General features: G+C 36.9%; 13 protein-coding genes, 1 long non-coding RNA gene, 1 other non-coding gene and 1 pseudogene across 17 annotated transcripts; 8 read left to right on the top strand and 8 right to left on the bottom strand.

Annotated features, from left to right (window-relative positions):
• Positions 1-1,458: 1,458 nt before the first annotated feature.
• Positions 1,459-5,586, top strand: LOC125587627. The gene has a single exon (XM_048758444.1). It carries the CDS (start codon positions 1,459-1,461, stop codon positions 5,137-5,139), a length of 3,681 nt encoding a protein of 1,226 aa, XP_048614401.1. The 3' UTR covers positions 5,140-5,586.
• Positions 5,587-5,979: 393 nt separating this feature from the next.
• Positions 5,980-8,663, bottom strand: LOC111205672 (meiosis-specific protein ASY2-like). Its single transcript, XM_048757541.1, has 5 exons — positions 7,967-8,663; positions 7,816-7,887; positions 7,066-7,772; positions 6,348-6,987; positions 5,980-6,266 (listed from the first exon to the last, which is right to left on the bottom strand). The coding sequence occupies exons 1-5, from the start codon at positions 8,661-8,663 to the stop codon at positions 6,169-6,171; spliced, it is 2,214 nt and encodes a 737-aa protein (XP_048613498.1). The 3' UTR covers positions 5,980-6,168.
• Positions 8,664-27,428: 18,765 nt separating this feature from the next.
• On the bottom strand, positions 27,429-46,995 carry LOC125587301. The gene is made up of 5 exons (XM_048757540.1): positions 46,789-46,995; positions 46,601-46,678; positions 29,504-29,791; positions 28,066-29,413; positions 27,429-27,979 (listed from the first exon to the last, which is right to left on the bottom strand). The coding sequence occupies exons 1-4, from the start codon at positions 46,993-46,995 to the stop codon at positions 28,766-28,768; spliced, it is 1,221 nt and encodes a 406-aa protein (XP_048613497.1). The 3' UTR covers positions 27,429-27,979; positions 28,066-28,765.
• Positions 46,996-54,532: 7,537 nt separating this feature from the next.
• LOC111197754 (mitogen-activated protein kinase 9) lies at positions 54,533-58,431 on the top strand. Of its 2 annotated transcripts, XM_048758443.1 has the most exons (12): positions 54,533-54,711; positions 54,789-55,124; positions 55,588-55,996; positions 56,079-56,206; positions 56,291-56,350; positions 56,448-56,597; positions 56,935-57,090; positions 57,192-57,329; positions 57,419-57,492; positions 57,579-57,680; positions 57,769-57,973; positions 58,068-58,431. In XM_048758443.1, exons 2-12 carry the CDS (start codon positions 54,834-54,836, stop codon positions 58,131-58,133), a joined length of 1,779 nt encoding a protein of 592 aa, XP_048614400.1. In that variant the 5' UTR covers positions 54,533-54,711; positions 54,789-54,833; the 3' UTR covers positions 58,134-58,431. The 2 variants fall into 2 exon arrangements, with proteins under 2 accessions (XP_048614400.1, XP_022551634.1); XM_022695913.2 differs by having other exon boundaries at positions 54,535-55,124.
• Positions 58,432-65,801: 7,370 nt separating this feature from the next.
• LOC106390135 (uncharacterized GPI-anchored protein At4g28100) lies at positions 65,802-68,025 on the top strand. The gene is made up of 2 exons (XM_013830531.3): positions 65,802-66,558; positions 67,455-68,025. The coding sequence occupies exons 1-2, from the start codon at positions 65,899-65,901 to the stop codon at positions 67,794-67,796; spliced, it is 1,002 nt and encodes a 333-aa protein (XP_013685985.2). The 5' UTR covers positions 65,802-65,898; the 3' UTR covers positions 67,797-68,025.
• Positions 68,026-73,519: 5,494 nt separating this feature from the next.
• LOC111202544 lies at positions 73,520-79,742 on the bottom strand. The gene is made up of 2 exons (XR_002655442.2): positions 76,871-79,742; positions 73,520-76,793 (listed from the first exon to the last, which is right to left on the bottom strand). It is a non-coding gene; the product is annotated as an uncharacterized LOC111202544 (long non-coding RNA).
• A 167-nt stretch (positions 79,743-79,909) lies between these two features.
• LOC111202857 (actin-interacting protein 1-2-like) lies at positions 79,910-83,096 on the top strand. Its single transcript, XM_022695912.2, has 6 exons — positions 79,910-80,476; positions 80,977-81,138; positions 81,233-81,419; positions 81,602-82,027; positions 82,122-82,529; positions 82,600-83,096. Exons 1-6 carry the CDS (start codon positions 80,088-80,090, stop codon positions 82,855-82,857), a joined length of 1,830 nt encoding a protein of 609 aa, XP_022551633.1. The 5' UTR covers positions 79,910-80,087; the 3' UTR covers positions 82,858-83,096.
• Positions 83,097-83,380: 284 nt separating this feature from the next.
• On the top strand, positions 83,381-88,997 carry LOC106390128 (DNA-directed RNA polymerases IV and V subunit 2). The gene is made up of 8 exons (XM_013830521.3): positions 83,381-83,534; positions 83,729-84,139; positions 84,442-84,675; positions 84,884-85,764; positions 86,125-86,416; positions 86,516-87,409; positions 87,508-87,815; positions 88,298-88,997. The coding sequence occupies exons 2-8, from the start codon at positions 83,741-83,743 to the stop codon at positions 88,797-88,799; spliced, it is 3,510 nt and encodes a 1,169-aa protein (XP_013685975.1). The 5' UTR covers positions 83,381-83,534; positions 83,729-83,740; the 3' UTR covers positions 88,800-88,997.
• Positions 88,998-89,678: 681 nt separating this feature from the next.
• Positions 89,679-93,704, top strand: LOC106390124 (myb-like protein L). Of its 2 annotated transcripts, XM_048758442.1 has the most exons (8): positions 89,679-90,223; positions 90,596-90,712; positions 90,872-91,233; positions 91,359-91,558; positions 91,716-91,877; positions 92,001-92,315; positions 92,661-93,173; positions 93,258-93,704. In XM_048758442.1, the coding sequence occupies exons 1-8, from the start codon at positions 89,773-89,775 to the stop codon at positions 93,628-93,630; spliced, it is 2,493 nt and encodes an 830-aa protein (XP_048614399.1). In that variant the 5' UTR covers positions 89,679-89,772; the 3' UTR covers positions 93,631-93,704. The 2 variants fall into 2 exon arrangements, with proteins under 2 accessions (XP_048614399.1, XP_013685972.1); XM_013830518.3 differs by having other exon boundaries at positions 90,596-91,233.
• A 46-nt stretch (positions 93,705-93,750) lies between these two features.
• On the bottom strand, positions 93,751-98,810 carry LOC106390123 (pentatricopeptide repeat-containing protein At3g18110, chloroplastic). Its single transcript, XM_013830517.3, has 4 exons — positions 95,115-98,810; positions 94,767-94,967; positions 94,552-94,642; positions 93,751-94,450 (listed from the first exon to the last, which is right to left on the bottom strand). The coding sequence occupies exons 1-4, from the start codon at positions 98,669-98,671 to the stop codon at positions 93,938-93,940; spliced, it is 4,362 nt and encodes a 1,453-aa protein (XP_013685971.2). The 5' UTR covers positions 98,672-98,810; the 3' UTR covers positions 93,751-93,937.
• Positions 98,811-100,501: 1,691 nt separating this feature from the next.
• Positions 100,502-101,629, bottom strand: LOC106345654. Its single transcript, XM_013784825.3, has 2 exons — positions 100,868-101,629; positions 100,502-100,788 (listed from the first exon to the last, which is right to left on the bottom strand). The coding sequence occupies exons 1-2, from the start codon at positions 101,361-101,363 to the stop codon at positions 100,709-100,711; spliced, it is 576 nt and encodes a 191-aa protein (XP_013640279.2). The 5' UTR covers positions 101,364-101,629; the 3' UTR covers positions 100,502-100,708.
• Positions 101,630-113,128: 11,499 nt separating this feature from the next.
• LOC125588080 lies at positions 113,129-113,234 on the top strand. Its single transcript, XR_007324476.1, has one exon. It is a non-coding gene; the product is annotated as a small nucleolar RNA R71 (small nucleolar RNA).
• Positions 113,235-124,271: 11,037 nt separating this feature from the next.
• On the bottom strand, positions 124,272-125,708 carry LOC106390125 (receptor for activated C kinase 1C). Its single transcript, XM_013830519.3, has 2 exons — positions 124,761-125,708; positions 124,272-124,531 (listed from the first exon to the last, which is right to left on the bottom strand). Exons 1-2 carry the CDS (start codon positions 125,634-125,636, stop codon positions 124,430-124,432), a joined length of 978 nt encoding a protein of 325 aa, XP_013685973.2. The 5' UTR covers positions 125,637-125,708; the 3' UTR covers positions 124,272-124,429.
• A 162-nt stretch (positions 125,709-125,870) lies between these two features.
• LOC106436134 (target of rapamycin complex subunit LST8-1-like) lies at positions 125,871-127,982 on the bottom strand. The gene is made up of 10 exons (XM_048758441.1): positions 127,736-127,982; positions 127,553-127,654; positions 127,364-127,476; positions 127,126-127,195; positions 126,888-126,965; positions 126,674-126,790; positions 126,522-126,604; positions 126,338-126,417; positions 126,196-126,255; positions 125,871-126,111 (listed from the first exon to the last, which is right to left on the bottom strand). The coding sequence occupies exons 1-10, from the start codon at positions 127,841-127,843 to the stop codon at positions 126,005-126,007; spliced, it is 918 nt and encodes a 305-aa protein (XP_048614398.1). The 5' UTR covers positions 127,844-127,982; the 3' UTR covers positions 125,871-126,004.
• Positions 127,983-128,190: 208 nt separating this feature from the next.
• LOC125587300 lies at positions 128,191-128,562 on the bottom strand. The gene has a single exon (XM_048757539.1). It carries the CDS (start codon positions 128,560-128,562, stop codon positions 128,191-128,193), a length of 372 nt encoding a protein of 123 aa, XP_048613496.1.
• A 7,024-nt stretch (positions 128,563-135,586) lies between these two features.
• On the top strand, positions 135,587-138,314 carry LOC125587626 (annotated as a pseudogene).
• The last annotated feature ends 4,697 nt before the right edge of the window (positions 138,315-143,011 follow it).

Genomic DNA, 143,011 nt, shown 5'->3' with positions numbered 1-143,011 from the left:
AGTTTCGATCAATTGGCTAACGCCTTTATGAAGCAATATTCAACTCACATCCTGAAACAAGCGTCTGAGGCTGACCTCTGGAAGATCAGACAAGGACTGGGAGACTCACTGCGAGTCTACATCGAAAAGTTCAGAGCAGTAAGAACTAAACTCTCGAATCCCAACGATCAGGTAGCCATTGAGGCTCTTAGGAGAGGTCTCTGGTATAAATCAGGTTTCTTCTCGGAGCTAACGCTAAATCCCCCTCCAACTATCGATGACGCCCTCCATAAGGCCTCTAGATACATTACCTTGGAGGAGGAAATGGCAGCATTAGATAAGCTCCACAGAAAACCCCAGAGTCACCCGAAAGGCGAAGCCTCCGATGGAAAGGGACCTCACAAAAGAGGTAGCTCCCGAAATAATCAGACCCAGGGAGAACATTCTTACGTAGTCGAGGAAGACAAGGAAGAAAAACCTGTCGCCGCGACAGCTAAAGCCCCCTGGTCCAAAGGTTATGACGAGAGCAAACATTGCTCTTACCACGATCGAAAGGGACATTCAACCGAAGAATGTTGGGACCTCCAACGACAACTGGCTGCTAAATTCGCAGCCGGAGAAATAAAAGATGTGGACCTCAAAAAGCCACAACCTTATCAGAAGAGAGGTCCCAGAGATAGCTCTCCAAAACGCGAGAGGTCACCTGAAAAAGAAACAGACTCACCACCCCCAGCTCCCAAAAAGAGAGTCGATATGATCCTTGGAAAGTTTCCACAAGGAAAAAGCCTACAAATCGAGGCCCTCTTGAGTAAACCACCTCCCCAATCGAGCCCTGGCTCAAGGATCGATTACATCCTTGGAGGGTCCGATGTGTGTCAAGACTCCGTTAACTCTATTAAAAGTCACGTACGGAAAGCTGTGTCAAACACTCAGTCCAAACCGACCAAGCCTGAGTCTAACACTAAGATCTCTTTCTGGGAGAGTGAGACATTAGACCTCGATAGACCTCATGACGATGCCCTTGTCATAACATTAAATATAGCAGGGTACGAGGTACCTAAGCTCATGATCGACACCGGAAGCTCCGTCGATCTTATTTTCTACAACGCACTAAAGGGAATGGAAATAGACGACTACGAAATTGTCGACCAGAAATCCAACCTCGTAGGTTTCTCAGGTGAAACAGCCACCTCATTGGGAACAATTAAGCTCCCAATTATAGCTGGCGGAGTCATGAAAATGACCAACTTCATAGTTGTCGACAAACCATCCCCTTTCCACGCAATCCTCGGAAGGCCTTGGATTCATAAGATGAAAGCAGTAGCTTCAACTTATCACCAATGCGTGAAATTTCCAACAACCAACGGAATAGCTACCATACACGGTAGCCAAAAGATTTCAAGGATCTGTTACCTGGGAGGATTCGAGATCATAAAAGAATCCCCCCAATAGCAATTACAGATCCAGGAGAGTCGCGAAATGCAACGAAATATCCGAGGTCCCCCTAAGAACCTCACCGAAAAAGTTAGCATCGACGACTCAAATCCTGAGAAACAGGTGAGCATCGGATCCGAGCTACCTCTCGAAACCAAAAAGGAGCTCGTCGAATTCCTAAAACAGAATATCAAAACCTTTGCATGGACCACCAGCGACATGAAAGGCATAGATGCAAATGTCACCACTCATAAGCTCAATGTAGACCCTACTTTTAAACCGATCAAACAGAAACGTCGTAAGCTAGGTCTAGAAAAAGCCCAAGCTGTCAACGACGAGGTCGATCGACTAACAAAGGCCGGGTCCATCCGAGAGGTACAATACCCCGATTGGCTAGCTAACCCAGTGGTAGTAAAAAAGAAGAATGGGAAATGGAGAATCTGTGTAGACTTCACCGATTTAAACAAAGCCTGTCCTAAGGACAGCTTCCCGTTACCTCATATCGATCGTTTGGTCGAAGCAACGGCTGGACACCAGCTCTTGTCCTTTATGGATGCCTTTTCAGGATATAACCAGATTATGATGGATCCTGAGGATCAAGAGAAAACCGCATTCATAACTGAACGAGGAACCTATTGTTACAAGGTCATGCCGTTTGGTTTGAAAAACGCGGGAGCTACCTATCAAAGGTTAGTAAATAAAATGTTCGCTGGACAACTCGGAAAAACCATGGAAGTCTACATCGACGACATGTTAGTCAAATCCTCAAAGGGGGAGGACCACATCTCCCATCTAAGAGAATGTTTCGAAATCCTCAACAAATACGACATGAAGCTAAACCCAGCTAAGTGTACCTTCGGAGTACCTTCCGGCGAATTCCTAGGTTACCTCGTAACCGAAAGAGGCATCGAAGCCAACCCGAAACAAATAGCGACATTCCTGGAAATGCCATCACCTAAAACGACCAGAGAGGTACAAAGATTGACCGGACGGATCGCAGCACTAAATCGATTCATCTCCAGGTCCACCGATAAATGCCTTCCATTCTATAAACTTCTGAAAAATAATAAGAAGTTCTTATGGGATGAAAAGTGCGAAGAAGCCTTCAAACAGCTGAAGGCTTACCTCTCGGAACCTCCGATACTATCCAAACCTGTAGTAGGAGAACCACTGTACCTGTACCTCGCCGTGTCGGCAGCTGCAGTCAGCGGAGTGCTAGTACGAGAGGAACAAAACGAACAGAGACCTGTCTATTATACTAGCAAAAGCTTAATAGACGCCGAGACGAGATATCCCACCATGGAAAAACTAGCCCTAGCAGTCGTGACAGCTGCCAGGAAGCTGCGACCTTATTTCCAATCGCACTCGATCATCGTAATGACCTCACAACCATTACGGACGATTCTGCATAGCCCTAGCCAATCCGGACGATTAGCAAAATGGGCTATAGAGCTCAGCGAGTACGACATCGAGTACAGACCCCGAGCAGCAGCAAAAGCTCAGGTCCTCGCCGATTTCGTTATTGAGCTAGCATCCGAACATCTAGACCAGGAAACAGAGGTTCCGAAATGGAGCCTATACGTGGACGGAGCCTCGTCAAGGCAAGGCTCCGGTGTCGGTTTAAGACTAACCTCCTCAGCCGGAGAAACCATCGAACAATCCTATAGACTTGGATTTAACGCTTCCAACAACGAGGCCGAGTACGAAGCACTAATCGCTGGATTAAAGCTCGCCCTGAGCCTCGGAATTCGGGAGCTAAACGCCTACAGCGACTCGCAGCTGGTAGCTAGCCAGTTTCACGGGGAATACGAAACAAGGGACGAAAGAATGGGGGCATACCTCGAGGTCGTCCTAAACCTCACAAAGCAGTTTGACAAGTTCGAGCTAACGAGGATCCCACGAGGGGAGAACTCCTCAGCAGACGCGCTCGCCGCATTAGCTTCCACATCCGACCCTCTCGTAAAACGAATTATACCCGTGGAAGGAATCGAGAAGCCAAGTATCGACATAGCTACCAAGGCTGAGATGGATAGCAAACCAAAGGAAAAAATAGAGGATAACAGCCTCCCGACGGTAGCTACCCAAGTTTTCACGACATTCTGGTTCCCGAAAACTAGAACACGCAGCTTTAGAAAGCACACCTCCAGGAAAGCAACCCAGAACCCGGAAAACAACGACAAAAGTGAAGGTACTCACCGAAGTTCAGACTCCCTAGAGCCTAACTCTACGAGTACCTCCGGGGGCACCATCCAGACCTCGGAGCCACTTGTCTATAAAGTCCAAACAAGAAGCCGCACCGCTCTTAAAAACGCATCTAGGAACGCTACACAAACCACAGGGGATAACGAGGAAATTGGAGATATTCCTCAGAACCCAGAACCTACTCCAACGAATATCTCCGGGGGCACCACGGCACCAGGTCCCGAACAGGAATCTCCCTCCTCTCTTCACAACAAAGTTGTAGGGAGAGAAGACTGGAGAATACCGATCATGGATTACATCCTAGAGGGAAAAATTCCACCCAACAAGTGGGAGGCTCGAAAACTCAAAGCTTTAGCAGCAAGATACTGTATAATCGAGTCAGCCCTCCACAAACGAAGTGTCTCCGGACCTTACCTAAAATGCGTTCACGGCCTAGTAGCTATGAAACTCATGAAGGAAATGCACGACGGTTCCTGTGGAAACCATTCCGGAGGCAGAGCCTTAGCCATCCGAATAAAAAGACAAGGCTACTTCTGGCCTACCATTATCGCAGATTGTGAGGTCTACTCCTCATCGTGCGACAAATGCCAAAGGCATGCACCGATCATACACCAACCAGCGGAAAAGCTGTCTAACATATCAGCTCCCTACCCATTCATGAGGTGGTCTATGGACATTATAGGTCCATTAGTACCTTCAGGGAAAGGAAAGAAGTTACTAAACCTCCTGGTCCTAACCGACTACTTCACGAAATGGATTGAAGCTGAAGCTTTCCAACAAATAAACAGATTCGAGGTCGAAGGATTTGTTTGGAAAAACATCGTATGCAGGCATGGCGTCCCATACGAAATCGTAACCGACAATGGAGGACAGTTCATATCCCACGACTTCAAAAGTTTCTGCGATAAATGGAACATCCGCCTCACCTTCTCATCACCTCGGCGACCTCAAGGGAACGGACAGGCGGAGGCTGCCAACAAATCAGTTTTAGCAAACCTCAAGAAACGCCTAGGAGCCCAAAAGGAGCTTTGGTCGGAAAAACTACCCGAAGTACTATGGGCCTGCCGAACCACCCCACGAAAAGCTACAGAGGAAACTCCCTTCTCCTTAGCTTATGGGATGGAAGCTGTCGTCCCAGCAGAAACCACCGCAGGTAGCCTCAGACGGGAGCTCTGCACCTCAAATCCCGCAGCTAATAACCAGCTCCTGATGGATAGCCTCGACTTGATCGAGGAAAGACGAGACCAAGCCTTGCTTCGCATTCAAAATTATCAGCAAGCAATGGCACGACACTACAATTCCAAAGTAAGGCCCCGACAGTTCGCCGTAGGGGACCTAGTGCTTAGGAAAGTGTTCGAAGGAACAAAGGAACCGGGAGCTGGAAAGTTAGGAACCAACTGGGAAGGACCCTACCGAATTATCCACATAGTACGACCCGGAGTTTACAAACTCCAGAAGGTACGAACCGGGGTACCTGAAATCCGATCGTGGAATGCCACGAACCTCAAAAGATACTATCATTAGGTACCTAAAACCCCTGAACTACGTTTGGCTTGATCCCTTGACTGGGTACGTAGGCAACTCCGTCATGAGTGCAGCCCCAACCTCTTCTCACCAACCTCCTCACCTAAGCCAAAGGGGCAGGTGTTACCAAGAACACTTAGCCTAAAAATAGTTACTGTGTAAATAATCTGAATCATGTATTCTCTGATATCTGATATTAATAAAACGATTGATTCAGTTTCATAAACATCAAAGGTCTTAAAACCCTCCAAGAAAATTTAGGTCCCCCTAAATCGGGACCTAAGCTCAACAATCTCGAATACATTCAGGTCCCTGAAAACCTGAACCTAAGGTCTTAAAATCCTTAATACACCCAAAGGTCTTAAAATCCTTAACATAAACTAAGGTCTTAAAATCCTTAACAATCAGCAAGGTCCTAAAATCCTTAACAATCAACCAGGTCCTAAAATCCTAATCAAAACCAAAGGTCTTGAAACCCTTATCAAAATCGAAAGGTCTTAAAATCCTAAAGAATCAGGAAAATCCCGAAATTCCTCAATTCCATCCGTTAAACTTCAAAGGCCTCGAAGTCCTTCGAATTAACTCAGGTCCCTATGAATCTAAATCCAGGTTCCTACGAACCTGAACAACCAGGTCCCAGAACCTTTCGAATCGGACTCAGGTCCCCGAGCTAAAATCAAGAACTTCTCTTTAAGGTTATCACGACCGAATATCCATTAAGCTAAATGCTTATCATAAATTAAGACTAAAGGTCCTAATCCGACTCAACGATGACAGCACACAACTCATCTGAGATTCGCAATCACTATGATTAAATGAAACGAGGTTAAGTTCAAAAACTTAAAACAGAAATAATAGCCACGATTTAAACATAAGAAAGGGTTTAAAAGCCTCCCCAGGCTATTGAAATCCAGCAAGTGTTAAGGTTTAAAGGCCTCCTCAGGCACTAAGTCATAATGCATAACGAAACAAAGCCCTTAGGCCGAAGTCTTAAAAACACAAAACATAAAGCTAAAAGAGCCGTAGCTCTCAATCTTCCTTCTCTTCCTGAATCGGATCACCAGCACCGGCAGGAACTCCCTCATCGACCACATTGCCATCACCTCCTATTGCTGCCTCGACTGGAGCTAAGTCAGGAGCCATCAAACCCAAATTAGAGCCATACTCCCCAGAAAAGGATGGATTAAACATGTTAATCTCGAAAGTACCTGAACTCTCCGAGATCTGGGGAAGAGGAAGCTTGCTGACCGAGAAGTCAGAGACTTGAGCCTTCTCATACGCAGTTGTCGCTTCTGGTAATAAGGCCACCAATTGGTTGTACTCCTCTTCAACGCTTTGGATCTTGTTGTTCAGCATATCCTTCAAGAGGTCGGCATTAGCTTGGAGCTCCTGAGCGTACACCAAGGCGTTGACCTCATCTTTCTTCCTAGCAAACTTCTCCTTAACACAGACCAGGATCTTGCCGTAAGCTTCGGCGACTTCTTTCTTCCCTTCCCTGACAGCCAGCTTGACTTCAGCTTCCTTGTTCTTCTGGCTATCCTGGGATGAGGCAATGAGCTCACGTACTTGATGCTCAGCTATCTTTCGAGCAGCCTCCAAATCATTGATCCTCCTGCTCTTCACCTGGATATCGAGCTTTTGACTCTCGATCTCTCCTTGCTGAGCATCGGCCTTCGAGCCTAGCCTCGTCACTTCGGCTTCGAGTTCAGAAATTCGAACCCGGGCTTGGTCAAGATCGGCTTTGGCTGCCTTAACCATCTCGGTAACCTCAGCAAGTTCACCAGCATTGGGGGCAGCACACAGAGCATTCTCAAACCTGAGCTGGGCCCTGTTAACAGCCCCAGCCAACTGCAATAAATCCAAAAAAATATATATATATCATCGTCTCCAAAGAATGTAAACAAAGAACAGATAGAGATCACGTACCTGACCCATACAGTGGGCAATATCGAGATACTCATCTCGGTTAGTCAGGTCCTTGAGCGCTGGAAGGGGACATCCCACGCTCTTCAGGTGCCTCATTATCGCAGCTAGGCCCCAAGAGTCGTCCAGGATCGACCCAGGCTTCGAATGGGTAAAGCTCCACCCAACAGTCCCTCCTCTAGAGGACGAGGAAGAAGAACGGGTGGGAGCTCCGCCCTGATCGGTCCTGGGCCTCTTGTGTCTCGACGGCTCGACCTCAGAGGTACCCTTCGGAGCCTGGTAGTCAGCCTCCGGCACCTGGACCTCAGGGAGAGGAGCAGCATCCTGAGCTACAACCTCAGTTGGAGTAGTCTCGACAACAGGTTTGGATCCTCCGTCGTCCAAAACTTCCTTCATTGAGATAAGGAACGATCCTCCTTGGTTCCTGTCGCTTCCACGAGAAGCACTGGCAGCTTTAGAGGGGTTACCCCTAGAACGGAATGATGGTCGCAGAGTCATGTCACCTGGCTGAGACTTTTCAGTTCCCGAAGCACTAGCACCAGTTGAGATCGATACAACCGAATCGCCTGCCGAAACTGGAACAATGGAAATCCTTAAGTTTAAAAACTTCAAAGCGATAAAATCATTGAAAAGGTTCGGACAAGAACTCACTCTCAAGGTTCTCAGCAGGAATGGGATCTTGGAAAGAGGCGTTGTAGGTATCTGGGAATCTGGCTGCACTTATTCGAGAAGTGGTGTAGGCTACCCAGGTACAGGGACTCTGCTGCAACTTGCGGTATAGAGCCCTGGTGAGCTTGGTAGAGAGCTTCGGAGGATCTTCGATTTCTGCAAGTAAATCAGAGCAAAAAGGTTACTCGGCCATAAATGAATAAAACGGAAAAAGCATATCCCTAGAATTCCTAACCAGATGGATTAGTCCAAGTGACCCTAAGGTTCCGACCCACAGGAACCGTCGAAGGATCAACTTTAACGTAAAAATACTTCTTCCTCCAGTCATCATCACTACTAGAGAACCTGAAGATAACATGATTGGGACGACTAGGGAGGTAGTAGGTCCCGGTACCACCCTCCTTAGAGGCGCTTTCCTTCAGGGAAAAGAGGCTCATAAGTTCGGTAAGACCGACGCTAACCCCCTCCTCTTTGGACCTAGTGATAAAGCCGTTTATCACCCGGATAACCGAGGGACAGAGTTGGGAAAGGGCTAACTGATAATGATCTAGTAGATCAAGCAGTAGGGTCGGAAGAGGAAATCTCAAGTGAGACTTGGAGATGTACTTCTCATGGCAACAGAACCAACCCTCCGGAGCGGTCTCGGGGGTTTCGTCGGAATTACAGGCACGGCCAAGCTCCTTTTGGCCGAGAGCTTGAACCATGAGGTTAACCACGTCTTGATTTTTCAGCAACGAAGGCGAGTGAGGACTGCTCCCACTAGAATCGTCTTTCTTCTTCCGTTTAGAAACTCTGGTCGCGATTGCCTCCCTGGCTGTCTTTTTCCCCTTCCTCATCTTGGCTCCGACTTCTTGCTTAACTTTCAGTAGTTTAGCTCCAGAAGCAGAGGGAGGCATCCCGGATTCCCCGGAACCTTCTTTCGGATGATCCATAGTATGGGAAGGTTAAGGAGAAAATCGATTGCAAGGTTTGGGAGAGAATTTGCAGAGAAAAGTAACGAGGAAGATAAAAAAATCGCAGTAAAATAAAGAGAGAGGAGAGAAGTTACCTTGAAAACCGAACGGAGGCGTGGAGAAAGTGGGAGGCTAGCAGTTAATGTTCACCGCTTTATATCCCATCACCTCTCGAGATTCGGAAAAGTCATTTCAAACCCTCTCCATCTGAACCGTAGATTCTGCCAAACGTAATAAAGACCGTTAGATCGAGTAAGCTGAATCTAAATAGGATAAGAACTAATCATTATCTTAACGAAAAGATAAGATCGATAGCTAGATTCTAGCTTCCGAGACAAAGGATTTTATTCGGAAGCTGGGGGCAACTGTTGGACCCGAATATGACCCTCAGGTGAGGTACCGATAAGCGTGAGCTAGCATGTGGGTTGCGATAAGCCCATCATAACAAAGGGAGCTGAAAGCCGAGCTGACGACTGGACCTGGGAGACATCATAGCAGAGGTCACGACAGAAAGTGAGCTAACACCTTAAGAGACTCGGTCAAGAGGAGCCTAAAGCGAGTTCCGTAATTGAAGCCGAATATCTCGGAGAACAGTTGAAGGGTTGCCAACGAAACCTAGACTATATAAAGACGGAGAAGATAAAAGACAAGCCATCTCTTTTCCATATATCAACTTTTGTACTAGATTAAAAGCATTACGTATTCTTTAGTAATCATCTCAAGATACATTCCTTTGTATTCATCATCTTTCAACTCATCAATAAAATCATATTCATTCTTCAAGTTTATTTACGGGATTCAGCCCACGATTCTCATTCATCTCTCTTGACCTAACCTAAATCTAAGAAGTGAAACCTTGTCTCTCACAAGCGGTATATGTTCCATTTGAAGAAGATGGTGAAAAATTTAAGTAGGGTGGAAGTAACTATAGTCGCACAGATGATCAATGAAGAAACTTCAAACTTTGCCGAGTACTACTTTCCAGCAGAAGTTCAGACCAAAAACAGAAGACCTGCTCGGCATGATGATAGAGGCGAACGGGCAACATATCATGTTACGGTTCCAGACATTTTCACAGACATTGGACGACTTAGCGGAAAACCAAAGGACCGTCGACTTACTGAGCAGGAGCGCAGTCATTTGCAAACATATTTGCTCACCAACTGCGAAGACGTTCTACAATATGAGAGGTAAATAAATGAGCTTACAAATTTTTATTTTAACAAGTTGAAATTTAAATCTTAATTAATTACATTATTGTCATCATATACATGATTTCCATGGCAGAAAAGCGGTTCGAGTATAGATACGCCACAGAGGACGAACTAGAAGAAATGAAGCAGAGAGAATTTACTGGATGGATGTTTACTTATGTGAGTGCTTTAAACAAATTAAAATATATTTTATCACATATTTATACTAATTCACATTTATTGATATAACATATATATATGTGATATTAATAGGTGTTTGCTGGTTTGGCCAGAGGTGAAACATTTGACGATTGGATACGTGAGATGGTTGTTGGACCAAACTTTGTTGTGAAGTCATATCCGAGATTTTGTACTCGAGGATATGAATTCACAACTCAGAAGAGGAGACGTTCGAGTACGACTTATGATGCTGGCGTTTGTTCTGCATCAGGAGATGATGTATACTACGGACACATACATGAGATTTTGGAAATCAAGTATTTGGGCATGGTTGGATTGTGCTGTACTGTTTTCTATTGTGATTGGCACGACAACACTCCAGATCGAGGTGTGAGAACAGATGCATTTTGTGTTACATCAGTAAATTCGAGGCGAAAGCTGCAATATTATGATCCTTTCATTCTTGCTTCTCAGGCCGATCAGGTAATTAAATGTTAATTATTCAGAATGATTCATCATCATGTGTATTAATTTATAATTTTCTAAATGTTACAGGTTTGTTATATTAAGTACCCCCGGGTAAGGAACAAAGATGATCCATGGGTTACTGTTACAAGACTCAACCCGAGAGGCCGAGTTCAGGGAAGTTCTGAGCTGGAAGACCCACTACAACCAAGCACATCCGGCAACTTAAGTGCAGCAGAAGATTTAGCTGGAGTTGGCCTTGTTGTCGATTTAACCGACTTTGGAGAGGAAGCCGTCGTTCACGTAGAGGATGAACCAGTGATTGGAGAGTTTCACCAAGATCCAGATTCAGATTCATCTGGTGATGATGACTCGGAAACAGACTACCATTGATTTTTTTTTTTTTTTTTAAGAAATACCGAGAAAATTCCGAGGAACACTTGATATAACCTCTTTCCTCGGATATTAGTTATTTGGTTTATCTAGCAAGGCAAAGCTGAATACGAATTAAAAACTACTCAAAACACAACCAAATAAAACGAAGAAACCATGTAAAAGAAATACGAACTCATAATTAAGAAAAAAAAAACTAAGTTCAAAATTAACAGAAAATAAGACCATAAAACGTTAGAATAGAAAAGAAAATAAAATAGCGCGGTCGGAAATCAAATGGCAATACTGGCTGGTGATAGCTCCTACTCCTCGTCTCCTGCTCCAGATGTTCCTGCATCGTTGGGTCTCTTGGACCTCTTTCTTACCCTGTGTGTACCACTCGAACCCGAACCAGAGCTGGATGGAGAGTTGTCCCGATGAACTACATCATCCTTTTGGCAACGACACGGCCTGATACGTGAAATGGCAGCCCAGATCTTGTGTAGCATGTCGTTGTTTGTCTTTATGCTCTGATCTCTCCAATGTTGTTGCTGGCGCGAAGTGGCGTTCGGTGGAAGCTCTTGCAGCTTGTACTGGCTGGAGTCTGATGGGAGTAGCTGATGGGGTTGTGAATCATCTGAAATGGCTTGTGTAGCCTCATCTTCTCCTTCTTCATCAACCACGGCCTTGCCTTTGGTCTGATATTTTGGCGTGAAGAAGGATGGCTTGTCTACTAGTGCGGTAGTAGGGGGTAGGAACTCAACTGCAGCCTCTGAAAGTAGAGCAGTCAGGCCGATCTGAGGCAGGTGGCAGTAGAGTGTTTTCTTCGCTCGGTCCTGGAATACGTAGACGTAAGGACCATCCCGATCGATCCTCGAGTGGGGACCAGCTATGAACTCCTTACTTACAAGAGAAATGACATCCAGGTAGTTCCAAGCAATGTTGTTCGATCTGTCCAGTGCTACCTGCTGGTTCTCGCAGTCTACACCCACATGTCTAAGGATCCGAGTAATCACTGCACCAAATCCACATGCATTGCTCTTGTATTTGGTTACTTTCCCCTTGTATCCTGCTAAGTTTACGGCCAGCACCGCTCCCATGTTGAAGGCAGTAGCAGGTGGGAATGTAGAGTTTCCAAATGCCGGTAGCAAATGCCTCACACCTTGGTACAGGAGGCACAACTCCCATTGCGTGACTGATGCGGCTGTGGTTGTCCCGTATAGCAATGAGCCAATGAGGCGTGTGGCATATCTCAGTACTGGGCTCCGGATAAGTGACTCCTTTGCCTGAGAAGATCTATAAACCCCTGTGCCAATCGTTTCCCAGAAGTTCAACAGCTCTGAAGTCCAATAAAGACCAGATGTCCTCTCCCCTACACTCAATCCAAATAGTCCGCAGAGGTTTCTGAAAGATACCTCATAGTATACTTTCTGCACTACGAATGCCAGAAAACCTTCCTGATGGCTATCATCGGGACGGCTGACGTATGCGGATGCTATGAACTGGCGTACCAACTCCGGATAAGTGGGTTCGTTGAGGTTGCATAGTTGGCCTAGACCCATGTTCTAGAACAGCCCTTCAATGTCTGCTTTGATTCCCAATATTGTCATCGTCTCAGGACATGCTAGTTGTGTAGCCGGAACGGCTACCTTCTTCATGTTGTTGTAGTGGGTGGTATCAGACTTATCCCACTTCTCTGGCCTTTGCTTCTCTCGCTGAGACGAACCCTCTTCTTGTGTGTTCTTCTTTGCTGATGTTTTCGTGCGCTTCATTCTCTACAAAATAGAATCATTGCTCTCAACATGGTTATAATCAATTAAGAACTCAAAGCAACATGAAAATGAAAGGCGAAATCGAGTTGTGAATAAAAAAAACCAAATTGAAAAAAATTCTCAATCCCTAAATCATCTCAAATCCTGTTCCAAACTCGTTGATCACAGACAATTGTGTTATATTTCATGTTTAAACATCTGTTTCATGCATATTTGATCAAGGAATCAACACGGAAATAAGAAATTCACAAAACCCAAAAAATTGCTCAAGAACACGATTTCAGAATGTGGAGATTCGTGGAGTATACCTGTCTTAGGGTGAAAACGAGTGTAGGAATCAGGTAGAGCTCGAAAAATCAAGGGGAATAGAGCCCAAAATTGTTCAAATCGGATGATTATAGAGAGAGAAAGGGGGGGGCGAATTATAGGGGAAATCGGAGGGGATGAGAGTTCTGAGGTTTAGATCCAACAAAGGTCGGGTTTTGCCTTATAATTCTGTTTCCCGCACACGCATCGATCGATGCGTTTTTGAACAAATACGGATCGATCGATCACATTCTTACGCTTTGGTCCATCTTAGTGATCGATCGATCCGTTTTTGGACATATATCCATCGATCGATCCGTTTATAAAAAAACTTACAAGATTTTCCGAGGACATTCCGAGGAACACTTGAGATTCTCGATCGATCGATGGGATAATCTCATCGATCGATCACATTCTTACGGTCCGGTCCATCTTAGTGATCGATCGATCCGTTTTTGGACATATATCCATCGATCGATATGTTTATAAAAAAAACTTACAAGATTTTCCGAGGACATTCCGAGGAACATTTGAGATTCTCGATCGATCGATGGGATAATCTCATCGATCGATCACATTCTTACGCTTTGGTCCATCTTAGTGATCGATCGATGCGTTTTTGGACATATATCCATCGATCGATCCGTTTATAAAACAAAATTGACGTATTGAAACCCCAAACACTAGTTCCTCGGAATTTCTTCGGAATATTCCGAGGAAATTCCGAGGAAGAAGAGGGTTTCCTCGGAGTTCCCTCGGAATAATCCGAGGAAATTCCGAGAAAATAGGGTTTTTAAACAGAAAACAACGTTTTACGGTTTGAATAACACCTATATAACCCTTATTAAGTGTCTTACGTTCATTATGAAGTCAAATATTTGTTCCTTACCGTATAATTAACACTTTTCCGATTGTATGAACGAAATCCCACAACATAAGAGAAACACTTATACCTTTTAAAGAACGGTAAAGGGAATACTTTCAATTAGTTTTGAAATTTGTTATTTCATGGTTTATGCTCATCTATACAAAGAATCCTCAATGGTATGCATTACAATTGTATAAGAAATGAAATACGGCAAAAAAAATTGATGTTTTGAAACCCCAAACACTAGTTCCTCGGTATTTCCTCGGAATATTTTCATTTTACCGGGCAAATGTTTCGCGAAAATTAAAATTAGAATTCTGACGGATAATGTCCGTCGGACCCTAGGTTTTATAACCACGAGCCCCTTCTTCTTCCCCATTTCTCTCTTCTTCCTCTACGCGACTCCTCTCTTCTCTCCGGCGATTTCCCCCTGAAATCCGACGATATCTCCCTGAAATCCGACGATATCTCCCTGAAATCCGACGATATCTCCGGCGATCTCCCCCTTCTCTTACACAAATCATGTAAGGACCCTATCCCACTCTCTTAGGTTCTATTTGTTAGGTTTTTGTGTAGTTTTGATAGATTTTTGTTAGGGTGATTGGTTAGGATTGTGATTTGGTTGTATAATAGGTTTAGAATTATAATTTGGTTGAATAATTTGTTTTGTTGAATTGATTTAGAATTTTTTAATTTTTTTTGTATTTATAAAATCGATTTTTGTATATAAAATCGATTTTTGTATTTTACAAATCGATTTTTCTATATAAATTCGTTTAAGGTACGAATTTGAATTTTTCTTCAAGATCTGTTCGCGTAGAAGACTTACTAGTAAGTCATCTGTATGTAGAAGACTTACTGATGAGTCTTCTGGTCAAACGGACGACTTAAATTAAGTCGTCCAGCTTTGTTTGTTAAAAAAAAACACTCCAGACGACTTATATATACGTCGTCTACGAGAAACGGGCTAGTTTTGCATTTGACCGAATCGTGTCAGATCTTTGACTATTTCTGGACGACTTATAATTCAGTCGTCTCTGGGAAAGTTAAAATTTCAATATTTTATGAAAACTTGACGACTTACGTGTAAGTCGTCCTAGGTTAGTTTTGTAATTGAAAAATAAAACTTCATAATTTAACTTTAACCAGACGACTTAATATAAAGTCGTCCCTCCAGAAGACTTAATTTAAAGTCGTCCGGGGAAAGCAAAGTCGTCCAGAATTTTTCCCAATTTTCTGGTCAAACCTTGCTTATCCCGGACGACCTTAAATTAAGTCGTTTAGCTGGACGACTTTCATCTAAGTCGTCTGGAGAAAGTTAAATTTCAAGTTTTATTTTTCAATTACAAAACTAACCTAGGACGACTTACACGTAAGTCGTCAAGTTTTCATAAAATATTGAAATTTTAACTTTACCAGAGACGACTGAATTATAAGTCGTCCAGAAATAGTCAAAGATCTGACACGATTCGGTCAAATGCAAAACTAGCCCGTTTCTCGTAGACGACTTATATATAAGTCGTCTGAAGTTTTTTTTTTAACAAACAAAGCCGGACGACTTAGAATTAAGTCGTCCCTTTTAATTTTCAATTGCAAAAGTGACCTCTTTAGACGACTTACCTTTAAATTGATGGATGGCATTTCTTTGTCAAAGGTGGCAAAATGGACTGTGTGGTTGATTTGGAACATGCAAAGTGTGATTGTGGTGTATATGGAGTGGAGAAAATACCTTGCTCTCATGCTATAGCTGCTGGAATACATGATGGTTTGCATATCTCCACACTTGTATGTCCACTGTACTCAAAGAATTATCTGTATGCAGGATACTCAGAGAATATATATCCTATCGTGTCACAACATATTGAGGAACGAGAATGCTTTCCTCCAGAACTAAAGCGTGGTCGGGGGAGACCGAAGAAATCAAGATGGCAATCTTGGTTGGAGCTATCTAGGATGAGAGGACACAAACCCAGGAAGAAACACAGGGCACGGAGATGCTCAAACTGCAAGGAAACTGGCCATACGAAACCACAATGTACACAACCAGTTGACTAGTTGTCCAGACGACCTAAATTTAAGTCGTCCAGACTTGATTACCCGTCCAGACGACTAAATTTTTAGTCGTCCAGTGTATTTTATTTTTAGACGACCTTCTACTATGTCGTCCAGTGTATTTTATTTTTAGACGACCTTCTACTATCCCTTCAAGTGTATTTTATTTTTAGACTACCTTCTACTATCCCTTCAATTCGTCCAAACCTTCTAGACGACTTATTTGTAAGTCGTCCAGTTGGAAAACCTTCCAGACGACTTATAATAAGTCGTCCAAACCTTCTAGACGACTTATTTGTAAGTCGTCCAGTTGGAAAACCTTCCAGACGACTTATTTCTTCCAGACAACTTATATATTTACAAATCTATACAAAGACAAGCTGAAATACAAATACTTCGCTTGTTAAAAAATCATGTTCAAATGCTAATCATACATGCCCACGAACTTATCACCATCCACATTTTCTTTCAGATGCTGATCAACAAGCTCCTTCCATATATCCACCGCCATATTATCCCTCATTTTCTTCGCGTTGCACCTAGCAAAGTCTTTAGGGTCAAAGGAGACGCCAAGAGCATGACATTCAATGTACTTTACAGCGTACACGCCACAATCACCATTGTTGGCCGTGGGTACACCTTTCAGCGGTCTCTCATATGTGTATGGCTCCAACCCGTATTTGACCCGTATTTCGTCGGTGGCTGCGCACTCAACAAGCAGATAAGGGACCATCTGGAGAAAAGGCTCCATTATCGCATCCCATGCGTCTGGTACACTAGATGAAGGTATGCTGTCCCAGACGACTATGTGCCTCTTAGGGATCGATATCCAAATAGCAACCCAATGCTTGTCGTCCAAGTTCACTGGCGCATAGATATCATCAATGTCCTCCCCCCACTTCTTGTTTGATTGGCAAAATGAAGGTATTGATCCGTCATAAAAATTCGACGCCCCACCAGGTAGAACTCTTCCTAAACCTTTGTGATCAGGTTCCGATGTTTTGAAGAGCTGATACTGCTCTCTCCAAGACTGGGAAAAGTTGTGATCCAGGAAGCACATTCGCTCGCTCCTGAAAGCTTGTGGGTTCTCCTGATACCTCTGCCTTAGCACATTAATCCAAGCATCTATATGCTGCATATTAAATATAACAAGTTAGAAGTTACCAGACGACTTAAATATAAGTCGTCTACGTGGTCGTCCAAGTAGACGACTTTCCAAACGATTTATCTTTAAGTCGTCTGGAAAGTAGTCTACTTGGACGACTTTGTAGACGACTTAAATCGTGTGCAGAAGACTTACGCAGTCTTCCAGCCATCCTCTGGCTGTCCGGAGGAAGTGGTACCACCTTGTTGGTGATGTACGTGGTTTGTCCTCGGTCTTAGTTAAATAATGACTGCAAACAAAAAAGCAATCAGTTTTGGACGACTAAATCAAGCTATTATGGGTAAAGCAATCATTTACGGATCAGTTTTCAACCAATCAGCGAGTTCCTTCAACTTATCTTTGTTTACTGGCGGAAATGGATTATAGGCTGCCACTTTATCTTTTTTTTCTCTGCCGTATAAGGAGATCTCACAGTGAGAGCAGGTTTCTTCGCTCGTTTACTCTTTGCACGCTTGTCCAATACAACCAGGCTCGGTTCTGAAACTGGATCGCTTGGCTCGGTGGAAGCTTTATCCTCCGGCAAGATCTTATTTACCGAGTTCGCCTCGGTTGTTGTATCCTCCGGCAACCATCTCTGCAATAAAAGTTGCACACAAGTTAACTCTGGACGACTTAAATAAAAGTTGTCTGGACGACTAGTTGACCCTGGACGACTTAAAATTAAGTCTTCCGTGGTCAACTAGTCGTCCAGACAACTTACGTTTAAGTCGTCCAGGGTCAACTAGTCGTCCAGACAACTTTTACAGTCGTCTGGACAACTAGTTAACCCTGGATTTGATACTAACCTCTTTGATTTGAGGAGGCTGTTTCTTTTGAGGAGGAGGCTGTTTCTTTTGAGGAGGAGGAGGCTGCTGCTGTTTCTTTTGAGGAGGAGGAGGCTGCTGTTTGGTTTGATGAGGAGGAGGCTGGTTACTAACCACGGTTTCATTGGCATGAGGGGTAGCCTGTTTGTTTCTACCCCCGGTTTCTTTGGCAAGAGGGGTAGGCTGTTTATCTTGAGGGGTAGCCTGATTGGTTAGAGGTGGAGGAGTAGCCTGATTGGTGACACCAACCTTCTTCTCCACAGCTTCCAATCTATCGGACAACTTCCTAAACTCCCTCATGCACTTATTAAACCCTTTTTTCATGCAGTCAGCTACGCCCTTGAACATAATTTCCAACTCCTCTCTGGTCACCCCTCTAGCCTCTTCTCTAGCCTCTTCTCTAGCCTCTTCACTAGCCACTTTAGGAGCTTCTTTACGAGCTTTCTTCCGAGGTCTTGGATTGTCTTCCTCCTCCTCCTCCTCCTCCTCCAACACAACCATCTCTTTGGCCTTCTTCGATGGAGTCACAACCTTAGGTTTTGTATTGACCTTAGTACCAGTGACTTCCCCGCAATCCATGGTCCACTTCCACGGTCTCCGCTCATACATGACTTTAATGATGTTCTCCGCGGGCAGGTCCTCAACCTCAGAGTCCCATTTTGGCCACATTTCACTAATGTCCTTCTCAACAAAGTTGATCACGCGGGTCTGCATTAAATAGAAGAATCGAGTTAGATATTTGAAAAAAAATACTAAATAGACGACTTAATTATAAGTCATCTACTAAGTCGTCCAGCTGGAAGACCTTCCAGACGACTTATAATAAGTCGTCTAATAAGTCGTCCAGATGGAAGACTTTCCAGACGACTTATTATAAGTCGTCCGATAAGTCGTCCAGCTGGACGACCTTCCAGACGACTTATAATAAGTCGTCTGCGCAGTCTTTTGGATTGAAGTAAATACCTGACTCAAGATAGCAGCTTTCATTGATCTGCGGCCTCTGCTGCCCTCGTAAGCCAGTATCGGTGGAGACGGACTGTCTGCTCTGGGACCACCAATACTAGCACCCAATTCCGGCATAGCTGTGTACGTCCAGACCTGAAGAACTTGTATAAACCCATCCACGGTGTAACAGCCAGCAATTTCTTTGTTCCACAAAGAGTCCATCAGCACCTTAAACGCGACTCTCCCCCATGGATAATTCTCAAACCGTTCTAAATCCATCACTAGCCTTGCCAGAGTAGATCATGTAGCGGTTGAAAACTTTCTCCCTTCAATGAATCCAGTGAAGATGGAGAGGTACGCGAGCCGCTTGCGATCTTCCCTGGACCAATCCCCGCATCTCTTCAGTGCTGCTATTATCTGATCAGTAGTTGGCCCAGCTTCCAGATGAACTCCCAGCATCCCCCAGAAAGAAACCATCTCTGGGGTAACGTCACATTTTGGTGTCTCAAGGTCCTCGATGTACTCGCAGTTTAGACCAGTGAGGTTTTCAAACTCTAACAGTGAAAACCTCAAAGGTTCTGGACCAACGAGAGACCACATCTCATACTTCTTCTTAATGTCCAGCTTGAAACTGAGCATGTAGTGAACCAGCCTTGAAGCCCAACCAAATCCCTGCTCCTTGAACTTGATGAAAACTCCCAAACTCGACTCCTTGAGCTCTTCAAATTCGTCATCAGTAAGAGCTTTCCTAAGAGCAGTATGCAACTTGCTGTTATCCGTATGATACGAAATGCTATTGTGGGCTTCTGGCTCTTCCCCTGATGTGTATAACCTACGGGGGGTTCTGGAATATCCATCCTTTTTGTCTGCAAAATAATCAAAGACAACAATATAAGTCCAGACGACTTAGTAGACGACTTATAATTAAGTCGTCTGGAAAGTCTTCCAAATGGACGACTTATATTTAAATCATCTACTAAGTCGTCCAGTTGGAAGACTTTCCAGACGACTTAAATTACTTACAAGTCTTCCAGTCGCAGAAGGAGTTGGAGTACTCGTCATTGCGGTTATAGATCTGAAAAAATAAACGTGAAACGGTGAGAATGAGTAAATTGATAGAGACAACGTTTTATGTTCATCTTTTCCTCGAGATTGATGACTTAGCGGCGTTAGGGTTTACAGAGAAACGGCGCTAAGGTTTACAGAGAAGAAGCGGCGGCGCTAGGGTTTAGAAGAAGCGGCGGCGCTAGTGTTTAGAGGAAGCGGCGGTGAGAACGTTGGTGACCACGGTGGCGAGGGCGACGGTTTGTTCGGAAATAGTGGAAGCGGCGGCGCTAGGGTTTAGAGGAATCGGCGGCGCTAGGGTTTAGAGGAATCGGCGGCGCTAGGGTTAGAAGAAGCTGCGGCGACAACGGTGAGATAGATAGCCGACGTTGAGAACGATGGTTTGTTCGGAAATCGTGGGAATTCGAAATCGCCTTTGAGAGAGAACTGTTAGGGTTTCTGAATTTCGCGAAAAATGAAACAAAAAAAATAAAAATCACCTTATATATTGGGTAAATAATCCGGTTAGCTTTAAAAGTACATTGGTAAACTTTAAGGTTTGGTCCGGTTTAGACGACTTATTCTGGCTGATAATGTACAACAGACGACTTAATATTTAGTCGTCTGTTTTCAGACGACAAAATATTAAGTCGTCCTAGACCCTAAAATGAACCCCTAAACTAAAATGACTAGATTAACTAACTAACCACGTTATAAAATCAAATTATACTTAAATAGTGTTTACTATACACAGAAATGAACACGCATAAGTAATTTTAAAAATTTTCAAAAACGGTTTTAATGCTTTCCAAAATCTAACCCTAAGAACACATACAATACTACAACATATGTTGATGAAACATAAACTTAAGAATATCATGACTCACTACTTTCACTCATCTATGCTGAAAACAATTGAAATTTGTTATATCTTAATTTATACCTCCTAAGACATATGTTAATTACATAATTCTCATTTTTCACTTATCAAAATATTTTTTACAAAATTTTTAAATTATGTTTAAGACTAACTGTCCAGACGACTTTCAGTTAAGTCGTCTGGACGACTTATTTTCAAGTCGTCTAAACAGACGACTTGCGAGGGGTAGAAACGTAAAAAAAATTTCGTTTTCTTATTTGATCACAAGGGGATAGTTGTAATTTCAATAGCGTTTTAGGTTACTTTTGCCTTTGACCCAAGTTGGGGTATTGTTTTGGATTTGACTCCAAGTTTTGAGTCACACTTGGCAATTCTCCCTTTTTTCAATAGTGATTCATCAAGACCATTGCAAACAGATTTGAAACAAATCGAATTAATTTACAGCAAACAGTCCGGTTCACCCTCCCGAGTATCAATTATATTAACCCGACCGGTTTTACTGTTCAAATTAATAAGGCATATATTTAGACTTGATATTATTTACATGTGAACATATAAATGACATAGTCAGACTTCACTTTCATATACAGTACGTTTGGTGTATTATATGGTTAATTTTGATATATATATATATATATATATATATCCCCTATATATTAATTGAGAATCATTTGAAAAATTAGAAAAAAAAAACCTTAAATCCTAGGCAACACTCTAAATGCCTTCTAAATTCCATTTCAAAGAATTCTAGAGCATCTAATATAAAGTATAGTTTAATCTAATGGTGTCATATTATTCCATAATTATATAACACTAGAGAACATTATATTAACCTAAAATATATGAAGTGTGTATTCTTTCCTTAAATAAAAGCTAAGGAATTACCTAATATGATTTACATATATACGAGAATCAATGATTATGAATAATAAAGATTTGATAACAATTTTTGCATCCTTCTTCATTTTTGTTTAAATTTATATTATTAAAAAAACTTAAACAATCACATTAACAATATAATAAAAAAATTAGATTTTTTCTTATATGCTATATTTTGAATTTTTTAAAATGACTTTAAATTACAAAAATGAGGAAATCTTTATATGTTATATATATATTTTTAAACGACTTTAAAATACAAAAATGAAGACACCTTATATGTTATATTTTTCTTATATGTTAGAATTTTTTTATATGTTATCTTCTGAATTTTTTTAAAACGACTTTAAATTACAAAAATGTAAGTTTTCCTTAAGTATATAACTAAAAACATTAAAATGACATGTATCAATTCGATGGTTGATTTGAAAGCTTTCAAAACCATATGGAAGATAAAAGTCAAAATAATTTAACTGTGAAAACAATACTGTTCACTTTTTTCAAGAATGTGTTCGTTAGAAAAATATAAGGTTTTTATGTCATATTTTGTTTAATGTCCACTAGAGAACATTATATTAACCTAAAATATAAGAAGTGTGTATTCTTTCCTTAAATAAAAGCTACAGAATTACCTAATATGATTTACATATATATGACAATTAATGATTATGAATAATAAAGATTTGATTACAATTTTTGCATTCTTCTTCATTTTTGTTTAATTTTATATTATTAAAAAAATAAACAATCACATTAACCATATAATAAAAAATTAGATTTTTTCTTATATGTTATATTTTGAATTTTTTAAAATGACTTTAAATTACAAAAATGAGGAAATCTTATATGCTATTTTTTTAAAAAAAAACGACTTTAAAATACAAAAATGAGGACACCGTATATGTTAGATTTTTTCTTATATGTTATATTTTGAATTTTTTAAAACAACTTTAAATTACAAAAATGTAAGTTTTCCTAAAGTATACGACTAAAAACATTAAAATGACATGTATCACTTCGATGGTTGATTTGAAAGCTTTCAAAACCATATGTAAGTTAAAAGTCAAAATAATTCAACTGTGAAAATAATACTATTCACTTTTTCAAAATTGTGTTCGAGGAAAAAAATAAGGTTTTTATGTCATAATTTGTTTAATGTTCACTAGAGAACATTATATTAACCTAAAATATAAGAAGTGTGTATTTGTTCCCTAAATAAAAGCTACGAAATTACCTAATATGATTTAAATATATATGGCAATTAATGATTATGAATAATATAGATTTGATAACAATTTTTGCATCTTCCTTCATTTTGTTTAATTTTATATTATTAAAAAAATAAACAATCACATTAACCATATAATAAAAAAATTAGATTTTTTCTTATATGTAATATTTTGAATTTTTTAAAATGACTTTAAATTACAAAAATGAGGATACCTTATATGTTATTTTTTTTTTAAATGACTTTAAAATACAAAAATGAGGATACCTTATATGTTAGAATTTTCTTATATGTTAGATTTTTTCTTAGATGTTATATTTTGAATTTTTTAAAACGACTTTAAATTACAAAAATGTAAGTTTTTCTTAAGTATACGACTAAAAACATTAAAATGACATGTATCAATTCGATGGTTGATTTGAAAGCTTTCAAAACCATATGGAAAATAAAAGTCAAAATAACTCAACTGTGAAAACAATATTGTTCACTTTTTTGAAAAATGTGTTCGATGGAAAAAATAAGGTTTTTATGTCATAATTTGTTTAATGTCCAATCTGATCAACCCATGATATATTAATTATATTTTTGTTCCATATTTTTAATAAAAATTGATCCGATCCATCGGAAAAAAATTATATAATAACAACAAAAAATATTTTATATATATAAATAAAATGATCACATATAAAAAAAACTATCGATAATATATATAAATAAAATGATCACATATATAAAAAAAACTATCGATAATATTTTTCATAACCGTCACTGTTTTCTTCCATCACTATCATTACCCATGTCTCGTAACTTCCTCTCATTTTTTTTAATTTTAACGTCATTAATTATTTTATTTACCGTGTACCTGTAAGACACAAGGTTAAAACCGGATGGAAATGGAAAATAAGTGATATCATTTAATTATGTCAAATCGATAACTATATTCTTAATATTGATCCCAAAATTGGTTAGTTGGCAAATTAACCCTATGGTAAACTAGTAGCATTGTAAACTGATATTGTATATTTTAATTGGATAAGACCATATTGTGTTCACCTCCTTGATATCTATGGCTGATTTCTACACCCAAACTCAAACACTAATCACTAAACCCTAAAAGAAAATATAAACTCTAACCTAAATATCAAAATATGCATTATGTACATAATATGAAGCATTACCAAAATAGAATAGTAACAAACAAAATAGTATAGTACTTATTGTTCAAATTTTGAAATGTGTACGATTGAAGAGAAACATGTAATATTTACCATAATGTCAAACCAAACCGTCCGTAAACTAAACCCAAAACACTAATCACTGAACCCTAAAAAAGAATATAAACCCTAATTCAAATATCAAAACATGCACATAGTACATAATATGAAGCATTATTAAAATAAAATAATAACAACGAAATAGCATAGTACATATTGTTCAAATATCATAGTATATACGTGTGGTGAATGATATCAAAGAGATGGAGGTGTTTTGAAGGATGTGATGACAAAAATATGAAAACGAAGATTACAGATTTTAATAATTCAACAAAAAAAAATGATGACATAGCGGTGGCCGAGTGACAAAATAACAGAGTTGATGGAGGCGGTGGTGATTATGGAGGAAGAAATGATGGTTGATAGGATTGTGGCTTAGAAACATATAAAGTACTGAACAAAGATTACAGATTTGTGATGATTGTAGTGGAAGTGTCGACAATAAAAAAGGCAATGGTGATTAAGAAATAGACGACGGTGGTGGTGACTGGTAATTAAAGAAGAAAGTGTTTGATATTTTAGTGACCGGCTACTAAAGGCAATATAATATATAATATAGTAATAATGGTGACTCTTTTTTTAGTTAGATTCTTAAATATGTTTAATTTTTTAGCTATTCAGCCCAATTTCCCTAACATAAAACAATAGTTATGTTTTTCCCTGGGTTAAAATCCTCAGTTGTGTTTAAATGGAAATTTTCAAAACGATGAATATGGAGACCAATGAGTCAAATATTCGAAACTACTACGTTATTAAAAAGAAAAAAATTCAGAAAAACTAACTTAATTTATTGTTCTAACTGCCGTAAATCATATTTTTACGTTTCTTAATAGATGCCTCTATATTTCTGGTTTCTACATCTTTTTTAATTCAAAATTTTTTATATCTCATCAACTGAATTTGTTTATCTGTTTCTCTGTGGCACTAGTGTTTTTAGTATAACAGATTATGGACCTAAGATAGTGTACTTGCTCGTAACTTCTAAGAGCATCTCAAACTCACTTCTATATTTGCCTCTATAATAACATATATAGGTAAAATCACTCCAATCCTACTCTATTTCTTTCTCTAAAATAGAGATTGTTATTTTCACATCTATATTTAGAGGAAAAAATAACATTCATCTATAATAGAGACATATTTTTTTATTCACAAAATGATCAAATATTTTTTTAGTTTAACAATTATAACCAAAATAAATACTTTTTAGTGAAATATACTGTTTATATAAACATATAATCATACTTTTTATTTACATAATAGTTTCTATAAAAATATTCAGTGTAAATAATATCATAATTTTATGAATGTTAAACTAAATGGGGTTGGTTTTCAACTTTCACAAATAAAATGTATTATTTGTAAAATTAAAAAAATATATATCAAGAATATTCCTTTTTAGAGGAAGAAATAGATGAATACACTGGAGACAAATCCATCTATATTATAGAGTTCCTTTATTTTAGAAGAAAAAATAGAGAAATACATTGGAGATGGTCTAAGAACCGACTTTGGTTAAACTGTATAATGTTTATATAATATTACTTCAATTTAAATCATGTTTAATGCTTCATTATATATGTATATATATATATATATATAATATCTAAGATGTTTCTATTCTTATATTTTCCAAAAATATTTTCCATGTTTCAAAATCTATTGCTTTCGTGTACTCGTTTTAGTTCATATCTAATCTATGTTAGAAGTGCAAGAACATAAGGTTATATGCTTTGGTATACCTAGAAACAGTTTAGCAATTGACTGATAAAACTAATCGTAAAAGAATAATATATTTGAAGAAATACATAAACCCAGTTAAGAAAATTTTATAATAATACACCGAACTAAATTGTTACCATTTTAATACATGCTTTTTAAGGACCTAGAACTATACAAATGCAATATATATAGGGGCTTCTTGGTCGAGCAGATACAAAACATATCGTGTATCACTTGCTTGTACTAGATCACGAAGGAATTACGTTGTTTCACAGCTGAAGCCTAAAGGTCTTTCTCATTAGTACAGTCTCTAGTCGAGGCAGAACTGCTGAGTCATCTTAATAGCCAATCCAAATATGAGACATCTATATATTTCATTAAAATTGAAATATAAAATAATATTTGTCTATTTTTAAGTGAATTTTTACAGGTCGCCAAAAAAAAAAAATGAATTTTTACAGATTTTCATTTTCTTTTTAACAAATTCTAACCAGTTCATTTATTATTTTCATTTAATTGTTTTATTATGACTTTTACATTTTGTTTTCACTTTTTCAAACTATTTTATTAATTATATTTACCATAATAATTCAATGTCATTTATTTTACTTATTAACCATAATAATTTCACATGTTTAAATGAAATTGATCCATTAGTGACAAAAATTCAAATATGTTAACAAAATTGTTTTTATTTATTTAACTAACCAGTTAGACATGAGTACTCAAGTATACGTTCGGATACAAATCAATTATGACGGGAATCGAATTTTTGGATTTTAAAATTAAATTATCTTCGGGTATTATAAATTTTCTGACATGGTATAGTTTGGATTCATCCTAGTCGGGTAAGTTTGTATGAATCTAAAAATATATATAACCTATATACTTAAAAATGTCATTAAATAATTTATAAAAATGTAAAAATCAAATCCGCATGGGCGTGCAGGTCAAGCTTTAGTAGTTTTGAATATTCTATGGACCAAGCTAGAGAAGTTATGCTTCAGCCTTAATAGTTCCCACTTCTCCGCAGTCTCATGGATGAGATTATTGTCTTTACACAATACTTTGTCTGCAGGTAATAGGGCTGCGATGGAGATAGCCATGATCACTGGTACCAATCATACATTGCTAGAAAAAGTCTTCCTTGGTTACAAAACCTCCTGCCTGCAGATCATTGACCTTATGCTCTTGGTTTGGACCTATTTTTGTTTATATTACAATGGATGGCATTCTTGGTCCCTTTCTCTCTATTTTCTTGAACTTGTTATCTGCTGTTGGGAGCTTTCTTGTATGATGCCTATTGTCATTTTAATCTTCTTTCAAGCTTCCCTACGAATTTAACTCTGTTTATATTTAGAATGGATTTTCTCAGCTTTAACAAAAGAATAATACATCAACTACTTTATCCATTTTACAAAATATAACAGATTTAAAACTAGAAGATAGTTCTCCGGAGTAAAGACAATAATATGGAACTAAGATTCAACCTCCCTGAACTAGCATATAAACAAATGAGAATAGAATGGAAGATTGGAGAAAAAGAAACTTAGATTGATGTAAAAAAGAAAACATCCAACACTGGAAATATCCCTCTTAATTACAACAACCTCTTACTGTTCGGTTAGTTAGAGACACAACGACAACACAATGCCTTCTATACCAAACTATTAAACTAAAAATGAAAAATGAGTTTAAAATAAAGATAGATGCAACAACTATTAAAAAAGAACACTCCTAAACATAAACACCAAGGCTATTGTCTAGGCTGTCTTTCTCGGACAATTATTCTTCAGAAATCAGATCAGGGCTCCTTGCATTGCCTCAGCTTTGGTCTGAGGCTAAGGCTGGGGCTGTGCTTGTTCTCCTTCCACAACTTCTTGTCCATGTTCCTCTCCTTGGGTTTCATCTCCAGTCTGTGCTGCTGCCTCCCCTGACTGCACTTCTTCAACGGCTTGTGGCTGTTCCACGGGTGGTGCCTCCACTTCTTCCACGACCTGTGGCTGCACTTGTCTCATGGCATGTGGCTCCACACTCAACATTCGTATTAGTCCTTCCACCTCCTGTCTAGCTTGCAACATTTCTATAAAGTCGTAGTTCTCAATACCAGCATTCAACATATCCAAGATTTCTTTTGCTTTCTCGCACTGAAAGCAAAAGAAGTTATGCTTCAGCCTTAATAAACAAATCAAATAAAGGACAAGACTCTTTCATCATAATCAACTAAACTTACAGCAAAGTCAAGCTTTCTCTTGAGTTCTCCATAGGCAGACTCTGATGTCCCAGTAGCTGCCCTGATGGACGATGGTGTGGCACTCTAGGTTCATAAAAGGCAAACAAGTTATGTATAAAGTTCTTCACCAAATTCAAAACAAGACAAGACAATAAATATTTAAATAAAATATTAGAAACTCTTATACCTATTGAAATACATTTTTAATGAGAAGAAAAAGATGCAATAAACAAGATAAAGCGAAACAACACCAACCAGATAAAAAAAAAAAACAAAAGCGAGGGGACATGAATATAATAAGACAACATCTCGAAATTAGTCAGTTTTTAAAATTTCGAAAACAGACAACCCGGCAATGATTTTAATTAACAAATGATTGCAATAAAGAAATAGCCTTTACAGAGATATCGCGAATCTATCTCAATCAACATGACAAAGATTGTAAGGCCATCAGCATTGGTGCAATTCTCAATAGATCTCTCAGTAATTAAAATAATACATGAAAAAAAGAAGGTAAAGAAACAGATGAGAGAGACAAGAAAACGTCTCTTTATGAAGAGATTTTGTCCGAAGTCATGAGAAGCGTTGGCCACTTGTCTGTTATTTATTGTTCTATATTTTTGTAATATTAAACTTTTTGTCAAGAGAAACTTTGCAGAATTTATACCGCTGCGGGTGCTCTAATATATGGGATAAGAAATTACCTCTCTAGGCCTGTTCCAAACGATGTTAGGTGTACATCCAAGTCCACGCCACATCCTTGACGCAACGGCCACAGTTCTCCACCAGCTGGAGCAGCGATGACGACTCCACCGCTAGATTCACCTATGCATAGCCTCTTACTCTCGCTCACAGCAGCTCTAGGACTCGGTGGCCTCCCCCTTTGTAGCATGCTTGCATACATACTCGGATATGGAAGACCTAGAGTTGCACCCGCAGTTGGAGAGATCGGAACAGATCCGTCCCTCCTTGGACGGTCAGGTCGTCTGTTTGCCGACTCAGTAACCACCTGGTTCGGATCTGTTACAGGCAACTCGGGTAGCTCACGGCTTGACTGTCCTAGCATATCAAGCGGAGAGGAGTTCATCGGAGGAACCTCATATCTGGGAGCGACCAGGTCTGCCGCAACAGCCACTCTTTGCCGAGGAGGAGGAGCAGCAGCAGCGATCTTGTATAAGTTGTTAACCATGGTGAGAAAGCCACTCCTCCTCAACGTCTTGAGATGGTAAGTCACCAAAACCGCGTGACTAGGAGGCAAAACGGCGTTCGATCTCTTGATACGCCTCGAGATCCTCGACTTGCTTGAACCATCAGGTTCGTTCAAGTCCCTAATTGCCTCAAAAATCATCTACACACATAAAAAAAGGTCAGCATTTCATAAAAGAAGAAGACCAAACCAAATTGAGTTTAAACTATAAGAAGTTAGATCCAAACTTACGTCGTCGTAAGGAGGATAGTTTATGGAAGGCTGCGCCTGCACCAGAACAAGAGCTAACTGAGAAGGAGCCGTTTGCTGCTGGGGCTGGGGCATGAACTGGGGACAGGGCTGGAACTGAGGCCTAGGTTGGAACTGGGGCCTGGGCTGGAACTGAGGCTGGAGCTGGAACTCGGGATGGGAATAGACATTGTTAGACAGGTTAATAGGTCGTACATGGAGAACGGGTTGGTTGGGAGGAGTGACATGACCGGGGACAAAGGAGGCATTAGAAGGATGGTTAGGGTCCATCTGGAAAGAAATACTGAAACAAAAAAAACGTTTAAAAGTGAGAAAAAAATTCCACTGGAAGATTATATTGATTATGATAACAACCAAATAAACTACACAACTAACACAACACAGAGCTAACAAGTAAAGCAAACCCCTAGAGATTGAATCCAACAAAGTGAGATTTCGTTTTTTCTAAGGGATTTCTTTTTGGTGATTGTTTGTTTTGTAAATGTGAAATATGAATGTAAATAACTGGGAGATTAAATAGATAAAATTGGGTTGAAATGATAGGCTGTGATAGATTAATTAGGAATATGATTTGAATCATTTGACTAAAGAATTTCCTTAAACTTACCATTTGAATAATAGTTTTAAGATGCAGTTTTGACTAAGATTGATGACTTTTTTTTGTTAATGTTTTAATCTTTTTTGGGATTTGTTGGCCCACATTTTTTAGCAAACTAAATTAAAAAATATTTACTCCATTTCATTTTAGGTTTATTTACACAAATTAAGAAATAATTTAATTTTGCATATTTTCAAAATAAAAACATTATTAATTATAAATTTAACTATATTTATACCAATAAAAATAAATAAACTGGAGAATAATATTAATAAATTTTGCATTGAAATTCTAAAACGACACTTATTTTGAAAAAAAAAATTATTCTAAAACGACAACTAAACTAAAACAGAGGGAGTAGTGATATTGTAAAAGACATCTCTCCTTTACAGTGTAGATAATTATGCTTTTTTTTTTTTGGGCAGCAATCGGGATAATTATGCATTTATCTGTGGGAAAATAAACAAGAATATATAAGTTACAAGAAATAAATAAGGACATCTATTGCTTTCTCATACATTAAGAAAGTGAAGCAAACATTGTTGCCTTAAGTAACCTGCGTGACAAACTCCATTAAAGAGCGTATGATAAACAAATATAAAAGATAGTTTGTATAAGAGCATCTCCAATGTAAAATTCCATTTTTTCCTCCAAAATGGAGCAAAAGTGAAAATAGAGTAAAATTGCTTCAGCCCTACTTTATTTTCCACTCCATAATAGAGTGATGAACAAACAAAAAATAGATTACTCCATTTATGGAGTGAGATATGAAGTTGGGTTAGAGTATTTCTTACTTCATATTCACTTTTACTCCATTTTAGAGGAAAAAAATGGAATGGGAATGGAGATGCCTTCAGTAACTACATTGACGAAGTTAATATTCATCACTAATAATTATTCAGAAAAGTGTTAATGTTAGATTGGTTTTTGAAATGATTGTTCTTGTGATACACACATAACAATGAGCTGATATTGTATTGATTTGATAATTGATATCTACTTCATGCATGAATGACATCATTTACGTAAAGACGCATAAACAAGAAGTGTAAAAGACAATACGTATGGCTGTTTGAAAGGAATATCGACTGCCATATGAAGATAACCTATGTGACAAACTCCATTAAAGAGCGTATGATAAACAAATATAAAGGACGATTTGTATAAGTAACAACATTGGCGAAGTTAATATCCATCACTAATATTATCAAGAAAAGTGTTATTAGTAGATTGGTGTTTGAAATTATTGTACTTGTGATACACACATAACAATGAGCTGATATTGGTATTGTTTTGATAATTGATATTTACTTGATGCATAAATGACATCATTTATGTTAACGACGATAAAGAAGCTGTGTACAAGACAATATGTATTGCTGTTTGAAAGGAATATTGACTGTCATATGAATATAGATTATTAACTTGTAACTTGTTCCGTTCACACAAAAAAAAAAACTTGTAACTTGTTCATTATCATATTTGTATTATAGTTTATGTTACTCTACATGAACTGATTGAATTTGTTTAAACTAATGAAAATATTGACACAAGCCATAGTATTGACCACATATTACATATATATACTTATCAACGCTTTTTTGCCAAAGTTATATATATCAATGCTACAATAGCATTAATCTAATATGATGAACGCCTTTATATGGATTTACAAAAGTGGATAATGAATTACATAAATAGTAATAAAATGATTATGGTTTAAAATATTGGAAGCATTAATACAAATAGGTCTAAATAAAACCAAAATTTTTGTGAACACAAAAAATTCTTAAGATATTGATAATGTGATTGTTGATGTTTGTGTCAGGCATAACTGATGCATTCACATCACATAGCAATGTGTAAACCAAGAGACGTCAAAAAGAATTATTGGATTCATTAGGTTATAGAATTAGATAATGTTACTAAATTATTCATTACTATAAAGAACGTATAATGGAAAAAAAAATCCGTATATGAAAAATCGAGAATATTGATAATAATAATAATACACTTCTATTAACATAGACAAGTCTGGGATTGAGAATACTGATGGCAAAGTATCATCACTAGATGTTACATTAAGTGTAACTAGAGCTGGACCCGTGCGACCGGACGGGTGTTTTTTTTGTTTACGTAATGTAACTAAATATTTTTTATACCATTATATAATCTAAAAAAAATTATAATAAAATGGTGATAAAAATACATCACATAATACATATATTGCTGTTACATAATTCCACTAATAGTAAAAGTAAAATAATTTATATAACTCTAAATGTAAATATCACGCGAATATTTTTTTTATTTAACCGATATCATTTTTATTTACTCAATATCGAGTTGGCTAGTGGTAAAGGAAATGCTAGTAGCCTTTCATTGGTCGAGTTTGATACGCGTTGAAAAGAATTATTTACAACATTTGGGTTTCCAGTAAAAAAGAGAAACCACTTTTTCAATTTTTAGAAATATACTTTTGTTTTCTATAAATAATATAATATTTATTTATTTTTCACGTATATTATGACATTACGCATAATAATTAAAATATATATTTTTAGTTTATTTTTAGTTTATGTGTGTGTTTTCAATAAACTAAAATATATATATGCGAAAATAATATTTGAGATGTTTTGATAGGTTTTTGGTCATAAATGATAACTATATTTAAATTTCTAACTCGTTATATAAGTAGTCTTAATTTTTAATTTCTCAACCCGATCTATAAATATTCATCATGCATTTTTAGTAAAATATTTATATTATACTTATTAAAACGAGTAATTTGTTAGAATGAGTAATTGCATTTTTTGTATTTATGTTATTATCAAATTAATTTTATTTTAACTTATTGACTTTAACATTTTAATATATGAAGGATTTTTATTTTATATGAACTTTTTTTTCTTTTTTTTTTAAACATTGTTATCTTGTCTAAATTTTTTTCTTTACATACAAAACTTGAAGAATATTCTTTTGAAACTTTCCCTATTACAGTTTTCTCATAAGAAAAATCTTAGGTGTTTTTAAATTTTTAATACTAATACTTAAATGTACATGTTATTACAAAATCTAATATTCAAATCCTTACTAAAGAAAAATAACTTAAGGTAAAATTCAATTGAACATATGTAATATCATACATAATTTAAAAATAATTTTCTAATAGCATTTTAGTTATATATATCTAAAACAATATCGTCAATTAAATAGACTAGTCAAATTGGTTATTTGAAAATTTTAATTAGGTACAAATTTAGAATTATCAAGTAAAATGGATCTTTTTAAATATGTTCTCATTATTAAGTTTTTATTCCCAAATACGGCATATCCTTTACTTTTTTAAAATATTGTTAATTGATTTCATTAACAATAAAATTTTGAAAAATGTAAGAAACATTATTTAATAGAGGATAATACTTGCGAATTTATGGAAAGAGGTTTTCTACTTTACATATTAAGGTTTATTTTATTAATGTGCATTAAGTGTAATATTTGTATTATGAATTTGTTGTGGAGTAGATTTAGGAAAAAAATTAATTTAGATTTAAGTTTATTAATTACTTCGATTGCATTGTATTGTAATTAAACTGTAAGTGTTAGGGTTATTTCTTATTTGTACTTCTATTTTAATAAAGTAGATAGACCAGTTTGCCCGAAGATCAGGTCTGCATACCAACGTCGCAAAGTCCCCTCTACCAAGCAAGTCAGAGCAAGCATTCAGTGCAGCAAGCTTCTGAAGCTAGGGGCTGTCAGTGGGAAGTTTCCTTTCAGGTACTTGGGATTTCCCCTCACGTCGAAGGCTTGGAATAAGGTGGATTATGAGCCGCTCACAGACAGAATTAAAAGTAAGTGCCTGGCCTGGTCGCATCGATCTCTATCTTTTCCAGGGAGGCTTCAGTTGATCAAATCTGTTATTTCAAGTATCATCAACTTCTGGTGTGCAGCATTTATCTTACCAATCGCTTGTTTGGAGTAAATTGAAAATCTTTGCAGTGCTTTCCTATGATCAGGGTCGCCAAATGACCACCATAAGGTTAAGGTTGCATGAAGTGAACTCTGTTTGCCCCAGAATGAAAGGTGGATTGGGGATCCGAAAATTGCGAGAAACTTCTGAGGTTTTTGCAGTAGGACTGCTCTGGAAACTATTTTCGCTATCATGTTCCTTGTGGGTTGCTTGGACCCAAGTCGAGCTGCTAAAGGATGAATCATTATGGGAGGTAAAGGAAACAAACAAGGGGTCTTGGCTCTGGCGAAAACTTTTGAAACTCAGACTTTTGGTCTCTGGTTTTATAAGGAGTGCAGTTGGAAATGGAGAATCCACTTTTTCAGCTGGTTTGATGACTGGTTAGGGACGGGTAGGCTAATAGAGGAAACTGGAGATATGGGACCTCAGTATCTTGGAATTCCTCGTCATGCTTTGGTGGCTGACGCTTGTAGAAATGGTAATTGGGAAATGAGAATTCGAGGCAGAAGAGTGTATGAGGCAGTTTATGAAAAGATTGATAATGCTCTAAAACCAGATGAAAACAGAAGAAAGGATGTGATGTTATGCCACTTTATTTTTTGATTAACCAATATTAAATTTAATAATAAAAAAATAGATTGGTAATAATGAACATGTGTTAACATAGACAAGCATGAATTTGAAATGCATGTGCTTACACCTTCTTTATATGTTAAATTTAAACTCTATCAAATCTTGAATATGAAAAATACCAAACCAAAATTAAATAATGCTAAATGTAGGAAAATAAAGATCATAAAAGATAAAAATTCAAATTTTATATGAAATTAGTAAACATAAGAAACAATGTACCTTAACTAAATTACATAAAATATGACAATCATAAAAACATGTACAACGACAAAACATTTAAAAGCTAAAGAAAAATAACAAACTTAAATCGAACAACATTAAATATTGTCAAAAAGATGTATAATGATAAAAAAAAATCTCAAATGAGAAATAGTGAATATGGAAAATAGAAAACAATTAAATTACCTAAAATATGGTAATCACAAAAACATATAACAACAAAAATCTAAACCCTAACTGGAATAACTAACCCAAACTTACATCAATACACATTCACATCAATAATGAATATAAAGATGCTTGATGTTAAAAATGAATATAAAGACGCTTGTTCAGTAGTAGAATGCAGTAGTCGTGTGAGCGCAATATAAACCTAAATCATAATCTTTAAATAAACATTTAATTGTTGTAATTAGAAAGTTTAGATACTGAATATTTCTGTGTTATTATTAATGATCAAGGGAGTTCGTTTATATAAGGATTACAAAATGAAGATAAATGGAAAGTATCCAAAAATCTAAACTCACTAGGATTAGGAAAACTACTAATACATAATAAAGGAAAGATTACATCTATTAGGAAAAAGAAAGGGTTTCCTTTTCTCCAAGCTTTGTGGCCACTTTTCTCTCTCCTAAAGTCGGCTCTCTCTCTCTCCTCTCTCTAGGCTTCGGCCATCTCTCCATCTTCTAGGTATTGGGCCGGTCTTGGACCGGGTCTGGTTAATGGCAATCCATTCCATGATTTATAACACTCTCCCTTGGACGCCATAACCATACAGGATTTGTAGTACGCTCATGTTGCCTCATTAAAACCTTATCAGGAAAACCCAGTGGGACAAAATCATGATGAAGGAAAAAGAGTACAACACGCACTACTCCCCCTGATGTGAACCTCAGTGTAGGTTCTACATTCTTCGCATCTTGGTGCGTGATCTTTCCTGTATATGTAGGAAGGGAGTAATCGGACAAGTTCATTACTAAACCGTATCTAGACCACTTTGACCTAGTAGGTCGTTTCTCATGTCTCTTGACATTGAGTGTCCTGGTAAAGCATGTGTGCTAAACAATGTGAACCATATTGTTCTCGGGGATCACTATTGGGTCTTTGCAAATCGTGTTTGCATGTGTCCATAGTCTAGACGTGATCGTCTACTCTTAACTCTTTACTATGGTCGGATAAACCAAGTACTTATGGACAGTGTACTAGACATGGTTATCATGAACCTATGTCTCGATCTGGCCGATCCTTGTCTGGGTCATAGACCTCGTCTATACATGTCCACTACTTGTCTCATGAGTGTTCAAGATCAATGATCATTGCTGTGAGTTTATAATCTCTTATTATGGCTCTGCGGCCGAACACTCTCATTGATGTGGACATCGATTTATTTTCCTTAGGTAATGTCGTATTCATTTTGCATTCCTATCTTAATGATGGCGTCTCATGACCTTAGTTGTTGTGGATCATATCACACGCTAAGTATATATTATTAGTTCATGAATCTCGGCTTTCACAAGCTTATGGACTACAATACATTTGTATCCGATTGATCCTTTGCCTCTATTAGCCCGTGATCAAGAAGAAGGGCTAGACGCCTTTTAGTATTAAAAGCCGGACGCGTCTAGTAGAAGAGCTAGACGTTCTTTGCTGAAGAGCCGGACGCCCTTAGACGGACAGAGTCGGACATCTTTAGTTTGAAGGACCGGGGCCGGACACTTTTGGTCGGACACCCACATAGTTATTCTATGCCTATTAACCTCTTTTAGGTTTAGCATAATCACAAGGAATTTCAAATATATGGACTGTATTGGATTGTCTTTTATACAACTCCAAGATCAGTGATCATGCATGATCAATTTCTTTTACATACTATATGCAGCTGCTTTCGGTTTCAGTCCATGAATCAGCTTAGGAACGAATTTGTTCTTTTATCTTATCCAGTGATCCATATGTTGCTTACTACATCATTTGTATCTAATTTCTTTCTTATGACCAGGCCATTGTCAATTTCGAAATCTGTAGTAGCAACCACCACATAGGAGTTCATCTCCCTATAATTTGTTCCTTTGATCTCTGTGAGTACCTTGTGTAACAAGCTATAATCGAATGATGTTAGTTAGGAAAACATGAATACTCTTACATCATGTACATCTCTCACGGTTTCTTTACTTCTCACAAGATCCATCTATTTCACTGGTTTATCAGATGGCGTTTCTGTATTTGTATATGGCCAATACGCTCATCTCTCTTTTAGATACTTTGAACCTCCACGTTTATCTTTTCTAATCTCTATGATCTTTTATGATTGTATGAGTACTCTTTCATGGGTTCGTGATCCTCGCTTATCTCTTTATGTTCAAGTGCTATAACTTTATGTTTCTTTATACAAATGTGTGTGTGTGTCGACACTTTCATGTGGTTCCATTATGTTCTAGACATGATTTATAGATTTGAGATCTTATTATCCAGGACCTTTATTACCTAGTAGCTTGGCGTCCCAAGACTACATGGTTTGGTACCTTAGATGTGTAGCTGCGCAGCCTTTTCTCAATGTCTGGTATGGTTTCTCTTATAATCTAGGATCTGTATTCTATGCACCATTCTTTTCTATCCGAGATTCCTTTATCTTATGGAACACTTGGTCTATCTTGTATAGACTCTATAGCAACTTGATTATGTCTCTTCTAGGACATTCATTTGGTGCTAAGCTGGTTAGTCATTTCTCGGGTCAGTGTCTGGCATTTTGATTAGCTTCTCAATTAGCTAGCTTTATATAATCTTTCTTTGGACGTCTTAAATCATAATCTCTAGTCCGAGGATCTTTGCCAAGACAATGATGGTTAAAACCATTCGTACTTTTTCTTTATCCAGCTTATAATCTTTCTCCTTTAATATTCGGATTCATTTGTTTCATGCAATCCGTACCTGGCCACTATTTGATCACCCAAGTTTTGGCTCTCGGTCCTTTTGATTTTGTGGAGAAGATCTTATTCTTATATATTCCCAATCCTCTTCTGAGGTTCCATCTTAGACGGCACATGTATGTATGTGGTGGTTTATTCAAAATCTCTTAAGATGGTGTATGTCTCGTTTTATGACCCGTATTCAATCTGAGATGGGAATATCTATGCTCACTTATATGGCCTGATGCATATGATCATATTATCATTCTATACATGTAAAATATAATGTCTCCAAGCTTATAGACCTTAGAATCTTAGTCTTATAGATAATGGCTTACATGGCCGAACCTTTTATAGGTAATGGCTTATATGCGGCCAAGCCTGCACTATATAGCCAAGACATGGCCAAGTCGTGGCCAAGCCGTTTATAGGTGATGGTCTTTGCAGCCGACCATAACATGGTCTCTTCGGCCGAGTAATGGCCTCTTCAGTTTGGCCGTTTGTATCATGGCCTCTACGGCCGAGGAATGGTCTTTTATGGCCGAGTAATGACCGAGCCATATAACATGGTCGTAGACCATACACGAACTTGTAGTATTGATCATGGGTTTATCCTCTCTCCCCCTCATGACCATACTATAAGGTCGTGGTGCTTGAGACAATTAAGCCTAATGAGTTTTCCTTTGTGTACATGTTTCACAACGTGAGATCTTTTACGGGATAACTCTGTGCTTTTTCAATCTTTGCATCAAGTTTAGATTTTAGGATGGCTAATCCTATCATTCCATATAGTGTAAAATTTCGTGGTGTTATCTCAATATGGTTACCACATCTCTTGCCTCTTTATCATACAGATTTGTAGCATAGTTTTTGATCAGTAGAGATCATAGGTATAGTCTCGACCACTTTCTTTCAAGGTCTTAGGCGTTTTTCTTCTTAAAGTCTAAAGGAACTTGTTTTCTTCCTTACCCATTGTTTCTACTTGGAAACCATACATTATAACTTCAATGGGTCACATGTTCTTTTGTGTGTGTATAATGCCTTGTAAGGCAATGCGTTAGCCATAGTTTCTTTACTATGCTTACTATACCCATTCATGATTTCTTACTTGGTTTTATGCCCTTTCGGCAACTCTTTAAAATCATTTATATGTTCAAGTAAGATCAGGCAAGACAATGAATTCAAAACCAATTTCATTGTATATATAAAATCGTGAACCATCAAGTAGGTTAAAAGCAAATCACAAAACAAGGACTTTAAAATAAAATGTCGAGATCCCTCTTAGTCAATAGACATGTCGGCCACTCCTTGAGTTATATTGGACACGGCTCCCTTGGATTCATCCTGATCTATATTAGTTTTATTTGTATCAGAATATCTCATCTCACTGCTCCTCTTTAGTACCTTGTCATTCTCAATCACCGTTAGGCAAGAGATCATGTCATTGTAAGTGGTAGAACCTCTTTCTATGTAGATATGTTTTGACAACAAATCTTCTGGATAGAATGTGGAGTATGTCTTGAATAGACAAATGTCTTGAATAGACAATCATTATCTGTTACCTCTTCTCCACAAAATCTCAGTTGGTACACAACCCTGGACAAGGCAAAGTGAAACTCGGGCACTGTCTCAAAGTCTTGGAATCTGAGACTCATCCATTCATGTTTGACCTTTGGTAATAACACAATAGTGTACCTGGACTTTAATTCTGTCCAAAGGTCACGAGGATTCTTTATATGTATATACTGATTTCTCAGTTACTCAGTGAGATGATGGCACATTATTGTAATGGCTCTTAACTTTTCACTTTCAGTTGCATAATCACCCTGAATGATACTCCTTCCGAGTCCTCTTGATTTCAGGGTAACTGAAGTGTTCATTTCCCATTCTAGATAATTATCTCCAAATAGATTTAGAATGGCATAATCCATGGGGTTAAATCTCGGCATCTGAAATCATCAATCAATTCATGATTTAGAATTCTTGCAACCAATTCAAATAATCAGTGCATATGATTTCATAAGTCTCTCTATGATACTTCGGACCACACGGTCATGTATTGTGATGCTTAGGCCTCACGGCCATCTTGGTGTGATACAGCAATCCTAAAGATTGGTTCATGATGCAATCCGGTTTATATAACCATCCGGATACTAGGCCACATGGTCACTTTGATATGAACTAAGCCACACAGCTTTTAATCAATCAAGGGCACAAGGCCGCAAGTATGAACAATGTATTAGGCCACACGGCCATATACAAAACGGGATCTAGATGCATTCAATCCTATTTCTTAATTGCATATCTATTAGGTATTAGAATTAAATAATCTAGCAACCTAACTCTCATTCAATATGTAAATTCTTTAAATCAATCTTTCAAGCTTTAAGTAATGAGAGATTTAAGGTTTCAAGGCCTTTAGGAATTTTAAAATTCGAGATTAGGGTTTTAGTTTAAACAAGATTCAGATTCAAGTTTTAAAACAATCCTAATCATAGCTCTAGGCGATCAATCAAACACTCAAGTTTCAAAACAAAATTAAAACCGATTTTCCAAAATTAGGGTTTTAGGGGATTTCGAAAACTTTTATCTTTGATCAAGGGGATTTGATTTGAGATTCAAAAACCTTTAAGGTTCTGATTTTAATTGATCAACGGATCAATCTCGTTTTTAGGTTTTAGATCGAACTTGTAGAGTTTCGATTTACTCATAGGGGATTGATCTATTTAACCTATGGCCTTTAGTTTTAGAGATTATCTTTTATGGTTTCAATCTTTACAAAACAACCAGGTTCGATTCTTGTTATCAGATTTCGAATTACCTTTATTTTGTAGGGTCGAACCGGACCACCAAACTCATATGAACCTCTAGTTGCACACGGACGCGAGCTGGCTCTTTATTGGGTCGCAAGCTGGGACGGGACGCGAGCTGTCTGGAACGGTCTTGCGTCTGGTCACAGATGTGTGCTGAGGTAGTCGGACGCGATCGGGATGCGTCTTCTTCTTATCTAGTTCGCGCGCTGCTGCCTTTGGAAGCAGCTGATCTGAATTGCGAGCTGGCTGTGATGCGAACGTGGGCTGGCTCTGTTGTGAACAGGAAGCAATATGAGAAGAACCGTGAGCTAGTCAAGCTTGAGATCGTCGGTTCATGGTCAGTATATGGATCGCGAACGGCTTTGTGTTTGAGATCTTTGCACCAACTCCTCTCAGCTCATGAAATAAAAACAAGGAGTATTAGATTACATGAACACCATAATCTGAACAAGATATCATCAAACAACTAAGGTATGATAAACTTATCTTTCACAGGATTTCAATTTGGCTAGAAAATCTTGTTGGTTCGGATTAGGGTTCCAAAAGACCAAGACGGCGCCGCGTTTTGTTCCTCCGAGTGATAACGCATCTGAGATTGGATCGATGAACGGTTTGCGCTGATGGATTCTTCTCGTCCAGAGCTTCAATTTGATATGTGGCTCGTCATCTGGTTCCTCGGGGTTTGAGAGATATATCGATTTTAAGTTGCGCCTGATTTAGGGTTTATGTGTGACGGATTTTAGGTTAGGTTTTGTCTCAGGGTTTTGGAGTCTATCGTGCTGATAACGTGTTGTAATTAGAGAGTTTAGAGACTGAATATTTCTGTGTTATTATTAATGATCAAGGGAGTTCTTTTATATAAGGATTACAAGATGAAGATAAATGAAAAGTATCCAAAAACCTAAATTCACTAAGATTAGGAAAACTACTAATACATAATAATGGAAAGATTACATCTACTAGGAAAAGGAAAGGGTTTCTTTTTTTCCAAGCTTTGTGGCCGCTTTTCTCTCTCCTAAAGTCGGCTCTCTCTCTCCTCTCTCTAGGCTTCGGCCATCTTTCCATCTTCTAGGTATTTGGCCGGTCTTGGACCGGGTCTGGTTAATGACAATCCACTCCATGATTTATAACATTAATGACTAAATCGAAATCATAACCCAACATTGTTACCCTTAACATATGTCTTTAATCTTCTATGAATTGTTATGATAAACAGTTAGGGATATTATGACATATGAGAACTATGATTCTTAAAAGAATGAACATTTACATTACTACACACAAAATATCATCAAGTAACAAAAAATTATAATACCAAAAAAAATCAATGTACCACTTTGATTATTTTAAAGGCATTACCATTGGTTAGAAACCATGTGGGTTTCTAGAAAAATATTAATATTTAATTATACAATTATTTATATTTTTTACAAGAATTAGTTGATTAATTAAATAACACATAAAATTCCATATATATGTTCCTAAATGATGCATTTTTGTGTTTTTACCCATATTAAGAAAATAAATTAAAAATAATTATAAATTGTTTAGCTATTTTTATAAGTTTAAGATAATATTATTTAAATAATTAACATTAACTTTTTGAAGTTTATAATTTACCATTATTAATGACTAAGAATTTCATAGGAAATGTAAAACATATATCTTTTTGAAATATGATTTTATTTTAAGATATTTATCTTTTAGAAAGAGAGAGAGTATAAGTTTATTTCCAAAAACCAGAATTTCTCAGAAAAAAACTCTTTCTACTCTCTCTCTTCTATTTAATTATTATTTTATTTAATTGGTAAAAAACTAGGCAAAAAACATCACTCATGATATCTAACTAGTAATCATAATCTACTTATCAAGTTTTATCCAAACATTTTTTTTGAGCTTTATGTTACAAATCTATAAGCACAACAACTTCAATACTACAGTGAACGAATGCAATGATTAGCAGATGATGCGACCACTATCATACCTTAAACTTTAAATTGGCCAAGTCACATTCAATGCAAAACGTCTACGGCTTTGAATAGAGAACAAGGATCACAAAATGCAGATCAAACCAATAATACAGATCACATATCAAACCAATAATGCAGCAGATCATAGGGTCTGAAGGGAATGCAGAATATATACAAGATAAATACAGATCATGTTATATGCAGATTATACTGTATTTTTATACCATTCAATATTTAAACGCCGATCACTTTATATGCAGTCCAATCTGCATACAGATTATTATTGTAAGAAAAAAATTTGATCCGCAAAAGCCAAGAAAAAAGTACTGGAATTTATGCAGAGGGCCAATGAATAAAAATCTAATTTTTTTAACGAATTTATTTTCTACCATATAAATATCAAAGAAAATTACGTAAAATTATATATGTTTAATGTATCTCTATTTTATAAATATATTGTTGCAATAAATAGGCATATATATGTTATTTTGTATCATCTAATTTGTTTACTTCACTAAAAGTCATATATAATATTTACATTGCTAAAAAGCATATATACTATAGTTATTTTAATTTTATTCTTGATAATAAGTAATATAATTTAAATAAATAATACTTGTTTATAAATTTTTATTTTATAATAGTTTATATAACTTAGTTAATGAATTCATATATGTTATTTGGTAATTTAAAATTTATTAAATGTATTTAAGAACTTGTATTTTCAGTTTAGATATTTCATTTTTATTATTTTATTTTTATAATTAACAAATATGATAATTTAGTATTTATTTATCAAAGAAATTAACATTTGTTTTGTATAGTATAGTTTAGGCATTTTTAATTATATTTATATTTTACAAAAAAATTAGTTTATATGATTAGAAATCAGATTTATTAAAATCTAAATATATATTTCTTATTCTAACTTCTAACTATAATATTTTATAACTATTAAAATAAAATAAGAAAAAAATAATATCATAAAATTATTAAATAACTATACTTAGCACAAATATCTACCAATAAAAATTATGTTTAATTTAATTTTATGAAATATAATATAAACAAAATAACCTTTTAACTTAAAGAAAAAAGGAAAATTATTAAAATAAATGTTCAATTTATGAATATCATATTAGTAAAATAAATTATGTATATTTATTAATTTTATTAGAAAGTCTACATATAAGTATGATAATATATTATAATTATTCGGTTTCTTTGGTTAATTCGGTTGGATTGCGTTTTTTAAAAATTACATATATTCGGCTTATTCGCATTACCAAAATACAAACCCATTTTCTATTCGGTTCGGTTCGAATTAATTTTAATTGGTTTGATTTTACTTGATTAAATACTCTTTGAAGATATGTATTTGATCTGCATTTGATCTGCATTTCAGTTTGATCTGCATTTGATCTGTTTTATCTGCATTATCAGTTTGGTCTGTATTTTTTTGATATGCATCTCATTCGAAGACATAATAAATAATTTAAAACCATACCATACATTGACTCGGCATGGTGATTGAGTCAATTGTTGGACGGGTCTAACAGGTTCAACCAAGATCTTTATTTTATTTTCAATTAATAAAAAAATAAATTATAATTATATAATTAATTTATATACATTTCATCAATATTATAATCTCAAAATATTATAATTATGTAACTTCTTAAAATAATGTGAACATTTTCTTACCAAATTGTTGAATTTTTTTTTTACTTTAATTTTTGAAAATTTGGATTTTGATACTGAAATGGTTCACCGGGTTTAACGATTTTTACCGGTTTTTACAATTTTTTATGGGTTAATTCAAATCTGGTTTTTAGAGCAACCTCAAGTAGACAAGATGGAGGAGTCAAGGTTTGACCGGTCGGTTTGGTCCGGTTTCAAAATACTGTACAAAACAATTGTAGATTTATTTATCAAACCATCTTACTAAATTATCATATTTTATTTAATGTTAGAAAATAATAATAAAAATTAAATATTTAAACCAAATATACAAATACATATTTATAAATAATGAAATATAAATTACCAACCATCATAGATATATTCATTAGAATAAGTTGTGGAAAATATTAGAAAATCAAAACTATTAAACAAGTATTAATTATTTTAATTATATTACTTATTAACAAGAATAAAAAATAAAATAAACTAATAATATATATGTTTTCTATCAATTTAAATATTATATATGATTTTTAGTGAAGCAAAAAATAGATAATACAAAAATAATATGTATATCTAGTTATTGCAAACATAATATATAAAAATATAAATAGGCAAGCGGCTAGGCACCGAGAGAGTAAAACACACACTATTTTTTACTCTAGTTTTAGTGAGAGTAACACTAACACCATTTATTATTTTTTCTTTCTTTCTCATTTACTCCATCTGTTTTATATAGATTTATTCTTTTCGTTTCAAAATAAGTGTCATTCTACAATTTCAATGTAACTTTGTACATTAAATTCATTTTTATCCTTTTGAATAACCAATGAGCTTTTATTTAAATAATTTTTCTTTAATTAATCATACATTAAATAAATATATATTAGTATATAATACAATTTTATTAACATTCGTGAAAAATGTTAAAATGACACTTAATATAAAACAGATGGAGTATTTGTTTTCCTCTGATTTCTGCTTTTTACTCTATCATATTTTCTCTCATTTACTCTATTTTATTTAATCTCAGTTACTCCACTACTTACCAAGCATGCTATTTATTTTTCTTTCCGTGAAATCAAAACCCGAGGTTTTATGTCTTGTCAAAAAAAAAAAAAATTCATCTGATTTTTATTAAGAGCCCAGTTCAAAGCCCGTACAAAAAAACCCAACACAAGGCCCAAACAAAAAAAAAGAGCCACCCAAAGCAACAAGCCCAACAGGGGCAACCGAAAAGATAAGACGCCCATCAACAACACGCGTCAGAAGATTAGCGGGAGTGGAACACGTGTTTATATCTCAGCCTAAGGAGACCACGCGTCGCAAATGCCTCCACCTCATCACCGCTTCAAGAAACAACGCCGGATAACTGAACCGACGATTTACCGGAATCCGCCGTACCACTCCAAAATGACACCAGAACCTCGAACCTCCACCGTCTTCATCGACTTAGAAGACCACCGGAATCTACCGGGAAACTTGACCCTGACCACCGAAGAACACCTCCAACGACTGTATTGGAGGTTTTTGGGATTCAACAGCTGCAACGCACACGCCGGAGTTTCAAAGAGCGTCAATCAATTTAAATCGAGAGCTCATCCAAACGATTTCATTAACCAACCCCATAATCTTCGCTTCCTAACAACAAATTCCAATTGTGATTAGTCATACAAACGGGCTCCAACTAACAGCCCAACGAGAAGATCAATCGACGGTTGAAACAAAGATTAACATCTATATAACCAAAGACGAATCGTTCTTTAAACCTGTACTATCATAATGTCCTAAAGTAAGAACCTATGATAAATGATATCTGTTTCCACAATTAGACAATCATCCTAATCAGTTGATTCAGGTAAGCGTTTGAAAGCTGAAGCTTTTCTTTTCAAAATACTGCAGTTAGAGCTTGTGTTAAAGCAAAGGTGTGTGTACACACTTGTCCACTCAAGGCCTGAAAAAAGAAGTGAGACGTCACGACTTTACCATTGCAACTCCGCCTTGCATCACCGCCGGACAGGGCCATACTCCGTAGAAGGAAGATGACCAATGAATATATGTTCAGTTGTATGTGAATAACTGAACACTCTATGTACTCGGCAAAGCTAAAGAGTTTCAACGTTACGATAATTAATTTACACACAACTCTATGTAACATCCTAAAAGAAGATTTTTCTCATACATTGTCATATCTATAACCAGTCTTTGTTATAAACAATAATATTTTGCAGTAGAGTATTGTGATTAAAGAGATCTTATTTCATAAAGCTACAGATTTAACGAAACATACCAGTTTATAGTCTTTAACAACTTTCGGTGTTATGACTACATGGAAAAGAAACCATCCATTCGTTCTTTTCCCCCATATCTACACATTCATGCTTTTCAGATTGGAATGATGAAGCAGAAAAATGAAGTTGATATATGAGTTACACACAGAGAGGATAAAAAAAAAGAAAAAAAAGAAACTAAACTTACACTTCCATTTGCTTGGATCTGAGAATTTGTATGTCTACAGTAATGTTTCTTCTTAGCAGGAGAAATATTTTCCTCATCTCGAAGTTCACTAACATCAAACTGGTTTCCAGACTTTGGATCTTTCACTACCCGACCCAAATGACCCACTGGCCGACCCGTTTCCATCATTTCCTCTCCTCCTCCACTTCTCAGCATAATCATCGTCATCATTTTCATACTCATCATCCCATGCTCCTCCTTGTAATTGTTTTAATTGCGGTTCATGAGACCCCAATCCTTGAAAATGTCCCAGTAAATAGTGAACACTATTGCGAGGCTCGAAATGGTTACAGCCAACAAAACCATAAGCTAGTAAGTCCATTTCTTCGAATTTTGTTCTAGCTGCAACCACTAACATGGTGGATAGATACTTCAGTTCATTTGGTCTTTCATTGTTTTCCTTATCCTCAACCAACTTCCATACACACTGCAAAAAAAAATAATAGTGTCTAACATTTTGAAAGGATGCAAACATTGCTTATTTCAAAAAGATGCAAAAGTATGAATTTAGTATAGTACCTGAGCTAAGCGGAACAATTAAGGAATGATGGCAACAACAATGTAGAGTTTTTTTGTAAATGTTTCTGATCGAAACCAAAACGTTAGGATTTTGACTGTAAAACAAACTAAGTAGCAAAAGCTAAATTTACTCAAACAATGATCATGATTATAAGTATTAAGTTACCTTGCCAATTTGGTTTTCCCACGTAAATAGTAATGAGGGGGTTGCAATCTCAGGGGATGTTGTCTATTTGTTAGTTCAGATGTTGCTATTGGATCAAAGTCTAGGAAAACTCCCATGTTCAAACAAAGCAAAAGCACTTGAGATTCAAAGTCGTAAGAAGAAGATGTTGCCATAAGAGTTTGATTCTAGTTACCTTAATATTTGTCTTTTGGAAAGAGAGTCTTTACGCAAGGGCACAGACATGCTTAATAACTCGAAACTGAATTTAAGAAATAAGAGTGTTTATAATCCACAAAGAGCATCTTTTAGCAGGGTAAGGAAAACAGAGTTGACCACATACTTGTCATCATGGACATGAACTCTACACTCTTAATCGTGGAAAGCAATGTAAGATTCGTCTTAAACATGAATAAAAAAAAATCAAAGGTCCAGTCATAGCAGAAGAAAATATATAAGCCGAGATGAAAGTTAATCCCTTCAATATCGAGAAATGATAAATAAACTAATCTTTACACTTTATGTTGAAATCCTAAAGCAAAGCATCAATGTCAATTTCTAACTAATATGCAAAAGCAATTGTATTCCTACAAAAACTGGAAAACGATCAATAAGGGAGACTGAGAAAAGATTATTATCAGATTTGGGACTATCTTTTCATCTTTCTCCCCCGTCATATCCCTTCTCAGTGAAGATGAATAGTTTGACCGGGTACGACGCGAAGCCCTCTTCCCGCTCGAAGAAGACGCCATATCAGTGGGAAAAAGATGTCTCAGATGAATACCATGCATTTGAGATACCATTTCGGCTCAGATTTGAAGGGTGTAGAGGCGAGAACTGCAGCATTGTATTAAACGAAACGCCGTAAAAGTGAGATCTTGAGATGTATCAGCCATCGGTTTCTCCAGAGATGTAGATTAGGATGTGTAACGGCGAGAGACGATCAAAATAAAATGAAATTGGGATGTGAGATAAGATCTATTGATCGTCTTTGCTGTAACCTTCGACGAAAATAACGGGACTGAATGAGTGAAAATGGATCATAATAACTCAACAGAAACGGCAATCTGCAGAAATCGGAAAAGATGACGGCGAAGTGGAAGGGTCACACGTTTCGACGACCATTGTATTTGGAATAAGAATTGGACTGATTTAAAACGGGCCACAACCAAATATTATCGGCCCATATGAATTCGTCTGCTATTATTCTGTGTTGAGAAACAACGGTATGACGTTGCCATTTTGAAGATCATGATTGGACGATTTTTTGAAACGACGTGTACACTCTCCCTTGCTCTAGTTTTAGAATTTTTAGTATTGTTAGACTAGATCGTTTTCTGCGCGGATAATTTCTATTTAAATTTTAGTAATAATTTTGCTATGTTAAAATCAAATATTATAAAATCTTCCTGTGTTTATAAACTATCTAGTGTATAAGATATAGTATAAGAGGAAAGACATATATGGATTTTTTTGTTTGAATATTACATATACTTTTATCTTACAATGGTCATGACCTAACAATTGTTTTTGAATTAAAATATTCTTAAAATATATAGTAAAATGTGTGTACAATCATAAATCTAAAATAAAGATATGCGTACTAATATATATTAATAGTTTTTACATATTAAAAGAATTTTAATGACAGTTTTAAAATTTTATTGCAGATCGAAAAAATATTTTTTACATTATAGATATTTTAACAAAAAAAAAATGAATATTTCTAGAATTGTTGCATTTTCGAGTTCAAAGAAACCACATAACTACTAAATATTAAAAATTATAAATTTCTTCATCTTGATTATATTTTGCTAAAGTTTTAAATATTTACAACAAAATCTTCACTTAGATTATATTTTTAAATTAGAAAACATTTGCATACATCGTAGATTAAACTCTTGTTCTTAAGAAGCGGAATGAGCTTTTTTTTGTCAACGGAATGAGCCTTTAATTAAATCTTTCTCTTACTTTTTTTGTTTCATCTCTACCTTTTTTTAAAAAAAAAATTGTATAAATAAATAATTTTAGTTTATTTTTTCACCAAATCACGGAGTTAAAGTTTTTGTTAAACCTATTTCCATTATATAAAATAAAAAGTGAAGAAGACAGAGTTTGTTTTTTTTTTTTTTTTTGCTGTTTCGTCTAATACTTGATCTTAGTCGAAAAGAATCGATATTTCGTCACAAAGACATGCATGAGAAGAAAATGTTTTCCAATAATGCACTTAACAATATTTACATTGTCAAAGTCAAACTGCCAACAGCCTATAGACCACAACCAGGGACGAATTTAGAAACGTTTCTAATCGGGGCACAATATTAGAAACAGTAAAAAAAGTTTTGATGGTAGCACATTTTCAATTTTATTCAGTAAACTAACAATAGTTCATCAAATTAATTTATGTTACTTAAGAAAAAAAATAAAAATCAGTAGGGGCACGTGACCCTGTACCGTTGTTAGTGCGTCCGCCCCTGACCACAACTAAAATAAATTAGAAACAAATCTCATTCATATTGCAACAGCGTATTCACCTATTTATGTAAATATCTTATTTTACACCAATTTTGGAAAATAGCAAGTAAAATGTACTTTTTTCCGTTCACATAAACTTACTCTGCATACACACCGTTTTTATGAAATATCCAGTCCATCACCCATCAACAAAAAAAAAAACTTTTTTATTCTTAAGTGAGAGGTTCAGACAATAAAAAACGCAAAACATAATTTACATTATAAACTTAATAAATTAATAAACACTGTAAATTAATGAATTTATTCAAAATAGAACGTAATTTAGTATAATAATAAGATAGCAATTAACTAAGAAATCATATAGAAATATATTTCTATAATTTTATTAAAATGATAAATAAATAGTTATGAATATAAAATTTATACGTATAAGAAATTCTATTGTTTGTTTTCTTTTCAATGAGCTCTATCATCAACTTTTAATATTTTAGTGTTAGTTTAATAGTTTAATGCTACATCTAAAACATATCTACATTCTAATATATATATATATATATATATATATATATATATATATATATATATATATATATATAATTCGATTAATAACTAAATATATGAAATCAAATATTATTATTAGTATTTGACGTAAAACATATTTAGAAGTAATTAATGTGAAAATATTTAATTAAACTAAATTTTCGTATAAATTAATAAAATATCATGATTTTATAACAATGAATTTAAAGAGTTTTGGCTGTTTTTTTTTGTTTTTGGGAAACATGAACCAAGTGATGTGTTAACATATTTCCTATTTATCTCAGCAATATACTTTTCTTCGTGAGTCCTTTCTAAAGAACTAATCCTTTATAATGCTTCATGGTAGCTTTACAGAAGATTAGCACAATTTTTTTTAAAAAAGTATAATTAAAAAGCATAATTTTTTTTTGAAAACAGAAACAGAGATAAATCTATGAAATTTCTTAAGGTAATATTAATTATTTGCAAAATTTAAGTTAATTGCTTCTCAGATATAATAAAAGGCCTGCAAGAGTTTACAATACTGATAACCATAGATAACAAATCGGAGATATTCGTATTAGCAAATCTTCATACACACTCACTTGGCAAAAAACGAATGTGAAATCGCAAATTGTACAATAGTTTCTCAGTAAAAACTCCTTGTTCGGAACTACGCTAGGCGTTAGTCGGGCGTTCGGACTGGGCCTAGCGCCTAATGAAAAAACCGGGGAGTATACGGGGATTAATCGCCGACTTGTTTTTAAGTTATTATAATACTATGTATCTAAATCACAAAAACTTCTCATGGTCTGGTGGTTATAGGAGTGTTCGCCTCCTATCCAACTCCGGGTTCGAGTCCCATTTGACTCAATGTTGATCTTTTTCGATTTTTTTTTAAATGAGTGGCATTTATGTAAATAACTCATCGTCTTCCTCAGAATTCTTTTAGGGCTTCACGATTTCTGAAACAACTTTTTGCGGCCGCCATATATTTTTTTGATTAATCTTTAAATCCTTTGGGTTTTAACTGTAGTTTGCATTATAAGCTTGTAGATCTACCACATATAAACCGATTTTCGACTTCAGATTAACAAAAAAACTAAACTTTCTGTACCACACCGCCTAATCCTCCGCATACAACCAAATCGCCACGTTCGGAGACCGCCGACCGTTTAATCGCCGGAAAGTCGCCCGCGGCGGCCGCGTTTTAGAACATTACAAAAGGGACAACGAAGAAAACCAAAATCAACCAAATGAGTTTTTATTCCACCTCCAATTTTCAGACATGACACTCTTCTTTATTGTTTTTCACTCTTCATCAGAGTAAGAACATGTAGACAACACAGTGAATCCACGACTTCTGGATCTGTGCAACATATTCGCATTAGGTTCATGTTCTCCTGCTTCATCAAACTCATATAATTAAAGAACACTGCATAGTTGAACAGTAAAACTCAGCCACAGTTAGTATTATGAGTTCAGAAACAACTATAACAACACATCACTGACGTACACCAAACACTTGGCTGCATCCGCATCAACTTCCTCAAAGATAAAGAGAGACCTAAAGAGTTAACACATATAATAAAATTTACCATCCAACCTTCAAAGTGTAGGATTTGTAGATCCAGGAATTCTTCTTCGCTCTATCCCGAGCTTATTTTCTGGAAAATAAAACAGTAGCTAACGTCAACAAATGTCTGTCTCGAAACAAATATCATTAGTCGTGATAAACTCATTCTCTCTCAATCGTATACCAGTTAATACCTAATTAACAAATAAAGTCGATATTCAACCAATACAGGTTTACTAACCAAATGATTTAAATAGTAACTCAGTGAGTGTAGTGGTGACTTGTAAAACACTGATGACAAAAGCAATCACTTTACCCAGAATCTAAGTGGAACCAATGCGCCAGCGGTTTGTGATAAAGGATTGAAATCTTACTTCTTCGAAATGTGTGAGCTTGAAATGTTTTGTTCCCTATCTCTGTCCACCTGACCCAATCACAGCCTTCACCGTTTTTTTAGAAACCTGGAGCAGAAAACATAAACACTGAGCCTGGAAACAGTGTGCAAGGTTTACACTTAAATGAAAGCTTAGTATCTCTAGTAGCAGATATTGTACTCCTCGATTTGAAATCTCCCCTTGAAAGCCTAAAGGTTCCTAATCATGTTTCCAGAAATCTTCATGTCTATAAACTGAGCTACCAAAGAGTCCTCAAGACAATAAGAAGATAAACTATCAAACATGTTCTGTTGTGCCAGATCTATCTAAACCCAATATCAATATATACAATTATTTCAAAGCATGATGATCAGTGGATATGACACCACGCTGTTATGCTTGAGACCTAAACCAAGATTCATATTTATCTGTTTAATTGCATTCGCAAGGAGAGGAACTGGTATTCACATGAGAGTGAGTAAGACCAACATATGTTGTGTTGTAACTACTTGTTTGACAAAGTGAAAGTCTAAGGTTTCCTAAAAAGCAGAACGTAGTTTAGATAGTATTTGAACTTAAATATGGAGCATAATTAATTGCAGACGAAAAACCCATATATTAGTAGTGTAATCATTACCGTTTGTTTATACATAGCAACGAACCAAGATCCATGTCTTGTTTTTATATTTTTCTCCAATCTTCACGGGAAAGACGATGAACTAATCACCATAGCCGCATCCTATGGCACCACCTGGATACTCCTCTTCTTCACCCTCCTCACAATCACAACATCATGGCTTTCTTCATTTGTGGCTTCAGCTGATGGGAACCTTCTTAACTTTTGTATGACAGTCCATGTCTGAGATTAGTGAGTATACATGAATTGACAGACTAAAACATGGGAATATAAAACTTTGGTTGACCTGTTCATCAATCAAAGGGTTAGGCGGAGGTTGTTGAAGCCAAGCGGTGGAATGTGTTTAGGTGGTGGATGGAATAGGCGAGAAATGAAAGCGGTGAGGATATTATAATGGTGAGCTAGAGGGAATATGAAGAGTTGTACCCATTCAAAGTGTTAATTAATGATTTTGACGGGTTAATGTAGACGACGGTGGTCATCATCACGAGAAGTTTCTTAATGGCTTTAGGTTTTTTGGTGATAATGGGGAAGAGGAAGATGAAAAGATAGATCATCATAGATGTAGAAAGAAATGTGAATATGTTTTCTGGGCTTTTTTGGGCTTTGACGGGAATTAAAAAGCACGGTATTTAATCTATTTCGAGTTTCGACTTTAGCCAGCCTGACGTGGCAAAAAAAAACATTTCTATTGGTTGATTTTTTTATTCTGGGTGGACACTTTATCCATTGAGCATATCTCTTTTTTAGTATTGTTAGATGTGCACTTGAACCGAATATATGTTTAGCTAACGGGGCCCGTCGGTAAACAACATAAAAAACTATCTCTACATGTTAACGGGCCAAAATTTCCAGCCCACAAGACAAGGGTTACTTGTATAAATGGGCCTTAACATGAGATGGGGCATATACAGCTGTGTCCATTCAACTAGCAGTTTTGATGATTGTTTTCCTTAAAAAATAATGAATTAGTTTTATGAAACGTCAATGGTTTGGGGGTCCGCAAGTCACGACCGGAGACGTGCATAAGAAGAGTTACAGAGCAGATATTGGCTGGCAATTTCCTGAACCAAAAAATCTTCTTTCATTATTAAGAAGACTGGGCCCCACCAATCACCATCTCCATTTCTGCTTCGTTTTCTCAAAAAATAATTAACATTACGTACTTATTTTGACATTATAATCCACACGTTTCTATATTTGGCAGTCCATATCGAAACAGTTGTAAGATTTGTTAGCCTAATGTAATCCTAACAAGTAATGTTAAAATAAATATGGACGACGATTTGGATTTGTGTGTTAGTAATAGTAGTAGTTATAAAAAAAAAGCATGGTTTCGATAACGACGAGCGATGATGATGAAGAAAGAAACGCCATGTGAAGCTATTAAAAAAAAAGAGAGATTAAAAGCGATGCAAATAGTCAAACATGCCCTTTATCACACGCCTCACGTGCACCGCACGTGCCAAAACCCTTTCACCCTTCTCCTTCCTTCCTTCTTTCTTCCTTCCGCATCAATCGGAGCCAAACAAAACACAAGAGAAAGACGGAAGAAAATTTAATGGCGAGTTGAGAAAGAGAGAGGAAAGCACGCCATACCTGAGAGCTTCGTTCGTGAAGAGTTGAAAACGTTTTACTAAGAATTAATTATTATTATTGTCAATTCTGATAATAATAAATATATATTTGTTAAAATAGGAAAGAAGAAGATAAAAAAAAAGTGGTGGTGGAGGTGTTTGATGGATGGGTGCTACTCACAGCACCAACGTTAATAATAATCATTCTCATTCGAAGATTCATACGACCAATAGCTCTCGACAGTGTGGTGCGAGTGATCGATTAGCTGTCAGCAATTTGCGGTCTCAGCTCACTACTATTTATAGAAACCACGAGGACGAAGAAGAAGACGAAGAAGAAGAAGAAGAAGAAGAAGAAGCTAGAAGATTCGCCCTTGTTAGAGATTTCGATTTGTCTGGTTTGAAGCGCATTAGGGTTCCAAGAAGGAATCATATTCTTATGGATCCTCATAAAAAGGTTCGTCCTTTATTCATTCTCTCCCCCATGGATCTCTTGTTGTTGATTTCTTCAGATTCAATATTGAAAATTTTAGGTTTTGTTGCTTTATGTCTCCAACTACATTGGAAGGAACTGTTGCAAATCATTTGATTGAATGTACTGACGATAGTCTCAGATTCCAATGCGTCTATGTTTTGAAAAGATCCTACATTGTGGATTTGTTTGCTTTCCTTCACGATTAATGCTTCTTTGGCGCTGAGTCCTTTGGCTGATCTGAAACTAGTAGAAATGCTACATTGTGGGTTTAGTTTCTTGTTTATGTTTCCTCTGTGTCTCATCCTGGAGATACATGTGATCTGTATAATCTGAAGGATGTGAAGGCAATGTTATTCTCAATGTAAAGGATGTGATCTGTAGAATCTTTAGGATGCTACATTGTGGATTTAGTTATAAAGGATGTGTTATGTTTATACAAACACAGGTTGCACTGGAGACGGAGTTCTTTACAGAATACGGTGAAGCGAGTCGGTATCAGATCCAAGAAGTTATAGGGAAAGGAAGTTACGGGGTTGTGGCATCTGCAATCGACACTCACACGGGAGAAAAGGTTGCCATTAAGAAAATCAATGATGTCTTTGAGCACGTCTCTGATGCTACGAGGATTCTGAGAGAGATCAAGCTCCTCAGGCTGCTCAGGCATCCTGATATAGTGGAGATTAAGCACGTTATGCTTCCTCCTTCGCGTAGAGAGTTCAGAGATATTTATGTTGTTTTTGAGCTCATGGAGTCAGACCTTCACCAAGTCATCAAAGCCAACGATGATTTGACCCCTGAGCATTACCAGTTTTTCTTGTACCAGCTTCTCCGTGGCCTGAAGTTTATTCACACAGGTTAGTGTTCCTGGCTAGTGTTAGTGTTACCGCTTTTCTACTAAACCTGAAGAAAATCTTTTTGTTTTTTTTTTTGATGCAGCCAATGTGTTTCACCGTGATTTAAAGCCTAAAAACATTCTAGCCAACTCTGATTGCAAGCTGAAGATTTGCGACTTTGGACTTGCACGTGTGTCGTTTAACGATGCACCTTCTGCTATATTCTGGACTGTATGTTAGAGACTGAAAATCATTAGTTTTTCTTTTTCATTTTCATGCAAGTGTTGTGTACAAATGGTTTTCGCTTGTTTGCAGGACTATGTCGCTACAAGATGGTACCGTGCACCAGAACTTTGTGGCTCTTTCTTCTCCAAAGTAGAAATCCGATTCTTTATTTTCTTTGTGTACCAGTTACCTGTTTCGCTTATCATGACATCACATTCTGAGGATTTTTGTTCTTTCTCTCATCTAGTATACTCCTGCCATTGATATATGGAGCATAGGATGCATATTTGCAGAAATGCTCACCGGGAAGCCATTGTTTCCTGGGAAGAACGTGGTGCACCAATTGGATATTATGACTGATTTGCTTGGTACTCCTTCACCCGAAGCGATCTCAAGGGTTAGTTGCTTAGTCAGTTTTAAAGTTCATCTTTTTTTTGTTAGTTTGCTACAGTCTCTAATCGTGGTGGAGTAGTTTCTTTCAACTCTTATGAATTATGTGTTAAAGTTTTGTAAGCTATGAATATTTGTTTACTTGTGCTTTTTAGCCACGGTTTTATGGCAAGTAGCCTAGTTCCTGTTAGATTCATATTAATTGGTCGGAAACATCAGGTCATAGATATGTCAGTATGTGATCGGCCACATATGAGAATAATAGTGTTATCACTTTACTAGGCCAGGTTTGGATCTGTTTTCTTATTATCTGTAATGATGATGAATGCTTTGTTTCGTTGCAGATCCGTAATGAAAAGGCGAGGAGATATCTGGGCAACATGAGGAGAAAACCGCCAGTTCCATTCACTCACAAATTTCCTCATGTAGACCCGTTGGCTCTTCGCTTGCTGCACCGCCTTCTTGCATTTGATCCCAAAGACCGTCCTACAGCTGAAGAGGTATAGCTTCCTCTATACTAATTTTCACTTCAAAGTTCCAGACCAGTGTCAGCCGTCCCCATACAAGAAAACATTGAACATGTGTGTGTGAGTAAATACAGGCACTGGCAGATCCTTACTTTTATGGACTGGCAAACGTGGATCGGGAACCATCTACTCAACCGATTCCAAAACTTGAGTTTGAGTTTGAAAGAAGGAAGATTATGAAAGAAGACGTCAGGGAGTTAATCTACAGAGAGGTACGGTACACTCATCTCATAGACTCATCCTGTTTTTCTATTCCGCATGTATTCATCCTTTTAATTGTTGTTCTTACAAAAACTTGCAGATATTAGAGTATCATCCTCGGATGCTACAAGAATATCTTCGAGGTGGAGAACAGACGAGCTTCATGTACCCTAGGTACTACTATATTATAACAGTTTACAATCTATATTCAACCGGAAACTTAGATAAAGATTCTTTTTAAAATTCCAAATGAAATACAGTGGTGTTGATCGGTTTAAGAGACAGTTTGCACATCTTGAAGAACATTACGGTAAGGGTGAGAGAAGCGCTCCTCTTCAACAACGCCACGCTTCTTTGCCTAGGTACACTATCTTCTTTTGCTGTTTTGTTTGTCAAAATTGATTTTGAAACTTGTCTAACTCCGTTGAGTTTGGTACCTTTTTGTTTCAGAGAGAGAGTCCCTGCGCCTAAGGAAGAGAACAGACCTGCAGCTACTTTAGCCACCACACCCGAAAGCCCTCAGAGTTCTCAACACGAGGGCTCAAATTACATGAATGGGATGAGCCAGACGGGTTACAGTGCCCGGAGCTTGCTGAAAAGTGCCAGCATCAGTGCATCTAAATGCATTGGCGTGAAACAAAGGAACCAGTCCGAGGTAAAAAGATCAAGAATCGCAATAAAAAGATGTATATATTACAAGTTTGTATGTATATACACTTGTGCTTCACATTCTTGATTTTTTTTTGCAGCACGGGGAATCGAACAGTGATGCAACTGATGCTTTGTCTCAAAAGGCCGCGGCTCTCCACACTTGATTATGATGTTGGAGAGGGGAGTGAAACTCCTTGCTAATAGTAGGGGATGATCATATACACATCCCTCACAGGGAAGAAAACAGAAGAAGAGAAGAGATAGCATGTGTCTCTGGTTCTCTGCTGCATACATTTACGAACTAATCTTGATAACTTCTGAAAGACTTGAGATATTGTCTGAACAAAAAAAACCTTCTACCTTCAACTGTTTTCAATTTGCTCAACGGTTCAAGTTGTATGAAATGAATGGAGTAATTTAAGGCAAATTTCGGAAATGCCCTACAAGTGTGGCTTTATTACATGTTCACCCCTAAGTTTCTGTTTGACAAGTACATGTCCTTAGCACATGGTAAAACATAAATCGTTGAAGTTTGTGTTAAGTACATCTTCTTGACCCCGTATATGTAAGGAGCCATATGTAGATATGATGACACTTCATCTTCCAACGATAGAATCATTCTCATTGACTGTTCATTTTCTTCTTTTTGGTCGTCCCATTTTGCTTTGTTCTCTTTCGGTTTACTAATTAATCACTTTAGAGCTGTTGAAAAATATAATCACTGTACATATATGATAAATAAAAAAAATTCAAAAAAAAAAACAGTTATCAAGTTCAAGAAATTAGTGCACACAATACAACAATGTTGTAAGAATATCTACACATCTGAACATTGTGAGTTTGTATATCATAACATACCTTTTGTAGCTCATATGTATAGTAATCGTCTGTCATCATTGTGATGTAGACTGAGAATTTTGTGATTAGGAATAAAAATCCGTTTTGCATTTTTTGTTATGGCGTTCCCGAAAAAGGGTTTGTAGTATTCTTTTTAAGATCAGCTTTCACTATTCGCGTGCCTGACGTTACCTTTTTAACATGGAGCTCCTCCCACTCTTTTACCTTTTTTAATTTTTACTATTCAAAAAGTGTCTAACGGAATAATGGATAAACTAGATTATTATCCGCACAAAACTAGTTTTTTTTTTTTCTCCGTTGACAAAAAAAAAAACAAAAAAACTAGATTTTTTCTTATTATGCTAAACATTTTAGTTTATATAATAAAATTTATCACTAAATTAATATAATTTATATGTATTATTAACTCTATAATACCTATATTTAAGTAGCTTATATTGTATTAGTAAAATATTTTGTAACAAAATTTATTTTGAGAACATTATTATGTAACAATATTATTCTACATTATTTTTAATTTTATTTCTAAGTTTTAAATGTATATGGAAGTCAAATTAAATTGGACCTACATAATAGAGAAGAAATATTTTGAGATATTGTTAATAAAACGAAAAAAATATTTTTTAAAAAGAAACTATAATATATTGTACATGCAAAGTAATTTGTAGTAAAAATCTTATTTGAAAAAATTTCTTGAAATACATAAATTTGGATAAGATTTATTTTATTTGAAATAGAAATGGATATTTCTCTCTAACAAAATATTTTATGATCTTTATAAAATGTATTTCCAAAAATTAATTAATTTAAATTTTATTATCATTAAAATATAATTAAAAATGTTTTATATGATTAATTTTCGATCATAAAACAAAATTTAATTTGAAATTCTAATTATATTTTATGATATAAAATTAATTAATTTTCCGAAATAAAATTTAAAATGATTCTGAAAAGATTTTCTTAGAATTTTTTTAAACATTGTTTATTTTTTATTTTAAATAAAAGATAAAAAAAATTAAAAGATATGATGATTAAATTATGTAAAATTTGATAAACATTTCGTATTAAAGTCTATTTTAAAATATCATACATGAAAAAAATCATGATTTCTGTTTTAATAGTATAGTTATTACGAATTACATATCATCCTTGGTTTTGTATGACATTGTATATTCTAAAGACCTACTATCGTGTTATTTTTGTTGATTGTACAGATTGTTATATATATCAAGACAAGTATGATTTTTTCTTGGAACACCAGACAAGTATGTTACACACATAAAAAAAACTAAATGAATCTTTTCAAACTCTTACTCCCTCTGTTTTATAATAAGTGTCATTTTAACTTTTTTTTTGTTACACAAAAATGTCACTTTACAATTCTAATGAAAATTATACTTAATTTCAACTAAAAATTAATTGCAAACTGCATTAGTTTTATAAATAATTTTATTTATCTCAAATACTATTGATCATAAAGATGTAATTAATAACAACTTACATAAATTTCTGGTACTTTTTTAGTACGCGTGAAAAATGTCAAAATGAAACTTATTCAGAAACAAATAGAGTATGTATTAATTTTTTTTAAAAGACATCAGTAAACTTGTCGACCAGTCAGTCACCTCTGGTGTCTCAAGTTTCAATGCAAAGAATAATCGTCCGTGATTCACATATAAAATGATTCCACTAATTAAGTCATTAACACTCCAATGTTTCTGATAAAGTCATAAACTAAATATTACCTGAAAGGCTGAATGTGATCGATTACGATTTAAAAGATGCTTCTACTATTAATAATCCTAAAATTAAAGTGACGCTAGAACAAAAGTGTAACCTAAAACGAGAACAAGTTCAATCCTATTTCCGGGCGTTGAGCACAATAGCTTTAATAAATAATTTTTTTTATCAATGTTTAGAAAACTTTTCAAAAACTTCTCAAAAGCTAAACACAAATTATTATATTTCTTATTTTTATTATGAGATCATCTTACATTAATATCTCCTTATATAGGTAATAGGGATCATTAACTTAACCTATTACATCATGAATTAGGTCTTTCCTTTTTCCTAATTTTAATAACTTTAGTTAGTTATCCTAATTCTTTTAAGGATAACTTATTTTTCTAGTTATCCTAATTACACTTAAGGATAACTTCATTTTCTTCATGACTTCCTTTTCAGTGATGTTGGAGCTTATTTCTGACATTCTCCTCCTTAAACTTCTAGTTTCCATTGCTAAGGTCTTGAACTCGAATCAGCTCCCTCATCTCTTTGAACTTGATTCTTGCCAACGCCTTGGTCAAGATGTCTGCGCCTTGCTCACTTCCTGCAATGTGTTCAACACCATGCACACGTCCTTGCACATGTTCTTGTAGATTTCTCTTGACTACAAGTCGTGACTTGAACTTGTTGATAGTTCCATCCGCATCCTTCTTGATCTTGAACACTCATTTGTGACCAGTGACCTTTATATGACTTGGTTTATCAACTCGAATCCATATCTTGTTCTTGTTGATTGAGATGATTTCTTCCTGGCAAGCATCTCTCCATTCTTTCAAGTCTTTAGCTTCCTTGAAGCTTCTTGGCTCATTATCCTTTGAATGTAGAAGTCTCTCACATTCCTCTTTGGCTTGAAGAACATAATCAACTAGAGAGCTCGGTTGATAACTTGAACTTCGCAGATGTTGAACTGGTTCTTCCTGATGAACATGTTGTTCCGCGTGAACATGTTGTTCCGCGTGAACATGTTGTTCCGGTTGAACAGGTTGATGTTGATCTTCTATCACATCTTCATCTGTGGTGTGATCATGATCATTATCGAAATCACCTTCTTTATTGCCTCTGGTTTCGATATGATCGTGATCATTATGATGACTGTTATTCACCACCATGAGTCCTTCTTCCTTTCGGTATACTGAACTTTCCTTGGAGCACTTCTGGAACTTTAATCCTTTTAGTACTTGATCAAGCTTCGTGTTCCAGGCTCGTGGAGCTTGCCTTAGTCCGTATAAAGCCTTTCGAAGTTTGAAAACCTTATGTTCTTCTCCCCTATTTTCAAATCCTTCAGGCTGAGATACGTACACATCTTCTATCAATTCTCCATGTAAGAACGATGTCCTCACGTCCAAGTGATGGATCTCCCATCCGTTTGTAGCAGCTAAACCGAATAGCAATCTGATCGTCTCAATACAAGCAACTGGTGCAAACACCTCTTCAAAATCGATTCCATGTTCTTGAACATATCCTTTAGCCACGAGTCTTGACTTATACTTTTTGATTGAGCCATATGCATTCCTTTTGATCTTAAAGATCCACTTGAGGCCAATAACCTTGACTCCGTCTGGTTTGTCTACTAGCACCCACGTCTCATTCTCCTCTATAGAATCAATCTCGTCTGTGCAAGCTTTTCTCTATTGAACAAGTTTCCTGATTTCTTGAAAGTTGATTGGTTCGTCATTGAGTGCAAGAAGTAGAAACTCACACTCTATGACGGCCAGTAATACGTAGTATTCAAGATAGCTGGGACGAGTTGATTGACGTGTTGAGCGCCTAGGTTGTTGAGGATCGACTTGTTCAACATTTGGATTGACTTGAACAAGTTCTGGTTTATGCGCTTCAGTCTCTTCAGCAGCAGGCTCTTCCTGTTGAGTTCCAACCACGAATGAACCATGTTCGTCGTCCATTGTAGCACCCTGTGACATCCTAAACATACAAGGTTCGCTCTGTTCTTCCTTGTTAGCTCTCTTCCAGTTCCAACGCTCCTTCTCATCTTGAATCTCCGATAATCCGTGTATCATCTCTTGTGTCTTCATGGACCTTATAGTTTTGAAACTAATTTGTCTGAGCCTAGCATGCCATCTCCAAGTATCTTCTTCCATTCTTGTGTGCAAACATGCTGGTCTACCAACTTCAAGTCGCAACTTGTACAACCGGTTAGGTGACCTTAACACTTTCGCCAGCAATCTTCCATTCGAGTCTTTCAGTGTTAGGTAGTTATCCTTCATCCTAACATCACATCCTTGTTCAGTAGCTTGCCCCAAGCTCAATATATTCCTCTTTAGGTCTGGAATGTAGTATATGTCGGTCAAGAGTCTATGTTCCCTTGTTTTTGCTTCAAATAGTATCGACCCTTTGCCATTGATGTCGACACAAGAACCATCTCCAAACTTCACCTTTCCTTAGATGCTTTCATTAAGTTCAGAGAAGTATGATCTCTCGCCCGTCATATGGTTACTTGCTCCATTATCCAAGTACCACATTCCATCTTCTCGTTTGCTTAGTACCAGTGTCTTCGGTATAACCTTCTCCTCGTTGAGAAACACGATCTCGTGCATATACAAAGCGACATCAGCTTCCTCTGTATCTGCTTTGTTTAGCTCATGGTCGTCTTGTTCCTCCTCTGGACAATCAGAGGCGAAGTGGCCTTTCTTCTTGCAACTGCAACACGTAATCTGAGAGTAATCCTTCTTTCCTTTACCTCTCTCTTGTGTGTTGTGCCATCTTCCTCTGTTTCCTCGACCACGATTCCAACCTCTACCTCTACCTCTTGAGTTGTATGATTGATTGGAGTCCGTGTACAGAAGGTTCCCTTGTGGCTCTTGCGTATCTTCTTCCTGAATCCGTTCTTCATACGCCTTGAGTCTCCCAACAATATCTTCGAAACTCATTTTATTCAGATTGAGAACTTGTTCAAGTGAGGCTATGATATGAATATACTTTCTTCGCGGTAAACTGTTCAGGAACTTCTTTACCAGCTTAGGTTCTTCCATCGCTTGACCTAACACTGCGGATTTTGAGGCCAATTTTGATATCTTGCCAGTAAAGATATCTATTGAGTCTGTGTCATTCATCCTTATACGTTCAAACTCATTCATCAAGGTCTGAAGGCGAGCTTCCTTTACGCGCTCAGCACCAAGATTTCTTGACTTCACGGCTTCCCAAATTTCTTTAGGGGAGTCGACTTCACCAACTTGCAATATTAGGTTTTCTGGAATCGATTGGAATAGGAGAGCAGTAGCGATATCCTTCTTCTCTTCATTGTCTGTCCCTGGTTCAATAGATTCCCAAACCTTGTGTACTCGCAGTAACACCTTCATTCTCATCGCCCATGCCGCGTAGTTCGTTGAAGATAACATCGGGCAGACCACCGTGGAAGGCACAACTTCCATTGTCTTCGATGTTGATTTTGAATTACTCATTCCTTCGGTGAAACTTCTTCAATGAATCAAACCTGGAGCTCTGATACCAAATAAAGTGACCAAGAACAAAGGTGTAACCCAAAACAAGAACACGTTCAACCCTAGTTCTAGGCGTTGAACACAATAGCTTTAATAAAGAGTTATTCCTTTATTGATGTTTAGAAAACTTCTCAAAAACTAAATACAAGCTATTGTCTTTCTTATGAGATCATCTTACATTAATAAATAAAGTGACCAAGAACAAAGGTGTAACCCAAAACAAGAACACGTTCAACCCTAGTTCTAGGCGTTGAACACAATAGCTTTAATAAAGAGTTATTCCTTTATTGATGTTTAGAAAACTTCTCAAAAACTAAACACAAACTATTACCTTTCTTATGAGATCATCTTACATTAAGATCTTCTTATATAGGTAATAGAGATCCTTAACTTAACCTATTACACCATGAATTAGGTCTTTCCTTTTTCCTAATTCTAATAGCTTTAGTTAGTTATCCTAATTCTTTTAAGGATAACTAGGTGTTTTCATGCACCATGTGTAATAAGAAATTTTTTAAATCTAATTTATATTTAAAAATAAATTTTATTAAATATTATAAATTTTACTATTTTCTTACTAATATTTAATATAGATTTGATATATATTAAATAAATTTGTATAAAACTAATAAAAATGATATAAAATTGTATAATTATCAAAATTTTAGCCTAAACAATATTTATAAAATTTGTAGATATATAAGAAACTAATGATCTTACGATTGGATATTTAATTTTTTAAAAAATTGTAAAATTTTTTGAAAACTTTAGTAATACAATTTGTATAATTATACAAAATAATAATATTTCAAAATTTGAAATGTTATAGATGAATATATTTATTTTATAGATGATGTATGAGCTATTACCATATTTTAAAAAAAGTTTACCAAAAAGAGATATCAATATTAAATAAAATATATGAATTATTACCATATTCTAATAAGTTTACCAAAAATATAAATTAACTTTAAATGAAAGTATCCATGTCATATTTTTCTGGAAGCCATGTCATCAATTTCAGTAACCATGTCATATTTGTTTATGAAATTGATTGTAGAGATGACATGTGGCAAAATCACTTCGCAAATATTGTATATGAGACTTCATTTTCTAGTTATCCTAATTACACTTAGGATAACTTCCTTTTCTTCTTACTTCTTTTTTAATGATGTTGAAGTTTATCTCCAACAAAAATTAAATTAGAAATTTGTGGAAGCACTGTAGCCTACTGGTTAAGACTTAAAGGCTTCTACATCCAGGTCTGGGGTTCGAATCCCAGACTATGTAATTTATTGCAGATTACAGGAAATTCAGGTTTTAAGTCCTGGAGATAGCGATTTATTAAACAATTATGCAGACTACGAAAAAAAGACTTACAATGAATCTTCAACATGGTGCAAGTAAATTTGGTCAGACGTGAATTGCAAGTAATAAATCAGCATTAAAAAAATAGAAATTTCCACACAAAAATAACAAGAAAGTATCAAAGATACTTGTGAAGTTAATCTGTTAACTTCACAAGAATGTTTTTTTCAAAAACAAAATAAAACTTCACAAGAATGCAGCTTGATGCTCCAAATTTAGCAAAAAGAAATATTTGATGCTCAATAAATCAATAATATATATACAGTAATTTGCCAAAAAGAAAATAATATATATACAGTAAATGCAAAATGTACGAAAATCAAATTAAATTATTTAAAGCCAATAAAAAGTACTTCAAGTATTAAATTGCCATTCGACTAGATCCCATACGTGATATTTTATTACACATCTCTCTTCCACTCCCTCACTTCTTTGTGTTTCTGTCTCCACGCTTCCAGCGATGTTCCATCACGCGCCGTCTTACATTTCCCTCATCATCTTCTTCACCATTCTGTCAGCCGCATCACCAAACAAAGACCCGGTCACCGTCCAGCCATTCCTGGTCAAGTCATCCCCACCCGCCACCATACCCGCTTTCCCGGAGCAGTCCGACTTCTCCGGCTGCCCACTCGATCTACCAGACGACCTCTTCCACGGAATCAAGTCAGCCTGCACCGGCAAAAAGCTCCACAAAGGAAAATGCTGCCCCGTGCTAGGCGCGTGGCTCTACTCCGCTTACTCAACCACTGCTCTCAGCCGTTCCATTCCCAGCTCCGCCGTTAGAAACGCGACCTCCGCCGCGACCACGCCGGAAGAGGATATGCCTTTGCTTCCAGACGACTCGGAGACTTGCGTCGATGGTTTGGAGAAATCTCTGAGGAGGAGAGGGATCGAGCTGGCGAGTCCGAATGAGACGTGCGGCGTGGTTGACTGCTACTGCGGGATAAGGTTGCATCACTTGAGCTGTTCCGAGGCGTTTAGTGTGAATGGAGAAGGGATGCTCGTTGGAGACGAGAGTGTTGATCGGTTAGAGACTGATTGTTTGAGTGTAAGAAACAACAATGGCGATAGATTCTCTCCGCTCAGTAGATGTAACAAGTGCTTGAAGAGCCTCTATAAGGTAAGTCTCAGTAGCATTTAGATGATGTCATTGAGGAGATCATATGGAATTAGATTGAAAATAACTAAATTTTCTGCAAAGATATTAACATTTGATATTCTGTTTATTTGCCCTTTTAGTGTTCTTAATGTGTGTTTGCATCTAATTTATTTTCTTTTGATGGATTGATAAATACTGTTTTATGATTAATAAGGGCAACCCTAACTCTATTTCATCTTCTACTCTAAATTCTATTTTTCTGAAAAAAACTACTTTCGTCCTACTTCATTTTTAACTTCAAAATAGATTAATTCAAAAATGGAGTATTCTAATTATTTTTTTGTTTATCATTTCATTTTTACTTCAAAATTGAGTAGAATCCAAATATAACTTAATTATTTTTTAGAGTTATTTCATTTTGAAGTAAAATTAGAGTAACACATTGGGCGATGATCTAAAGCATTAGTATCTAGTTAAGGTCTAGTCCAAAGTTGGTAACTTTACTTAGACCGTTTAATGATGATCTTTGTTGTATAGACATCAGGGGTTTATTACATGAGTGAGTGAGTGAGTGAGTGAAGAAGATTTGGAATCATATGTTCTAGGATTCTTTTCTGATCTCTGTGCATCACCCTTGTCTGATGGTAATTTGGGAAATTTTTTGTTCTTTAGCTCTTTTGTTCTTTTTCTATCTGACAAGTCTGACACATTACGCTCTTACACGTTCCGTGATCCCCACGCGTCATTTCTTTTCATCCGTCATATGATTTCATTCTTGTGCATCTTAATCACCAACCCACCATAACTAAAAGTTTTAGCCACTAGCTTCTACTTTGTAAAATCATTAATCATTAGTATAGCAACAGATCCTAACTAACATAGACCAAACACTTGTGGTCTTTTTGTTTATTTTGCAGCTTAACCCGAAGAAAACATCAGGGACAAGAAACCCATCGAAGGAAGACAGAAACAGAACAACAAAGATGCACAACAAAGACTGTGTTCTAATGGGTCTCACTTGGCTTCTCGCTAAGAACCGTACGGCTTACTTCCCCACTGTCACTTCAGTCCTCCGAGCCGTCATGCTCAGCCAAAACGGTGAGCCACGGTCATGTGCTCTCGGCGGTGACGGCATGCCTTTAGCTGTTGACTCTTCCGAATTCTCTAACGGCTCATCAACTTTAATTCAGTACCCGTACCACTTGGTCCACTTCTTACTTTACAGCGTCATCACATTGGTCTTGCTAGGGTCGTGGTGACTCACGCTGACGTGGGTTCGGATTTGGTTGTGACACGGCGTTACGTGATTGGCTCAGAAGTTAAGTGAAAATTCAGATAGAGAGAAGAGTGATAGGATGGGATTTGTCATTCTGTCTTTGTACATTAGTTTTGCTTTTGATGTCCTTGTCGTTGTTGTTGTAGTCATTTTGTTAAGAAAAAAATCGTATTGTTTTCACAAATTAATTTTAAAAATTATGATTCACAATTTTCAGCTATGTTTTCGGTAAAATCAAATTATAAGAGGGCAAATGCAATCAATCAAATAGGCCTGGGCATTTCGGGTATCGGTTCGGTTCGGTTCGGATATTTCGGGTTTTGGGTAGTTCGGATAGGGGCTAAAGGATCCATTTAGTACTTGACTTATTTTCGGTTCGGTTCGGTTCGGATAGTTTCGGGTTCGGTTCGGTTCGGATAGTAAATGTAGAAACCGAAAAGTATCCGGAAAAAGTTCGGTTCTCATTTGGATCCGGTTCGGGTTCGGATAGTTCGGGTAGTTCGGATAATTTGGATAAAATATCGGTTATTCAGGATAAAATATCAAATAATTAGGATGATTTAGATAAAAAAAAAATTGGATATTTCGGATTACTTTGGATATTTCGGATAAAACTATCCGGATAATTTCAGATACTTTCGGGTAGTTTGGATACTTTATAATAATTTAGTTATCCTCAACTATTTTCAGATACTTTTAATAGAATTTTAAATTAAAAATATATATTTAGTGATGTTACATGTATATATAATTAATATTTTTATATATTCGGGTACCCGTTCGGTTCTCGGTTCGGTTCCGATTCGGTTCGATTATTTCGGATATAAAAATATAGGAACCGTTCGGGTATTTGAGGGTATTAGTTCGGTTCCGGTTTCGGGTATTTCGGTTCGGTTCCGGTTCGGTTCTTCGGTTCCGGTTATTTTGCCTAGGCCTACAATCAAATAACTATTTTGTCGAAGGGAAAAATAAAAAGTTAGATAAAACAATCAAAGAACTATAAGAATAATAGAGAAAGGCATGTGAGTGATGGGGTCGAGGTGGTGTGGCTGGTTTTGAGAGAGACAGACAGAGAGACTTGTGACAGCTTTGTTGTTATGTTTCCTTATCTTCTCTCTAACCACGCAAAACTATACATACGATAATTGATAATGCGACCAAGAGTGGTGAAGCCCTACGGCTGATATTTTTATTTTCTTACTCACTTCTCGATGATATGTTCCCTTCACAATGTTTCCCAAACGATATTTCATAAAACTTCTGGTGTGTATTTAGACAAAGAATCTACTAATGCCAAATGGAACTGGCTAGGGGTTCATTGGATCCGCTTTAAAGCAGATAGTGCTGGTTTGGGCTCAAATAACTAGCTCATGGGCCTTTATTTTCTTCTTATTGGTGAAAGCATAAATTATGACAGATTCTTTTTATCCCGAGTCATCTCCAACACAATCCTATTTTCTCTTTAATATTTTCCTATAAAATAGAGTAATTTTATTATATATTAATTTTTCCTCCAATGATATGACTCTACAATAGAATTACCTATTATAAAAACTATAAAAGATAAAATAGAATTGCATTGAAAATGGTCTAATTGTGACATGAATTCTAGTTTTCACTATTGTTGCCACATTTTAAACCTCCTCATTTTAGATGAAGAGCATAAATTTTAATACAGTTTAAATACCTTTCATTGATTTCATTGACATGTAATTTGTGTTAAAAAGTGATAAAAAGACAAATCAATGTAACATTCGTGTTAATTTTCAGTAAGAATGATTTATGTCAAATGAAAAACATGAAGTCCATTATCCTTGTCTCTATCAACTCTAATGACATTGTTTGGTGTAGTTAAATCCATTTTTCTATACAAATTCTTGTATGCGGCATGAGAAGTACTGTTATGTGATAATGATCATTCAATTATTAAAATTGCAGCTAACTAGTTTAGATTAAATATTAATTTTAATAATAATGTTAAACATATTATAAATATTAAATAATTTAAAATGCTCAAAACATAGTGCTGTACAGTCAAGTCAAAATTTTATTTTTTACTATTAAGGATTGAAAAATTTCTTTGAAAATTAATTTGATTAAATATTGTACGTGTATTTTTAGTTTTTTAAAAAGTTTTTGTTAATTTTTTTTTTGGGGTCAACGTTATGGCCTAATCTTATTTGATTCATCTGATTTCTCGATCTCAAATGCTTTTCGACCACCTATTTGATTGGTTCATATATGTGTTTATTACTTTTTAAAATTTCATTATATATTATAACATTTTTACTAAAAAAATGATAAACATATTGCACTCCAATGTCTATTAAATCATCACTCTCCAACAAATATTTTAGGTAAAAGAAAATGAGTTATCTTATATTTATGCTAGCAATAGCTATGTGTTTTGGTTTGAATGAAGGTATTGTGTGTAGTATTGATAATCGGAATCTCCCACAGTGTCTAGGGGTATGCCCCATGAACACTTTAGAATTTCAAAATAAACTCAATCCAGGTAGTATTCTCAAAGTTAATTGCTCACCCAACAGAAACGAAATTGATGATCTTCACGAGGTAAAAGTTAATGATAAATATCAAATTTTTCTTAGCGAGATACAAGAAAAAAGAATTGTATGGCGCTGTCTCTTATGATATGAACATAAAGTCGAAAATTCTCAAATAATATGGCGTGCATACAGAGGAGCCAGTGACCCTCGATGTGGTCAAAAACGTTCATGGATTGCTAGAGTTGATGGAATTTACTTAGAGAAAAATTATGAAACAAAGGACCTCCAACATCATTGGATCGTTACTAAAAATGAGTTTTGTCTTCTTGAAAAAACTATTTATATATGATACTAAGATTATTTTTTCTCATTTGAGATAAATCGTCATTTTAATTTGAGATAATAATATACCAATACATGTATGATAAATACCAGTTTATAATTTATTCGGTCTAGAATGAGAATGATGAGTAATCTTCAGGTGTTAAAAAAAAATTATTTTAAAAAATGTCCATGTAAACCATTTGTTTGTGTGATGTTTATTGTATGAAAAGTGTAAATAATTTCATGGTTATTGTAATGATTATCACTATATTTATATGTGGTGCGGATAAAGAAATATCATTTCCATGTATATAAAGATATGTAGAGAGAAAAATCAGTGTTGAGATCAAAATCCGCTCTATCGACATCAGCGGCTAAAATCCATAAGAGGAAACTGATTTGAGTTTTTCGGATGAAACTTTGAGATCTTCTACAATAATCCTTCGAAGCTTTTATTCTGTCAAAAGTCATGAGACAATGGGAAATTCAGCGATGGCTTTTTGAGATCAAAGAAGAGATGGATAATGACTATGTGAACGAATTGGTACCTCTACAGTTGTGTCATGTTGTTTCAGAATCGGGTTGTCGAGAAAACTTTTGATCACTTTCTCTACCAAATGTTCTTGAATCAATAGAAGAACTACTGTTATTGTAAGATAATTTTTGAATCCATTTATTTCTTGTGACCGTGCAGAGATTGAGTCACCCAGTCTTCTATCTCAGTTTGATTAAATGTGGTCTCGTTCGAGTTGTCATCAAACTGGATGCAGTCCCCTTGAAAGATTGATACATACTCCTTGTTTCATGTGAATGAACAAACTGATTATTAAGAACATTTGTTGAAAGATTAGAGCTTATCATAAATGAAGCTTGAAGTTTTTGTAATGATGGATAAAAGTTACTTCTAATAGCACATGAATAAGTAAAATTTTAATATTTGGATCTGTACGTTAAAAACATGACTATAGAATGTAAATATTAGTAAATGGTAGACCGGTGGATAATATAAGTTTTTCTGACATCTTTTAGAACATATAATTAAATGTAGAATGTATATTCTACGGGATATATGGATTTTTAATATGAGGTGTAATTCTTATTTTATGTCCAGTAGATTATTATGTTTTTACTGAATTTACATTTTTAAACTATTATATATGGTAGATTGGGTTAACTGACAGTTGTAGACCAGTTTTGAAATTGTTATTTCGATAATAGTTTCTTCACAAAAATATTTTTCATAAGTGTTCATAAGTATATGTTAATATCTTCACTACTATATAAAGCAACTAATTTTGAGGTTTCTTAGGAGTGCCACATAGGACAAAATATTTTCCACCAATCAAACTGCTACGTCATCGCAGATGTTTAGATGATGGGTCTCAAACCATCCAAACCCATCAAAATAGTCAGCCCATTGTATAACTTATAGCTTCCTTTTCCTTAGCCTACTCACCTCAGACGTCTCCAGCGACTCCAAATCTATTCGTCTACCCAACTTCACCGGTGTAACTCCTACGACTACAACAATGGCACTTCAATGCTCCATTATAACTCATCAAGTGAAGACTCTTTGTACCTCTCCACATCCCTCCTCTCAATCAAAGATATCTATGCATCTTCAAGAAACCATCATTACTCACTCAGTTGAAACGCATCACCATATATATACCTCAACCCAACAATCTCTTGCCCAGTTCCTTAAATTCATTTCTAACACCACCGCGCAAGCTCCTTCTCCATTTTTCTTTGCTCAGGTTTCACTAGGACTCGTAGATTCCAAGATGCTGTTTAGGCGAATCCATTTATGGGAAGCTGGCAATAATTTGAAAAGGAGGCATCCTTATATATGGGGCTTGAGATGCTGATGATTGATGAAGAGGTATGTGTCGATATCTCATTCATCATGCTTTTGATTTCCTAACCGTATACCTCTCAGAATTTATTTCAAACAGTATACATTATTCATCACTAACAGAGTTGAATTGTTTGTTTCGTGTCCTCATTGATGCCATAACGCATGATTGGAACAGCTATTGGCAAGAATGTGCACTTTTACACGAGATTTGCGGATAAAATTATGTCATAGCTATTGTTACCGAATGGGGATAATATTACTTACAATGTTACTGACGTAACTGACATGTGTGGCTTCTGCCTGTGTCTGTCATTTCATTTTTTGCCAACTGGATAGTTTAATCAGTCAATGATCGTCTAAGAGCCTCCTTCAGGGACGAACAATGGTACGTTCATCCATTATCTTTCTTCTTCCTCTTCACTCTTAAATCACTGTAAGTTATGATTGTGGAGGTGTGATGTTAAAGACAGTCATGTCTATGTTTCAAGTGCAGGTCGAACCTCTGAGTAGGCTGCAGTAAATCATTTGCATTTTCTTATCGTGTTGTAATTTTTTTAATGATTTGCAATTTACATAGTCCTTTATAGTATAAAATTCCTATTTCATGTCTTCTAACACACTGTTACGAAACTGTATTGAAGCAGGAGGTAAACGAGAATGGTAGAAATATACAATGTGTGGTTCAGAGCACAATATATTTAGCTTCAAGTATCTGGAGGTCACCAACAACTGGAACATGTCCAAATTTTGATACTGGAAAATGAGAATGGAGATAATGATCCTTGGGGCAGTGGCGGATGGGAGAACGAGAGAGCCGGAGAAGGAATTAAAAAATAAGGTACAAACTTCATTTGATAAACACAATCTTTGCATTGGCTGATGGAACAAGCTTATTTGTCGTGTGGTTACTGGAATCTAACGGCCAGGTGGGTTCCGGTTTGGCTTTGAACATGTGTCTGAGATTGAAATGACCACTTTTTATTAATAGAACTTGAGAAAGATCCGCAAAACAAGGTAAATGATTCGGTTTTATTTCTAGGCAATAAAAATATGATTTCTGGAGGAGCTTATTGGGCTTCTAATCAGCCATTTATGAAAAATGGAAAGGAGAAAGAGATATTTTATCTTACAATCTGTTTAGTTATCGATTCAGAATACTGAAAATATATGGGATGCAAAATTATTTTTCTGCAGCCTTTGAAATGAAGAGTTTTGATTGTTGATGGTTACTCTGAGTTTGGTTAATCTATGATATATGGATTTCTTTACTTAACCTGCTATTGGTTTCTTTATTACATCTTGCTGAAAACATATTCATACATTTTATATCGGTGTTTTGTTATGCAAAGTTGAAGCCTGTATATGATACTACATTTGTTTAGCTTAAAGGAAGTGCATTATGATACTGTTTACTTTACAGTCAAGAAAAGGAAGTGCAACCAGACAACTTCAAAGGAGATGGGGAACGACTAATGCAGAGGTGGATGAATAGGTGAAGACTACAGTTATAACTTCATTAACAAATTGATGTTGAGCTTTTTGTTATCACATACAAGTTGGGAACGTCCAATTGACGGTATGGTGAAGTATAACTATGATACTGCTTCCAATACTAAGATGAATGGGTTTTACGTGATCGTCTTGACTGGGGGTCATCTCTTTTAGGGATGGCATGACCGAATTTAGAGGCAGAAGCAATGGTACCAAGCGCATGCTTATGAGATCATGGATGTAAGCAACAATACCAAATGGTGGGCCTCGATAAATAGTTTACATAATTCATTTATCTTGCTTTTTGTTCTCTCGATCACATAGGACATGATAGCATATCTGCACCAGATAATTTTTCCAGATTATCATCTATCATAAATCAAGTTAACAAAAAAAATTGATGGGCCATATAGACCTATTAGTTTTTAGTCATAATAGTATTATAATTTTTTTTTATTTTTAAATTATGTATTGTAAATTATAAGATAGGAAATTAAACAGATTTGAATATAAGTATTAAAACTAAAGTTTCGTTTAATAATATTAGAAATTTGAATTTCTATCATTATTTAAGTTTTATATTCTAATATTTTTAACATTATTTTTATAATATATTTTTGTAAACAATCACAAACAATTTGACACCTTTAATCTTGAAAGAGACCATCTTCTCTTTTTTTTTGACAAATAGACCATCTTCTCTTTATTTCCATGTTGTTACGAGTTTAATCTTGCAAAATTCACCTATATCAAATGACGTACACTTCTTCTTTGACGAAGCTGTTACTGTTACTATTAACTACATGGAATTGATTTAGTGAAAAAACTAATGGAATCATTAATTTGATTTGTCACAAAAAGCTAGTGCATCAGATATTTTTTGAAATTCAAATAATATACAAACATATGAAATAAATTACTCCAAATTGTTATAAAATAAATAGTAACATGTTAACTAAAAGATAACTTAAATTATATCCCCAAACTAAAACTGAATATTTACTCTCAAAATTTTAGTGTTACAATTAATTAAAAATAAATCAAACTAATAAATTAAAACAGTTTGTTTTATGGGCTAAAGAGGAGTAACAATTTTGGAACAAAAGAAAAATCAAGTTAGTGTTTATTTTAATATTTGATGACTACAAGTGTTTTGAATCAAAAACAATTCAAATACTATTACAATAATATTTTTCATATATTAAAATAGTGTACAGATTAATAATTAACACCACTTTAAATATGAATTGATTAGAAAAAATTACAAAAAACTAATATGAGACAAAATGATAAAGAACAATGTGAAGTTCTTCAATTCAAGAAATCGCAATGAAAAAAATTAAAGTTATCATCTGTTTTATTATCTTTTACATTCTATGATTTATAAGAGAAATACTGTAAAAATTCCAAATATAAAAATACTATAAAATTTTATAATACACACAATCCACGCGTAGCGCGGACAAAAAGATCTAGTATTTTATAATTTCCATAGTTTTGGCTTTTAAATTAAGTGACATAAAAAATTTAAGCAATGCAAAAGTAATAAAAGTCTAAAAATATCAAAGTTACCTTTATTGCAAATTTGTTATATATTAGATTAGCTGTCCTTTATTAAAAAAAAAATATTTACAGAAATAGGTGATGACATCGCGTCCAATCTACCATGTGATTGAGATATCAAATAAAAATAACAACAACTTTCAAGTGATCAGGTAAGTGTTTTGTATTCTCAATCAATTTGCAATCTACTTTTATAGATTATATTATGTAAACAATTGATGAGGGTGTCTGCCAACTTTTCTACGACATGGTTGGAAATTTTCTTTGTAAATGGAAAGTTATGATTGAGTATAATTAATTCTACCTATTTTTTATTATTTTAAATGACTAGGGGTTGGCCGGGGCTACGCGCCGGGTTTTCTATTATTGTTATTATTTAAAATTATTTAATAGAATAATTTGTGTTATTAATTATATTTATTTTTGATTCTTTTGTTATTTTGTGATATTGTTTTATTATATTGGTAGCATATATGATGTTTTTAACTTTTATATTTTGGAAATTGTTCAATACTTAAATAATTTAGTTTAGAAAATATAGTAGCCAAATTGGTCAGTTATTATATAAGATCATTTGATAAATTCACACAATTACTTCGCATATATCCAGCCATGGTCCTTGTCTAAAGACCGATAAAATCTAAGCTGCAATCTAACTTGGAGTAAAATAAACATAATAAAAATAAAAAGAGATGAATGGTATTTAGTTTTTGGTTTTCAAAATTTGTGGTCACCTGGACTTGTTTTGGTGCAACCTTGATTGTTGGAAAATTTGTAACAAATATTACATGCCCGACAGTGGTCATTGTCTTAAAGATTGAGGTTTTGAATTTTCCTATTGGCTACCTTACAGAAAAGAAAAGGAATCACGACAAATCAAGCATCATATTACAATTATGCAAGTAAATTTCATGCTCAACAAAATCAAGTAATCAACACAATCAAATAATTTAATCACAGCATACTCGTCGCACCAAAAAAGTGAAAGAGGAGCTAGTATTTCACATGAATATCTCGCATGAAGACTAAACAACCAACACGTTTTGTGTTAATTGTTTCTCCTCTATTGGAATAATCATTAAAAACAGAAATGAGTGAGTATTGTGCGGGCTCTTGCATATCAAAAGGGGTTCAACGAAGCGTTTCTCCTTGGTGCCTTGTCTTGTCTGCAGCAGGTTCATAAGAAACTGCATTTGTTCCTTCTTCTCCATGGTCTCTAAGACGCTCCGACTTGAGTCTAGAACCAAAGATCAAAACCATGAAAGATGACTGTAAGCACAAATTAAGAGAGTTGAGAGCAGTACAGTTGAATACCGTGCTATATCTGTAGACGGTAGGCCGGTAGTGAGACTTGGGGACACATTTAGAGGCTTGGTATTTTTGTTTCCAGTGTGCTGTATGGTCATCGCCTCATCGGAGAGCAGTAACACGTAAATAAGATACCTACGAAGATGATCGACCCTTGGTAGGATGAGGAAGGTCAAAGGCTTTTGATGCAAGCAGATTCAAGGCCGAACAATCCTAGATAAAAGGGCCAGACAGATTGTTGGTTGTCATCAACTAAGCTGATCAAGTTTAAGAAGAAAAACAAATTGATAGTAGAGTACGCGGGGAAAAAAGTTTAGCAGATTTGAGAAATAAGAGTCTGCTTCTCCACACTGAGAGCACAACAGTAAGTATTGCATCTGAAAAGTATAGTCAAAGAGCTAATATAACGCTACTAAAAATATTATAATTTCATGTTCCCATCAGTGGCAATCTAAATGTTGCAATCCTAAAAACATATACATGAAATCAGGCACATATATCTTGATGAACTATCCATCGGGAATCAAAAAGAGAGCATCAAGAACAGAGGGGAGCGTAAACACACATCATCTCATTATTTATGGGATGCTATAGAGAGCGAGTCAAAGAGCTAATAGAACGCAACAAAATTCATAAATTCATGTTCCGACCACAGGTTTTCACAATAATTACCAATTCAAAAAACACATATTTGAAGTCAACGCTTAATCTTCATGAATCATCATTGAGAATCCGAAAGAAAAAACCGAAATAGCAACAAAATTTCAGGAAGCATGGTATTTACAAAATCATGAATTTTTCCAAATAGAACTTTCTTAGTTAAAACATAGAAATTGAAATCTGATCTAGAGATTTAAATCTAGCTTCAGGATCGGCATGTGAATACACACAAAAGAAAAGAAAGAACTAACCCCATCAAATTGCATGAAGCTGAATAGTAAGCTCGAAGTATAGCTCGTACATCTGACCCATATCATCAGTATTTCAGTTCAAATACCGAAGGGTTGTGACGGCCATAAGGTACATGATGTACATAGCGATGGTATCGGTGGTTCAGAGCCTGAGCAGAAGCTATGTTGCTTTGTTGACTGCGGCCATATAAGAACACTTGTAAGAAGGATAATCCAGAAGGTGCACAGGTTTTTAAATCGAAGTAGACAGTAAGAATAATTACCTTTCGATTGACCATTAGCAGATCCACGCCCATCAACTCTCCAATCTCTTATTATTTCCAGCTTCCGAGAACAGAATTTCTTAATAATTCAAGTTTCCAAAAACATAAGAAGCCTCGTCACCACAACCTTCCTACAATGGCTAGCCTTAAGCTCAGAGAAATAGAGCTCCACAACAACATGAACATCGAAATCTCTAGCAAAACCAACAATATAAACACTGAGAAAGAAGTATAATCATAGAAAAAGGAAGGAGTTGCGCAAAAAAAGAAAAGAAAAAGGAACGGGATAATGGGATAGCAATATAGGGATCGATAATTGAGAAAAGGAAATGTCTCAGTACCTTTCCATCAAGCCAGGACCAGATCACTACCCATCGACGCTCCACCTTTCTTGACCATAACCAGATTAGTGGGTATTGAGGTTCCAATTCCATAACGATTGACATTTCTCAGCTGGGGAAAGGAATCGAAACGGACAGGGTTCCTCAGATCGAAACGAACAAACAAAGTGAAGGAGACATGTTAGGGCTTTTTTGGTCAAATGAGAGATTGAGCCTTGTCATTTCTACAGAAACATAAATAACCCAAATTGAAGTCAAGAAAACTGGCTTGCGGAAATAAAAGATGGACACGTGTCCTTAATTGCCCCCTCCTTCTCGATGATGTGGAGGCCTAAGGTGGGAGAAAACTAAACTCTGCTTTATTATTATAGATGTTTAAGAGAATTTGTGCAATTAAATAATGTTTTCAATTTTTAATTCAAAATAACTATATCTAAATTTTAATATAAGTATTTAAAATATATTTTTATAGATGATAAATAATGTTTTAGTATTGAATAGAATTTAAACTGAAAATTTCTGCATGCAATCTTGCTGAAATTATTACATTCTATTTATCAATACTATACTAGTTTAGATTTCTTTTTTTTTTGAATAAAAATACTAGTAGTTTAGAAAAATATTTAATAATAATGTTTACATATTGTGGTGGAGAGTGAAGTCAAACTTTTCTTTTTACTATTAAAGATTGGAAATTTTTTATTTGAAAACTAATTTGATTAAATATTTTACGTATATTTTTAATTATATTTTGGTTTTTCGTGGTCAACGCTATAATCTAATCTTATATGATTCATCTTATTTTTTGACCTTAAACCAATTAAATATTTGTTTAATTTTAGTCATTATTTTTTAAAAAATTAATAAAATATTAAAACATTTTTACTGAAAAACTATAAATATATTACACTTTAATGTTTATTAAATCATTTTTCTCTAACAAATATTTTAGATAAAATAGGATAAATTACTTTATGTTTATGTTAGCTATTACTATGTGTTTGGGTTTAAATGAAATTATTGTGTGTAATATTGATAATTGACATTTTTCACAGTGTCTAGGAGTATGCCCTATTAGTAGTTTAGAATTTAAAATAAACTCAATCCATGTAATCCATGTAGTTCTCAAAGTTAATTGTTCATCCAACAAAAACAAAATTAATGGTTTTCACAGGGTAGAGAACAATGATAAATATCAATTTTTAGCCAGATACCATAAAAAGATTTGAATGTCATTGTTTCTTACGACATAGACATAAAATGAAAAACTTTCAGATAATACCGCGCATACTTCAAATGAAAAAACATGGAGTCCATTATCCTTATCTCTATAAACTCTAATGACATTGTTTTGTGTAACTAAATTCTTTTTTGCAATACAAATTTTTGTATATGGTGGCATGAGAAGTACTGTTATGTGACAATGATCATTCAATTCTTAAAATTACATCTAATATCAAAAGACTCAAAACCGTCCTTGCCGGAATTTATAATTCTTTTCTGTGATGAAATTCATTTTTTCCCCAATGTTTATGTGACAATAATCATTACTCTACATTATATCTTAAATTAAAAAGAAAAGCAATTTAAAATAAATAACCGTCCTTTTCATTTCTCCTCTTCTCCTCCTCTCACCTTTCCTTCACGATCCCCCCCCCCCCCCCGAAAACACTCAAAACCCGATCTCCGCAAAATCCTCTTCTCAACGATGACTCTCGCCGAAACCTACGCCTGCGTCCCTTCGACGGAGAGGGGTCGCGGAATCCTGATCTCCGGCGACTCTAAGTCCGACACCATGCTCTACACCAACGCCCGATCCGTCGTGATCCTCGACCTCAACAACCCCTTGAAGGTCTCTATCTACGGAGAGCACGCTTACCCAGCTACGGTGGCGCGGTACTCCCCCAACGGAGAGTGGATCGCGTCGGGGGACGTCTCCGGGACTGTGAGGATCTGGGGAGCTCGCGACGATCATGTGCTTAAGAAGGAGTTTAAGGTGTTGGCTGGGAGGATCGATGATCTCCAGTGGTCGGCTGATGGGATGCGGATCGTTGCTTCTGGTGATGGCAAAGGGAAGTCTCTCGTTCGTGCTTTCATGTGAGTAGTAGTACTATTGCACTCGCTTAAAAAAATTAGATTCTGATCTTAAGGATTGATGATTTGATCGGATGTTTTTTAGTTGACTTCGATTGATCAGTCAAAGTTTATGTGTTTTTTTTTTTGTGCTGATTGTTGCATTGAGTCTGTTGAATTAGATCGAACTTAGTGTATCAATGATAGATTCTTGATTCGTTGCCTTGTCTTGTTTTATTTAATGCATTGACTTCGATTGATCAGTCTTAAGTTTATGTTTTTTTCTGCTGATTGTTCCATTGGATTTGTTGAATCAGATCGAACTCAGTGTCTCAGTGACAGATTCTTGACTCGTTTCCTGTGCATTGACTTCGATTGATCAGTCAAAGTTTATGTTTTTTCTGCTAATTTTTGCGTTGAGTTTTGTTAATTTAGAGCGGACTTAGTGTCTCAATGATAGATTCTTGATTCGTTGCCTTGTCTTGTTTTGTTTGACTGGAAATGCCTTTTTTTACCTCTGTTAGGTGGGATTCAGGATCGAATGTGGGAGAGTTTGATGGACACTCTAGGCGTGTTCTTAGCTGTGCTTTCAAGCCTACCAGACCCTTCCGCATTGTAACTTGCGGGGAGGATTTTCTGGTTAATTTCTACGAAGGTCCTCCTTTCAAGTTCAAGCTCTCAAGCAGGTTAGACGTTCAGAACATACGTTCCTTTCTTTAAAGATAGATAATACATTTTTGTATATGTGTGCTTACGAGGTTGTTGTTTGTTGATCAATAGAGAGCATTCCAACTTTGTCAACTGTGTGAGGTATTCACCAGATGGAAGCAAGTTCATTACTGTAAGTTCAGACAAAAAGGGAATCATATATGATGGAAAGACTTGTGAGAAACTGGGAGAACTCTCACCCGAAGATGTGCATAAAGGTAGCATCTACGCTGTTAGCTGGAGTCCTGATGGCAAAGAGGTACTGATATTCTCACTTATTGTCTGAATCCGTTATATCAGGCTTAAATAGGGTGGATTAATAGCATATGATATTAATTGTAGATGCATGAGTTATTTTCTGTTTATATGAAGACTCAGTGAAGACATTTTCTATATTTTAATTCTTGATTACAATATGGTTGATGCTGCGTCTGTAATCAGGTCCTCACTGTATCTGCGGACAAGTCAGCTAAAGTATGGGAAATCTCGGATTCTGGTAACGGAACATTGAAGACCACGTTGACTTGTCCAGGATCATCAGGTGGAGTGGACGATATGCTTGTCGGGTGTCTGTGGCAGAACGATCATATTGTCACTGTTTCTCTTGGTGGTACAATCAGCATATTCTCAGCAAGCGATCTTGATAAATCCCCCTTCCAGTTTTCGGGACACATGAAGAACATCTCTTCCTTATCTGTGCTCAGAGGAAGTTCTGACTACATACTATCCGGTAGCTACGATGGTCTGATATGTAAATGGATGATGGGCCGTGGTTTTTGCGGTAAATTGCAGCGGAAGCAAAACTCTCAGATAAAGTGCTTTGCTGCTCATGAAGAAGAGATAATCACATCTGGATTTGACAATACGGTAAGTTGGTTTTCACACATATAACTGTTATAAGCACCTTTACTGATGAACTATGCAGCTAATCGCGTTCTTTTACTATTTGATACTTATCCAGATATCCAGGATCGCTTATCAAGACGGCCAGTGCACAAACGAAGAGTCTATTGGCGTTGGAAACCAGCCAAATGATCTAAGCCTTGCACCGCTCTCACCAGGTCTCCTTCTGGTGGCCTTTGAGTCAGGAGTTGTGTTTCTCCGTGGTGAGAAAGTAGTGTCAACCATCAACCTTGGGTTCACCGTCACTGCTTTGGCTGTAACACCTGATGGAACTGAAGCTATTGTCGGTGGTCAAGACGGTAAGCTCCGTCTGTATGCTGTTAATGGTGATTCCCTCACCGAGGAAGCAGTTCTTGAGAAACACAGAGGCGCCATCAGCGTCATTCGTTACTCCCCGGATTTATCTATGTTTGCATCAGCTGATTTGAACAGAGAAGCAGTTGTGTGGGACAGAGCATCCAGAGAGGTAACTAAGATTATTTAGAACCTGACCATGATTCATGAATCTCCAACTCTAAGAATGTTTTTTTAAACAGATGAAACTCAAGAATATGTTGTACCATAGCGCCCGCATAAACTGCCTAGCTTGGTCTCCAAACAGCAGTATGGTTGCTACGGGATCCTTAGACACATGTGTGATTGTGTATGAAGTGGACAAACCTGCTTCCACACGTATGACCATTAAAGGAGCTCACTTAGGTGGAGTTTATGGTCTGGGTTTCGCTGATGATACCCATGTTGTGAGTTCTGGTGAAGATGCTTGTATCCGGGTTTGGAGCTTAACTCCTCAATAAGACTTGAGGTGTGAATTTTATAAATATCTCTGGAAAGCTCCTCTTTGTCTCTCTTTGAAAAAGCTTTTACTTCTTTTGAAGGCTTTGGATCTTTTGTATGGCCGTGTGTCTGTGAGGCTTTGTTGGTGTGTACGAGTCTTGTTGTCTGCATATCTTTGTCAAAAACAATACTTTCTGTTCTTTTGCGTGTGAAAATGAGATTGTGACTTTCTTCTATATGTTCATTGATTTTTGGATGATTTTGGCTCTGATGTATGTTTCATAACTTCATTTTTTTTTCTTCACTGTGCCTCTGGAGAATTCATCTAAAAAGTTGGACCAAGATTAAGGCTGGTTCGTCCTTATGGGATTGCATTGTGTGTGTGAAGAAAAATATGAATTTGCATTTTTGCAACAAAATATGGAAAAGCTTTATTTTTCATTTCTTGGTTAATTGAAAAATGTAAAGGAATAATAGCTATAAAATAGACATTACTACCCTTTTGAATGACACAGACACGAGAACAAGGGTAGGGGTACATCAGTCATTTAGAAAAGGACACTCTTTTGGTTTTTTATCTGCACAGTCCTCGTTCACTGAGCGAGAGCAAGGGTTTCTCCACTCGACATTTTAGAAACTTTCCCGGCCACGACGTTTCACTCTACTCTCCCCGCCACCGCCGTTTCACTCCGAATAGGTACTCATCCTCTTTATCAAACTCTGATTCTACCATTTAAGCCTTTGGATTTCCCGAAATTCTGCTTTATCTGTTCACGGTCCCATGTTCTGGAGAATGGGTGAAAAGTTTGGCGATCGAGACATGCATTTGTGTTGTTGATGATGTTAGCGAGCTCTCAATCGTTTAGGTTTTTTTTTTTTTTTTCTGTGTAGGTTTCTTTAAACATGACTGATATCGACATTGAAGAGATTGAGGCCGCTGGGGAAGTCGATTTGCGCGACCTAGGAGAGCCGTTTCTCCAGAGCTTCTGCAAGAAAGCTGCGACGTCCTTCTTCGACGAGTACGGCCTCGTCAGCCACCAGCTCAACTCCTACAACTTCTTCATCGAGCACGGCCTTCAGAGCGTGTTTGAGTCCTCCGGTGAGATGCTCGTTGAGCCGTCCTTTGACCCTACGAAGAACAAGGACCATGAGTGGAGATACGCCACGGTGAAGTTCGGAGAAGTCAGCGTGGATAAGCCTACTTTGTACTCCGATGATAAGGAGCTTGTGTTTCTCCCGTGGCACGCTAGGCTTCAGAACATGACTTACTCTGCGAGGATGAAAGTTAATGTCGATGTTGAGGTAAGGAACCCGATTAAAGGCTCCTTGTTGTGGGAATTGATTAAAAAAATATCACCTTTTTCTTCTAGAACGTGTTAATGTGGTTAGTCTTAAAGAGTTAATAACGTATGGTATGAAATATTACGGGAAACATCTTGGGGTTAACTTAGTTTCTCTCCATCTCCCTCACGTCCTGCTTACATTGTGTGATCTATGCAATGGCTCTTATCTGTCAAAACTTTTTATGAAGTTTTTGGTTTGCTGCCTTCTTATTACTGGTTATTTTGTTGTGTAACTGACTCTTCTCTTTATAAACTGACTAGGTGTTCGTTAAGAAAGTCGTTAAAAGAGACAAGTTCAAGACGGGACAAGACGAATACGTCGAAAAGCAGATCTTGTCTAAGAAGACGCAGGACATCCCAATTGGTAGGATACCCGTGATGGTGAAATCCGTTCTTTGCAACACAACGGAGAAGGGAAAGAATGGGGAAAGCTACAGAAAGGGGGAGTGTGCATTTGACCAGGGTGGATACTTTGTGATAAAAGGAGCTGAGAAGGTGAGTTACTCCAAATATTTCCATTTCTACCGTCATGGATTACTATTCTGAACTATTAGATTGTGTGTTCTTCACATTATTTGCCTAAACTGTTTCAACTGCTGACAACGTTTTTTTGCTTTCTTTCGTTCCAATACTGTATATATATACTGGAAAACATATCCAAGCTGTTATACAAGTTACTAACGTGAAGAAATGTGTTTTGCAGGTCTTTATTGCTCAAGAACAGATATGCACAAAGAGACTTTGGATTTCTAATTCACCATGGACCGTCTCCTACAGGTCCGAAACCAAAAGGAATCGTTTCATTGTGCGTCTATCAGAGAATCAGAAAGCTGAAGACTTTAAGAGAAAGGAGAAAGTACTGACAGTGTACTTCCTGTCAACTGAGATCCCAGTCTGGGTCCTGTTCTTTGCGCTGGGTGTTGCGTCAGACAAAGAGGCTGTAGATCTAATTGCTTTTGATGGTGGTGATGCAAGTATTACCAACAGCGTCGTAGCTTCGATCCAGGAAGCTGATTCGGTTTGCGAAGATTTTCGCCATGGGAGGAATGCTCTGGCATATGTTGAACAGCAGATAAAAGGCACAAAATTCCCACCTGGTGAGAGTGTGGATGAATGCCTAAGTCTGTACCTGTTTCCAGGCCTCAAGAGTTTGAAGCAGAAAGCACGATTCTTGGGCTACATGGTGAAATGCCTTTTTAGCGCATATGCTGGGAAAAGAAAGTGTGAGAACAGAGACAACTTTAGGAACAAGAGGATCGAACTAGCTGGAGAGCTGCTGGAAAGGGAACTAAGGGTGCATTTGGCGCATGCTAGAAGGACAATGACCAAAGCCATGCAGAGACACCTAACGGGCGATGGTGATCTGAAGCCTATCGAGCACTACTTGGATGCTTCCATTATAACAAATGGACTTAGTAGAGCCTTCTCCACTGGAGCATGGTGTCATCCTTTCAGGAAGATGGAAAGGGTTTCAGGTGTTGTCGCTAATCTGGGTCGTGCAAATCCACTCCAGAGTTTGATTGATCTGAGGAGAACGCGGCAACAGGTCCTGTATACCGGCAGAGTTGGAGATGCTAGATATCCGTGAGTGGAATTTCCAAAACCCCCTGCTTTGTTTGAAATATAAGTATATGCACTGTCTTACATGTCTTTAGTCTGTTTTATTGGTATTAGACTCTTTCATATAGTTGTGATGATGACCACTGTTTCCTGCAGATCCTTCTGTGCTTGACCGAAATTTATACTGGTTTTGTTTAGATTTTACTGCCATTAAGCATTTCCGATACTGTTTTTCGTGCCTGATGTCGACAATGAGGTTATCCATTATAGTTACATTGTAATGTGAGCTGTGAAATATTGGAACGTTGTTGGGAACTTAACATTTCGTTTTTTTGGCTTTAAAAACTGAAATGTGACTGCATTTGTTTACAATGTGTGCAACAGGCATCCCTCTCACTGGGGCAGAGTATGCTTTTTGTCAACCCCAGATGGCGAAAATTGTGGTCTTGTGAAGAACCTGTCTCTCCTTGGACTTGTCAGCACTCAAATTATGGAGCCTGTGGTGGAAGAACTCTTCGATAGTGGAATGGAAGAGCTGGTGGACGATACCAGTACACCACTGAGCGGGAAGCACAAGGTTCTCCTCAATGGAGACTGGGTTGGAGTATGTTCAGATTCTGACTACTTTGTTGCGGAGTTAAAAAGCAGGCGGCGTCAAAGTGAACTACCTCGTCAGGTATCTTCTGTTTTAACAGATGCTTGCGTTATTTTGATATCTTGTATTTACCTTGGATCATATTACACTTCGTAAATGTCTTTACGTCATTCTTTGCAGATGGAAATTAAGCTAGATAAAGATGACAAGGAGGTGAGGATTTTTACTGACGCAGGCAGACTTCTCCGACCCCTCTTGGTTGTTGAAAATCTCCACAAGTTGAAGCAAAGTAAACCATCGAAGTACACCTTTGAGCATCTTCTTGACCAAGGGATTCTCGAGCTGATCGGGATTGAGGAAGAAGAAGACTGTACCACCGCATGGGGAACCAAGCAGCTTCTGAAACAGCAGAAGAGTTACACTCATTGCGAACTGGATTTGTCCTTCCTGTTGGGTGTGAGCTGTGCGATTGTGCCATTTGCGAACCATGATCATGGTAGAAGAGTTCTCTACCAGTCCCAGAAGCATTGCCAGCAAGCCATTGGGTTCTGCTCAACGAACCCTAACATCCGCTGTGATACGCTGTCCCAGCAGCTGTTCTATCCCCAGCGGCCGCTTTTCAAGACAATGGCGTCAGAATGTCTTCAGAAGGATGTGTTGTTCAATGGACAGAACGCGATAGTTGCTGTGAATGTTCATCTTGGGTTCAACCAAGAGGACTCCATTGTCATGAACAAAGCTTCGCTGGAACGTGGGATGTTCCGTTCAGAACAGATCAGGAGCTATAAAGCAGACGTCGACAGTAAAGACTCGGAGAAGAGGAAAAAGATGGACGAGGTTGTTCAGTTTGGAAAGACCCACAGCAAAATCGGCAGAGTAGACAGCCTGGATGATGATGGGTTCCCTTTTGTTGGTGCTAACATGCACAGTGGTGATATCGTCATTGGCAGATGCACCGAGTCTGGGACTGATCACAGCGTGAAACTGAAGCACACTGAGAGAGGGATAGTGCAGAAGGTGGTTCTATCATCCAATGACGATGGGAAGAATTATGCTACTGTTTCTCTGAGACAGGTAAGTTCCAGATCATACCTTAGTGAGCTGTGTTTCAGATAACGCATACCTTTGAGCTATTATAGTGTTTCCATTGATCTGTCTTTAACATCTTGCAGGTTCGTTCTCCATGTCTTGGAGATAAATTCTCCAGTATGCATGGCCAGAAGGGTGTTTTAGGCTATATAGAGGAGCAGGAGAATTTTGCTTTCACGAATCAAGGCATAGTTCCTGATATCGTGATCAATCCGCATGCATTCCCTTCTCGGCAAACACCGGGCCAACTCTTGGAGGCTGCTCTGTCCAAAGGAATAGCTTGTCCTATGCAAAAGAAGAAGGGCAAGTCTGATGCATACTCCAAAGTGACACGCCATGCCACTCCTTTCTCCACTCCCAGTGTCGATGACATAACCGACCAGCTTCACAGGTACCTTCTTCACACTGTCACTTGGTTTGATCATTGTCTACATAGTGTTTAAAAGGACTGAAACAGTACAGGGATGTGTGCTAAAGTCGGTAGATAATCTGAGCGTCATTTGCCTTGTGATTATGTGATTTTATTGAATATGTTTCATTGAAACTGTACAGGGCTTTATGCTAAAGTCAGTAGATAGACTGAGCGTCATTTACCTTGTGATTATGTGATTCATTGAATGTGTTTCATTGAAACAGTACATGTCTTTGTGCTCAAGTCAGTAGTAGATAAACTGAGCGTCATTTGCCTTGTGATTATGTGATTCTTTGAATATGTTTCATTGAAACACTACAGGGCTTTGTGCTAAAGTCAGTAGATAAACTAAGCGTCATTTGCCTTGTGATTATGTGATTCATTGAATGTGTTTCGTAGATTATTGTTGATTCCTGACACCTGGTCCATTACCGATTGTAAATGTTTGTCTGTGGTCTCAGGGCTGGCTTTTCAAGATCGGGAAACGAAAGGGTCTACAATGGAAGAACAGGAGAGATGATGCGTTCACTCATCTTCATGGGCCCAAATTTCTACCAGCGACTCATCCACATGTCCGAGGACAAGGTCAAGTTCAGGAACACCGGACCAGTTCACCCACTCACGCGCCAGCCAGTTGCAGACAGGAAGAGGTTCGGTGGAATCAAGTTCGGAGAGATGGAGCGAGACTGCCTGATTGCTCACGGTGCATCAGCGAACTTGCACGAGCGTCTGTTCACTCTGAGTGACTCTTCACAGATGCACATCTGCAGGAACTGTAAAAGCGCAGCGAACGTGATCGAGAGGGTGGCGAGCAGTGGAAGAAGGATCAGAGGACCGTATTGCAGGCTGTGCGAGTCTCCGGACTATGTGGTGATGGTGAATGTGCCGTATGGAGCGAAGCTTCTGTATCAGGAGCTGTTCAGTATGGGCATCTGTCTCAACTTCGAAACCAACCTCTGCTGAATGTCTCAGCCTTATGTTTATATCTATCGGCTAATAATAACAACACTATGTGTGGTGGCTTAGAGCCTTAGACTATGGTATTGTGTAGTTTGACTCTGTTCTGGTTAGGGTCGTCACCTGAACCTAAGAAACATTTAAAACCGGTTTATTTGTGATCTTCGACTCTCTTTATGCTAATGTTAATCGTCTTAACCGGCTTTTCTTTTTGTCTACTTAACCGGTTTAGAATCCATGTTTATGGGTATCTTGAAATTGTATTCATTTGAGCTGATTTGGATCAAAATAACAAATTTACCGGCGTAACATATATCAATATTGATATAGGTGTGGTTCAACTATTTTAATATAATTATTAAAATATTTTATTAATCATTTAAGATAAATATTATACAAAAAACATATATATGACTAAAAATACAAATATAAAAATTAAATTTCAACAAAAATATAAAACAAAAAATATATCCGCTTTTTTTAAGGGCGGGTCAAAATCTAGTATTTTATAAAACTAAAACAGTGTTATTAAACTTGTGTTTAAATGATATTTGAAAAGTTTATTATTATTAGAAATGTTTTAAATATTATTAAAATTGAGAAGATGTATTTTAATGAAGTTTATAAGGTAAAAAATACCAAAATTCAAATCTCAAATTTTATTAGGTTTTTTACTGATGTAATTAAATCATTTTAACTTTTATGACTCACCTAAAATCATCAAAAAGTTTTTATCTTAAAAAAATCAAATGAGATAGTTATGTTGAATACACCTGGATTTGTTTTTAAAAATTCAAATTTATGGGTCTAAGCCCATTAACAAAAAGGTTTCCGAGCCGATTGGATCCGTCTGATGCTGTGCCGCCTTAAAAGGCTTCTTCTGGTTCTTCTCCCGGAGGAGGCGCAAGCAAAGGTGCCATAAACCTTTCTGTTGCAGCCGTTTCCCCCATAACACGTTTTCTCAGCTCGCTGTAACGCGATGAATCGCGGAGCCTTGTACGAGTCTGATGACGATGAAGAAGAAGAAGAAGACGACGACATCGGCGAAGATCTCGAAGACTTAAGACGCGCCTGTATTGTCCCCGAGTCCAATTCCGATGATGTTATTGCAAAATCCGGTGAAGGAGGAGGCGGCGGCGGCGGGGGAGAGATACCTTCGGATTCCGAGAACGAAGACGACTTCGAGATGCTTCGGAGCCTCAAGAGCCAATTAGCTTCGTCGACGGGTCCTCCCGTGGGTCTACCACTGCCTTCAGATTCGGAGAGTGACGACGACTTCGAGTTGCTTCGGAGCCTCAAGAGCCAGCTGGCGTTGTCGATGGATGCGCGCCTTCCTCCCATGAGTCTCTCCGATGACGACGACGAAGATGATGATTCTTTTGAAACGCTTCGTGCTATTCGTAGACGGTTCTCTGCTTATGCGAATCTTGGTGAGCTCAATGTGTTATCTAATCACTTGTCTTTTGCTATCTGAGGGTTTAGATACTGATTCGTTAGATACTGTTCCATAGTTATGGGAGAACTCCTACTTCAATGATTAAGATAGTTTTGCGTCTGGTAGATTAATTCGCTTCCGCACAAGTGGAAGCTAGGTATAAGAGGCTCAGCTACACTCAGTGCGATTAGCCTTTTTAAAAGTTCCTTCATGCATATGTATACTTTTTTAGTAGAAGCACTCTCTGTTCTTATGACTTGAAAGGCGCCACATTTTGTGATGGATTCATGATGCAGGACTCTGTGTTTGCGTGTCGTCTTCTCCTTCTTGTGCTTTAGTGGTAACTTCGTACTGTTTTCTTCTGCAGATCCAGATGGAGCTTTTATGAATGATTCTCTCGGGAAGAAAAAGCAGGTACATGCCTCGGACAATGAACCTTCAAGAGAAATATTGAGTAGGTCTAATACTTGTGAAAGCTTTCCAGATCAGGGGGGAAAAGTTTTCACATTGCCTGATTCAGAAGGAACACAAGCGGGTGATTCTGTTGATTTACATGAGAACAATGCCACTGCACCTCTTGACCAATCTTCAAGCTTCCCTGAAGCTGCGCAAGCCTTTGTTAATACTTGTGAAAGCTTTCCAGATCAGGGGGGAAAAGTTTTCACATTGCCTGATTCAGAAGGAACACAAGCGGGTGATTCTGTTGATTTACATGAGAACAATGCCACTGCACCTCTTGACCAATCTTCAAGCTTCCCTGAAGCTGCGCAAGCCTTTGTTGAGGCAATCCGGAGGAACAGGGCGTATCAGAAGTTTCTTAGAAAGAAGCTGACTGAAATTGAAGCCAAGATCGAGCAGAACGAGAAGCACCAGAAGAACGTTAAGATAGTAGTAGACTTTCAAGCCTCTTGCAAGAGAATAACTAAACAGGCACTTTCTCAGGGGAAAGATCCTCGTCTCCAGTTAATCTCTACTCCAAAATGTGGACCTCGTGATAGCTCAGAGGTAAAGCATTTTGATCATTCCTGCCTCTGGATGTCAATAGTCCTTAGAAACATACTGCTTTTGCTGTTGTTGTTTGACCTGATGGACAATGTAACTTTTCTTAATCTCTGTTTGTTTTCTTGCAGGATAATGATAAAAAGATATCTCCTTTGACGTTTGGTCCACCGGAAAATAGCTGTGTTGAAAATTATAGGATGGCAGTAAAGAACTATCCAGTTTCAGTGAATCGCAGAAGTTGGTCTACTGAGGAGAATGAAAATCTTGCAAAAGGTCTAAAACAACAACTTCAGGAAACACTGCTTAATGAAGCTATAGAACGTTCCAGGTACTATCATATTCCTCTTTTAAAATGCTATCATATTCTGGTGCATAGTAGTACCGTTAAACTTTGCTACTGACGATCTATTCAGATGCAGAAATAATTACAAGTTTCATCTTTCATAAATTTCCGAACGAATTGGCTGACAGTAATTTCTTAACAGTGACTTGGAAGGTTCTACAGATGATATAGACGCCATTAATGAATCGATCAAAAATCTTGAGATCACACCAGAGATGATTCGGCAGTTTCTTCCGAAAGTTAATTGGGATCAGTTGGCCTCAATGTACTTCAAGGACCGTTCTGCTTCAGAATGTGAAGCTCGGTAAGTTCCTCATCTAGTTTAAGTAGGATAAATCAGCTTTCAATCATCTATAGATGCACATTCGATGTACTTATATTCTCTTCATTTGAGAATGTGATAGAATTTCCTAATTTTGTGTTGTAGGTGGATGAGCTCGGAAGATCCATTAATCAACCACGGTCCGTGGACTGCGGAGGAAGAAAATAACCTGCGCCTGATTATCCAAGAAAAGGGGTTTACAGACTGGCTTGACATTGCTGCGTCACTAGGGACAAATAGGACCCCGTTTCAATGTCTGGCTCGATATCAGAGAAGCTTGAATGCAGACATATTAAGAAAAGAATGGACTGCAGAGGAAGATGACCAACTCCGCGCCGCAGTGGAGTTGTATGGGGAAAAAGACTGGCAGACTGTTGCTAATGCATTAGAAGGACGAGCTGGAACTCAGTGCTCTAATAGGTCAGTTACTATCTTTTACGTTTACCCATTTCTTTATGAATTAGATAAATTTAGAGATTCAACAGTTTGCTGGCAGTTTTCTCTGATGATATTAATTTAGTGTAGTCCAAAATCAAATTGTCACAAGAGCTAATTTTTTTTGGTAAAATAGTCTATGGGGTTTATAAACCACACATCAGGTCCATGTTTAGTCGATGTGGGATTACGTCAATATGCAGTCATTAATGATAATCATGAAGTAGGATTGAGAATGTGTTAGATGTTATCGTCCTGTCATTTTTGCTGTCTCAGTTCAGATACTTAGTTGAATGGTTGATCTTATTCTCTCCTTCTCTATACTTTCAGATGGAAAAAGACGCTCCATCCTACCAGAACGAGGGTAGGGAAATTTAGCTCAGAGGAAGAAAAACGCTTGAAAGTAGCTGTGACACTCTTTGGAGCTCAAAACTGGCATAAAATTGCTCGCTTTGTTCCTGGACGAACCTCTACTCAGTGTCGAGAGAAATGGGCGAATTGTTTAGATCCCAATGTAAATCATGGGAAGTGGAGCAAGGAAGAAGATGCAAAGTTGAGAGAAGCAATGGCAGAACATGAGATTGGTAATTGGTCCAAAATCGCTTCACATGTGCCTCGTCGTACTGATAATCAATGCCGGAGGAGGTGGATGCAGCTATATCCACACCAAGTCCCTCTTTTACAAGAAGCTACAAGGTTACGCAAAGAAGCTATTGTAGGTAACTTTGTTGATCGGGAGTCACAACGTCCTGCTCTTCTCGAATGCAAGTTTCTTGCACTACCTGAGATACCTCTTGAGCCAGAACCCGAAATCGTAGCCGTGAAGAAGAAACGCAAAGCAAGGTAAGTTATTTGAATATTCGTCAGACATACTAATACTCTCACACTGGTTTTATGAATCTTAATTTGCCTTTTTTGTTGATTCAGACCGAGGAAAGCAGATGCAGAATGCGAGAGTGAAGTATCTTCTGCTGCTAAAGAGTGGCGGCCAAAGAGAAGGAGAAAAAGATTAGAGAGATGCTCAGGAGATGTATGTAGACAAGAAAATGAGACTGTCTGTGAAAATATCGAGAATCTAGACAATGGAGGAGAGGTTAGGTCTTTGGAATGGTGTAAAGAGAATCAAGACAATGTAAAGGAGAAGAAACAAAGCCGAAGACGCAAAAGTGTTGCAGAAACATCCAACAACAGCACAGTGACTACCGACTGCTCTCAAGTCAAAGTTGGTGTCAAGAAGCTTACGCCTCGAAGGAAAGTGTCTGCAGTAGTTCCTGTCGAGAACCAAGATGCACCAAACTAGTTTTCTTTGTTGCTCTTGAAAATTTTGTCTGTATAATAAATACGTCTAATTATAGAAAAACAATTGTTTCGTGATTTAACATCGAAGAAATTGCTTGAACTTGACTGTTACAAAGAGTAATCAAGAACATAATTAACACATTTTCTAACTAAAATTACAAGTTACAACATATTTAGCGGTAATAAACTATTCGACGTCATGTAACTCTTTAAATTACTAATCATTGTAGTAAATAAATAAAACATACAGATGAAAACACTTTGTACATATCACTCGTGTTGTGTATGTATAACCGAGTATAATCTCATTACTTACTTCTAATGAACTTCCTTCGAGTGTTAACGTTTACAATTTCATTTCCTTTATTCTTCTTTCTCATCTTCTCTAGCTTCTGTCTATGTCCTTCTATATCTGTCTTAATCACTCGTTCTCTCATCTCATCCGGTAGCAGAGCTAGTCTAGAAAACTTCTTTGGTGATACAAACCCACCAAGTCTCTCTTTGATGTGGTTAAATGCAGGAACAAGGCCGCGTCTTATAAAACACCCGTCGATCAGCTCCATCGAGCTTGTTTCCGGTAAAGAAACTGAGTCTTTCAGTTCCAAGTCGAAGCAGAAGGGTGAGTCCTTCAACCACATTCTGAGAGAGTGAGCTTTCGCTACTAGAAGTCCTGTTCTCGTCTTGCAAGGAAGAAATGGAGAGCCCATCTCCCAAAGACATGCCTTTAACGTTTTGTCCAGGGAGATACCGTTGTACTCTGCGGTTCCTGTGATTAAGACTACTGACTTTGGAGATTCTGGGTACCCTTCAAGTGATGCATCCTGAAATTGCAGAAGAATTGTAACAGAGGTTCATTGGTGAATATGAGAATGATCGTCAAAAGATGAAGCGAAGATGCAGATATTAGAGATAGAAGAATTGCCTGCATGTGGTCAAGCCATAGAGTTAGGGCAACAAGCGCTGCACCTGCTGACAATCTTCTAAAATCAGCACCCCAATCCTTGTCCGCCACCCTGTAAATCAAAACCAATCATTAATGTGACTGCTAAACACCTAAGCGTTTGCACTAAACAAGTGTTCACTAATACAGGCCCTAGCTCTCCAAAACAGACAGACATAAGCAAAACAGGATCAGACCTGAAAACGTCGCGACTGAAGATACCCCTTTTGATTGCTATCTGGAATACCCATGATGCAGTAGCTCGGAGTTCGAAAGCCCAGAGAAGATTCAAAAGGGCATTGGCAAAATTGAGAGCAGCATTGTCCTCTATGGGTTTCAGTTTCTCAAACCATTCATCCACCTCAGAAACTAGCAACTCAGGTCTTTCAACTAGAAGCCTGGTAGGAATCATTAAATGAGAATTAGTACCATACGATGATAATTATTATTTCTAGGTTCAGTTAGGAGATATACTATTCAAGGAATGCATCATATACTTCAAGATTGAACTCAAAATGGTATGTACGGAAACTCGGAATGCATACCTGATAGGAAGATCAAAACCAATATCTTGAAGAGCTTTCAGAAGCAGCATGAATTCACTTTTTTCCTTGGAGAAACTCGCCGCCCTAATAAAGCAAGTCCATATCCTGTGGTCTGGCTCCAGGCCCTCTCTCTTCATTTCCAATAGCCTTTCTATTCCACTGTTATAATCTTTGCTCCGAAGGTAAGCATCAATGACTGAACTATAAGGCAGAGTTGTTAGTTCCACGTCTGTTTCTTTCAGGTTACTAAGAACTTTTTCAGCTTCTTGGGGCTTTCCTGAAGAACTATACGAAACCATCAGCAGATGCATTGTAGCAAGTGTTGGTTCTATTCCGGCACTCTTCATCATTTGCAGCAGCCTCTCTGCCTTAGAGTCGCTCCCAGAATCTCGGGATATTTTCATCATCGTGTGGTAAAATGAACGGTCTAGTTTATAACCTTTGGAAAGAAGCTCTTCAAACAGCTGTTCCGCTTGTTCAAGGCATTTTTGCTTACCGAAAGCTGAGATCAAGCTCTTGTATGTGTCCAGTTTTGGTTCCAGACCAATGTTTCTCATTTGCTGCATAAGCAAATACCCTTCTTCTGGCCGTCTGTCTCTACAATACATTATAATGAGAGTATTGTAAGTGGTCTCATCTGGTTCCAGCCCCGTTTCTTTGATCCTATGGTACACTCGAACTGTTTTCTTGTAATCCTCGATAGCTGTATACATCTTCAGCATGGAATTCCATATCGCGAGCTCGACCTTGAAGCCAGCTTCTTCCATTTCAGAAACCATAACTTCGGCATCTCTGACTCGTTTCCCTTTGCACAAAAGCTCAATCATCATCCTATAAAGGCGAATTGTTGGCAAGTAACCAGCAGCCTTCATGCTATTATATATCTTCTTTACCTCAAAGATATTTCCAGCTCGAGCAAATGCGTCAAGCATCAAAAGAATAGAGCTTTTGCTAATCTTGAAACCCATATCTTGCAACTCTTCAACAACAACGTATAGCTCCTCAAGCCTTCCATCTACACACAAAGCATGCAACAGAGTGTTGATGGATTCAACACTTGGAGACGGACCATCCCTCATCATAGTGTTAAATATAGCCCTTGCCCGCTCGTAACAGCCACACTCAGCATAAGCCGTCATCAAACTGTTCCATGTCTTGAGATCAGGGGTTCGTCCACTTTGTCTTAAGTTGCCAACCACACTCTCTGCTTTTTGCCATAGCTTTAGTTTTCCATAAGCCTCAATGATATCAGTATACGTAGGCGAACAAGCGAAGTGGAAGCCTTTTGTCTCAGCCTGAGTAACCACTTGATGAGCTGTCTCTGGAAATCCAAGCTTACAATACACACCAACCATGCTTTTACAAACACTTTCTGAAGCTTCGCAGCCAGACAGTCTCAGGTCAGAGAAAACTTGAGAAGCTTCTGCGTAATGTTCATTCGCTACACAGCAGTGTAATAAGGACTCATACATGGTGGAACTGCCAAAACTCCATCCATGAACACATGCGCCAGTGAAGTATTCTTCTAGCGCAGCAATTATATTGTTAATCTTGCAGTGTAGAACAATTAGTGCTTCATTTATAAGCAGCCAAGATCCACTGGCGTGTTCTTTCAAAAACTCAAGTAACTCACATGCTTCTGAATGCCTGCCTGATGAACTGTAGGCACCCAGGATAGATAACAGCGTGTCGTTTTGCAGTTCATAGCCATTGGTGATAGCTACTTTCAACTGTCTAGCGGCAAGATCAAAGCATTCGCCCTTAACAAGAACAGATGAAATCTCTAGTGGGTTCATGCCACACAGTTCTTCCATATCTCTGATGGTTTTCTGAATGTCCTCTGCCCTGTTTTCCTTCAAAAGTCCAAGTATCATCAACTCATAAAGACTGTGAGTCGGTGTATGACCATCAGAAATCATATCACGATATAAAGCCCACGCCTTTCTTGTCTCGTTGCCTCTTAGTAACACATCCAACATTACAGAATACGCCAAATTATCAGGCCTAGTCCCTGAGCGCAACATGCAACTGAAAGTATCTTCAGCCTCCTCTCGCTTCCCAGCCTTGGCATAACCGCAGATGAGAGCACTGTAAGTCTGCAGAGTTGGTTTGATCCCAACATCAAGCATCTCAGACATCAAAGCTGCGGCTTCCACAGTTCTGTTTGCTTTTCCAAGCGAATCTATCAAAACCGTGTAAGTAATAGCATCAGGGCTTCTACCAGACAACCCTTTCATGTCCTTATAAAGCTTCAGCGCGAGATCAAGCTGGCCCTGCTTCCCATACATGTGAATAATCGTGTTGTAAGTCATCTCGTCTTTCCCAAACCCCATTTTCTGCATCGCCTCGTAAACCTCCTTCACCTTCTCCGTATTCCTCTCTCTAGCAAAAGCATAGAGCAAAGAATTATAAGTAACCGCGTCAGGGAAGTAGCCTTTAAGCTCCAGCTCCGCGAAGAGACTCTCAGCTTTCGCAGCAAGCCCGCATCTTCCATAAACAGAGATCATAGCATTGTAAGTCCACAAGTCAGGCTGGCAACGATGCGCTTCCATGTCCTCGAAAACCTTCACAGCCCCTTCCAAATTCGAATCTCTAGAACACGCGCTAAGTAGAGTGTTGTATGTGATAGCATCAGGCCTAAGACCCGAGTTCCTCACCATATCTAATAACTCAACGGCTAGATTCGGAGTCAAGCCACCGGACTTAACCCTAGCGTTGATCAAAGTATTGAAACTAATCAAATCAGGAACGCACCCTCTCTTCCGCATTTCGTCGAGCATCTCCTGCGCCTTCGTAAACTTCCCGCTACGCGAATAAACGCCCATCATCGCGTTGTAGACCTGAACCGTATCTCCAACCGCCGGCTCAGCTCTAGCGAAAATCTCAATCGCGAGAGACTCCTGATTCCACCGCCCCAAAACGCCGAGAATCGCTGCGACCATGCGCGCGTTGGGCGAGTGCCAGTGGCGGAGGTTGAGCCACTCGAAAACCTCGAGAGCTCGCTGCCAGCTCACCGCGCCGACTGATTTCACGACGAAGCAGTAATCGGTGGGAGTCATCTGAACGAGGCGAGCGTCGAGGATGTCCGCCACGAATTGGTTAGGTTGAAGGGTTAGGATCTTATCCGTTAGGAGTTTGACTCTCTCCCTCCAATCTTTGGCTCTTATCAGCGCGACCTTGTTCATCTTCTTCACTCTCCTTCGTCGAGTCGCCACGGCGGCTTCTTCGTTCGCCTTTTGGTGTTCGATGGAGGTAACCGAATCGATGAATTCGTCGGAATCCGGCGTATCGGCGATCGGAGAAACCGGAGGAAGAGATTGTGTTGAGGTTGTGGAATCATACGTCTCACGGAGGTTCAAGTGTGGCCATCGGACGGCGGGGGAGGCTCGACTGTAGGTGAATTTCTGGGTGGAAGAGCTGCTGCTGCTGCTGTTTCCTTGTTCATCTTTAATCTCGGAAACAGTCACCGGAGTGGAACTAAAGGCGGCGCGAACGGATAAGGCGGGAGATGGAGAAAGGGGAGAGGCAAAAGCTAAAGCCCCTGCAGAAACCGCCATTAATATCTCTAAGCTTTATCCATCTGTTAGCACTTAGCAAGATATGTACCGTTACTAGATGAGCGACTGAGGAAGAGTTGAAGATTTTTTTTTAAGCTTGCCGAGATAAAAACTTCATGTTGTCTGAGATTATGATAAACAAACAACATGCCGTGTCAATGCGACATAACTTAATATCCTAAAAGAAATTGTAGCCATTATCCCTTGATGTTAGCAGACTAATTAATTATATTTTTAAATATCACAAAAATTTCAACATTAGAGCATTCAATCTTGAATTTTTTTTTTTTCACTGATGTTTATAAACAAGGTGACAAAGTTTAAGAGGGATGGTTACAACATAAACCCAAAAAATGCCTCAAACAGGTGAGGAGACAGAAAAGATAAACCAACGATTAAGACCAACTTATCAAATCGGTACAAGATCATTAACTAAAGTGTTCTTAAGCCAAAAAGGGTAATCCCTAGCCACATAAGAATGTAACCGGGCTCCATACGAAGCACTTTCAGCAATGAGCGATGCACCAAGATTGGTTTTACGAAATTCAGATTGAAGCTTCCAACATGGAATGGATGATAGCGCCAAATTTATCTCTGAAACTTGAAATGCAAAAGATGGCCATGCTTTAGGTCTTGTAACAGCTCTAATCAAATCTTTTGCTTCAGTGCCAAAGATAACATTAGAGAACTTTAAACTGGACATACTATCAATAGCCCAAAGTAAGCATTGAAGCTTTGCATCATCAAGACTATCAATCTGAGCAAAAGCATGGCGGCTATGAAGTAGAACCTTTCTTTCATGGTTTCTTAGTATCCAAGAAACTCCAACAATCTTAGCTTTCTTGTCCCAAGAATATGCTAGATTGCATTTAACCCAAGAAAATGGAGGAGGGATCCAGATTTGATGAGGAAGCTCATTAGTTGAAGGATGACAATTTTCTATTTCAGCTTCAACTTTTTGAGCTATAAACCAGAGGTCGGCCTCTTCTTTAATTTTTTTAACAGTCTCCAGGGGATTAAAGCATTTACCCTCAAACAACATAGAACTTCTTCTTTTCCAAATATGCCATAGTGTCCAAGAAAACCGTCTAGCAATATCTGGAGGCAAGGAAGAAGACTTACTTGTTCTAAGTAGATGATGAAAGTTGGAAAATATGACCAAAATTATAACTGACTTTTTTCCCAAGTATGTGGAGAACACAGCTGGCAGTCGTACTTTCAACCATTAAAATCAGACGCAGCTCTCGTTTAACTGTCATTGTTTTATACAGTGTCACGGAAACACCGGCGGCCCTTGTAAAAAGTAATCGCAGCGGCAACTCGTTTGTTCTCCACCATTTTTTTTTCCGATTTTGATATGTAAATTTTGAGACGCTGAATGCTGCGTCAGCGACCGTAAAACGAACAGGCCTGATGAAAGTTGGAAAACAGAGACTCCGAGGAGAAGTCAGAACAGGGCCTTGGGAAGTTTGAAAGTGCCCAAATTTGACGAGCCACATCACAAGTAAAGAGGAGGTGATTAATAGACTCGCCTTCTAGTCCGCAAGCTTGGCATCTTGAATCAACTTTCATACCCCTTGATTAGATCCTATCAGCAACTGGAAGAGCTTCTGAAAGGACTTTCCAAAGAAAAGTTTTGATTTTTGGAGAAGTTTTTAAAGACCAAACCTGAGCTTTAAGAGCTTTGTTTTTGAAAATGATACATATATCATATATGTGTATATATATATATATATTTTTTTTTATTTTTTTTCCCTCTCTTGTACATAACATATAGTACGAAAATTTAATGACATCAATATTAGTGTGTTAGTGAATTAGAAGGTATCATGTATAAGCCCGATTTTATTATTATTACCCAAGCCAAGGCCATACGGATATCTTTCGGTATACAGTTTATCAACAAGAAAGGCTTTATTGTTTATTATCTTTTGTTCCCTTTACTCAAAGTATATACACAGCCATAAAGGATTCTTGTACTTCCTATCTCTTAAAAGAAAATCTGAATAATTGAGCTTACAATCACATATACACTTATCAATATGACTGCATTACAGAACATGCAACTGCTTGTGCCCAATGTCTCAATCTCTGCTTCACTTGTTGAGGATTGTCTCCTGTCAAAAACATCCACAAAAAAAAAAACAACACTCAGTTTCATGACTTTGATCATAATGTTTAGCTTTCTTTTTTTACCTGGACACACGATCTTCAATGAATCTGAATCAGTTTTCTTTGGGCTACAAGGTATACTCATCGAGAAAGCTGATGCACATGCACTGCTTCTACGGCTGCTGCTAGGTGAAGGGAGAGGTGAGAGCTGACGATTCACTGCAAAGTAAAGATCAAGAGCTGGTAATGTACTACATAGCTTTTGTCCTGCTTCTTCATTGAAACCGAAACCTAGCTCAATGGATCCTTTAAGCTCGTTTAAATCCTCATCGGTTAGTTTCTTCTGTTCACTAAGATGGTCCGAAACGCCTTTATGAAGCATCTTCTTCTCTTGAATCATTATCATCTGACGTTTTCTTCTTTCCCAAGCAATGTCTCGTGGTGACTCACACATAGATAGTTGTTTCGTTAACCGTTGTTTTGGCTTCTGTGAGGCTACAGGCGTCGTTGCTGCCGTTCTGACCTCACGAAGCGCCGGTGTTGAGACTGACAATGTAAGGTTTTCTCTTATTCTCACCATTTTTTATATATATCACTTGACGTGTGTATAAAGCTAATGTGTTGCGAAGATGTGGCTTGTGTCTGCAAACTAGAATTCTTCTTTCTTGGTTCTTGTGGGTTTTGTTTAATGTATGTTCTTTGTGAGATGGCCGCGTGCGAACATGTTACGCGGCCAACAAAGAGGTTAAAGTGGGTCGGGTTGATCAGATATGTCTTTCTTTTTTATGTCCTTTTTTGTTAGGTTTTGCCCAACCCGACCAAATAAACTTTGAGGATACTCGAAGTCGAGGTGCTTTAATGGAGGAAAGCAAGTTAGTTTCCACCATTGATCTATGCAATGGTTATAGTCCAAAAGCTATTTTTCTCCATTGTTTTAATTTAAGGACTTCTTTGTTTAGATCAATGATCATACCAAGAAAAGAGTTTTAGACATTATCTTAGTCTATCTCAATCATGTCAAACTTTCACAATTTTTGAAAAAATATGGTATAAAAGTTTCTATTTTTTCGATAAATGAATTCTTGTTGCATAGACTTTTTTAATATCTCAAACTATATGCTAAACATAGTTGTTCAAAGTAATCTTCTCCCTCCTCCATGTATCCTCTTACTACTTCTGCTTCTCTTTCAGACAACACAACAAAGAACGAGAAAACACCAACACCAGTAACCTCGTTGCGTAGAAGACAAGCCACAGACAAAACGATAAAGTAGAAAGCGACGAAAAGCGTTTGCTCAAGCTGCATTCATCTTTTTATCTTTATTTGTGCTTATAGATACTTAATAGAATATCTGTGTAATGGAATTGATGGTAAGTTCCTAACAAGAATCGGATCCAAAGAATATTAGGATTTTCTGTCTACTCAAGCTGAATATTAACCAGTTATATGATGTTACGAGTTTTCAAGGCTCCTAAGACAAATGATGTAGTATAAAAGATTGTCGAACCAATTCTAAAGGATTTCAAAGCACCGAGAATGCAAGTACGTACTTAATCTAAGTGCAACCGATAATTTGGATGGTTTTAAACTACTACTAATAATAGAATGCAAGAACAGAACAATAAAACAATAAAAGAAGTGACTTTCTTTGGTTATGATAAAAGAGAACTCATGGGTATAGGAATTAGACCTTGGGTGATCAAGTTTCGAACTAAGGATGACAAATGATCAATCAAACTATCAACCTTAAGCTTAGATACAATCTTAAATAAACTCTATGTCTAGATGAATGTTCATTTACTAACATATTTCAAACATCAAATGTCTTTGCTTGAATAATATGAAAACAATCATTACTAACAAGTCTATTGGCTATCTTAACACCTTTAACAACAAATGTCTTTGGTAAAGTATGTTAAAAGCTTAGGAGAGTTGTCTCAGGCATTTCATCAAACACCTTGTGGGTGAGAAATGCCTAAAGATCAACTTTTGAGAGGCCAACTCAGAAGATGCATTATGAATACTCTACTAGCAATGAATAAGAAGGATCTACACTGTAAAATCCTAGATCTAGCCTAATCACCCTTAATCTCCCTAACCCATGAATTCAAGAATGGATTACTCACTACTCTTCATGATTCCTCTTAAACCCATATTGGATTTCAGATTAATCATGTAGAGAAATACAAATAATAGATATGAAAACAACAGAATTGCAATAACAAAATGATCAATTGATTCAAAGAGATGAACTTTCCAAGAGGTTTTGGTGGTTTTCTTTTGATAAAAGATAATCTGCCTCTAATGGCTTACAAAAGATACTTAAACTTAGGTTTAGAAAGTAAAACGTGCATAATGAAATGACCAAAAGGCCCTTGAGTAAACATGAAGTCAAGCAAACAAAAGGCGTGCAGCGACCTCCAGTAGTCGCTCCGAGAGGTCGCTCCAGGCTTCGGGAGCGACTTGGAGGGGTCGCTGCGAGATGTTACTCCGGGTCGCTCTCGTGTCTCCGAGCGATGAAAACGCGAGCGACTTCTCCGCGTCGCTCTGGTAAAATCGCTCTCGTGCCTCCGAGCGATGAAAACGCGAGCGACTTCTCCACGTCACTCTGGTAAGGTCGCTCTCGTGCCTCCGAGCGATGAAAACGCGAGCGACATCGGGGTGTCGCTCTGGCCAAGTCGCTCTGAAGGGGTGTCACAGTGACTTCACGGTGTCGCTCCGGTGAGGTCGTTCCCATGCACTGCTCATCCAATGATCACCTTTATCACCTCTTTTGAGCTCTAAATGCACCCAAATGTCTCCAAGAACTCCATGTGGTACTCCAATACCTGATAAATACTCATGTATGCAAAATGCAACCTAAACATGGCTAAATCCTAGTCTATATGATCAAAATGCACATCTGTGAATGAATAAAACAATGGAAATATGCAAGATATCAACTCCCCCAAACTTGTTCTTTTACTTGTCCACAAGTGAATTTTCTAGAACTCATAGGGAGAGAGGGTTGAAGGTGGGAGCTCATAGCCAAAAGAAACACAACTAGCACTCAATTCAACATCTAATCCAACATGAGCACACTCTCTTATTACACTCTAGCTTCTCTAGGCCTATCTCAACTCTTTTTGCCCTTACACTCATCATCAAGCATCCACACATTCAAATCAACCAACCCTCACATTCATTATAAGCATAAAACATCAGGTGAATTATTGCAAATGGTCAATTGGTCCAAATCATTTGGTTGGGTAAGGGAAGGCTTTTTATTCAAGTGAGTCAAGAGGTTCAAGATATATGATCTTTAAGGTGGTTTACTCTCGAAACAAGTAGCCTTGACATTGCACATAATATATCTAAGAAAGGGACCAACTCATACATACAATGCTCAATCTCCATTGTTCTACCTTTTTCCCAAACATACAAGTTACACAATCACTTTCCAATGTCAACCCCAACTCACATCTCTCACCAAAAGAACCGAAGAACACTTTGCACATAAAACTCTTTTTCTTTGAAATCTATAAAGGATCTTCCTCAACTTCAAAACAATCTTACCTCCTAACAACTTTGCTAGCCCCCTTTTCTTTACCTTTTTTTTTTCTTTCTTCTTTTCTTATATTTTTCTTCCCTTTTTTTTCGGGTGCCAAGAATTTTCATAAACTCGAGCTAGATGTTTATCTACTAATTCCAATAAGATTATCCATTTGAACACAAAGAGTCTATTCTTTTCCTTCGAACTTTTCATGCTTTCAAATCATAATCACAATACTCACCCCCACCTATAGCTAGACAATAGAGTGCCTAATCTAGCAAGAATGAAGATCAAGCATTGTCGTTCCCGATACTCTCAACATTATGCACCTGTAAGACTTTCCGAAAAATGCCTCACTCATCAAACAATGAAAGCTTAAAAGGAGGAAAGGGTTTTGGGAGTGGTGTACCACTCGAGTTTGTCAAAAAGATTGGCATAAAGGATGTGACAACTCAAGTGTGTATATCCATGACTCAGTACACAAGGGACCATAAGCAAGAAGCATTAAGTTCGTTCAGTTCAAATAAGGTTGTAGTTGGCTTCAAAGATTGAGTTTCAGCAACTAATGAGATTCAGGAAGAGTTTTCAAGGCTCGAAACATACAAGGCTTTTTGAGAGACGCAATAGCTACTCGAGTGTGAGATAGTGTTCTTTACAAGGCATCTTAAATCATTGCTCCCAATGCAAGTGAATGCAACCTATATGCTCTAGACTCTCCTAAAAATGCAAGTGATGCAATCTATATGTTTTTTTAATGCAAAAAGGTATGTGTGCAAGAATCAATGTAAATTCATCAAAACAAACATGATCAAATACTTGGTACCTCCCCCAAACTTAAGTTACACAGTCTCTGTGTTGTCAAGTAGAGGGAGATACCCACAAGAGAAAACTAATATGCAAAAATGAGATGGTATATACAAGGGAAAATAGTGAAGTACCTTCAAGGATAGTGAGTAGGGGCATAGGCCCGAGCATCGTCGTCGTCCGGTGGGAACGTGGTGTAGTAACCCCCAGGTGCTGAGTTGTAGTCTCCATACCATTGTTGGCTCTGAACCTCGTCAATCTCAACCTCACTATCTGAAGAGGCTAGGGATGGAGACTACAGCTCAGCACCTGCACTTGTCCTTCAGCTTTTCTATTGTCATGTCTTGTGCCTTGTTCCATCTCTGAAGTCGACCAATATGCTCATGAGCGTCACGAAGCGCACCAGGAGGAAGAACCCCATCATGTGGCTTGAAGTAGTAGCGCGGAGGTCCATAGATGGGTACAGATGCTTCCCTAGGAGGTTCGTAATGTCTCGTCGGGACACTCCTTTTCCTTGGTGGAGCAATGGGACCGAGAGACCCGTGTTCTCCAAGAAAGTCTTCCTGGGATATGTTGAAGCTGATAGCTCCAGGTCTCTTTAAGCTCGCCAGGTTCTGGTTTGGAAGAACCACTTCGACCGGATTGCCCTGCAAGTAGTAGTGGTAGACGTAGTCCTTCCCATACATCCCACTGAAATAGGTGGCAATCCTCAAATAAGTGCCATCGATGAACTTAGGCCCTGCTGCGTCCTTTCCCAAGGGAACATTTATAAATTGGAGCAGTGGTGTGATCATCCCGCCTATCCCAACCTTTGGGTGCGAATCAGTGGTGTACCATGTCCAGTCTCTGTAGTGCTCGAGACGATTCACGAAGAAGCTGATCATCCCGAAGGTAGCATAGATGTCGGTGCTTGGAAGGGGCAGTGCTCCAGGTGGGGCGTAGGGGCGGATAGCCGGGCAGAGCAGTCGCATGTCTTCCTCGGTGACATTACCAGCTTGCTTCCGTGGGTAGAATGCATAGACGAGCATCCTATGGAGGTAGCGTACAGACGGGTGCCTGTTTCCAGTGATCAACTTCCAAAGCTCGGTGGGGAGGTTTTCACACTTGGGAAAGGAGTAGTCTGCCAAGTCTTGGAAACCCATGACTCTCCCAATGTCTTTGAAGTTCATGTTGTAGTCTCTCTCATTGACCTTGAACCTGATTTTGCCCCATCCTTGACTCACGTGCGGAGCGTCATGGTAAGTGACCTCAAGGGAAGACAAGAACTGACATGAGACATCCCTGTAGATAGGGTAGGCCATGGTGAGGAGTTTGGGCATCTTCAGGTGCCCCAGCATTGCCTCAATATCAGAATCGAGACCCAACTCCTTTAGCAAATCAAGGTCGGCGAATATGGTTGGAGTCCAAGTCACCCCATTCAGCAAATGATGATACAGCTCTTCCTCAGATGGAGTTTTCGCCCTATCTCTATCAACGGCAACCTCCTTCCCTTTTGACATCTTGGCCCTCTTTGTAGGAGCCTGCTCATCCGCACTTTCATCGCCACTCTCCTCGTCTGTGGCAACTGCTACACTTTTTCCTGCCATCTTCTCCTGCCCTTATGCCTTCTTTGCAGCCAAGGTTTGCTATCGAGAAGTCCCCTGTGTCCCAGAGCCAATCTGTTCCGAGGATAAAGCTTTCCCTCTCAATGCAGATTCTTGTCTCTCAGCTTCTTGCTTCTCAGCATCCGACTTTTCCTTAGTTTTCTTAACCATTGGTACCTGAAAAATTCAAAACTTGGAAAGGGATAAATGGATGAACTTTGCAAATGAAAATGGCAAGAATAAACTCAGCAAATGAATAGCAATTTAAACTCAAGTTAATTAAGCAATCAAGCTAAGAGTAAAGAATCACACTTCTCAATCTCTTAAAAATTTGAAAATTACAAGACAAGTAAAATTCAATAATTAAAGTGGTTCTAGAATGAGAGAATTCTTTAATCAAACATTTCAACACCTTAACATATTAACTTACCAACTAGCACCCTCAATTGGGGTCAATTTTGAAAACCCCCAAATCCATGAACCCTAATTTTGCCAAAGTTCAAATTAAACTCAATTTCACCATTGATTCAACAACCCAAATTGATAGATAAGCTTTCCCTAGTCTATTTTACCACAATCTAGCAAGAAAATGACCAAATTTCGATTTTCAAATTCTAGGGTTCATGGACCTACGAATTTGAATTTAAAAACTCAATACCTTGCTTTGGATGAAAGGAAATGGTGAATGGGTGGTGAGGAATATACTACAGGGGCGAAAGCTTGGATTTAGAAACAAGAACTTGTTGATTTGGGTGAGAATTGAGAAAGTTAGGGGATTTTTGGTGTGGGTGAGTTTGAGAGAGTATGAGTGTTTATGAGAGGAGGAGAGGGTGAGGAAGATGAAATCGTGGGTGTTGGGTAGATTGGGGATTGATTTATTTTAATTAAACCGGGTTTAAAACGAAGAAAACTTACCTGGACCGGCTCGGGAGCGATTTGTGGGTGTCGCTGCGAGAGGTCGCTCCCAGGTCGTTTCTTCGCGAGCAACCTGGCTGTGTCGCTCCGAAGACGTCGCTCCCAGATGGAGCGACTTCATGTGCTCGCTCTAGGAGGTCGCTCCGAGAGCGATTCTTGCGTATCCGACGCCATAAACGCGAGCGATCTCGCTGTGTCGCTCCGGTCACGTCGTTCCCAGCTGGAGCGACCTTATGGTGTCGCTGCGGAACGTCGCTGCGAGGTCGATTTCGTGCCCAAAAACCGCGAAAACGCGAGTGACCTGGCTGTGTCGCTCCGAAGACGTCGCTCCCAGCTGGAGCAACCCTTCACATTTGCTGCTGATCCTCGCTCCCACGATCAATTCTCTGCTCAAACCGGATCGATCAAGCACCTGCACACCACTTCAAAAAAATTTTTATTTTATTTTTTAGAAATATGACGAAAATGAAAATACTAATGCAATATGTACAAGGATACGCATGGGACTTCCTCCCAAGTGAGCTTGTTTTAAGTCTCTAGCTTGAGTTTGCCTCCTTTTGGATTAGGCCGGGGTAGGATCAGACAGTGGAGTTGAAACCTCATCTTCCTCTGGTGCATTTGCCATGTAGAGCTTAACCCTTTGTCCATTGACTGTGAAATCTCTTCCATCAGTAATCCACAAAACTATTGCTCCATATGGCCTAACCTCCTTGACCTTGAAAGGACCGTACCACCTTGACTTAAGCTTTCCTGGAAATAACTTCAGCCTAGAGTTGTAGAGAAGAACTTGATCTCCTTCTTTAAACTGTCTCTTCAGGATAATCTTGTCATGGAAAGCTTTAATCTTCTCCTTGTAGATCTTTGAGTTCTCAAAAGCATCCATTCTTATCTCATCAAGCTCATGTAGCTGAAAAAGCTTTTTCTCCTTGGCACTCTTGATGTCAAAGTTCAGCAACTTTACTGCCCATAGTGCCTTGTACTCAAGCTCCACTGGCAGTGGCAAGCTTTCCCGTACACTATGTTGAAAGGTGTGGTCCCCAGAGGTGTCTTGTAAGCTGTCCTATAAGCCCAAAGCGCATCATCAAGCTTAATTGACCAATCCTTCTTTGTAATCCCCACAATCTTCTCCAAAATGGACTTGATCTCTCTGTTAGAAATCTCAACTTGACCACTTGTTTGAGGATGGTAAGGAGTTGCCACCTTGTGCTTTACACCGTTCTTCTTGAGAAGTCCCTCAAGTAGTTTGTTGATGAAATGAGACCCTCCATCACTGATTACAACTCTTGGAACCCCGAACCTTGGAAAGATGGTGCTCTTGAACATCTTGGTTACAACTCTAGCATCATTGGTGGGACTTGCAATAGCTTCCACCCATTTGGAGACATAGTCAACAGCTACAAGGATGTATTTGTTGCCAAAAGATGATGGAAATGGCCCCATGAAGTCTATACCCCACACATCAAACACTTTAACTTCAAGGATTGAATTTTGAGGGATCTCATTCCTTTTTGAGATGTTTCCTCTCCTTTGGCATGAATCACACTTTGAAACAAAGTCTTGTGTATCCTTAAACATATGTGGCCACCAGAATCCAGCTTGTAGCACCTTCGCAACAGTCTTGAAAGTAGCAAAGTGGCCTCCATAGGATGATCCATGACACTGTGTAAGGATCCCATCAATCTCCTCATTAGCAACCACTCTCCTATAAAGTTGATCCTTGCAGAGAATGTAGAGGTAGGGCTCATCCCAGTAGTATCTCTTCACATCCCTGTAGAACTTCTTCTTGGCATAGCCCACAAGATTCAAAGGTTCTTTTCCTGTGGCTAGGTAATTCACCAAATCAGCATACCAAGGTTCTTTCTCCTCTGTTGCCTTGACTTCTTCAAGCTTCCTACCAGTCTCACAAACTGCCATCACTGCTCCAATAACCATGATCTGTTCCTCAGGAAGTCCTTCGTCAATAGGAATGCCACACTCCACTCTCAGCCTGGACAAGTGATCAGCTACACCATTCTCAACTCCTGGCTTGTCCTTGATCTCTAAATAAAACTCTTGAAGCAAAAGAATCCATCTCAAGAGCCTGGGTTTTGCATCCTTCTTTGCCAAAAGGTGTCTCAGCGCAGCATGATCTGTGTAGACAATGACTTTAGATCCCACCAAGTAGGTTCTGAACTTCTCAAAGGCAAAGACAATGGCTAGCATCTCCTTCTCTGTTGTGGCATATCTCATCTGAGCATCATTCAGGGTTTGGCTCGCATAGTAGATCACATGGGTCTTGCCATCTTTCTTCTGCCCCAAAACAGCTCCCACAGCATAGTCACTAGCATCACACATGATCTCAAAGGGGATATCCCAATCAGGTGGCTGGACAATCGGAGCACTGATGAGTTCACCGTTCAGCTTCTTGAAAGCTAGTAGATATTCCACATCAAAGCTAAAAGTGGCTTCCTTGCACAGCAGCCTGGTCAATGGTCTAGTGATCATGGAGAAGTCCTTGATGAATCTTCTGTAGAACCCAGCATGACCAAGAAAACTTCGGATGTCTTTCACTGTCTTTGGTGGGGGCAAACCAACCATAACATCGATTTTGGCCTTATCCACCTAAATCCCCTTCTCTGAAATCTTGTGTCCCAGCACAATCCCTTCCTTAACCATGAAGTGACACTTCTCCCAATTCAGCACAAGGTTGGTGTCTTCACATCTCTGTAGGACCCTGCACAAGTTTGACAAACAAGCAGAAAACAAAGATCTGTAGACAGAGAAATCATCCATAAACACCTCCAAAACATCCCCAATTAGATCAGAGAAAATTGACATCATGCACCTTTGAAAGGTGGCTGGAGCATTACATAGACCAAATGGCATTCTTCGATATGCGAAGGTACCATAAGGACATGTGAATGTCGTTTTCTCTTGATCATTGGGATGTATGGGGATTTGGAAAAATCATGAATATCCATCAAGAAAGCAATAGAATGGATGGTTTGCAAGTCTCTCAAGCATCTGATCAATAAATGGAAGTGGAAAATGATCTTTTCTAGATGCAGAGTTCAATTTTTGGTAATCAATACATTTTATAACCAGTGACTATTCTTGTTGGTATCAATTCATCCTTGTCATTTTTAATTACAGTTATACCACACTTCTTTAGCACAACATGCACAGGAGATACCCATTTAGAATCTGAAATAGGGTAAATCACACCAGCATCTAAGAGTTTAAGAATCTCTTTCTTTACAACATCCTTCAGGTTAGGATTTAACCTTCTTTGATGCTCGACAGAAGTCATTGATTCATCCTCAAGATGTATCCTATGCATACACAAAGAGGGTGATATTCCTTTGATGTCATCAAGAGAGTAACCTATTGTTTTTCTAAATCTTTTAAGTGTTTTCAAAAGTTCAGATAGCTCAGTTTCAGTACGTTCACTACTCACAATGACTGGGTAAGTTTCATTAGGACCAAGGAATGCATACCTTACACCATTGGGGAGAGGTTTAAGCTCCACTTTAGGCGACTTAAGCTCGCTCCAGTCGTCTTGTTGGGTGTCCTCTTGTTGAAGGACTGAGGCTTCTTGATGAACCACTTGTGGCAGCTCCTCATACTGATCCTTATTACCAAATCCTCTGTGTGAATCCAGAATCATCCCATAGGCAGCACTCTCCAGGTTCTCAATCACTTCAGCTTCTCTCTCTATCGTCAAAGCATGCTGTAGAGGGTCTTCTAGTGACAACTCTTCAAGGAGCTCATCATCAAGGGCGTCCATCTCTTCAATGTAGAAAACTTGCCCTTGAACTGTTGGTTTCTTCATTACCTCCTTGATGTCAAAGTGAAGAACATGCCCTTTACCCAAGTGGAGATCAATCTTGCCCTCTTTCACATTAACAATTGCTCCTGGTGTAGCTAAGAAAGGTCTTCCAAAGATTAAAGGATCTGCAGCTTCCTCACCCATCTCAAGCACCACAAAGTCTGTAGGGATCTCATATTTTCCAACCATAACGGGGAGGTCCTCCAAGATACCCACATGGTACTTCACTGAACGATCAGCCAATACCAGAGACAGTCTACACTTCTTGTACTGAGTGAAACCAAGCTTCTTAGCAACAGATAAAGGCATCAAGCTGACACTAGCTCCCAAATCGCAGAGACATCTATCAAATACCATAGGTCCAAGAGCACAAGGTAATGTGAAGCATCCTGGATCTTCTAGCTTCTTTGGAACAACAAGCCTCTGGATGATGGCACTGAACTCATGAGTGAGAATCATCATGCCCTCCATCTCTTTCTTCTTTGCAGCTACAACATCTTTCAGGAACTTGCTATATTGAGGAATCAGCATGAAAGCATCAATGATGGGCATTGTGACTTGAACTTCACTCATTTACTTCTCAAATAGAGCTTTGTACTTCTCTAGCAGTTGCCTCTTGAATCTACCAGGGAATGGAAGTTTGGGTTCATAGGGAGGAGGAACAAAAGAATTCTCACTTGCTGGAGCAACAACTTCACCATCTTTCACTGTTTTCTTCTCTTCCCCAACTTTTCCTTTACCTTTGGCTTCCACAATCTTCTCCAAGATTTCATCATTGATTTTCTCATCCACAATCACCACTTCATCATCTATGTTGATGGCAACCCCCTCACCTTGTTTCTCAGCATCCTTGGTGAGAGCTCTCTGAGGTAACTCCTTACCACTCCTGAGGGTGATAGCTTTCATGGTCTCCTTGGGGTTTTGCTCAGATTTTCCAGGTAAAGAACCTTGTTGGCGATTTTGTTGAGTGTTCATGGCAGCAAACTGGTTTTCCAGGGTTCTGAACTTGTTGTTGAGCTCATTGTAGCTTCCATCAATCTTTGAGTGAAAGTTCTTCAACTCATAGCCAACATGCTTCTCACTTCTTGTCTGAGACTCCAAGATTTATTTCAGTAGGGCATCCGTGCTGCTGACTTGAGGAGTAGAGGTAGAAGGATTAGCTTGTTGTTGGGAAGAATGGTGTGCTTTGTTGTTGAAACCAGGAGGAGGGTTTTGTTGAGGCTGATAGCTGCCTTGCTGGTTGTTCCGAGGCTGATAACCACTCTGTTGGTTGTTGGAATATGATTTATGTTGGTAGTTGTTGTACTGAAAGTTGGGCTCTTTTTTGTACCAGATACCATTGTTGTTGATAAACACAGCTCTTCTTGACCTTCCAAACCCTCAATCTCACGGACAACAGGTGGTGTCTCTTGGCTTGGGTTACCAACAAAGTGCAGCTGCTCTTGGGTGGCTTTATCAGCAATGAGGATGTCTATCTTATCCTGTAGAGCTTTCAACTCCTTCCTCGTCTGCTTGTCATCTGATACTGCCTCTGTCGTGGTCTCCACTGTAGACTGCATCACTCTTTACCATGTTGTCAACCACCTCTTCTGCATCTTCCTCAGTTCTCCCCAAGAAGAACTCATTGCTAGCTGTATCCAGTCTGGCCCTGTACTTAGGAAGAGCACCCCGGTAGAATGTGCTCAGCAAGCTTTCCTTAGAGAAGTCATGGTGTGGGCATTGAGCTTGGTAGCCCTTGATCTCTCCCAGGCTTCACTGAATCCTTCCAAGTTCTTCTGTTGAAAGCTGGAAATCTCATTTCTCAGCTTAGCAGTTCTTGAAGTAGAGAAGAACTTCTCCAAAAATGCTTTCTTGCAGTCATCCCAGGTGGTTATAGAGTCGCTGAGTAGAGACTTTTTCCACTGACGTGCCTTATCCCCCAAAGAGAAAGGGAATAGCTTGAGCTTTAAGGCATCTTCGGACACACCATTGGTCTTTGACAACCCACAGTAGCTGTCGAACCTGTCCAAGTGATCAAATGGGTCCTCTAGAGTCAAGCCATGATACTTGTTGTTCTCGATCACATTGAGAAGTCCTGATTTGATCTCAAATTTGTTGGCTGCTACAGTTGGTGCTCGGATTCCTAATCTATGACCATGAATGTTGGGGCTGTCATAAGTGCCAATGGGTCAAGCTGCTCGCTGTTGGTTTTGTGGAACGTTGTTAGCTCCATTGGCGTCCGCATCATTTTGAGGTATGTCTCCCATATCAGTATACAATCTCTGCAAGTGAGCCTGTTGCTCTTCTTCTCTTCTCTTTCTAGTACACTCTCTCTCTAAAGCTCTGATGTCTGTAGCTCTTGGAACTAGGTTGATGGACCTCTGCTCCTCAAGTTCATACACCTGTAAATTAAAGGGAGGTGAAGAAGGAGAATCAGTAACAAAAGAAAATAAAAATGACTTAGTCTCAAGCAACTGACTAAATCTCAATGTTCAAATCTACTCAGAATTTGGCAACGGCGCCAATTTGATGTTAGGAGTTTTCAAGGCTCCTAAGACAAATGATGTAGTATAAAAGATTGTCGAACCAATTCTAAGGGATTTCAAAGCACCAAGAATGCAAGTACGTACTTAATCTAAGTGCAACCGATAATTTGGATGGTTTTAAACTACTACTAATAATAGAATGCAAGAACAGAACAATAAAACAATAAAAGAAGTGACTTTCTTTGGTTATGATAAAAGAGAACTCATGAGTATAGGAATTAGACCTTGGGTGATCAAGTTTCGAACTAAGGATGGCAAATGATCAATCAAACTATCAACCTTAAGCTTAGACACAATCTTAAACAAACTCTATGTCTAGATGAATGTTCATTTACTAACATATTTCAAATATCAAATGTCTTTGGTTGAATAATATGAAAGCAATCATTACTAACAAGTCTATTGGCTATCTTAACACCTTTAACAACAAATGTCTTTGGTAAAGTATGTTAAAAGCTTAGGAGAGTTGTCTCAGGCATTTCATCAAACACCTTGTGGGTGGAAAATGCCTAAAGATCAACTTTTGAGAGGCCAACTCAGAAGATGCATTATGAATACTCTACTAGCAAGGAATAAGAAGGATCTACACTGTAACATCCTAGATCTAGCCTAATCACCCTTAATCTCCCTAACCCATGAATTCAAGAATGGATTACTCACTACTCTTCATGATTCCTCTTAAACCCATATTGGATTTCAGATTAATCATGTAGAGAAATACAGATAATAGATATGAAAACAACAGAATTGCAATAACAAAATGATCAATTGATTCAAAGAGATGAACTTTCCAAGAGGTTTTGGTGGTTTTCTTTTGATAAAAGATCATCTGCCTCTAATGGCTTACAAAAGATATTTAAACTTAGGTTTAGAAAGTAAAAACGTGCATAATGAAATGACCAAAAAGCCCTTGAGTAAACATGAAATCGAGCAAACAAAAGGCGTGCAGCGACCTCCAGTAGTCGCTCCGAGAGGTGGCTCCAGGCTTCGGGAGCGACCTGGAGGGGTCGCTACGAGACGTCGCTCCGGGTCACTCTCATGTCTCCGAGCGATGAAAACGCGAGCGACTTCTCCGCGTCGCTCTGGTAAGGTCGCTCTCGTGCCTCCGAGCGATGAAAACGCGAGCGACTTCTCCGCGTCGCTCTGGTAAGGTCGCTCTCGTGCCTCCGAGCGATGAAAACGCGAGCGACATCGGGGTGCCGCTCTGGCCAAGTCGCTCTGAAGGGGTGTCACAGCGACTTCACGGTGTCGCTCGGGTGAGGTCGCTCCCATGCACTGTTCATCCAATGATCACCTTTATCACTTCTTTTGAGCTCCAAATGCATCCAAATGTCTCCAAGAACTCCATGTGGTACTCCAATACCTGATAAAGACTCATGTATGCAAAATGCAACCTAAACATGACTAAATACTAGTTTATATGATCAAAATGCACATGGGTGAATGGATAAAACAATGGAAATATATGTGATACTCCAAGGAATATGATGTAAAGGTTAGTATGACAAGAGTATATTTGATAACCTTTTTTGAATACTAAAGTTTATCAGGGAGGAATCTTTATAAAAGGTAACCCGTCTAAGTTTTTAAGAAACCATATGCAATAAGATGATCTGTCTTTAACAGCCTCATATTTTGAACCACCTACACAGAATCATTTGACTAACAGTATTTACTAGACTTATCATTGTGATGATCACAAAACAAGAAAACACAGTGAAAAAAAAAACAAAAAATAAGAATAGAGAAGCATTGAAATCTATACTGTTACACATTAAATACAGAAACTCTTGAGCATTTGACTAACTATATTCACTAGACATCTCATCGTGATGGTCTCAAAACAAGAACAAGAGAAAAATCTGCAAGAAACAAAATATAATAATAGAGACGTGTTGAAATCTGTACCGTTACTTTGTGATGCAGCGTATCATCTCCTTTACCGTCTTTGCTTTGGGCTTTTCTTGTTTCAGGCTTTACTTGTGTTCTAAGTTTTCCTTTTATTATTAGAACTAAGATAAGTGTTAAATTTCCTTTATAGTTTAGGGTTTTAACTATATCGAGCCTTATAAATAGCGGCTCTAGTCTTTGTAAACATGCACGCTTTGATTAATAGAATTATTGAGTTTTGGTTTTAAAAGAGCTTTCGAGCACTGCGAAGAGTATTCGCGCCCTTATCGTCTTGTTTTCGAATTTACTTCGAGAACACGTTACCTGTTTGAAGATCAAACCCTTGATCTATCAAACCCTAGCTTCCGCACTCTATCAGTTGGTATCAGAATCAGTGCGTTTTGGGAGAGAATTTCTCGTTTTCAATGACAAAGAAAACAGGAGGTTCGGATGGTGACAATAGGGATCAAAACCCGGAAGGAACCACAACAGAATTCACTGAGCTTCGAACCCTAATGGTCGAGATGCAGACTGCAACGCAAGTGTCATCACAAGTGACACAAGCTTCAGCAATGCCATATCCATTTGACCTCGACCATACATACTTCTGGTCACTCTCTTGGACCATTATGGTTTCCTTTTATCCACTGATATAAACATAATGGCTTGTGCTTACATTGAAGTCCCATACTATAATCTTATTACTTGAAAAACATCGCAGTTCACACTTTCTTTGATGGCATCTCATGACCTACTTGCAGTGCTGATTTATTATAAACACAAGAGATTTCTTTTATAAGAATATATGGACTGATTTGGATTGTTCTTTATCGAACTCCTTCACTAAGTTTTACTTAGTCTTATCATATTCAATGCAGCTGCTTTTGCTTCAGTCCATGAACAGCTTAGGAACAATGCTGTTCTTTGAGAACTTCTTTTCTCATCTTTCTGGTACCTTTATTTTCTTTATCCAGTGATAAATATACTGCTTACTACATCATTATTTCTTTTGTTTCCAGACTTCATCAATTTCGAGTTTGTGTAGTAGCATCCACCACATAGGAGCATATTTCCTTATAATCTGTTCCTTTGGTCTCTATGAGTATCCTTGTGTAACAAGCCATTCTTTGAATGCTGTAAGTAGTAATGTGAACGACCTCTTGACTACTTGGTCACGTTCCACATCTCACGATTTTCTTTCCCTCACAAGACCTATTTATCCACTGGTCTATATCATCAGATGGCGTTTCTATATATTTGGCCAATACGCCCATCTCTTCTTTAAACTCTTTAAACCTCACGTTTTCTTTTAATCTAATCTTTATTCTTTATGAGTACTCTTACGTGGGTTCATGATCCTCGCTTTATATTTTAAACTCAAGTGCTACTTTCTTTTATGAGCTCTCTTGTATGTAAATACATCATTGGTGTTAACACTCTTATGTAGTTCCATAGTGTTCCAGACATAATCTAATAGATTTGAGATCTTATTATCCAGGACTTTTACTACCTTGCAGTTTGGCGTCCCAAACTACATGGTTTGGTACCTTAGATGTTTAGCTGGCCAGCCTTATCTCTCAATCTGGACTGGTTTCCTTTGAACTCGGATTTGTATCATTCTATGCACCTTTCATTTCTTTCCGAGGTTTCTTATCTTTTGGAACTTATTGGTCTATCTTGTATAGACACTGTAGCAACTTGATTGTGTCACATCAAATTCGTGGTGCTAAGCTGGTATGACTTAGTCATTCTTTTCATTTCGGATCAATGTGTCTGGCATCTAGTTCTGCTAGCTTTTGTATCATTTGATCACATTCTTTGGACGTCTTAAATCATATTTTATAGTCTGAGGATCTTGCCAAGACAATGATAGTAAATATCATTATATTTCTCTTATTCTCTTTTACCAGCTTATTTCTTTCTCCCCCTGATGTTGGATAGTCGGATTCATCAGTCATGCGATCCGTGTACCTGGCCATAATTTGATCACCCATATTTGGCACAAGGTTTCTTAAAAAAAACGTGGGAGAAAGACATGTTCCTATCCAACATATATTCCCAATATTTTTCTCATCCTCTTCTGAGGTTCCATCCTAGACGGCACATATGTATGTGGTGGTTTATTCAAAATCTGTTAGGATGGTATATGTCTGGTTTATGACACGTATTCATTCTGAGATGGGATTATCTATGCTCACTAATATGGCCTGATGCATATTAACCTTACACATGTAAATCCTTGTGTCCCCAAGCATTAGGTAGTGGCCTTTGTAGTATAAAGAATTCGGCCAAGTCTTACTATGGTCATAGACCATGTCACACGGATTTGTAGTATGTTCATGGATCACAGTTTGTCCTCACTCCCCCTCATAGACATACTATAATCACGTGATACTTGGGACAATAGAGCCTAATAAGTTTCCCTTGTGTACATGTTACACAACGTGAGATTTTATGGGATAACTCTTTGTGCCTTTTGCAATGTGTGCATCAATTTTTAAAGACCTGGATGGCTAATCCAGTCATGCCATAAAGTGTATAAAATTTCGTGGGTATACAGGTTACCATGGCTTTTTCCTTTATCATACTGATCCTTGGCATAGTCTAGATCAGTAGAGTATGTAGGTATAGTCTTGACCACTTTCTTATAAGGCCTTAGGCGATTTTCTTATAATCTGAAATGAACTTTTGTTTCCTTTGCCCATTGGTTCAATGTGGAAACCATTCATGCTCAAGTCTTTATAACTCAATGGGTCTTTTATTAGGTGAATAAATTCGTGCCCCTTTAGGTAATGTCGTGGTCTATAATAGACTGACTATCCTTTTATTAAGTTTTTATTGTCATTTATTAATCAAAAAATCATCAAGCAAATCAAACATAAAATCAGAATATCGAAATCTCGTTTCTTTAGTCAATGTATAAGCCGGCCTCACAATCCATATATTTCCACACGGCTTCCTTGGATTCCTCCTTATCATTTTTAGCCTCATTGGCTTCAGGAGGTCTCATCTCACTGTTTCGTTGCTCAATGTATCTTTTCTGAAGTTTTTCAAATCTGCTAATAGTATCTATAACTTTCTGCTCTCTTTGCTCAGTTGCCAATAGGCATGACAATAGGTCATTATAGGTGGTGAAACCCTTAGCCTTATGTGATAACAACGTGGAATAGGTTTTATATAGTAAATCCTCATTTGTTACCACTTCACCACATAGTTCAAGACTATAGGCGATTTTCATCAGAACAGAAGTATATTCGTCCACGGATTCAAAATCCTGGAACCTGAGAATCTTCCATTCATTCATGGCTTTTCGCCATACTGCCATTGAGTATCTGGAATTTAGTTTTGTCCAAAGGTCACAAGGATCCTCAATATTTAAGTACTGATCTCTCAGATCCTCAGTGAGATGATAACGCATAATTGTTATGGCTCTATGCTTTTCACTTTCAATTGCATTATTGCCATCAATGATACATTTCCCGAGTCCTCTAGACTTCAGGGCAACTGAAGTGTTCATTACCCATTCTAGATAATTATCTCCAGAGAGATTTAGGGCAGCATAATCCGAAGGCTCAAATTTCGACATCTGAAACATATTATTAATCAGTTCAAGATGCAACCGAGTCAATAAAATTAATCCATACGGTTTCACAAGTCTCTCGACCAAACAATTAACTACTCGACCATGGTGCGAGAAAAACAAGTATGCGAGGTCTATATGATGCTTTAGGCCACACGGCCTTATAAAATTGTGATGCAACAACCCTAGAGGTCGGATTTTATATCTGAATGCAATCAAAACATCAATCATAATAACAATCATATTCATGCCGATTTTTAATTAATGTGAGACCAGGTCAATAATTCTTATGTTTTAATTTTCTTAAAACATTTAGTATGATCAAGCAATCAGAATAATAATGCAAGTATCATCAGATCATATTAGGGTTTCAAGGCCCATTTTTTCGGTTTGATTTTATCAATATCAAGCTTTACAAAAGAATTAAATCAGATCAATCAGTCAATTTTAGCAATTCTCTAGCAATCCTAACAGTAAAAGGAAAATTTCCAGCAAGTAGAAAAAGAAATTTCAGAAAAAAAGAAATTTTCTACTTTTAGCAAAAAGAAAATTCACAATTCTGGACAGTTAACGGTTTTAATCAAAACTAGCAATTTTTCTAATTAGTTCATTCGATATTCAAACAATTAATCACAATATGGAAACTTGTTTATCAATCGATTTATGCAAAAAAAGAAAATTAGGGTTTTCAGCAATTTAACAATTTTAAGATCAAATTCGATTCTAAATAGTTCTATTTACTCAAACAATCATCAAATATAATTCAAGGTTTTAATCTAGCAACCTAAACCTCAGATAAATCAAAATCAATCAATCAAAACAGTCGGATCAATTTAGGTTTTTGATATTTTAGATTTTCAAAACATCATAAAGGAAACGGATCATATAATTTAGATTTAGGGTTTCAATGCCCTTAGTGATCAATCAATGTTCTAGCAACCCTAACATCCATTGATCTATCAACTTAACAGGAAAACAATCTAACCAAAACTTAGTTCCATATGTTAGGGTTTCTATTATCCTAGATTAGGGTTCTTCAAATTTTAATGGTTCAGATCTTTATCAATCAACCAAATTCAATGTAAGTTCTTTTAAGTTTCTAGTTTTGCCTTTAGAAACTTATGGAGTGTAGATTTGGACCACCAAAGAGAGAAGGAGGCCGCGAGCTGATCGTTCTTCGAGTAGGGTCGCAGACGGGCTGCTTGCTTGGTCGGATCACGAACAGGGAAGAAGGAGAACGTCTGGTTTACTTGATCACGTCTAGAAAGAGCTAACTTCAAGAGAGAGAGAGCTCGGATTTGGGTTAGGAAAACGATTAGGGTTCCAAAGCAAATCGGCGACGCATACTGTAGCAGAGCGTGACGGCGCGTCAGTGATCGGATCGACAAGCAGTTTATAGCGTCTGATTCGTCTCGGCGAGAGCTTCAATTTGATATATTGCTGGTCGTCTGGATCCTCACGGTTTGGGAGAACGATCTCTTTGAAGTTCTGTCGGAATTAGGGTTTTGTGATATTCGGCTGAGTTTAAGGAATTTTGTGGGGACTTAGGGTTAGAGGCTATCGTGCTGATAACGTGTTATAAAAGAGATGCTGTGAAAGCTTATTATTACTCATGACCAGAGGTCCATATTTATACAAGTATTAGACCGTCTTATTTAGACCGTCATAAGAGAAAAGGAAATCCTATTCCTAATAGGAATAGGAAATAGTACTTATCCTAAATACATATGAAAAAGGATAAACATCAAGTATAGATAAATGTAAACTCTCATTCGCCTAAGTCATTAGCGAATGGGCCGGATGGATAGCTGATGGGCCAGACAATTTGGACCTGATATTGGTCGATCACCACTTGGTTTATAACAAAATTGTCTTTTTTTTTTTTACATATTTCATTTCATAAATCCCAAAAGCCCACGTACCGAGGTTTTCAGTGTCTACAAAGATCCATTTTATAAACAGCATCGGTAAGTTTAACCATAATTAGAATCCCCGCTGAACAAATTTTAAAAATTAACTAGACCCGTGTTTTGAAAATGAGAATATTTTTTCTTTATTAATGTCTCAAAATATTTTCAAGTTTATCTTATATATATTATTAAATTTTCATTTAAAATATGGAAAAACATTTTGAGTTCAACTTTTTATAGAGCTTTTTTTTAATATTTTTCGCATAGTGAAAACATTTCACTCTTTAAATTCAAATATAAATTATGTATCAAAAACTTAGAGTTTAATATTTTTGTCACAAATATATTGCACAAAATATATGCCAAATCATTTAAACTTTACTCGACATCATTTAAATTTCAAAGTGCAGATTTCTTTTTAAATTCTATAAGAAATTGATAGTTAACATATTATGTATTTTGTATGAGATAACCTACTACATTTATGATTCGTGGAATTTTGTTTTGCTTTGTGGTTTATAAAACAACAAAGATATTCAATTCAAAATAGATTTTTATACTTTTAAAATGTGTTTTTAATAGTTAATAATTATTTTATTGATTAACAAAATAAATTTAAATATTCTTAGGAATATTATTATATAGTTAAAAAATTTCGAATATATTTTTTGCAATCAAATCATATAAATTTGCTAGACAATGATACATATCAATTATGGAGCTAGGTTACACTAAATCACAACTATTTTTGTTGGGAAAAATATATACTATATTAATATGTTAAGAGAAATAAATGATAATGAAGATATTTGACACTAAAATATTCCAATGAAATAAATCTGTGACATTAAACTGACCAATGATTAGATCTAACCTAGAAAATAAATATGAAATGTGAAGATAATGAATTAACCTGAGATTAATAAAAAAGACAACAGTTAAAAAGGAAAAAAAATAAAAAGGCACCGAAGAATGATCAAATCATATGTGGCTTCAAAAGAGGAATCATTATGATAGATCATAAGCACATAAACCAAAACCAGAATCAGTAAACAAAAAATTATGTGTATATATATAAAGTCTTAACATATACCAATATTTAGTACTTTAGTTAACATTTGTATTTCACTCTTTTGATTTGAAAGGTATGCGGTACAAAATTTAATTACAAGAGACTACAAAACATTGAATATCCCCTATATATTAATTAAAGATCTTTTAAATAGTTATAACTTGTATTTTGTATTAATTAAAAAAATCGCTTCCTATGTGGCAGTTGTTTATACCTTAAAAGTAACTATCAAATGGTGCTAGCACTTTCAGTTTGGTCAATCTTACTTTTTTAAGGGTACCTACAACGTAGTCTGTGATCTGAGTGGTGATACAATCAACATGTGCGCCACCCTTTATAGTGGCAATGGAGTTCACCAAGCTAATCTAATAACATAAGAAACCATTGTAAGGAGATTCCAGTTTAGTCCATCTTCCTTGGGAAAAAAGTAGTATGATTGAGTCAAATACATATGTGAGAAACTTTCCCTCACTTAAAATCACACAAACAACACATCGGGTATTGGCTTCAACTTTTTCAACAACCAGGCTAGTCACATAAAAATTCATTTAGAATATGAAAATGAATTCCAAGACACACAATTAGTTTTATAAGTGAAAATGTGACAAACCTTGATTTATTGGATGCGTAAAGAGCATAAGATTCGAATTTAAAGATATATTCCAACAAATAGTAAATTATGAAAGAACTATGGTGAGCAGAAGAATGAAGAAGAGTCCATATATAAATTTTTAAAAAGTTTTCTATTATAAAATAGTTCAATGGTTTTTTTTTTATCAAAAGTTCAATGGTTAAATTACTGAAAATATACAAATTTTATTATGAAAAGATACAATAGTCAAGTTCCTGAAACAACACAACTCTTCAAAGAATGAACATGTCTTTTGCTTAAGTGAATCTATGAAATCATATTCAGATTCTTAAGTGACAACGTAGCACTTAGATTAAATATTAGATATAAACTCCACCGTTAGATTTTGAATTTTTTTCAATAATACACGACGTTACGTGTGCATCTCATTGAAAAAAAAGTCACCAGAGAAGAGTTATAGACTAAAGTATTAAGCTTAAAACCATTTCTTTTTAACAACTCATATTGTAGAGATGGTATAAAACATGGCCATTATGTTTGATTGAAAAACCAAATTACCATTCTCAACGAAAAACTAACCGACCTTGCTATATTGATATTGTTCTTTTTACGAACGCTGGGGACCAGCGTCAGTAACTGAAAAGTACATCCTCACCATCGGAAATGCAGCGCCGTTAACACAAGACAAGCATACTTTTTCAGCCACGCGGTTAGACGCAATAACAAAATTAGACGCTGGAAATATCAGCGATAGCAGCGTCTTCATTTTTAGTCGCTGCGGCAAGCTCCGGTAGTTTAATTCACTTTCAAAATCGATCATCTTGTCTCCACCCAAATGTTATTTTTTGTCGCTACCGCCGGCCGCAGCGGCTATAAAAAAAACAGGGCTATTACCATTTTGCTAAAGCTACGTACGTGATTTGACTGTTAATATTCTAAAAAGATATAACTCTTCAATGAATAAACATGTATCTATTAGAAAAGAGTTCAATGATTAAGCTTTTGAAAATATACAACTTTTCTGTGATGAAAGAGATTCAATGAAAAAAAGTCAATAGTTAAAATTTTGGAAAGATATAATTCTTTAAGAAATGAACACGTTTTTTTTTGCTTAAATAAAAACTATGATATCTATACCCTTTTTTTTTAACAACTAACTAAAGATTTCGAAGAAACACCTTGCTGGTTTACTATGACGTCGTGTATGAAGGATAAAGCCAAAAGTTACTGTTAACGCGAGAAGATAGAACCTCAAACCAATTCTACGATCATGCATGTGAATAGTAATCAAACTATCAAAGGGTAAACATTCGGACTTAGTTTTCTTTTCTGGAATTAAACGAAAATAGAGGTTCTTGGTGGGGTAGTAATACATAAGAAAACTTCAAAAACACGACAGAAGATTTGGTAACATCCATCTTCTTCTTATAGTCTCTAGTAACGACCAATACCCCAGACCCTGACAACTCCATCAGTGTAACCACTGAACAGTGTGCTTCCATCTGCACTCCAGTTCAAGCTTGTGCAGTAGTTCACCTGTACCATTTTGGAATCCAGAAAACATCATCAATCCCATGAATCAAAGAGAAAAATTAAGCAAAACGGAAAATGATTCATTTCTAACCAAAGTATCAAACTTTTATTAATTAACTATAAACCCAGTATACTTTCGCCACTAGTTTTGATGTATTCGGTAAACTAATCAAACCAAAGTTAAAACTTTTCATTAGAAAGAGTCCAAGAATTGTAAGAATAACGGCATTACCTTCTTCTGGTTACCAGTTCCGGCACCACCATCCTTCTCAGCCTCCGCCTTAAGGTCAACCTTCAACTCATCAACAACCGTCTTACTCTCAAGATCCCAGATCTTAATACTGCTCTCAGTCGCAGCACACAGCCAGTACCTATTCGGACTAAAGCAAAGCGAGTGAATAATCGATCCACCCTCAAGCGAGTACAGCTTCTTCCCCTCAGCCAAATCCCACAACAAGATGACACCATCTTTCCCACCACTAGCACACAACGAACCATCAGGCGACACAGCCACAGTGTTGAGGTAACCCAAGTGCCCAGCAAGAGAGCTCTTCAGCTTACAGTTCTGAAGATTCCACACTTTCACAGTCTTATCCCACGAAGCGGACACAATGGTGGGCACAAGCGTGTTGGGGCTAAACCTCACACAGCTAATCCAATCCTTGTGCCCATCAGCTTCAGAGATCGTGTACTTACACTCCCCAAGCGTGTTCCAGAGCTTGATCGTACGGTCACGAGAGGCCGACACGATCTGACGGTTGTCGACAGAGAAGGCCACGGAGAGGACGTCTTTCGTGTGTCCCACGAATCTGCGGGTGGAGACACCGGTGGCTAGGTCCCAGAGACGGAGCTCGCCGTCCCAGCTTCCGGAGAGAGCGAACTGCCCGTCGGAGGAGAGGACCACGTCTTCGACGAAGTGAGAGTGGCCTGTGAGACGACGCTGGGCGACGCCGTAGGACTTGTCGTCCTTGGTGAGTTTCCAGAGGATGATGGATTTGTCGCGAGATGAGGTGACGATGATGTCGGAGTTGTCGATCGGCGTGGCGATGGCGGTGACCATGTCGGTGTGGGCGCGCATTGTGCCTTTCAGTACGAGTCCCTCGGCCATGGTTAGGGTTTGGGTTTCTTCTCGATTCAAAAAATGGCGTATCGGAGCGAGAGAGCGGTGGAGATCTCGTCAAATGAAGCTATTTATACTCTAGGTCAAATATATCAAACTAGGGTTTGCTTATAATGGGCCGTACATGGGCCTTCTTGAGGGAATTTTTTTATTTTTGTTCCAAGTTTGTGGGAAATTGTTGTCATTATATTTCCGAGTTGTTTGATCACAGAGAGGTCAGAGTAAGAAACTAACAATTAAAAGGTTTAAAACTTGAGATGAATCTGATACAAATGTACAAGAGATTCCTAAACACACAAAAGAAAGAAATGATTATCTGTTCTTTATTTAGTTTGTTTGACTGTTAATTCATGTTTTTAATCATGGAGGGCACAACACACGGTTGCTTTGTGATGACCTTGGTACACCTTCACTTCTTTTCCCGCTGGCATTGACCACAACCTAGCCGTCATGTCCGATGATGCTGTGCATATTACCGAATAAAAAAAAACAGTTTAAAAGACTGTTCTGTCTCTCCTAAGACAAGTTGTTGATTAGTGATGAGTACCTGTTACAAGAAACTCTCCATCCACTGAGAAGACGCAGTCCCATACCCATCTTTGGTGTCCTGTTAGATAAGGTTGATGAGTGTGTAAGAGAGAGCAATGGAGAACCAGTAACGTTTATCTAAAAAAACATGGAAAGCTCACCTGTTAAGACTTTCTCTAGTTTGAAACCATCGACGTTCCATATTTTGACAGTTTTATCAGATGATGCAGTCGCTAGATATCTGCTAACAGAATATGTAAGGGAGATGATGGAGGAACCGTGTCATATGGAGAGAGAGAGAGAGAGAGAGAGAGAGAGAGAGAGAGAGAGTAAGAAACACATTACTTGTTTGCGGGAGAGAGTAGACATTTAAGGATGTGGCCGTTATGAGCTTGCAGCTTATGAAGTGGCTCAAACTCTGTCATCGTCTGAAAACGATACAACAATTTAAATGGCAATGGCAACTATACGAATGTGACTTGAATGACTTATCATACCTGTTTTCCGCGCAACAAGCGCCAAACATAACATGTTCCACGGTTGTTAGCAGCAACAACCATAGTCCCATCCCACATAACCGTTAGAGAGCGTACAGGTGTATCAACTTCTGGTACCTATTAGTTCCACAAGAGAGAGATTACACAGAATCGTTTAAAGATCCTGTTTGGGTGAAAGCTAAGAAAAATGTAACAATCGTGTCAAGGAAATTACCAGTTCACAGCTACACGAATTCGCTCTGAGATCCCATACACGTATATTGCCATTTTGGTCTCCAGATATCAACTCAGTCTGTAGAAAAAAAAAACGCAATGTTCATGAATAAAGACCAGACACAATGTGATTGCAACTGAGACAAATATCCTAGAAGCAAACACAACTCTGTTAAGCGCAGCATAAACAGATCTCTTAAGTGTATACTGATGACACATGGCTTTTACAGCTGATATACCTGATTTGGGTGTAAAACAACAGTGTTAACAGCGGCAACGCTCTCATACTCTCTTTGGCAACCTGGAGCCCTACATTTTGGTCTTACGAGTCAGCAAAGAAATGCAGATCAACTTAAGAAGTAGCTTCAAGACAAGATTTTTTCTCCTAGCATTTGCACTTTAATGATTTAATCTATTGACACTCAACTCAACACTACAAAAAAAACAAACACGAAGAACAACAACATAGACACTAACCTCAAGTCCCAGATTTTAACAGTACCATCCTCTGATCCAGAATACATCCATTTCCCATCACACTGGAACCCCACTGCCATAACATTGTTGGTGTGTGAATCATAGGTCATCACCTGATTCAATCGCACAGAGATCATTCAAGTAAAACCACAAACACACTGTAAATCAAAAGAAAGGGTGAAACTTTACAGGTTGAGGGCTGTTGGAATTGACATCAAAGAGACGTATATGAGGATTACAAGCAGCAGCTATATGACGCTTATCTGGGGTTATCTCAAGCCTATTCACATGCTGAAGAAACAAGACAAGGGTTTTGTTAATGTTGAAAGCTTTTAAGATGATCTATAGAGAGAAGAGTGTGTCTGTCCTTACCGAGTCAGGATACTGAATGGTACGGTAACAGCGACCGCTCTCGGCTTCCCAGAATCGGATCGTGTGATCGTAGCTCGCTGTTGCGAGAACCACACATGGCTGACTCATTCTCGATCCTCACAACTAGGGTTCCGCGATTGAGAGGATCGAAGACGACCGGAGAATAGGAGAAGAAAATTAAGAATAATCAATCTTGATAATTGAATCTGGGGGGGTGTTTTAGTGTTTAAAATATATGCTGGGGTTAAATTGTCATGTATAAATAAGTTAAGACCTCATTGTGATATTTTTAAATATCAGGACTGAAGTCAAATACTTCCAAATGGCCGTTACGAAAGCTATGATTTTTTAGCTTTATTAGATAGTTTTTGCCGAAATCAGTTTAAGCCGTCTAGACGGCCTATCTTTTTTTTTTTTTAACTCAACATTCTTAAAATATTAATCCAAAAGATTGATTACACCATAGGCTTATCAGCCTCAACATAAGTTTGAATCCAAGAAGGCATAGTAGAAATCAAAACAGAGGAGTTACTCTCAAAGTTAGAAGCCTTTTTTGCTACTCTATCTGCCACTTCATTCCCTTGTTTACTCTTGAAGACTACTCTGTGATCACCTATTTTATCCAGCATATGAAGGATATCTGCAGTGTAGGTGCGGATGCTTGGGTGATAGCTTTCCTCCTGAATGGCCTGAATCAACTCCTTACAGTCGGATTCAAAGATGACCCTTCTGTAGTTGAAGCGTACCATGTTGAGTAAAGCCCATCTTAGCGCTTCTGCTTCAGCTTCAATAGGTGATCTCAAGCGACTCAAGGTTCTCGCTCCCATCCATAAGACACAGCCCGCATGATCTCTTAGACAGACTCCTCACAGAGGTCCCAAAAACTCTACAGAACAACAATGAGACAAAGATAGAACCCTGGATCTTGTGGAGACTTTGGAAAAGCAGAAATGTTTTTTGTTTCCAAGGGGTTGATTATGATGTCCAGAGTCTGTTGAACAGAGCAAAGGAGGACATGGAGGAATGGAACAAAAGAAATGATTTAGAGGTTAAAATTGAGAGTACAATACCGATCATGAAGGAGATAGAAAGATGGAAGCCCCCGCCACAAGACTGGCTGAAATGCAATAGTGATGCAGCATGGGATGAATCAAAAGAAAATTGCGGGCTGGGGTGGGTTCTAGACGGCCTATCTTCTATAACCAAAAAGATTTTTTTTTTAAATCCAATTTTTATAAGATTTAAATTAGTTTAAAACTTTTTAAAGTGGTTTAAATTGTTGTAAAATGATTTAAATTGGTTTAAATCGATATAAATTTGTATAAATTTATTAAACTGAATACTACTCCCTCCGTTCCCGAAAGTATGATGTTTTAGATTTTTTACTTGTTCCACAAAGATAGATTTTCTATATGTTTAAGGTACTTTTTTATACTTTTAAGAAACATTAAATAAAAATATTTGAATTGATTAAATTTCATTGGTGAAAAGTTATTGGAAAGTGTATAATAAAGTAAAAGAAAAATTAAATTATAAACATTTATTGAATTCTTAATAAGCGTGAACACTTTAGAAAATCTTACTTTCGAGAACAGAAGGAGTAATATAGTATCAATTTATAAATTTGTTTAATTTTTTTATTTATATATATAATTTTGATAACTAGAGCAATCAATCCTTTTATCAACACTAGTGTAAGGTTGTTCTATCGGCAAGTCTCTTAAAATATTGGTGTTGGTACTACAAAGTTTTTCTAAAAGGATCATTTTTCAGGTATTATGGGACCACTCTAAACAAAACTGGAAAAGTGGGTGTGCAGCAGGAGTCTTTCAGTTTTGAATGCTGAAATAGAAGACTTATTTTGGACAGCCTCATGTATGAGAGACATGAAGATATTTCGATACCATTCGAGACGGACTATTCGGACCTAGTGGACATGACTACAAACCCGGTGGATTGGCCAACATTCGCGACAAAGATCAAGGTGTTCTAGAGATTACACGAAGATTTCGAAGATGTGAGCATGCACGTATTCCTCATAATAGGAATGGTCAGGCGGACGCGTAAGCAAAAGAAGCAAGAACCAAATGCTATATTTTCCCCATATATATCAGATCCGGCCAGATAGAGGTGCTCCCTAGAGAATCGGCTCGTTTGACCACCACTTGGTCTTAGTTTAAATGGACAGCTAACAAAAAACAAAAAAAAAAAACAAAACAAAACTGGAAAGGTGGATGTTGTAGAGCTTCTTCGATTATGGTCTACGCTCTTTCTCTATTGTTTCTGTGTTTATTCGTTTCTAGCTTTCCCCTCGTATTCTCCCTTAAAATTTTGCTTTGCATTAATGTTTCTACTAGGATAAGAAATATCTCATATCAATAAATATTTTTGGCCCTTAAACAATTTGTTTTTAATTTTTTTTGTTAATTACATAATTTCTTTACTGATGAGCTGATCCCATTTTTAAAAATATTTTAGGTCACAAAATCACACGCATAAGAACCTAATGTTTAGGCCGAAGAATCACACCCCTACTATTTGGTTACAATGAAACTATGGCAGCTCGGTTTTATATCATGATTTAGCAATTTAAAAGTTAATTATGGTTATGAGAAGTTTACGTTCACGTGCCAATCATATCTATCTTCAATATTTTTCTCATTTTGTGTCATTTTTTTCATTTTTGTTATTGCTCAATATAAATTTTGATTTTTGAGTTTATTCTCATTTCGTTATTTTGTTTTGGCCTGGGATTTAGAAAATGTTTAAGATTTAAAATTACTAAAAAGATACATACTTAGGTTAAGTCGCGCCTTGAGCAGAATAAACATTTTATATTTATTACTTATTTTATGTTTTTCTGCATATTATGAAATAATAAAATAATAATTATATATTAATAACTAAGAAATCAGTTACTATTATGTAATAAATTGGCGTGCGCATATAAATCAAACGACTGCTCTTGTTTGTTCGCAATCACTTTAGGGTAAATAAATCAAAACAATCGATCTTATCTATTGTATATGATATATAATTAAATTTAAATGATATTAACATAGATATATAGTATACTTTTAATATGAATATTTATTAAATGAGGTTTCTACTCATATGATTTTATGATTATTTACATATTTGTGTGACAAAGGTTTACACCAACTATTTTTTATAAATGTGGAATGTTTAGTGTTTTCAATAATTTATAATCATTTAAAAAACAATGAAGATTTCAAATTAAAATTTTTACTTTTCAATATATGTTCAACGCAGATATCAAAATGTAAGTATGTATTTTCATATAATTTATAGTTTAGTTTAAATGATATGAAATATATATATATATATATATACTATATATATATATATATTAACATAACACCTATTAAAAATAAAATTCTTTATTCATATGATTTTATAATCATTGTATCTTATTATAGAAAAAAATTTAAACCTTTATCACAAAAGTTTATGTGAGACTTTTAACAGTTTTAGTAATTTATACTCGTTTAAAAAAATTAAAAATACAACATATACAAAAAAAATCTAAATTTTTATGATATGATTAATGTAATTGTGTAATTTATTTTAATAATAAATAATTAAAAAATGATAGAAAATATACAGATTGTTAGGAAATCTTTATTATTTAAAATCATTAATTGCCATATATATCTTAATCACATTAGGTAATTTCGTAGGTTTTTTTTAAGGAAATAATATATAATAATTTTAATTTGATAAATGAATGGTCCATAATGGACATACTATATAATATAACATTTCCTAGCAATTTAATTGATTCTCAACCCGCCACGTAAGCAAAATTAACATTCCAATTACGTAACAACTTAACAAAACACTTTTTTAATTAATACAAACTACATGTTATAAATTTTTAAATGTTTCTCTATTAATATATAGGGGATGCTTATTTATATAAGAAAGCCCCTTTAAAGGGTAGATGTTGTTATGAAAAATATATGCTATAATACCACCTGGTCAATTTGGTCCACTAGTTTAAATTGATCTTCTTAAAAACTTGCTTTAGTTTGCATATTTTGGGAGGATGGATTAGAGTGCAGGTAGTAGGGGCCTCACGTCCCACAAATTTACTACATTGCTTGGACATTAAAATTGTGGAGCTCAGTCTGTGGTGCTCTCTGGAGTCTGGAGGTTAATAAGAGGATGGTGAGTATCATGGAGAGTGTTTTTTTTTTTATATTCAGGACCTTTGTTTTTCAGTAATATTCCATTCTGTTAGACTTAGTTTCTATTAGGTTTATACACATTTATCCGGAGTCCAAAAATCAAACCAAACCGAACTGAAAAACAAAGTTTGGATCAGGTTTGGATCTTACCAGTTACATGAGCAAATCCTATATCTATAATAAAAAACAAAGACCGAACAAGAATTAAATCAAGAACCAAATAGGTGTCAAAATTTCTATAAATAATTTCTATATTCGTAAATATAAACTATATTTAATTTTAAAATAATCAAATATTTTTTAAATACTATTTATAAACTGGATTACCTGGATTATCCGAATATTTTTTACATAAATATTTAAATTTTCCAAATTCTTATCTGAAAATTCTAAAAAAATTGTTATTTAAAAACCCAAAATTTCTGAACTTTTAACCCGAATTAACTGAAAACATGGACCAAACAAAAAAAACTATTTCAGATACTAGATGATTCCAACTTTTTAATCGAACCAAACCAAAAACCAAAATAATCGAACCAAACCAAATTCCCTAAATACTTGAACGTATTCTATATCTCTAAAACCATAAAAATCAAAGCTGAAATAAACTAAACCGAACTGATATCCGAAATACACATATCTAGTTCTTATTGGATCGGTAGCTGACTTGTAGTTATTTCTTTAACAATCTTGCATATTTTATTTCTCTGACGTGTATAGAAGCATTTTTCCTCTTTTTGTTTTGAACTTGTGTGTGGATGTGTCACATGGTAGACAAAGAAGCTCAACAACCAAGCGGATGCACTGGACAGTGGACACCCTCGCAATGTGACCATAAACCACTGTCTCACTTGTACGTTTTCCTGCTGTAGTCAGTGCCCTTTTACAGTTGTTATCAGTTTCGGTCTTTTTACTAAAGACCATTAGTGTTCTGGCCTAAGCCCATTATATAACTTAAATCATATATATATCTTATTATATAAAACTTAAATTTTCAAATTTGCTAATTAACATGACCTTGACACGTGACAATTATATATTTTAAGATTGTGACATGTGTTTATTAAAAAGTAACTATAAATATTATTAATAGTAATTTTCCTTTTTAAAATCCTAATCAAAAGATAATTCCAAACTTATTATATAAAGCTTCATTCTTCAAAGTTGCTAATTAACATGATCGCGACATATGACAATTATATATTTTAAGATTGTGACATGTGTTTATTAAAAAGTAACTATAAATATTATTTAATAGTAAATTTTCTTTTTAAAATCCTAATCAAAAGATAATTGCAAAAACTTATTTGATAATAATTTTATTCTAAAATTGTGACATGTGTTTAATATATAATGATAAAAAATATATATAATAAGATAATAAAAACGAATTTTGAAAAAACTATTTTTAAAAATGATTTAATAGTAAAAACGTTTTAAAAAAAAATATTTAGTAGTAATGTTTTAGAAATTTTCCTTTTTCAAAATCCTAAAAAAAAAAGATTTGAAAACAATTTATTTAATATAATTTTCTTTTTCTAAAATTTTAATGGAAATATAATTAACATGATTGTGACACATGTCATTTATATATTTAAAATTGTGATATGTGTTAAACTATCTCAAAATGAAAATATATATACTAAAATAATAAAATGATTTTTCTTAAAAATTAATTATAAATATTATTTAATGTGCTTATTATTATTATTATTATCTTATTATATAAAGTTTGTTTCTTCAGTGTTGCTAATTAACATGATTGTGACATGTGTCAGTTATATATTTAAAAATGTGATATGTGTTAAACTATCTAATAGTCAAAAATATATATAGTAAAATAGTAAAAACGATTTTTATTAAAAAATAATTATAAATATTATTTAATAGTCTTATTATTATTTTTTTTTTATTATAATTTTTAGCAAGAAAAATTGTAAAATATTAGTGATATTGAAAAAACGAATTTAGTAACAATCTTGAGAATTGCAAAAGTACTCTTATTATTTTCTTAAAATTAATAATAATAATTTTCTTGATAAATATGATAGAAACAATTATTTAATTAACAAGAAAAATTGTTAAAATATTAGTGATATTGAAAAAACGAATTTAGTAACAATCGTGAGAATTGTAAGAGTACTCTTATTATTTTTTTTGAAAAAAAACTAAATTTTAAATAAATAATATTACTTTTTTAAAATCCTAATTAAAAAAAATTGTAAAAGTACTCTTATTATTTTCTTATAAGCAACTAAATTTCTTTTTTTAATTGATAATTGTATGTTAAAAAATTATGATCAAAAATAGCTACAAATATTTCACATCTATATTTAGGTTTAAGTTTCCACATATTATTTTTACAAAACACAATAGTATTTACATGAAAAGTATTAACTGAGTATTTTCTTTTAATTTTTTGATACAACTCAACTTTTTATTATCCATATGACATCTTATGATGCTAACATAACTTTTAAGTTTGATGTTGTTATCGTACATGAGTATGTGTGAATATGATGAATATGTGTTTGTATGTATAAGAAAAAAAATATAAATAACTAAACAAAATTTTTCTATTAAAAATAAAATAGTTGTATAAAAATCTAAAAGAAAAACTAATTATAAAATAATTAATTTCCTTTTTAAAATCTAAATATAGTAAAAATGTAAAAATAATCTTATTTTTCTTATAATTAACTAACTTTAATTTTTAATAATTTTGTGTTAAAAAAATATAAACCAAAATTAACTTCAAATATTTCACTTGATATGATAATGATCTGTGTCAATTAAAAAAAATTAGATTGTGAATGTGTCAATAAAAACTGTCATTATGTGAAAATAACTTTTTCTTTTCCTAAAACCCTAAATAAAAGAGATTTTTAAAAACAAATTATTTTCTAATCTTACCCAATTAATATTTTTCTCTTATTTTTATATCCTGACCACAGAGAATTGTAAAATTTTATTTAATAGTAAATTTTCACTTAGAAAATTAATGATAAACATGATAGTAACAATGATTTAATTAAAGAGAAAAATTGTAAATTATTAGTGATATTGAAAAAAACGAATTTTGAAAATGGCAACTTTTAAAAATAGTTAATATAAACTAGAAATAGTTATTTGATAGAAATTTATTTTTCTAAATCCTAGACAAAATATAATTGTAAAAGATTATGTAATATTAATTTTCTTTTCTAAAATCCGACAAAACTGTAAGAGAATATTTGATAGTTTTTTTCCTTTTTTATTAAAATATCCTAAAATAAAAGAAATTTGTATTATATTTTTAAGTCTTAATCAAAAGAGAATTGTAAAAATTTATTTGATAATATTTTTAAGAGAGTATTTGATGATGAACATAATACAAATAATTATTTAATTAACAAAATAAGTGTAAAATTAGTATTGATAAAATTGTAAAAATTGTAATTTTAAAATTATTTATTAATAACTAAAAATAATTATTTGATAGCATTTTATTTTTTCTGAAATTCTAAAGAGAAGATAATTGTAATAAGTTATATGACAGTAATTTTTCATTTCTAATTTTTTTAACAAAATTGTAAAAGAGTATTTAATATTATTTTTTATTTTTTTAATTGTAAATAAAAAAGAGATTTGTAACATAGAATGTTTTCCTTTTTAAAAAAATCATAACAAAATAAATTTTTAAAGACTTATTTAATAAAACATTAAATTAGTATATAAGAACATGTATAATGATGTTATTGACTCAATTGGTGTATTTTACTTTTCATTCAATTTCTTATTTCGGATTGTGTTTAGTTTAAACTTTATGGTATAGTATTTTTTCTAATCCTAAGTACAAAGTTTATAATAATTCATCTATGCACCATGATTATAAAATATTAACTTGAACTTATATGTGAAAACGAGTTTTAATTATAAAATAAATCTCAAATAATATATGCAAAAAAAAAATCATAAAACTATAATAAAATGATTTATTATTTTATGGTTTTTATTAAATTAAAACATCAAACAAAACCAGTTGCTCATATCTTGTATATTTATAAAAAACTGTGACCTAAGAATAATATCGCAAATAAAGATGGCCGACGACAGGAAGATCAAAGGAGCGGTAGACTTGATCAGCAACTTACCAGATGTGATCCTCCACCACATACTCTGCTTTATTTCGACCAAATTAGCCATAAGTACTTCCCTCTTGTCTAGACGATGGAGACATGTGTGGTGCGATATACCTTCTATCTCCTTAAAAGGCCAACACACTGACTACTGCTGCTTCAATTAACAAAACCCTAAATCGATATACAGCTCCCAAGACGACAAATTTCACCTCCAAAGCACCAGGAGAGAGGACACTCCCAACATCGACCGGTGGATCAAGTGCGCTATGTCACACAACGTTGAGAATCTTTCCCTGGATTTCTGGAGTCCTTGTAATGATGAGGCGTACACGCTTCCTGATTTCTTCTACAACAGTTCTTCTGTCAAGCAACTCAACGTTTCGTTAAGCTATTCTCACACGATTGTTCCCCAGTGCACTGTGTCTTGGACATCCTTGCAGAAGTTATCCTTGTACTCTCTTTGATGAGTCCATGGCTAAGATTCTATCAGGTTGTCCGGTTCTTGAAAACTTAACGTTGTATCACTGCGATAAACTAAAGGTTCTTGATCTCCGCAAATCACACCGTCTGAGAACTTTACAAATAAGACGTAACGTGTGGGTGCCGGGGCCAACGCAGATTGTGGCACCACACATCCATTTTCTCAGATTGTTAAACTCTCAATTATCATGCATTTTCTTTAACGGAAGCTAAACTAGACATTTGTTATGTCCCAGTGATCCCTAACTTAAAGGCCGATTTTCTCCAAGCCGTGGTGCTAAAGATGCTAGAAAAGTTGCAGAACGCAGAGAAGCTTACGTTTGGGGGAAACTTTGTTCAGGTATATAATTAGTTTTTGGCTCATATTATTTTATTCTCTAATGCCTAATTAACAAGCCGTTGGTTTCACGGTTAGTGTTTTATAGGTTTGATTATGTCATTAGCTCGTTTTTTTTTTTTTGCTCAAGTGTCATTAGCTCGTTACCAATTCACTACTTTCTTTTTTTGGGTTCTTTCTATTAGATTTTATCTCTTGCTGAGATTCGTGGTGTTCCTTTCCCGATGCTCAAGGTCAAATCACTGATTCTTGATACAGTGATCTGTCAGTATGTTATTCCTGGTATAGAAAGGTTGTTACAAAACTCACCTGATCTAGAGAAGCTAATAGTACGTGGAAGGAATTACAACACCATACCGGTATATTCATCTTCAACCTCTTTTTCTAGCTATTGTCGAAGGACCGTCTTTGTATCTTGTTTATGTTTTACAGGGGGAGCATCTTGACCAATACTTGCAACTACTGTCCTTGTGTCCGGATCAGTGCTGGAGATCAAAAGATGGTTTCTCTTGGAATAAGTCTCTTCGGAATGTACGACCAAAGCATGTGACTTCATTAGTGAAACTTATGCTTAAAAATAACTAGACAAGATTGTCGTACTGTTGGACGAATGTTACCTTAAGTTCAAAATTGAAGACGTGGTGGTTCCAAAACTATCTCACAACAACAATGTCACCATTGTGCTCTCACCCACCAACAAGCCGATGACATCAGAGGAGTGGTTTAATGAATCATAGGCTTTGAATTTTTGAGTTTTATTGAACGTTTTTTTTTACTTTCTCTGTTTCTAATAACTGAAGTACTTTATTTAATATAGTAGAATAAGATTTTGGTTTGGTCACAAAAAGTAAGAGTTCTTTTGAGTATATATTAAAACCTGATGCTCTCCAATGTTGCTAGATTTAGCCTGGGATAATAATTCTATAATTACAAACAAACAACTGTTTGATATATAGGGCCTGTTTGTTTCTCAATCCGGATGAGCCATCTGGAAGAAGATGAGAGTTTTGTTTGTTTAGGCGCTAAAAGTGCAACTTATCCAGATCGATCATCCGAATGACTTTCAGAAATTTAGGCTTAATTTTAAAGTCCATCCAGCTGAACCAATTTGGATCATTTGAATGAAGATGGTTCATTCAAAATGGTATAATGTCTATTATGCCCTTAATGTAATTCACAAATTACAAACCTAAACATAATATCATTTTGTCACACATGAAAACCGACAAAACCACAAAAATGCGTTTTCCCGCGAAAACCTAAAAACTAATTTTTCACGTCAAAACCCCAAAACGCATTTTCCCGCCAAAATTGGAAAAACGTGTTTTTACGCCAAATTTGCAAAAACGTGTTTTCATGCGAAAATCACAAAAACATGTTTTCACGCCAAAATCCCAAAACACATTTTCCGCTAAAACACAAAAATACGTTTTCCCGCCATAACGTGTTTTCCCGCAAAAATTGCAAAAACGCGTTTTCACGCCAAAACTCCAAAAACATGTTTTCCCGCAAAAATCGCAAAACGCGTTTTCCCGTCAAAATTGCAAAATATCGTTTTTCCGTCAAAATGAAAAATCTTCTTTTTTCGCCAAACCGAAATTTTTTGTTTTCCTGCCAAAACAAAAAAAAATCTTTTCCCACCAAAACCGAAAATCTCATTTTCCCACAAAAACTGCAAAAATGTGTTTTCCCAACAAAATCGCAAAATCTCGTTTTCCGGCCAAAATCAAAAAATCGAGTTCTCCCGCCAAAACTGCAAAAACTCGTTTTCCCGTCAAAGTCGCAAAATCTCGTTTTCCGGCCAAAACCGAAAAATCCTGTTTTTCCGCCAAAACCGAAAATCTCATTTTTCCGCCAAAATCGCAAAATCTTGTTTTCCGGCCAAAATCGAAAAAAACCGTTTTCCCACCAAAACCCGCCAAAACCGCAAAATCTTGTTTTCCGGCCAAAATCGAAAAAACTCGTTTTCCCGCCTAAACCGAAAAATCTTGTTTCCCCCCCCCAAAACCGCAAAAACGCTTTGTCCCGCCTAAATCGCAAATTCTCGTTTTCTGGCCAAAATCGAAAAGTGCGTTTCCCGCTAAAACCATAAAATTTTGTTTCCCCCCCCAAACCGCAAAAAACTCGTTAATTTTGAAATAATTCTAATGTAAATATATTAGATTAAATAATTAAATATAATATAGTTAAAATTAATATCAAATATATGATTAAATCAACACAAGGGTATTTTGGTAATTTGTTTACTAAACATGGAAATGAAAATAAAGAAACAAACATAAGATTCATTTTGATGATTCAGCTAGATGAGCTATTTGGATGGACAAACAAACAGTCACAAAAATCTGAATAAATCATCTAAATAGATCATCTAAATAGATCATACAAATGAATCATCTAGATGGAGATGGCAAATGGTGAAACAAACAGCCCCATAGTTCAATAAACGGAGGCTACCTTTCGAGACCACCATATTGAATGAGACTATATATAACTTTACAGGTTGAAGGCTGTTGGAATTAACGTCAAAGAGACATATATGAGGGTTGCAAGCTGCAGCTAGATGACTCTTTTCTAGGGTTATCTCCAGCCTATCCACATGCTGAACAAAGAAACAGTCCCAAGGAAAGATAAAAACAGTATTAGTTTTTGTTCCGTACACACAGTAATCCCAACAAGGGTTTATGTAAGAATAACGCTTTAAGACGCAAGCGATCTTTAGAGGAGAGTGTGTCTCTCCTTACCGAGTCAGGATACTGAATGGTACGGTAACAGCGACCACTCTCGGCTTTCCAGAATCGAATCGTGTGATCATAGCTCGCTGTTGCGAGAACTACACATGGCTGTCTCATTCTCGATCCGGAAGTTAAACTTGATTTTGGGTCATGCTTAATTATGGGGCAATAAACTTTTATTGGACTAAACCCAAAATTAAGCCCAAGTTCTAGAATCTTTATAGAATTATCATCACCTCCTCAAGAAGAAAAAATCTATATATTGTACTAGAAAAATATAGAGAATAAAAAAAAAAAATCTAGAAAGTAAGGAGGTTATAGTAGAATAATCTAGATATTTGTAAGATAGTTTAGAAGACTATAAATACCTCTTCATCCTTTCATTTGTAATAACACAAGAAGTTGAACAAGAAAATTTTCTTAAAGAAAAAATGTTATACTCAAAGTTCTCTAAATCTCTTTGAGAGTTCTTCCATATTGTTCTTCATACTTGGAAGTTTTCTTGTTTCTTTCGGGTTCTCGGGTATTACGGTCTTGGGCTAGTGCTAAGCACTATCAAGGGTGGTTACTTTTCATGTTATCAGAGCTATTCTAATCTTGTGCTCATCAAGATCGGGGTTTAAAGAGAGCTCGGGTTTATTCTAATTATGGAATCAATGGGTCGTGTTGTTGGATTGGGAATGGAAATCTTAAACCAATCTAACTACCGGTTATGGAAGTCATGCATGGAGTCATAACCTAGTGAGTGAGGACTTATGGGATGTCGTCGGTGGTAAAAACACAACACCACCAAGGAGAAATGCTGCAACCCCGGAAGCGACAAAGGAGGGGACACAGAAGAATGCCAAGGCGGAGTTTGCTTTGAAGAGGTCCATATCTTTAAGCATATTTGAGCATATCTAAAGGTGTACTTCCGCTAGTTCCATTTGGCGAGCTTTAGATCAATTGTTCAACAAGAAGAATGAGGCTAAGCTACAATTATTAGAGAATGATCTTGCGAATGCGAAGCAGGGGGAGTTTTCAATCTCAGAGTTCTTCATTAAGGTAAAGAACCTATGCTCTGAGATTAATACTCTAAATCCAGAGGAGTCAATTTCTAAAGCACAGTTGAAGCGGTCTATCATTCGAGGTCGATGGCCTGAGTATACACCGTTTGTGACTTCGGTTCAAGGATGGGCTACACAGCCTTCCTTGGAAGAGTTTGAAAATTTGCTAGTTTCGCAAGAGTCATTAGCCATGCAAATGTCAGGAGTCAAAATCAATGATGACTCGGAAAGCGCTTTTGTAGCTCGGAGACAACAAAGCTTCAAGGCGAAAAACAAAGATGGAGGTTCAAGACACAATGATGGAAGTGAAAGATCTTCTATGGATAAGAAAAAGTTCAAGTGCTACCGGTGTGGAAAGCTTGGGCATTTCAAAAGGGATTGTCGAGTCAAGTTGAAGGAAACAAATATGGTGGAGTCAAAAAGTCATACCGAAGACGAAGAATGGGGGAAATGTTTCACGGTGGAGGCTACACATCCAGGTACACCCACAACTAAGAACTTAAGAAATGATTGGATTGTAGACTCGGGTTGTAGCCATCATATTACCGGGGATGAGAAGTTATTTTCTAGTCTTCAACGTCATGACGGAAAAGAAGCCATTATTACCGCTGATAATTCAATCCATCGAGTTGAGAAGGAAGGGACTGTTGTCATTAAAGGAGATGATGAGGAACCGATCACCCTCAAGAATGTGTACCATGTCCCTGGAGTAAAGAAGAATCTTCTTTCGGTGGTGAATGCGGTCGACTCAAGTAACTATGTTCTATTTGGCCCAAGAGACATTAAGTTCTTAAGGAATATTAAAGAACTAAAGGCGGATGTTGTTCACACTGGAGCACGCGTCAAAGATTTATATGTTTTATCGGCCTCACACGCCTATGTGGAGAAGATGAGTACGAATGACAATGCTTCCATCTGGCATGCCAGATTTGGCCATATAAATATGACCAAGCTTAAGGTCATGGTGAATAAAGACTTGGTTCATGGGCTTCCAAAGTTGAAGATTCAAGATGGAGGAAGAATTTGTGAAGGTTGTCAATATGGAAAGTCACATAGACTTCCATTTGATAATTCAACCTCAAGATGCAGCGGTCCATTGGAGAAGGTCCATAGTGATTTGATGGGTCCAACAAGAACATCTTCCTATTCCGGGTTTCGCTACATGTTGCTGTTCGTAGATGATTTCTCACGGTACACTTGGGTATACTTTGTGAAGGAAAAACCAGAAGTGTTTCAAAGATTCCAAGAATTCAAGGTCACCGTGGAAGGAGAGTTTGGTCGGAAGCTGAAGACTCTAAGGACGGATAATGGAGGAGAATTCATGTCAAAGGAGTTTCTCTCTTTTTGTCAAAAGAATGGTATTAAGAGAGAATATACATGTTCGTATACACCTCAACAAAATGGAGTAGCAGAAAGAAAAATTAGACATCTAACCGAGACGTGCAGAAGCTTGCTACATGATAAGAATTTGCCAAAGGCCTTATGGGCAGAAGGCATGAGATGCGCAGCCTATGTCATCAACCGGATGCCACTCAGTCCAAACAACATGAAGTCGCCTTGCGAGATGATTCACGGGAAGAAGCCGACGGTGAAGCATCTCATGATATTTGGATCAGTCTGCTACGTCCATGTGTTCGACTCCCAAAGAAAAAAGTTGGCAGCAAAGGCAAGGAAGTGCATCTTTGTCGGTTACGATGAACAACGAAAAGGCTGGAGGTGTATGGATCCAGAGACACATAAATACACAGTGTCTCGTGATGTTGTCTTTGACGAAGTTTCATCCTACTATGGACCACATCAAGTCTTAGATGAGCAAGATGGTTCAGGTTCCTCTAGGAATGATGAACAAATTATTCAAGTTCCAAGTGATAAGGAAAGCTTTGAGAAGGAGGCTCAAGGTGAAAGGGGGAGCGTTGACCAAGATGAAGAAGAGGAGCATGATCATGGTTCTGTCGCCAATCAACGACCAAAAAGGAACATTGTCAAACCTGCTTGGTTCAGAGATGAAAGGTTCGTCACCACTTACTCTTGTTACTTTGCAGCTCCTCTAGATGAAGATGAACCATCATCTTATGAAGAAGCAAAAGGAGTTGAGGAATGGATGACCGCAATGAAGGAGGAGATTAATGCTCTCATGAAATATGAAACTTGGAATTTGGTTCCGAAACCCAAGGATGCTCAGCCTGTTTCTTGTAAATGGGTGTATCGACTAAAGCGAAAAGCAGATGGGAGCATTGATAGATACAAAGCAAGGTTGGTTGCTCGAGGGTTCTCTCAGAAGTACAGAGAAGATTATGATGAGACCTTCAGTCCAGTAGCAAAGATGACAACGGTACGCTCACTCTT

Source organism: Brassica napus, chromosome C5 (assembly GCF_020379485.1).
Source record: "Brassica napus cultivar Da-Ae chromosome C5, Da-Ae, whole genome shotgun sequence".
Classification (NCBI taxonomy): domain Eukaryota; kingdom Viridiplantae; phylum Streptophyta; class Magnoliopsida; order Brassicales; family Brassicaceae; genus Brassica; species Brassica napus.
This window is presented reverse-complemented; position numbering and strand designations above follow the sequence as displayed.

Coding starts and splice junctions, on each gene's coding strand:
- LOC125587300 (XM_048757539.1), bottom strand. CDS start 128,562: ATGGGAGCGAGAACCTTGAGTCGCTTGAGATCACCTATTGAAGCTGAA.
- LOC111205672 (XM_048757541.1), bottom strand. CDS start 8,663: ATGGATCATCCGAAAGAAGGTTCCGGGGAATCCGGGATGCCTCCCTCT. Junction 7,888..7,966: donor CACTTGGACTAATCCATCTG/GTTAGGAATTCT, acceptor ATTTACTTGCAG/AAATCGAAGATCCTCCGAAG. Junction 7,773..7,815: donor CAAGTTGCAGCAGAGTCCCT/GTACCTGGGTAG, acceptor AAGTGCAGCCAG/ATTCCCAGATACCTACAACG.
- LOC111197754 (XM_048758443.1), top strand. CDS start 54,834: ATGGGTGCTACTCACAGCACCAACGTTAATAATAATCATTCTCATTCG. Junction 55,125..55,587: donor TTATGGATCCTCATAAAAAG/GTTCGTCCTTTA, acceptor ATACAAACACAG/GTTGCACTGGAGACGGAGTT. Junction 55,997..56,078: donor CCTGAAGTTTATTCACACAG/GTTAGTGTTCCT, acceptor TTTTTGATGCAG/CCAATGTGTTTCACCGTGAT.
- LOC106390135 (XM_013830531.3), top strand. CDS start 65,899: ATGTTCCATCACGCGCCGTCTTACATTTCCCTCATCATCTTCTTCACC. Junction 66,559..67,454: donor GCTTGAAGAGCCTCTATAAG/GTAAGTCTCAGT, acceptor TTTATTTTGCAG/CTTAACCCGAAGAAAACATC.
- LOC106390124 (XM_013830518.3), top strand. CDS start 89,773: ATGAATCGCGGAGCCTTGTACGAGTCTGATGACGATGAAGAAGAAGAA. Junction 91,234..91,358: donor GACCTCGTGATAGCTCAGAG/GTAAAGCATTTT, acceptor GTTTTCTTGCAG/GATAATGATAAAAAGATATC. Junction 93,174..93,257: donor AAGAAGAAACGCAAAGCAAG/GTAAGTTATTTG, acceptor TTGTTGATTCAG/ACCGAGGAAAGCAGATGCAG.
- LOC106390125 (XM_013830519.3), bottom strand. CDS start 125,636: ATGGCCGAGGGACTCGTACTGAAAGGCACAATGCGCGCCCACACCGAC. Junction 124,532..124,760: donor GAACTGGTAACCAGAAGAAG/GTAATGCCGTTA, acceptor AAAATGGTACAG/GTGAACTACTGCACAAGCTT.
- LOC106390128 (XM_013830521.3), top strand. CDS start 83,741: ATGACTGATATCGACATTGAAGAGATTGAGGCCGCTGGGGAAGTCGAT. Junction 85,765..86,124: donor GTTGGAGATGCTAGATATCC/GTGAGTGGAATT, acceptor TGTGTGCAACAG/GCATCCCTCTCACTGGGGCA. Junction 87,410..87,507: donor CTACTGTTTCTCTGAGACAG/GTAAGTTCCAGA, acceptor AACATCTTGCAG/GTTCGTTCTCCATGTCTTGG.
- LOC125587627 (XM_048758444.1), top strand. CDS start 1,459: ATGCAACGAAATATCCGAGGTCCCCCTAAGAACCTCACCGAAAAAGTT.
- LOC111202857 (XM_022695912.2), top strand. CDS start 80,088: ATGACTCTCGCCGAAACCTACGCCTGCGTCCCTTCGACGGAGAGGGGT. Junction 81,139..81,232: donor AAGTTCAAGCTCTCAAGCAG/GTTAGACGTTCA, acceptor GTTGATCAATAG/AGAGCATTCCAACTTTGTCA. Junction 81,420..81,601: donor GGAGTCCTGATGGCAAAGAG/GTACTGATATTC, acceptor GTCTGTAATCAG/GTCCTCACTGTATCTGCGGA.
- LOC106345654 (XM_013784825.3), bottom strand. CDS start 101,363: ATGGTGAGAATAAGAGAAAACCTTACATTGTCAGTCTCAACACCGGCG. Junction 100,789..100,867: donor ATTGAAGATCGTGTGTCCAG/GTAAAAAAAGAA, acceptor TGTTTTTGACAG/GAGACAATCCTCAACAAGTG.
- LOC106390123 (XM_013830517.3), bottom strand. CDS start 98,671: ATGGCGGTTTCTGCAGGGGCTTTAGCTTTTGCCTCTCCCCTTTCTCCA. Junction 94,968..95,114: donor GGTTTTGATCTTCCTATCAG/GTATGCATTCCG, acceptor GATTCCTACCAG/GCTTCTAGTTGAAAGACCTG. Junction 94,451..94,551: donor TATGGCTTGACCACATGCAG/GCAATTCTTCTA, acceptor CTGCAATTTCAG/GATGCATCACTTGAAGGGTA.
- LOC106436134 (XM_048758441.1), bottom strand. CDS start 127,843: ATGAGTCAGCCATGTGTGGTTCTCGCAACAGCGAGCTACGATCACACG. Junction 126,418..126,521: donor CTACTCTCTCCCGCAAACAA/GTAATGTGTTTC, acceptor TTCTGTTAGCAG/ATATCTAGCGACTGCATCAT. Junction 126,112..126,195: donor TGGAGAGTTTCTTGTAACAG/GTACTCATCACT, acceptor TAATATGCACAG/CATCATCGGACATGACGGCT.
- LOC125587301 (XM_048757540.1), bottom strand. CDS start 46,995: ATGACGATGATTATGCTGAGAAGTGGAGGAGGAGAGGAAATGATGGAA. Junction 46,679..46,788: donor AGATCCAAGCAAATGGAAGT/GTAAGTTTAGTT, acceptor ATGAATGTGTAG/ATATGGGGGAAAAGAACGAA. Junction 29,792..46,600: donor TTGTTAAAGACTATAAACTG/GTATGTTTCGTT, acceptor ATTTCTTTCCAG/ATGGACCCTAACCATCCTTC.